General features: G+C 62.5%; 2 protein-coding genes across 4 annotated transcripts in view; both read right to left on the bottom strand.

The window, feature by feature from the left end:
* Window positions 1-3,555, bottom strand: part of ARHGEF16 (Rho guanine nucleotide exchange factor 16) — an 11,091-nt gene extending 7,536 nt beyond the window's left edge. Inside the window, exon 1 of the mRNA XM_030327262.2 lies at window positions 2,806-3,555. The gene's annotated coding sequence lies outside the window, so the exon portion shown is untranslated. The remainder of the gene's footprint in view (window positions 1-2,805) is intronic.
* Window positions 3,556-24,317: 20,762 nt separating this feature from the next.
* PRDM16 (PR/SET domain 16) lies at window positions 24,318-68,325 on the bottom strand. 3 transcript variants are annotated; one of them, XM_032594181.1, is made up of 14 exons: window positions 68,014-68,323; window positions 59,223-59,325; window positions 53,042-53,255; window positions 51,002-51,149; window positions 50,379-50,532; window positions 43,788-45,204; window positions 40,940-41,027; window positions 37,987-38,156; window positions 37,287-37,364; window positions 31,325-31,494; window positions 30,925-31,099; window positions 26,874-27,107; window positions 25,877-26,051; window positions 24,318-24,670 (listed from the first exon to the last, which is right to left on the bottom strand). In XM_032594181.1, the coding sequence occupies exons 1-14, from the start codon at window positions 68,185-68,187 to the stop codon at window positions 24,536-24,538; spliced, it is 3,435 nt and encodes a 1,144-aa protein (XP_032450072.1). In that variant the 5' UTR covers window positions 68,188-68,323; the 3' UTR covers window positions 24,318-24,535. The 3 variants fall into 3 exon arrangements, with proteins under 3 accessions (XP_032450072.1, XP_030182235.1, XP_032450073.1); XM_030326375.1 differs by having other exon boundaries at window positions 53,042-53,252; XM_032594182.1 differs by lacking the exon at window positions 25,877-26,051 and having other exon boundaries at window positions 24,586-24,670; window positions 68,014-68,325.
* Between the last annotated feature and the right edge of the window lie 69,885 nt (window positions 68,326-138,210).

Here is a 138,210-nt window from a genome sequence, read left to right as displayed (position 1 = left end):
GGGGCCCTGCCAGCCCGAGCCGGGTCGGACACTGGGCATCTTGGCACCACCTCCTCCCGGTCGCCGTGAGCACCGCGAATGAAGCTGTCTGTGGGGCTGCCGGGACCCCGGCCTCCACCGCACCCCCACGTTCCAGAGCACGCAGGGCCAGCCTCCGCCGTGCTGGGGGAGGTCGTGTCAGCTCGCTCACTCGCGGGACACGCCGGCCGTCTGCGTTCTCGGTTTGCAAACGAAGACACGAGGCCCCGAGAAGCCCAGGAGCCCCCGGGGTGTGGGACGGGAGGCGTGGGAAACTGGGTGGGGGCTGACCCCCGGCCTGTGTGATTCCAGACCCTCTCTCTTCACCGCCCCGCGTGGTGACTCCCGCGTGGCCGGCTGTCTAGGCGGCCTTTCTGCGTGTGCAGTGACACGCCCGGACTTTCCCGCATTCACGGACTCTGAGCAGGGCCGACCGACCCCGTCTCAAGAGCCCACTGGGCACCGTCCCTCTATGCCTGGATGCAGAGGGGGGAGGGGGGCGTCTGCAGACACCCGGGGCCCACAGCCCCTCCGGGGACCCCGAGCGCCTCACACGTGCAGAGCCCCGCCGACCGGCGTGGGGCTGCCTCTTCAGCTCGGTCTGGCTCGTGCCGGGCCGAGGGCACACGGCCCTGCGGTGTGGACGGGCCCGCCGCTGCCTTTCCACTGTGAGGGCCCACACAGGGGCCAGCGACCGTCACATCCCCCGGCTCTTTTCTGCGCCTCCCGCTCAAGATCGGCAACGTGGGCAGAATGGTGACAAAGCCTCGGGAGCAAGGCTCCCGCTCGCAGGAGTCGAGTGCTGCCGCAGCCCGGCCCTGGGCTGCGGGGCTGCGAGGAGCGACGCCCCAGCCGCCGGGCGGAGCCATGGCCACGGCGACCCGCGCTGACCAGGGCAACAGTCAGGGTCGGGAGGACCTTGGAGGCCTGCGGGAGACGCACTCCCTTGCACCTCCTCCTTTCAACGTTAACGCGAGCAAACGGAGCCGCCACTCCTGTGCTTCTTGTAGACACGGGGCTTGTGCACACGAGGCTGGAAGCCCATTTTTCAGGCGGAAAAATCAAGTCTCCGAATCTGCAGCCCAGGCGGCTGAGACTCCGCGCCCAGCTTCCCCGCGGCATCCTTTGCCACGTTCCCTGCCGATCTGGGAGGGAACGGAGACGCAGTTTATCCGACAGCTCCGTGGGAGTGCGGCGGTCACCTGCCCTCTCCTGCCCCGGGGGGGTGGAGGGGGGCGCGCAGCCAGAGGTGCCCGGGCCTGCACCAGGCCTCCCGGGCCTCTGGAGTCGACGGCTCCCTGGACCCCAGGGACACCACTGCCATCCGTCCCAGGACACGCCAGGCAGGTCCCAGCCTGAGCCTACCTCCCACACTCCCCGCACAACCCTGCATCGGAAGTTCCCGGCCCGGCCTCGGCTCCAGAACCCCTCCCTGAGGGGCAGCCGGGCCCCAGAGGGCCCTAAGCCACAGCACCGGCCGGGGTGACAGCAGCAGCCGGGAGCCTGGCTGCCTGTGCTCCGACCCCCAGCACACAGGGTCTCTGATGAAGCCATCCCAGAGAGGTGAGTGTGGCTGCCTGAGGAGCCCTGGCCGCCCCCACCCCGGGAGGACTGCCCACACATTCCTGGGGACATTCTGAGTCGCAGGCAGCCAGCGGTGGGCGGTCCCCCACCCTGGCTCACCCACCCCCACGTAAACTTTGCATTCACCCAGGCCTGGCCGAGAAAGGGGTTTCTGGTAGACTTTGACCTCTATGCAGGCCAAGCAAAGTGCCCCCGAGTGGGGAGCCCGAAGGCTCGGTCAGTCCTCTTAGTCTGGGAGGCGTTTACCGTGGCGGCATTTCACCTCGTCGCCCTGAAAACCGGCACCGTGACTGTGCCTTCCACCTGCCCCATCCCCCGTCCTCCCCCTCCCCTTCCCCACCTCAGGCCCTAGGCCTGGGTCTTCTGGGCCCAGACCCTGGACCCGGACCCTGGACCCCAGACCCCGGACACAGCCAGTAGCAGGGCTGCTCCCAGCAGGGGGCAAAGTCTACTCTGGGGACAGGAGGTGCCCCAGCAGGAACCTGTCGGGTGAGCCACTGCTGGGTGTGACCTCCGTTCTCAGTAAGGTGGCCGCACCCACAGGCCTGGAGTGCCACCCGCGCGGGGACCGAGGCCCGAAGAGGAGTGGATGCCATCCCAGGGCTCTGCTGGACCTCCAGGACCGGGGCCGGCTGCAGCCAGCTGTCGGTGGGGGGGGGGGGGTGGGGTGGTGCAGCTGACATGGGCACACTCTGACCTCCTCCTTCTAACCTCAGGGTTCTCACAACTCCCCGGGCACAGGTCCAAAAGTCACACGGCACCGAGAGGCCTACCGTGAAAGACAGGTGTCCCCTCCTCCACTGCCCTGTCCCCCACAGGCCACCGCTCCGGGCTCTACAGCTTTTCCCCGATGTCTGCTATTCTGAGATCTCCTGATCGCACAGACCAGCCTCTCCCTGCCGTGTGGACGGGATTCCAGCCCAGTACGCAGGACCCGTGGGTGTCTGTGTTAGTACAGCCGGCTCGGCCGAGCAGGACGCCAGCGCCTGGCCTCCCCTCGTTAATAATTCCCTCTTGTTGACCGGCGGCTGTCCTCCTGTTAACTCCCCATGAGTTCCCGTGTCCCTGCCTCGCGTGTTTGGACCACACACTCCATGCGATCAGTGCATCAGCCCTGGTTCTCCCAGAGACCCTGGCCTCTCTCCCCGGCGCTCCCTTCCCTGCCCCCAGATCCCATCCTGGAACGGTCCTGGAGCTCCCCACCTTCCTGAGGCTACGAGGTAGCCTCACGGGAAGCAGATCTTTGTCCCTGGGGCGGGTAACCTGCTGAGCTCAGAGTCCCGTGGGAGATTATTTTCTTCCAGAATCCGGAGGCCTCCTTTCTTGTCCGGTGCTCTGCTCCTGGGAAAACACCAGACACGCTCCGACGCTGGCTCCCTGGACGATCACAGCCTGGGGCGTCCCCTGCCCTGTGGAGGTGTGGCTCCTACTTTCTGGTGGGGGGTGACAGGGAGCACCAGCACTCGTGGGGAAAGGTCCACACGCACTCCCCGAGCCACAGACTTGTGCCTCCTTCCAGCCCCTTCCTCGGGCCTCGCAGGTCTGGGCGCATCCTGGTGATCTCTCGTGCAAACTTTCCCCCGCCTGTTTTCTCCAGCCCCTCTTTCCGGGACGGCCCGGATCCCGCACTCCGACCTCTGGCATTGTCTCCACGCTGCGGCCTCTTCTGTCCCGGGTTTTCATTCTCTGCCCACGCCGTGGGAGATTCCAACCCTTCCAGAAACCAGCACTGTTGTTTGCACGTCCTGCAAAGAGCCGTCCAGAGCGCCCTGTCCCCGCGGCGTGCTACGGCTTCTGTCGACGCTGAAAAGGTCGCTTGTGGTTCCTTTCTGCTCCCTGGCCGTCCCTGTATGGGCCTCCGTCGCCAGCTCGAAGGCAGCAGGCCCTCCCGGTCCCTCTTGGCTGTCTGCTTCGACTTTAGCAGGGAAGACGGCGCCACGTAGGGAGTGTTGCTGCCCCCCATGCTCCTTGGGGACCCCCGCCCCCCCGCGTCCCCACCCGCCGCCTCTCCTCTGGCTGGTCGGCTCTGCAGAGCGGCTCTCCCTAGGTCCTCACTGGCTGCCGGCCTTGGCCTGGTGTCCGGGGGCCAGTGCAAGGGAGGGGCCGAGGGCACGGACTCGGGCAAATGCCAGCCACACTGTCCAGGCAACGGAGCTCCCGAGAGGGAGGCCAGCTGCCCTGTGGTGACCATGGGGTCACAGGGGCGGGTCTACTCCCCAGCACAGCTCCTCCAGAGACACCCGGGGCCCTGAGCGCTGCGTGCTGCGTGTCCGTCTTCCCGAGGGGTCTGTGGGTCCTTCAGGCCCAGGGACGATTTCGGTTCACATCTGCACACGCGGCTGGGCTCGACGGTGAGAAGCGAGCTCTTGGCTGTGGTGGTGCGAGCTCCGCCCTGCTGCCCTCGCCCCGGTGCCGCATCCTCCCGGGGGGCCCTGGGGTCCGTGCCCAGAACCCACCCACACGGGTACTTAGCTTCGAGCCGGCAGAAGCCACCAGGGTGCATCGCAGGGGCTTCCACACCCATCCACGCCACCTTTTAGGTGACTTTCAGGGGACTTCCTGCCGTCTCCGCACCGGGTGGGCGGGGGAGGTTGGTGACCTGTTGAGTCCTTGGAATCCATGGCATTTAACTCTCCTTTTGCACTCCGCGGCCTGCCCGGTGTCCGCAGGGACAGGTGAGGGGCACCTGTGACTTGGGAGGGAGGAGGGGCAGCAGGCGGGGTCAGGGAGGACCAAGTGGCCGGGTCAGCGCGGCCTCAGCGGCACTTGGTGCCGGGGGTCCTTGCAGCCCGGCGCCCGGCTCCTGCGTTCTGCTCACCAGACGGGCTCCCCGGACTCCGTGGGCTCAGCGCCCGCCCTCCCGCTGCCTGACAGAGGAGATCAGTCCGCCTGGCCCTGTGGCCCTGTCCACAGCTGCTCCCACAGCCACTGGGACCACTCCGTCCGTGGGGCCTCTCTGTCCCTTCTGCCCTGCCTCCAGGTCCGGCTGACCCCACCCTGCCCGGTGGGGCCCGGCCTCCCGAGCACCAGGCCCTGGTCTTTGCTCAGGCTGACTCGAGCCACGATGATGGTCTTGTACTTGGGTAATTCTGCAGGGCCGCGCTCAACCGTCAGAGTCACACGGAATCTGGGGGCAGGATTTGGCCGTGTAAGTCACAGAGCACACAGCAGAGGGTTCCATTTGCCAGGTGGCCAGGGGTGGTTCAGGGACTCTCGACTGCGGTGGCCTTGCCCTCCCCCCACCAGGGACACCTGGCCACGTCCGGAGCCGGTTTTAGAGGTCACGGCCGGTCCTGACTTGCTGCCCCGCCTGTGTGGGCGGAGACCGTGCCTGCGGGTCAACACCCTGCAGGGGGGACCTGTCCGGAGCAAATGTCTGCAGTGCTTAGCTTAGCTGACTCCACCCCTCCACGGTGGGGGTCAGGGAAGCCCAGCCCCGCAGAGGCCCCCTCCCTTTCTGGCGGGGCCCGGGAGACCCACTGGCCATGCCCAGCCTGGCACCCGGCCTGGCAGCAGGGAGGGGCCGTGCTGGGCCCGCCCCACGCAGAAGCCTCCCGCTGCCTCTTGCTATGAGGCTTCCAGGCTCGGGCAGCGGTCACAGAGAAGACCACCTTCCCGGCTCAGTCTGCGACGTCCACGCCCCCTGGCTCCTGTGTCTGGGTCCGGACGTCCCATAAACCTGGCTCCGGGCCCAGACTCAGCTGACACGCATGCCATTTCCCCAAAGAAGCCTCTGGATGGGAAATCAGAGCCCCGACTCTGACGGGAGCTTGGACAGGTGACCAGCAGGTGTCTTCCAAATGCTTTCTCCCCCGCAGTGTCTGCAGTCCCTCCCCCATCTTCCGGAAGGTGGGTGTGTTCCCTCGCTGACAGGTGAGGGAACCTGGGGGGCGGGGGGGTCAGGCTGCCTGTCACCAGAGAGCCGGACGAGGAGCCAGGCCTGTGCTGACCTAGATGACCGTCCTGCGGGCCCTGCAGACGGGCAGGGATTCTCACCAGAAATAAAGACGCTCTTACAGACGGTCGGTCGCACGAGCACGGTCACTGCCACGGGCAAAAACGACCAGCAGCCGCGATCCGTCTGGAAACCGAAACTAAAATTCCGGGCCCCAGACAGACGCAGGGTGAGTGGCTGTGCCCATCAGGTCACGCACACAGACTGCCCCTCAGGGACAGCACACGTGGGGGCCCCAGCAAGCCCCTCCACTCCTGTGCCTCATGTCCCCTGCTGGGGAACAGCACTTCCCGGGCAGGGGCGGAGATGACCCCGGGGACCAGAGGCCTCCCAGGCTTCTCCCCCAAAGGAGGCCCTCTGCTCGGCTCAGTCCCTCTCACTCTCCAGGTGACATCTGTCCAAGGGACTTAAGACCTTACTTCTTCCCGAGGTCCGCACCTCCTGCCGCGCTCTCCCACCAGGCCTGGGGGAGCCGGGGGCAGCGCCTTTGATCTACGTGGGCAGAGGTCGCCCTGTTCTTGTGGCCCGCGGGCAACCCCAGAACAGCTCAGCGGCAACTGAGTCGGGGCCCTCTCTGTGGGTACCCTGACTACCCCCTTTTACAGATGAGGAAACCGAGGTCCAGAAGCCTCACGTAACTTGCCTTAGTTCATACGGAACCAGGGCCCCCACCCCTAAGCACTCGGCCACGGGGGTGTCAGGGTGGACAGGGTCAGATGTCCTCCTGCTGGTCCCGGCCAGGTCCCCGACAGGCGCCCCCCGAACCCCCACACCAGGAGGGGCAGATTGTTCACCTCAAGGAGAGAGGGAGGAATCAGGCCTTCCCGGGCTTCGGGTCAGATGAAGAGGTTCCCCCCCCCCCCCCCCCCCCGCCATGCCGGGTGCTGGGCTGAGACCCACCCAAATCTCAAAGGGGGCTCTTGCCTCCCGGATGCAGAAGCCGAGGCTGGTGTCAGCAGTAAATGGGGCCCCCCGGCCCTCCAGAAGCTGCTCCCATACCCCTCCCTCCTCCTCCCCTACTAGGTAAGAGTGAACAGCACCCCTGCCCCCCACCCGGGCCTGCCCACCACATCCACCGGGTGGGGGAGGCGGTGGATTTTGGTCTGTTGTGGGCGGATGTTCGTTTTGGGGGCTGCTGACTCTTGAGGCCAAAGAGGGTTTGGGCAGCGGATTGCCCGGAGTTTGGGGGAGGGTGGTTTTGTCCCCGCTCCTGACCTCCATTTCCAAAGGTCCTGGGGCTTCCTCAGGGTCTCCCGGCTCTGATGTCTGAACAGGAGACCCTGCGACAGAAGCGTCCCCCCGGGGCTCGAGGGGAGGCAGGGGGCGGGCAGCAGGACGCCGGAGGCCGCGCGGGGTGGGGTCCGGGGACCCGGGTCTGGCCGCGCCCGGGCTGCGGGCTCCGTCCCGCGGCGGAGGGAGGGCGCCGCCAAGTTTCGCCGACCGCGGGGCGCCGGCGGGAAAGGCGCCCCCGGGTTCCCGGGCCTCCCCGCCCCCACCCCGCTCACCCGTCCCCAGGCTCACCTGCGCCGCGCGCCGGGCGGAGGACGTGGCGGCCAGCGGGCGGCGACTCGGGCCGGTGTAGCCTCCGGGCTCCGCGCCCCGGCCCCGCGGCCGATCCGGGCCGCGCTCCGAGCGCCGCCGGTCCCTCCCAGGCCCCGCCCCCCGCTCCCTGCGCGGCCCCGGGGCCGGGGTGGGGGTGGGGGGAGGGGAGGCGCGGGCGGGCGCGCGCGCGCGCGGACCGCAGGCCAGGTGGGCGCCCAGGTGGGTGGGCGCGCGCGCGCGCGCGGGCAGGGCGTGAGCGGACGGCCGGGCGCGCCCGGGACACCTGGCCGGGCCACCTGCGTCACCGTCCCCACCTGGCCGGCCGGCGCTCACGTGACCCCGCGGCCGGGAAGGCTCAGCTCCCCGGGCCGCAGGTGTCCGCCCCCGGACCGCCCACCCCGCCCGCTGCGGCCCGGCCGGCGTCGCCCGCGGGCTTGGGGCGTGCGTGGCCGGGCAGTGACCCTGAGCGGGCTCCCGCCTTCCTTCCCGGCCTGGCTAGCCTGCCTCCTCCTCCAGGAAGCCCTCCTGGAAGCCGACCGGCGCAGAGGAGAACCCGATCTTCTCAAGGCAGGAAAGGCGCCACCTTCTGGATCCTTTCAAAAGTGCGGCCGGAGGGCGGCCCAGCAGGGCACAAAACACTCTTCGCGGTTGTTGAGGTGAGGCGTTGGGCGTCCGGGAGCCCATGGTGGAGAAGGAATACTTGAGAGGTGCCTGGCTGGCCCAGCGGGGAGAGCGTGTGACCCTGGGGTGGTGAGTCCGAGCCCCGGGTTGGGTGTAGGGATTACTTAAATACAGTTTCAAAAACTTAAAAGAAAAAAATTCTTTAGATGTTTTTGGCGCAAAAACAGGCAGTTATTAAAACACGGGGACAGGAGCCGTGGGCAGAAAGAGCTGTCCTGGGGCTGTGAGAAGTGACTGGTTACATACTTTCAGGTTGGGAGGGGGTTAGGGACTGGGAAAGCCTCTAAGGACTTTGGAAGCAAGGTGTCCACGACCTCGAGGGGCCAGCTGCTGTTAGGATAAGGCCATTTACTCCTGTCTAGTAAACCCTTAGTCATGAGACCCTGTAGATGTCTATCAGTGGGCCACGTGCTTGGAGCCTGGTGGCCAACATGTATCTTGGGGGGATAAAGGAAGGGATTTTTACAGGATCCCGGAGGTCGGGCTAATGTCAAGCCAAGGTTGCCCTTTGCCTTTAGCACATTGACATCGAGGCAGCTGAGCTCCTCGGGAAGGTCTCTCTGCCTGTCTCAGGTACTTGTCAGTGGGCTGCAAAGGGACTTTAACCTTTTCTGTATTTCTTTCGCCTTTGTTTTCCACACCAGTGGTTTTCATCACCCCCATTTTACAGGTAGGGCCACCGAGGCTTGGGAAGGAAGGCGCTGGCTAGCCTGTGCAAAGTCAAGCCCAGCCTGCAAGCCTGGCCTTTCCGGGTCTTGTCCACGGTGGGTCCCCCGGGCGGAGGCTGCCACAGAGGCTGATTTCAGGAATCCGGATCTTTAGTCCTGCCGGAGGCGCCAGGGGCTGGGAGAGGTGACCTGTCATTCCGCCAGGCCGGGGCGGAATGTCCTTTGTCACCCAGCCTCCCCAACCCCCAGCCCCACACCAACCCAGGGTGTGGCAACGGCAGAGTGCTCCCGGATCGCCCCTGCTCGGGAACCGCCCGTGCCCATCCAGCAGGGGCAGCGGCCTCCACTTCCCCGTGAAGCCACCCCTCTTGTTCACACTCTGCCTGTGCAGCCCCCCTCCCCGCACCTTTCCAGGGGGGAAGCCCGCGTGACTCTTTCCCAGGCTCCCCATCCTGCGGGGGGCCCAGCCCTGCTCAGGAGAGCTGGAGCCCTCTCCGTGGGAGAGACATCCTCTTGCCCCACCGAGCCGGTGACAGGCCGCCTGCCGAAACCTCAGGAGCCATTGTGTGTTTGTGCCTAGTCACGGGGTCTGCCTCTCGTCCCTGCTCTGTTCCTCCTGCAGCTGGTGTCCCAGAAAGAGAAGGCTCGTGGAGAACAGCCACGGCGCCCTTGGAAGCCCCTGGCACGAGGGGTGTGCTCGTTACGCAGCACGTCCTGGTGAGCGCTGACCGTGCCACCTCCCTTCTTCCTGATGTCACAGCCCTTCATCTGGGGCCAGCCCAGGGTTCATCTGTAGCAAGACGCCTTCTCCTTCCTGCTTTCCTTCTCCTTTCGCTTGGAGGTATTTATTGAGCGCCTACTGTGTGCTGACCGTTGGGCTCAGCGTCAGAGATACAGCTCTGAGCAAATCGGATTTGGTCTCTGTCCTGAAGGTCCTGACTGTGGCTTGTGCGGGGGGGAGGCGGGGGGGGGGTCAGCACCACCGTACTGCCCCTGAAAAGGGCTAGGAGACCTGAGACCCGGCGGATGAGCCGGAGTTAGCTGGATGAAAGGGGACGGAGGAGTGTCAGGCAGGGTCGCAGCACGTGCGGAGGCTCTGAGGTGTGGTCCGAATGACAGCCTGAAGGGCCGTGGGGCTGGGGTAGAAGGAGCAGGATGGGGGTAGGACGGGGGAGACTGGCGTGGCCTTGCCATCTGGGCGTGCGGTCTATTGTTTCTCGTCAGGGCAACAAGGAGCCGCTCAGGTGGGAGCAACGGGCCGAAATGATCAGATCTGGTGGAAAGACCCCTCAGGCAGCAGAGGAGAGGGCAGGGAGGACGGCTGGAGCAGACACCCTGAGCCCCAACCCAGACCAAGGCAGCTGATGTCTTGCCTCTGGAATGCTTTCAGGGCGGGGAGCTCACCCCCTCCCAATACAGATCGTTGCATTGTCTGCCTTCGTCACGTTTTTTAGACGTTCCTGGCGTGACGTGGTATCCAGATTTTTCATCATCCTGGCGTGTTCCCCCAAGACACTTCAAAATGTGCCAAAATCCTTCTCAAAATGTGGTCTTCGGAACAGAACCCGGTACCACGCCAGTATAAGAAAACGGGGAAAGACTCACCTCCTCTCTTCTGGATATGATACCTCTGTTAATACAGCCTCTTCCTGCTGCAGCCCTTACACGTATCCATCCCACAGCACAGAGCCCGAGGCCCTATATGCAGCAGGGGCTCAGCCAGTGCCTGGTGACTCACTGATGTGATCTGAGGTCCCAGGACTGAGCCCCAGAGATGGCGAGTGCCAGCCTCCTTCTGACCTGTCTCCAGGTTCCCTTTTCCGGAAAGGCCCATTGCTAAATTTCCATTTGAACGCACTGGGACGTGCATTTGGGTGAATTTTCAGACCACCTTGGTGCCTGTGCTGACCCCAAGCCTTGGTGCGGTGGGCAAGGTGCAGGGGCGTGTCAGCCCGCAGGGCACAGTCTAGCCGGGGGGCATAGGCCCGCCCTCCCCTGGCAGCTACCTCTCCGGGGCTGGGTGAGGGGGTGCCACAGCCTCACAGGGCCGACTTGGCATTTTCTTGGGTGTCGTGGTTTGAAGGGTCCCGCCCAGCACACCTGTGGCCGGCCCGATGCTTGCCCGGCGTCGGGGCTCCCATCCCCTGCCACGGGGTGTAGGTGCCACCTGGGGGACCCAGGTTGGCCACGGGAAGGTGCCCAATGGGGCCGTCAGTGCCATCTGTGTGTGTTTTGGGTAGGGGGTGCCGATGGCTGACCCCTGTGGGTGGACGGCTTCTGGGCAGAGCCCTGGGAAAGGTGGGGCGCTGCTGCCCTCCAGAGGACATCTTGGGTACTGCACCCACAGGCCCAGCCTGTAGGAAGGGGAGCTGGTGGTCCTTGGGCCTTGGTCCCCTGGGAGATGAGGGCCCGCGGGTGCCTGACCCCCACTCAGTGCTTTCCTATAAAACGCATCTTCAGAACCCTGCTTTGTCATTGCAGGGTTAATCCCCACCCCAGCCCTTCCTGCCCAGTACCTACTTGGCCCCACCAGCACCCCGAATCTGGCTCTGTCCCCAAACTGGGGGGCTCTGGGGGGCATCTCCTTGTCTCCAGCTGGCTCAGTGTGTGGTTGGGGCCAGGTGACCCGGAGTGAGTGGCTTGCCTTCCCCGGCCCCTGCTGTCTCAGTCGCAAGCTGGGGGTTAATGATGATCGTCTAAGTAGTGTAGACCTGGTTCTCAGGCAGGGCCTGGAAGGGAGCGGCTCCGGGGTCATAAGTGGGGGGAGAAGGATCCCAGGGCTGCCCGCAGGGGTGAGTCTCTGCAACTCTCTGTGCCCTGTGGCTGAGACCACGAGTGCCGGGGGCCAGGGGACACAGTGGCCCTCCTTCCCCGCTTCGGGCCTCCGGGCTGGCCCCGCCCCTGGCTGACAGATGAAGGATGCTTATCTCATGAAACCCCACGAGGCCCTCTGCAGGGCCTCCCAACGTCAAAAATAAGGACCCCAGTGTTTGCTCCCCGAAGCTCAGGGCCTTTGCACATGCCATGGTTTCTGCCTGGGATTCTCTTCCTCGGCAGTCTTCACGGAGCCGTCCCCCGATCCTGCACACCTTTGCCTCAAGCACACCTTCTCAACCAGGCCTTTGCTCACCACCCCACAGAGGAAGGAAGGCACTCCTCACCAAACTCATTACTCCTGGTTCCTTGAGGTGGGTTGACTTGAGTCCCTCCCAAAATACGTTAAAACCCTAATCCCAGTATCTGTGGCGTGCCCTTATTTGGAAATACGATTTTGCACATGTAAGTAAGACAACGCCAGAGTAGAACAGGCCGGGCCCTAAATCCAGTGCTCAGTGTCCTCATACAAAGGGGGACATTTAGACACAGAACAGAGAAGGCCAAGGGATGACAAAGGCGAGGGCTGGAGTGACGTGGTCACAGGCCGAGGGACACGAGGATGGCCGGCAGCACCAGAGGCTGGAAGAGACGAGAAGGACCCTGCCCTGGAGCCCCCGGAGGGCAGACGTTCAGACCTCCAGCCTCCAGACGTGACAGGACCCGCTTCTGTGGCTTAGAGCAGCCCAGGGAGCGGATTCAGGCAGCTGTCTCCCTGTCTCCTCTGCCCTCCGGTGAGTCCTCTGCTTTGCTCATCTGTTTCCCGGTGTCCCTCTGGGCCTTGGACGCCCGCTTGTGGGGGTGGGAGCGGGCTGATCTGCAGAATGGTGGCCGGTCGGCCCGGGTTTCACGGGGCTCCGTGTGGTGGGCCTGGAAGGGCTTGGAAGGGGCTGGAAGGGGCTGGAAGGGCCCGGAGGGGGCTGGAAGGGTCTGGAAGGGGCTGGAAGGAGCTGGAAGGGCCTGGAAGGGGCTGGAAGGAGCTGGAAGGGCCTGGAAGGAGCTGACAGGTCCTGGAAGGACCTGGAAGGGGCTGGCAGGGCCTGGAAGGGGCTGGAAGGGCCTGGAAGGGCCCAGAAGGGCCCAGAAGGGCCTGGAAGGGCCCAGAAGGGACTGGAAGGGCCCAGAAGGGACTGGAAGGGGCCGGGGCTGTCGGCCGGAGCTCACCCCGCACACCCCAGACTCCCTACTGGCCCGAGGGTTTTTTAGCCTTGAGAATTGAAAGGCAGCTGCCGTGTGGCCCTGGTTCCCGCCTTTCCCATGAAAGCCTTGGAGGTGATGCCACTGTCCCATCTCTGGGCCACCGCAGGAGGCCACAGGCTGCCTCAGCTCCTACAGCCAGCGTCCCAGGCCTGGAGCTGCACATCGGTGTGTGTGCCTTTGGAAGGTAACGTGTGGGTCAGCCTGGAGCTCAGGAACGAGGGGCCTTCCCCGTGCAGCGTCCCCAGTGGGGGGAGGATGTGCACCCCCAACCCTGTGACTGCCCGGGTTTCCCTCTAGGGAAGTCAATGCTCAAGTCTGCAGGACCCCTTTCCCGTGGCCTGAGGGCACCCAGTGCCCCTGGATGTCTTGCTTTGAGACTTCCAGGGGCCGCTGGGGCTGCAGCCCAGAGAGATGATGCCCTGGGGCCGGCGGCCCCCCAGGAGGCCTTTCGGCCCGACTATTCGGGTGTCTGGTGCCGGGGCCGAGGACAAGCAAGGCCGCAGGGCGTGTCTACGTCCCCTTTCAGGGCCGAGCGCCCAGTGCCCGTGGCCTGCCCCCCTCCCTTCCTGGGAATGTGCCGGGGGGAGGGAAGGGGCACAACCGTGTCCTTTATTCTCTGGGCCCGGGCACCGGGCTGACCGACCCCTCGCTGCAGGGCCCCGCGTACAGCCGGCGGGCAGCTGGGAAAGGCCTCGCTGATCTCGGAGGACGCTGCGGCCGTGAGTGGGCCTGAGGACAGAGGCTCCTCTGTGCTGGGTGAGTGGAGGCCCGGGCCGGGTGGGGTCCCCAGAGGGGGGCGGGGGCGGCACAGGAGCCCGATTGCCAAGCGGGGCCTGGCTGCCTGTCTGGCCCACCAGGGGAGCACTGCCGAACAGAAGGCTCAGCTCAGCAGAAGGCCACTCGCCCTTGTCCCCCAAAGGGCAAACGGTCATTACTTGCCGTTAAGCGCCTACTGTTTGCATCCTTTTATTAAGTTCTTACGCCACGTAACTGAGAGGTGACGCTTTGCCCGTTGTCACCTGGCTAGTGAGTGGCCCCAGTCAGGATGAGTCTGTCTGACCGCAGAGCCCGGGCCCCTGTGCAGTGATCACGGACTCTTTCAGGTTTCCAAAGAAGCAGGGAATTTTTAAAAAAACGTGTGTATGGCCTCCAGCTGAGAGTTTCAAACATTGTAAGGATTTCACTTACAGTGAAAGCAGCTCCCACAATCACCAACCAGAAAACTGAACAGAAACTACAGGAAGGCGGGGACATGGTTCCTGGGAGGAAGAAGCAAGTCGGGAGAGCCCCACAGATGCACGGCTTTCTTCCAAGAGGCAGAACGCGGTGGTCTGACCCAGCTGGGGGGACAGACGTGGGGTTCAGGGAGGTGGGGGAGGGGGCGGGGACCTCTGGCAGAGGTTCAGAGACGGAGCTCCAGGAAGCCTCCAGAAACGCTACTCTGTGCACACGCAGAGGGAGGTCCCAGGAAGCCAGGCACAGAGCAGTTACCGGGACCAACAGCTCTCAGTGTCCACGCAGGGCCTGGGGGCTTTAAATGCCAGTCACCCAGAATGAAGAGGCCTCGTGGCTGCGGGGCATTCGATGGGGACCAAAGGCCATATTTCAGGTGTGAGCTTAGCCTTCAGGTGTGAAGGCTGCTGTATGCCTGAGCCGATGAGCTGTGCAGTAAGCCTTGAAAAGACCAGGCGGGTCTCTGTCATCACTTAACGCCCTGTTGGCACAAAACTCCACATCCTTAAAAAGAACGCCAACAAAATCTAGGATCTCAACAACTTAGCATTTACAAGCTCCAGCACCTGGTGATTTAAGGAATCTTTGCCCAAAAGGATTTAAAGGAATCTGTGCACAAAATCAAAAAAAGAATGTATGGTGAGTGTAATCAAAAGGGAAAGTATACTAGTCAAATGCAAATTCTAAAGACAAAAATAGACAATATATAAAAGTAAAAGAAACAGTAGCAGCAGATAAGATGCTACGGAAGAAAAGATCCGTGAACTTGAAGCTCGGCCGATACGAGTTCCCCGAAATGAACACCGAGAGAGCAAAGCCTGGAAAAAGCAGGCAGAGGCTTGCTGATCTGGGCTGATGTCAAGCAGTCTAACGATAATACGTAGAGTCGGAGGCCCCAAAGGGGTGAGGGGCGAGAATGTCTGTGTGACAAAGTCATGGCCAAAAATGTTCCAAGTGTGAGAAAATCCTCAAGCCCACAGATCCGAGAGCCTCAGGAGTACAAAGAGAGCCCCACCGTGGCACCTGGCACCTCATAATCGAATGACTAGGAACCACGACGGAGAGAAAGCCTTGACGCCTTAAGAGAATCAAGACACGAATCACGGCTGAGTCGTCACTGGAAACCCCGTGAGCCTGGGGAACGGAGCCCTGTCCCCGGCGTGTTAAAACCATCTACAACCAAGATGTCCTTCAAAACTGAAAGTGAGGTCAGTAGTACATTTTCAGACAAAGGATAAGAGACCTGGCACCCCAAGAATGTCAAAGGAGGTTTTTTGGGGCAAAAGGAAATGATGAGAGAGGTACATTCAGGTGTGCACAAGCAATAGAAGCCCCTTGGGAACTGTAAACACGTGAAAACACGTGAGATTTTTTTCCTGGATGTATTTTAAAAAGTTCTTTACAAGATAGTAGACTATTTTTAAAAAAAATATTTTAATTAATTTTTTAATAAATTTCATTATAAAAATTTATAAATTTTTTTTATAAATTTTTATAAATTTCACACTCTCAAAAATAAATTTAAAAATTTTTAGTATTTATTTTTGAGAGAGACAGAGACAGAACGGGAGCGGTGGAGGGGCAGAGAGAGATTGAGGGAGGCACAGAATCCGAAGCAGGCTCCAGTCTCCGAGCTGTCGACACAGAACCCGACACGGGGCTCCAAGTCACGAACCTTGAGATCATGACCTGCGTCGAAGTCGGACGCTCAACTGGTGCCCCTAAAGTAGAGTATTTAAAGCAAGAGTAATGATGTGGAGTTTCTGACACGTGTAGAAGTAAGATATACTGAGGCAGAGAATAGAATTACACTTTTGCAAGGTTCATACATTTTATGTAAAATGGTATAATGTCATTTAAAGATAGATACTCGTAAAAAATTAAAGATAAAGCACTTGACCCAACCCGGGACTTAACGATAAAAATCGTGGCGATGTAGGGACAGAAGGGAGCTTCCTCGTCCGGGTACAGGCACCTACAGCTGGCATGGTGCCCAGCGGTGAGGAGTGGGCAGTGGTCTCCTTTGGCTCTGGTGCCACAGAGGTCCACCCTGTCCACTTCTGTTCCCTGTTGGTCCTTGCCAGGGCCGTGGGGCAAGAAAAAGCATACATTTTGGAAAGGAAGAACTGTTTCTCTCTCTTTAAATGACCCCCTAAGTGTCTACAAGTCATTGAGGAGAAGATTGGAGCCCCTCCCCAGCCTTTCCCCCGCTCCCCCCTCTGTCTCTCCAGCTTCCCAGGGAAAACCACTCCCAGGGCGCCTGGGTGGCTGGGTCGGTTAAACGTCTGATTTCAGCTCAGGTCATGATCTCACGGTTCGTGGTGTCGAACCCCACGTCGGGCTCTGCGCTGACCGTGTAGAGCCTGCTGGGATTCTCTCTCCCCCTCTCTCTGCCCCTCCCCCGCTCTGCATGTGCACGCACGCTCGCTCCAAATAAATAAACATTTAAAACCCAGCCTTCTCTGAGTTGGGTATTTATTCACCTCGTACATGTTCCTATCCGCTTCCTGCTCGCATAACCTGCCATAAACAGTCTGCAGAAACGCTCCTGGCATTTTTAAGCTGTGCGGGCGGTTTCGGCTGGAAGTCTGTGCCTACAAGGTCTGCACTGGGTGGTCCCGGCGGGACTTGGGTGGCCGAGGGGTGAAGGGTGGGCACACCCAAATGCCTGTGGTAAAGCAAGGCTGGGAGCCCCCCGAGCTGGGCCCCCGAGATCCAGGCTGGGTGCTGTAGGGGAAGGGCCCCTCGCAGGGCAGGCTGGACAGGTGGGGCCCCTCCCTTGCCAGCCTGGGTGGAAGGTGCCAAGTCCCTCTAGGGACCTCAAGCTTCATGATGGACTCGGGCCTCAAAGAGGGAGTGGGCGGGACACGGTTTTTACAAAAATCAGGTTAATTGAGGTACAAGGCACCTGTAACTAGACCGCCCCTCGGAATGTACTGTTAGTTGAGTCTGACACAAGTGCGTAGGTGTGTAACCACACTCACGCCCCGGCCAGCCTCCCCCGCCTCTCTTCCCACCTCCAGCCCCCTCCCCGTCCCTACAGCTCTGCCTTTTCTAGAATGCCGTGTGTCTGCGTATTTTCAGAGACCGAACGTGCTGACAACGGCCAGATCGTATGTAAAGACAGGAGTCTGACCTCTGACCCACAGTGTGAGAGAAAAACCCAGAAAGTCAGGCAGGAACCCCTGGAACGATGGGCCCAGAGGGGCCAGGACTCGATCCATCACCGGCGGCCTCCCTACGTTTTGTCCCCTCCTCCGACTCTGGAGCAGTCAGAGGAAGCCGCGTGCGCCCCCAACCAGTCACGTGGGGTGCCTGCTTCTGGCCAGCGCCTCGACTCCCGGGTGCCATCTGGGCTCATCTGGAACTTTCCCTTTTTCCACCGGGAGGCTCCCCAGGCCCCTGCCGGCCTGCGAGTCTCGGCCAAGTCCGGTGCTGGTGGCGGACCCCCTGCTGCACGGAGCTCTGAGCAGCGTCCTCTGTCCTCTGACGGGCGGCCTTCCGTCACGCCCGCGGCTTGTGCTTTCACTTGCCAGTGGACGGACACCCAGGTTCCTTCCAGTTTGGGGCGATTACAGATAAAGCCACTGTGGACGTCGGCATACAGATCTTTGTGCAGATGCTGGTTTTTCAGCTCACTCACTGTGTTCTAGAAGCAGGCTCTTGCTCTCTACAGGCTTTAAGGCTTCCCGGAACCTCCTGAGGGGCTCAGGAATCGGAGGGCCACAAGCCAGGTCCCAGGACAGAAGAGGCAACGCCGTCCTTTAGGGTTTGGGGTGGCCCCAGCCCCTCCCCCCGCGGGGCCTCAGCTGGTGCCCACGTCCCCCTTCTTGTAACCTTAGAATTCTATCCTCTTCTGCCCTGGACCCTGGAGCCGACTCTGACTTCCCTTTCCTGAATCCAGAATAAGCCGTGTGGAAGACGTTGCCGGCCACGGTGAGCACAGGTGGCTTTTCCTTCACGGAGACTGCGATCCTGGCTGGTGACTGCAAGGATCCCACCAGAACCCCCACCAGAAGGGGGGGAACCAGAACCCCGCCCGGCCAGAACCCCACCCGGCTCCTCGGACCCCACGAAAGCCACCTTGCATCGGGCCATTTTGCCCCAAATGAGGACACATCTCGGTTTGGGGAAGACATTCGCTGCCGCGAGAAAGAAGGTTAACGATTCTCAAAATAGCTTCTCTGCAAATAAGCAACAGGCTCGCTTGGCCCCAGATGAATCTGAGGGCAATGTCAAAAGCATCTCTTTTCCCAGAAAACAGATTCCTCATTGACACATGTTTCTCCAGTTGATTCTTGCCCCCCACCCCCTGCCTTTTCCTCCGTCTTTTGTGCAAGGAGCTGGGTCGCAGAGACAAAGTCCGCTTGTCAGCGGCTGGTCCTCTCTGCTCTCCCTTCCTCCGGGCGCCCCGACAACAGGGCTATTATCAGATAGCTCCCTCGTGGCTTGGATTTTCCTCTCCCCTCAGGGCGAACGAGGAGAAAGGTTGCCAGGCTGGACAAGGACGGGAGGCACTGGAGCCCCGGGGCGGCGAGCTCCGGGAAGGGCCGCGGCGGGGGGCCCTGGACACTGTCACCCTGTCGCTGGAGTAACTTGGAAGCACAGCCATTCATCAGGCTCATGATTTGCATGATCTGTCCTCCGAGAACGGAAGTGTGTCCCCCAGAGACAGGCCTCTCGTGCCGCCTCCTCGCCTGGAGCTCTGGGGTGAACCCCACATCTGACCATCGGGGTCAAGACCTTAGAGACACTTCATCAGTCACATCTGGGGGGAAAATGACCTGGAAACATTTAAACGCTTCCCCCAACCGACGCCTCCCTGGGGAAACACACTTCACTTGAAGGTATTAAGAGAAAGCGAAGGCTCGATGCCCCAGATTTGGGTCCGGGGATCTTGTTTCAAGATCAACTTCTGTTTCTTCCCTTTTGTGGCTACCAGCACTGCCGTGGCAGGGACCCCAGGCCTCCTCTCCCCATCGCTCCCGTCAGAGCCCGTTCGGGCCCCTCAGAGGCACTGCCGTTCCCAGAATCCATGTGGGAACTTGCCTGCAGTGAGGGTCCTTATAGCAAACCGTCTGTCCGTCCATCCATCCACCCATCTACGCGTCCACGTGTGCAGCCCATCTTCTACCGAGAGAGTGTCCAGGCTAGGCCTTGGGGATTGAGAGGTGAGTCCTGACATTTCCCATCTCTGCAGCCCCAAATCCAGTGCAAGTGGTGATTTCTGACCAGGGAACAGGCGCAGGGGCCTCTGTGAGTCCCGGGGGGCCGAGAGGTTGCGGGGAAACTCTGGACCAGACACTTCTACAACTGCCAGGGGGAAGGCATCGCCCCCCGGTTCGTCTGTTGGACGTTAAATCTTGTTCTCTTCCTGCCTCACACCCCTGGGGAGGGCCGTGTGTCGTCTTGGGGAGGGTGGGGGCTGTTCTGCTAGAGAGACAGCTCCTTGAGCGTGCAAGGCAAGCTATCCGCCTCAACTCCATGCTCTGGTGGAAGGAGAGAGGCCACCGGGCGGACTTCCTGCTGTGAGTCCCCGGAATTTAGGGGCTGAACCTTGCACTTGAGTGGGTGAAGGTGGGGGGCACGTAAAGGAGGGGCGAGGAGCCCCCCTGAAGCCCCAGGCATCTGTTCGGTCCCAGTCCACCTGGCCGTCGCCTGGGTCCCAACTGGGGACAGTGCAAGGACAGCAGGCATAGCCGCTGTGGAGGGCTGGCCGGTGGGGAGGGCTAGTCAGTGGGGAGGTCCACCCTCAGGAACGGCTGTGTTTAGGGTTGGCCTTATGGGATGGGCTTCTCCACCGCCAAGAGACGTCATACAAGAGTTCCCGGTGGCCGGCTCGGGGCCCAGGTGCAGCTGGAGGCAGACAGGCCTGGAGGTGGACAGGCCTGGGGGCCAAAGTGCCTCAGGGGAGACGCACTTAGGGGAGAGCCCGCCTGGAGATCACCACTCTCACCGCAGGGCCATCCAGAGTGGTGGCACCTTCACTGAGATTGTTTTCTGGGAAATGTGACCAGCGAGGGTACCTGCCCTGGCGGTGGTGTTGAGATGATGGCCTTGCACGTCTCGCAGCCTGTCCCCGGGGACCCTTGACCCAGGCTGGCGAGCCTTGCCGCTGGCCACGCTCCGACCCCGAGTCCTTCCCCACCCCGGGGGCCTCTGTTGCCCCTCAGTGAAGCTCGCGGGCACCGAGACTTAGAAAAGCACACAGATTTATTGCGTATCAATCTCATGTATAAATTCATTGTAGCATCGGAAAGATTACATATAGTCCTATTCTACAGCATTAACCTCCGATCGGCTGCTCTAGCCTTCATCTTAAAGACGTTTCTCGACACAAGTACATCTGTCTTTATCACAAGCATCAAAACGAAATCTGCAGAATCACTCTCGATGATTTGCTACACGGGGTGTCTTTGACTTCACGGTCGTCAGCGATTTCCGCGTCGATTAAGAACTGCGCTTTGGCATGAGCAGTTCTGAGCTCCTAGTCCGGAGGACGTAGACCCTAATCACGTAATTCAACAAGTGCATCTACGGAATTCTCCTTTTCATAAAAATTTCACGAACAGACACAGTAATGACCGCTAAACACGAGCCATGCACGGTTTACTGGTAACAGAAGCAATTTACAATCAGGGGGACATGGGACACACACCTGCCTCCTTCTCAATGGTTTTTTGTTTTTTTTTTTTTTAAAAAAACATTATCTGAAAGCCTGACATTTACACTTGATTTCTTTTTCAACACTATACAGTTCTAAAAGAAAAACGAAACAAAAACCCAGAAAACAAACTGAACCGAATCTGTAATGGAACAAGGGCAAGTGGGGGGGGGGGTCTTGCCAGCAGTTACATATGCACACGTGATGTGTTCTGACACGGGGGCTCAGCTTCCCTCGTCTCGGGAACACCGACGGTAGGAAACACACCGAGAGACACCTTGGGAAGTGCTCTGCTCACGAGTGAATTGCACGATTGGAAACTCAAGCTGCCTTTTGCTTTGTTTTCTTTTCTTTCTTTTCCCAAAGCCGTAGTACGAATCGGGGACAGAAAGGAAAAACACCACAAAACTGGAATGCAGGGAGGGAAGGAAGGCTCCTGGACTCACGCAGGAATGTCTTGTCACAGTATTGCTCGCTGCTGCACAGACAGTTTCATGGCTTTTGATTCCCGGCTGACCTCCACCGACCGGGAGCGGCCGCGGCCTCGCCACCCTAGCCGGGGCCGGGCGCGAGGTACCCGGCTCTCCTGGGTGGCGCTGCCCCCTCGCCTCTCTCCCGGGCAGCACAGTAAATACAGCTCAGTAGATTTCAGTCACTTGGGCAGGGGGACGAGGGACGGGGGGATGGGGCGGGGGGACCACAATCCAGTGCTTCGAGGCTTCAAGGCTACCACGGGTGACACGTATTTGGGCAAGTGCTTTGCGAACGCTCACTGAAGAAGCAGCTAGGACAGAGAGGGCCGAGGGCCCTGCGAGTTTCCGGGGCCAGGCTCGGGCTGTGGAGGCGCTGGGCCTTTCAGGGTCTGGGCAGACCGGCTGTGCTCCTGCCTCGGACGGGAAGGCCGCCGGGGCTCACCCTGTCCACTGATGCGCACCCGGGGTCCCAGGCGGGCTGCAGGAGTGCACACTCCTGGGTTCAGAACAGGGGGTCTCTGGGGCCTACTCATGAAGGCCCTGTCTGGCCAAAGGATCGAGCCCCATGCGTCCTACCCAATTGTCCCGGGACCGAGAGCAGCGGCGGGGGTGGGGTGGGACGGCGGCCGCTGGCGGCCGAGGTCTGAGGGATGGAGGGCAGGGCAAGGAGGCTTCCTTCTGAATTTCCATTAGGGGATGTCAATCGTCCAAAGAAAGAACACCGTCGAGGCTGGACAGAAGGACCCTGGCCCGGTGGTGCCCGAGTGCACGGGCCTGACCCTGGCCACCATCCAAGGACACGTTGGCCAGCCAGCCCGTTCCCCTGTTGCAGCCGTGCCCTGAGGCTGGGGTCTCAGAATTCTGGCCGTCCGGCTCCCCGGCCCCCCACCGTCCGGGCTGGGCCTGATTGGCCCGTGCTGGTGCTGTGGCCCGGAGATGGAGAACCGCAGGGAGGGCAGCTCCCTGTGGTCCGGGGCGGGGAGAAGTGCCAGGCGTGGGGAGGAAATGGTCACTCTGTCGGGGGTCCAGGGACAGACCCCCCCGGACCTGTCAAGTGCTTGGGCCCACGGGACTGAATGTTTAGGAGAAATGGGGCTAGCGCTCTAGCTGTTCTCAGGGGGACAAAGGTAAGGACTCAAGATGTGCAGCTGGGGCGCTGGGAGGGAGGGAAAGAGAAAGACGCCTGCCGGGACTGGCCGGAAAGGACACAACGCCCCTTATCTGGGACCACGGAGAACAGGCACTCAGGTCTCCACCGGCCAAACTTCCTCTTTTGGGCGGAGAGAGGCATATCGCAAAAAAAAGCACACACCTTACTCTTTAGCAGAAGAAATGTAATTTGGGTTTACAGAAGTGGGCGTTTATGTCCGAGGTCGGCTCTGCGAAACGGTCCGACGCGGATGGAGGGGCAATCGGAAAGCCCACGCCACGCCTGGCGGGCCCGGGGTGGAGGTGGGTGCGTGTGAGGAGGTGAGGGGGCCCCGCCTGCAAAGCCTCAGCTCTTCCTGGAGCGCGGCCACCTTCCAGCCGCACACGCGTGTGAGCAGCCTGGGCGCCCGCGAGGCCGGCTGGGTCTTGCTGCCCCCTGTGGACCGAGAGCGGGGTGGGAACCCTTTCGCCGGGGCCCGCGGGCCCCACGCGGGCCTCCAGCGCCGACACAGACGATTGTCGCTGGCCTGGAGCGGCGGGGGGGGGACCCGGGGGCGCGGCTGCTCCGGCCTGCCTGCTGCCCCTGGGCCAGAGCCAAGGACTCGTCCCCTGCCAGACCCCCGTCCTCAGGTGCGGCCGCGCCCTCACCGCTTGCGTCTACATTCTTTTTTAAGGGCCACTTGGGCGATCTTTTTCTCTTCTTGTTGGGACACTCTTACTCTTTTTTTTTTTCTTCCAAACAATAAAAGAAATAAATAGAACACTTGTCTTAAATGCAAAGGTAACTGAGACTCTAATTTAACAAAAACACGTGATTGTCTGGAAACGGGGCAGCAGGATCCGTCGGGGGGCGCGGGGGTATTTGGCACATTTAAAACCTCCCCGCTCCCTGGTTATCAATCACACAACACACAACCTTATACACGGTTTTGGTCCTTCACTAGATACTTATATTAACAATATTTCTTCACAATAAGAATGTCTAATGCCAAAATACTGTTAAGGAAGAAATAAAATAAGAAAAGAAATGAATTAGAAAAAATTACAAGTTATATACAGATTCAGGTAAATTCCATCAGGGAAACAAATTATGAGTTGAAATTGGCCCCTATGGGAATAACTTAAAGCCCATCCGAGTGGAGAAGCAGACCCGTCCCGACCGGGCTGTGCTGTCTTTGCTCCCGAGGCAGGTCCCACCTGGATGCCCTTTCGTTCTGGAGCCGGGCCGGCCCGCCAGGAGGCCGCGCGTGGAGCAGAGGTGGTGGTCGTGTCCTGGAGCCCGGGTCTCACGCGGGCACAGAGCCTGGCGGGCGGCCTCGGGCAGGGGAGCCGCAGAACGCGCCCCACGGCGGCCACGGGGGATGCCCACTCTCCCCCTTGTCCGTCTGACGGTGCGGGTGGGGGTCGGGCTGGAGACCCGGTGTGGCCAGCGGGGCCCCCCTTCGGCAGGGTGGCCGGCGTGGGTGTGGCTGATGTGCAGGCCGTGTGGGCAGGAGCGTGGGATGCCAAGCCCACCCTTGCACAGGGGACCAGAGCCGCGGCTCCCACCTTCCCCGTTCAATCGGGGGGGTCTTGGTGGGGGCCACAGGCATGACTCACATGCCACATGCACCTCCCAGCCTTGGGCCAGCCCAGGACACCACGTCTAAGAATTCCGAGGTACAGTCTGAAACTGCTCCCAGGGGAGGGCCCCAGCCCCCTTGGTTCTGCGCGGGGCTGGGGTGGTGGGGGGGGGGCAGAATCACGGCTTTACAAACACGGTCAGGGATAGAAAATTTCTCCGTTATCTACAGTATAAAGAGCACACCCAAACACGGTACCAGTTCCCAGTGTGGGCTTGCAAATAGGCTGAGATTTCAAAGCAATGCAAAATTACTCTTAAAAAACAATTTGCAAGTCATTTTTCGATTCTTTAAAAAATACTGTCTATTTTTAAAACCACATGCTTAAATAGACTCTGTCGTCAATAAGATTACCAAAAGGGTTACTCTCGTGATTCTCATTATAAAAATCGTTGGGGCGATCTCCCTTTCCAGGGCACACCCGTGTCTGTCCGTTCCTTTCCGAGGCACCAGGCGGGTGCCAAGGTGGCCCGGCTGGCTTCAGTTTGGGACTGAAATCCCGCCCTCACCCGGCGGGTCGGTTCCGTGAGCAGCTCCCGCGAGCCGCACGTGGCCGGCCGTGCGTTGTACCATTTCTGGAACGCTGTTCCGGAGACCAATTCTTAGACGGTGGGGCTCCAGGACCGCTCAGCGACTCCTGGGTTCTGAGTTTTCACCGGAAAAGTTAGAGCTGAACCATAGTGTGTGTGTGTGTGGGGGGGGGGGGGGGTGTCTGGGGGTATGTACACACAGGTGATGGGGGGTCTCTCTGGCCCAGGCCACGCCGCTCCCCAAGGCTCACTTCTCCATCTCCCGCAGCCGGGACTTCTGTTGGGACGTCGGGGCCCCACGATGCCTTGCTTGGACTCAGACCCCAGCCCGTCCTGGGCCCGTCAGAGGTGGTTGATGGGGTTAAAGGCTCCGGACTCTGGCGTGGCTCCCGTGATGTTTAACCAGGCGTCCAGAGGGCTCTGGGAAGAGGTGTGGAGAGGAGCCTCCTCGGAGAGGGACAGCATCATTGCATACGCCTGGCCGGGGAGAGGACAAGGACACACGTGCACACACACACACACACACACACACACACACAACAGGCAGGTGAGCTGCGTGAGCTGGGGTTCTGCAGATCCCAGAGGGCCCCTTCCTAGCGCCCCGTTGCCCTCTGGCTGGGCTTAGCCTTGCGCAGATCCAGACTCTCCCCTGGGGCCCGGAAGCGGAAGATGTGGTGGGAGGTGGCGGGGTGAGTGTCTGCTGGGCTCCCGTGCAGACAGCGGCAAGAAGACGTGGTCCTGGCTGGCCTCTGTGCACAGGGGCCCCTCGGCTCTTTGCGGTGCTCCCCCTGCCCCACCCCCACTTTTTCGAGGGCCCTGGGAGTTGCTGGTGGTCGACAAGAGGCAGTGTCTGTCTGGGGGGCACCGGTGGGCCTGGGGGCTGCCCGTCTGGACAACCGTGGGGACAGCGCGGGGCGACCCGGGGAAGCGGACGCACAGCTGGTCTGAGCTGGGCGCCGACGCGTTTCTGGGCCTGGGGCGTGGCTGGCCCACGGGACAATTCTGCTACAAGACACAGGGCACGAGGTAATGGGACCTGGGGACCAACCGGAGCAGAGCGGGGCGGGGGAAGGCCGACCCTCCTCCCACCCGGGTTTACACTCTGGACAGGATTAGTAAAAAGACAAAGACAGACACGCAGACGGTTTTTGCCGAGACTCAGGGGTGGGCCGACGGAGACCCCGCCCCTCTAGACGGATGAAAGCAGGAAGCAGGGCCCTGCGGCCGCCTGCGCTACAGAAGGGGGGGGTCGAGGCCCACCCTGACGCCCTCGCTGACCCTGTCGGAGCTCCATTGTGGAACGAGTGGCTGTGTGAGAGGGGGCTTCGTCAAGAGAAGCCTGGGCCGCCAGCCATTCGTGCTTGAATCGGAGAGGGAGGAAGGCCCGCCCGGCTTCAAGGCTGGACGCCCGGCCGCGGGCGCCTGTCACCGGGGACGAGAGGGCAGCGACCCACGCGTCCGGGAATGCCCGGTTCCCGTTCATCTGCCTCAACCTCTCCCTGCCCCACCCCTGCTCGCGGGGGAGGGGCGGTGGCTTGGCCGTCTCTAGCCGATGCAGTGGGCCCCGGGACAGCAGTCCTGGCGTGCCCTAGGCCCAGGATAGCCACCACGAGAGGAGGCGCGGCCGCCACCTGCCACCTGGCCTGGGGGTGCCGGGGGTGGGGGGCTCTGCTCGGTACCTACCTGGTTCTTAGCCTGCCTGTACAGTGTCTGCTTTAAAGTCTCAGAGTCTAAGGTGGGATTAAGCACATCTTTAACTTCAAACGCTTCCTCAGCTGCTCTGCGCAGATCGAGCCCCTTCCCAAAAGTCGGCATCGGCTCCAAAGCTAACAGACCGCCTGGTTGCTCCTCAACACACCTGCACCAATGACCGGGGAGAGGGGGCCTGGCGTTAGCTGGTCTGGCCTCTGGCCGCCTCTCTGATGCCCCACGGCCGGCTCCGTGCCTGCATGCACGCCATGGCACCTCCGCGAGCCACATGCACAAGGAGACGGACACACAGACACGTCGACACCTGGACAGAAGCCACACAGATGCAGGAGGGCCGCGGACGGAGGCCACCGGAGGGGGCGAGGGCGTGCACACACCGCAAGCAGCAGGCGGGGGGTGCCCGGGGCTCTGGGGACGGAGGACAGATTGGGGGGCCGCTCTGAAGGGCGCGGGGGCTCCCGCTCCCAGGACCCAGGGGCGAGGGGAAACGGGCAGTCCCTGCAGGGCTCCCCCAGGACCGTCTGGAGTGCTGGCCGCATCCCTGGTGCCCGACAAAGGCAGTGAGCAGCCGGGCGGCGCGGGAAGGGGTCCGGCCTGCCCTGCTTGCAAACCGCCAGTGCTCAGCCCGCTGGAGGCCAGACGCCACTGCCCCGGCCGCGGGACGGAGGCCGTGTCGCTACGGACCAGCTCCCGCTCAGCTCGGGAGCGTGCCTGCCCCCCCCCCCCCAATGCTTGGGAAGTGTGTGTGGGAGGGGGCGGGCCAGCCCCTGACCCCCTGCCTCGGGCTGGGCCTCGCAGCCTGTGGGTGGAAGTCCCACCGCGGTGGAGACACCTGCTGGGAACCGGGGTGAACCCAACCAGGAGGATGCTGGGGCCTCGGGTGGCCTGAGAGCGAGGTCGCCCTCACGATGTTCAGGCTCCTCCCTGGCCCGGGCCCTAGCAGGTCAGGCTGCCCGGGCGTGGCCCCCACCTTCGCGTGTGTTCGAAGCCCACGGCCAGGGAGGTGGGCGGATCCTCGTCCTCCTCGTCCTCATAGGCACCCTGGGGTTCGGGCGTGGGGGACACGGTGTCGTCCTGGGACTTCCCCGCCAGACTGTCGTCGTCCTCCTCCTCCTCTTCCTCCTCCTCCTCCTCCACGTCCTCCGGCTTCCCGCTGGCCAGGCCCGGACACTGGGAGTTGCCGTCCAGGTCCTGGACCTCCGGCCTGAAGGGACAGGGGAGGGAGTTAGCCCCGGGGCCCACAAGGCCTCTGACTGGGCTCCGGTCGGCTCTCTCCCCACAGCTGTCTTCACCCCCCCCCCCCCCCCCATGGAAAGAGCCTGCATTGTCGGAACCCTCGGCCTCAGCAGCCCCTTGAGGAGTGTGAGCGAGGGCGTGGCAGGGGCGAGAGCAGGGATTCAGGATGTGCGCGTCAGGGAGGGAGGCCACGGCCAGTCTAGCGGGGAAGGGGGTCTTGGGCGCTGGAGCTGGGGTTGGGCACTGCACAAGGGGTACCCTTGGGGAGGTTTGCTGATCGGCCCTTGCTGGCTCCTCCTGGCCAGCCACGAGGACACAGGGACACCGGCAACCCAGGGTGAGGGGGCCTCTGCGGACAGAGGCTCTGGGGGCCTAGGGCTCTGTAGGGTGAGGGCTGGGTTGCTGTCAGCCAGGGAAACCCACCCAGACGAGTTTGTTTCGGAGGCGCTGGCCTCCCGCCTGCAGCCCAGACCCCACATCTCCCTCCTAGTGACTCTGGCTGGGTGACACTTTTCCACTCTGGATCCTCGTTATTAAGAAGAAAACACCCAGGGGACCTGGGTGGCTCAGCCAGCTAATCGTCTGACTCTTGATCTCAGCTCAGGTCTTGGTCTCAACGTTCACGGGTTCAAGCCCCAAGGCAGGTCTGCTGTGTGGAATTCTCCCTCTCTCTCTGCCCCTCCCCTGCTCTCTCTCTCTCTCAAAATAAATAAAAACTTAAAAAAAAAAAAAAAAAAGGAAAAAACCCAAGCTGAGTGATGGTGAGCCTTCTCGTTTCTTTCTGAAGATCCTGGCAGGTGGGCCGGAGTTCAGAGCCCCCAGACCCCGTTCCTCCTGGAGCTCACATGGCCCACAGGAATCCATCCACTGAGGTCAGGGGAGACCGGGGTCCTGGTCTGGGCATCAGGTAGAGGGGGTGTCACTTCCGAGTGACTGCTGGCCTCCACACTCAGGGATCTGTGCAGACGGACTGGGCCGGGAGGTCCCCGATCTCCAGGCTGTCGGCCATGCTCATTTTCCACCCTTGCCTTTCCTGGAGGAAGTATAAGATGCTGACACATGACCGGCCCTCCCGGACGTGCAGAACCCTTGACGTCTCCCTTCTCGACGGCCCCTCGCACTGTCACCAGGCACGCGTCCATCCGCCAGGGGCAAGGGCTCTGGAGCCAAGTGACACGGGCCGGGACCCGGGTCTTGCCTTTGTCCCTGGCTCTCTGGTGGGTGACCTTGCCATCTCGGAGCCTGTGCCCCCTCGGTGGTGTGAGGGTGGGATGAACTGTGCAGGTGGCTGTCTTGGGGGCCGGGACTGTGTTCAGCAGGTGGCCCTGTGCATGTCTAATCGGAGTTAACGGTGCTCTGCAGTTTCTATATATGGGCCCCTCTGTTTGGGAGCAGGGACCGCAGCCCCGCGCAGGAGGCCTGTATCCACCAGGAGCACTCAGTGGGGGGCAGCAGGGACAGAGGATGGGGTCCCGCAGGCTGGCGTCAGCTTCAGACAGAGCGGGCACCTGTGGCAGGTGACGTCCCGGGGCCACCGTGACCCAGCGCCGGGGCTGGGCTTGCACAACTGGAGCCCGGACTCTCCTGGTTCTGGAGGCTGGAGTCTGAGACCCGGGTGCAGGCGGGCCTGGTTCCTTCTGAGGCTCAGGGACAACTGTCCGGGCCTCCCACAGCCGCTGGCGTTTGGCAGGCGATCCGTGGCGCCCGATGGCTGTAGGTGTATCTCCCCATCTCCCATCTCTGCTGCATCTTGACACGGCTTCTCCCCGTGTGTTCTGTGTCCTAATCTCTTCTTTCACGACATCGCGTGGCACTGGGAGCCACCCTGGTGACCTCATCTTAACCAATTACATCGGTAAAGACCCTATCTCCAAACGAGGTGACGTTCTGAGGTACTAGGGGTCAGGATTTGGCGGGGGACACAGTTCAGCCCAGGTATTTAAGCGCTTCTGGGGCCAGGGAGCCTGGCATCCCTAGATTCTCCTTGACGATCAAGAGAAGGAAACTGGTTCCGGACGAGAACCCGATAATGTCAGTGTCGGCCCCACACAGAACCGCCAACGTCTCAGCACCTGACGCAGGGTGGTGGCTTCGTGTCAACTGTGATCGTGGTTCTCACTTCTGGCGATGACGTGGGACATCTCCTGGAGGTTCCCCAGCTCCCGGGGACAGGGTCTCAGCGGGACAGGCCATCCGAGGGCCTGGGTCTGTGGCCAGCTCCGTCCCGGGCTTTCTGAGGGACGTGGGGCCCAGTCTCCTCTGTCTGAGCCTCGCCTCCCGCCCCTCCCGCGGGGGCTGGACGGGAAGCCCCGGTTGAGACGCTCCGTGGAGAAGGTTAGGGTGATGCCGTCTCCTCTCCCCTCTGTCCTGCCGGGTTTCTGGTCCTCACGGCGAAGAGCTAGGCCACCCGGGCTCTAGGCGTGAAGGTCTTCCCGGCGCTCCTGGGCTCACCCTGGCATGGCCGCCCACCCCGTGGTGGATGCCACTGACAAGTCCTTGTAGGCTCTTCGTCGGCCTCTGTCTTGGGTGGCTCTCCTGTGGGCAGCCTAAGGGCCAGGGCTCTGGGCCCAGGTTCCAGGCCCGGCTTTGTGGCTGGAGCAGCCCCCCCCCCACACACACACTTCACCAGGCTGTCTTCCTCTGCAGAATTAGGGGCTCGCACCCCAAGGCCACTTGAAGTTTGCAGCGTCTCTGGTTTTCTGCCGGCTGGTCTGGCCCCAGCTTTTACGCAAGGAGAATGTCTTCCTGGGGGTCTGACGGGTCCTTCCAGAAGGGACCCCCAGAGTAAACGCCACACCGTGAGCCTTGGGATCCAGGGTTGTGCAGTACACCCTCCACATCTCGAATCTGAATTCTGCCATTTTTCTGCGACCGTGTGCATGTGCATACGAAGTGTGTGTGTGTGCACGTACGTGAGTGCGTGTGTGTATGTGCATTGTGCGTGCATGTGCATGTATATATGTGGTGTGCATGTGCACACGAGTGTGTGTGCACGTGCATGTGTGCATGCATCTGTGTGCATGTGCATGTATATATGTGGTGTGTATGTATGTGTGTACATGTATATATGTGTGTAAATATACACATGTGTGTAAGCATGTGGGTAACTTCACGTGTCTATATACATATGCACATGTGTTCATGTGTCAGCACATGTGCATATATTTGCGGGTATGTGTATACATGTGTGCACGTGTGCGATTTCATGCAGATGCAGACATGTGTGCATGGGTTTGCATGTGCACACGTATGTACGTGTGTGTGCACACACGTACATACACGCACACATGTATGCCGTCGTGTGCATGCATATGTATGCATGCACGTGTGACTTCGTGTGCGCACACGTGCGCACATGTGTGTTTAAAGGGGCGGCGCTCCTGTTTGGAAACCTGCAGTGCCTCGGACTCCACAGAAATGTTCTAGACTCTCACATCCATGGCAGAACTCACGCCAGAGCCCTCACCCAGCCTGTGCTCCGCGGCACGCCCGTGACGCCCAAGCCAAAGCACGCCGGCAGCTCAGTGAGGCTGTAAGCACACGGCGCGCACCCTCAGCCTGGGTGCTTACTGTCACCACCAGAGACCGAGGCGGGAGGGGACCCCCTGGCCGAAGCCCCCCCCACCCCCCGCCACGTGCAGGGGGCAGAGCCGGGCCACAACGGTGCCCATCGGTCTCACCCTGTGCTGCGGGCCCCTACTCATCGAGACTTGGGGCTGGGTGGGGTGTCCCTGCTCTGGGCGTGGCCACGCAGGTGGGCTTGGGGTCCGGAATGGACTTCTTACCGTTTGTCTGTTCGCGTTGATGCTTGGTTCATCTCACTATTGGCAATAAAGTTTCTGATTTCAGAGAAATAGGAGTCCTCTTTCTCGTCTAAAAGTGCATGGTTGTCTGACTCGGACGCGGGGGAGGAGGCACTGGTCCCCAGGTGGTTTGTGAGGACCCCGGAGTGCTGGCTCACTGTGGGGACGGGGGGGGGGGGGAGCATCAGAGAAAGAGCATCCCTCAGCTGAGCCCTCCCCTCCCCTTCCTCTCCCTCCAGTCTCTCCCCTCCTCTCCTCCCCCTCCCCTCCCTTCTCTCTCCCCTCCTCTCCCCTCTCTTCTCCTCTCCCCTTCCCCCTCCCCTTCCCTGTCTTCTCCCTCCTCCTCCTTCCCTCCCCCCCCCACCCCATGCCCACAGCCCACCTGGGGCGTGCTCGTGCTCGTGCTTCTTGAGGTGCCGGTCCAGGTTGGTCTGCTGCCCGAAGCAGCGGTTGCACAGGTGGCACTTGAAGGGCTTCTCCTTGTTGTGGATGTTCCGGACGTGCCGCTGCAGGTTGGAGGAGATGCTGAAGGAGCGGTCGCAGTACTTACACCTGGAAGACACGCGCGCCTCAGAGAAGCCCCGCCCCGCAGCCTCGCAGACGCCCCGCCCCTGCCTCCCGGCAGGCCGGGCAGGGGGGCGGGCGGTGGGGACTCACCCGGTGCTGCTGCCGCCGCAGGGGGCCCCCTGGGCGGGGCCGCCGGTGCACCCGGGTCCCCCCTCCCCGCTGCCCGAGGGCCGCACTCCCAGCAGCCTCAAGGGGGCAGCCGAGCACCATGGAAGCCTCTCGATGCTTTTCCCTCGTACCCCCCAAGGAGGAGCCTGCATCCTGCTCCCGGCCACCTTCCTCCCGTCGGAGAGAAGGCGAAGAGACCCCCCCCCCCCCACTCTGGTATGGGGAGAGCTGGCCTGGACCCGGCCGCCTTTTAGTGGGTCTGCGGGCACGTGGGGCCTCGCGTGCCAATTCACTAACTGGGGGCCGGGGGCTGCCCCAACTTCCCCAGAGGCCGTCCCCCGCCTCCCTGACACGGACCGCGAGGGTCCCGCGGGCCCCACGCGATCGCCTCGCGTCCCTGCCCCTCTGCGGACGGTGATCGCGGGCCCGGGCCGAGCACTGAAAAAATCCGAGAACGACGCTCCCTCCACCGGCGCCTCAGTCGGGTCCCTCAGAGTGTCCGTGACCTGAGCGGTGCCCCCTCGGTGTGGGGGCCTGGGGCGGGCGCGGCCTTTGCTCGCAGGCCCCGAGGGCAGGAAGGGGAGGCTATTCTCCCAGTTGAGGGAAATATCCACACCCAGAAGCCAGAAACAGCGGCCCAGCTAGAGCTGGAGGGAGGGTGGCCCGACAGCCGCCACCACACGTCTGCAGAGCCGCGCCAGCGCCTCCTGGTGGCGGAAGTCCGAGCAGAGGGGACCTGATGCAGTCGTGTTCAGGTGCACATGTGTGTGTGCCCATGTGCAGGTGTGTGCACGCGCGAGCGTTCGTGTGCAGGAGTGCACGTGCATGTGTGTGCGCGCCTGGTCCTCAGAAGGCCTCCAGGGAAGCCTGGCTGTGTCACAGGCTGTGAACACTTGCAACATTGTCCGCAGGCTAGATTATTTCCCGGTCTTGGAAACAAACAGCTTCTGCAGGGGGCAGGAGGCAGTGCCCCCCCCCGCCCCAGTCTCTCAGGAGCCGTCTTCCCAGCAGGTCCCAGCATGGCACGCGATGGAGGTGTGTGTTCTTCCGGAGGGTGCGGCTGGAGGTGCCAGGGACCTGTCCTGAGTGTGGCAGCGTGGTGTTCCCACAGGAGGCCCCTCCTTCCAACATCGCTCCAACATAGAATATGCTCACGTGCCCTGGGCCACGGGAACCGAGTCGTGCCCGAGGGTGCTTTCGAAACCCCAGCCTCCCACCCGGGGACGGGCCGGCAGGCTGTGAGGCCGGCCTTCACGGCACTGCCCTGCCCGGCTGAGAGCACTGAGGGCACTGCCCTGCCCGGCTGACGTTTGACACCTGCCCAGGCAGTCTGGCCATCACAGTGCACTTGGGGGGGGCCCGAGGCAGGAAGCTTTAGGCCCCCCCCCCCCCCGGCAGCTGGAGCCTCCTGCCTGAGCCCCCGGGCGGATAGCACTGTACCCGGGAGCGGAGCTGTCCCTGCTCCCAGGGACAGCTTGATGAAGCCGTCCAGGGGAGCCCACTTCCTGCCTCACGGCCCCTGGGGGGTCTGAGGACGGACGCGCGGCAAACAGGGCGAGTCCCCATCAGAGGGGACCCCGGTCTCCCACGGTACGATTTTGGAGCTTCTCTCATTCGGTGTCTGAAGCTTCTTGGCCGAGGCTTCGCTGACTCTGGCGTCCCCCACGGTCGGCGGGCAAGGAGCCATTCGTGATCTTTACGTGAGCGGCTTGGGCCGCCGTCCCTGGCGAACTCCTGAGTGACCTTCAGCCTTCTCTGCCCCTCAGCCCAGGACTGGCCTGGCGGCTTCTTCCCTGTTGGGCTGGCTAAGCCGCCTCTGGGCCTCTGGAAGCACGCGGATTTGGTCACAGCCTCTCCTCCCACGCCTCGCGACGTCCGCTGGCCCCAGCGTGGACCCGCCATCCTGGAAGCCCACACGGGCGCCACTGCTGTTCTGTGTGAGCTGCACAGGGACCGAGGCTTGAGCCCTTCACGCGGCTGGGTCAGCAGTGCTGGGGTGCCCTGGGCTGCCCCTCAGGATGGCCCAGGAAGGAGAGCTTTTACATCCCTGGACACACCATCTCATGTCACAGACGTCTCCTTGCCCCCGATGCTGACAGGTCCCCAGGCGACCATCCTGCTTTCAGGGCGATTGCTCAGGAAGGACCGAGTACGAGGCCATGCTGGGCTGGGCACCTGCCCCCTGGCCACACAACAGGCCTCCCCGGGGCCTGTCTACGCGTGCGCTCACACACACCCGCACGCGGCACCCTTCTCATCTCTTTGGAAATGCAGGAAACTTTGACAGCTTCCACCTGACCCACGAGCTCTGGCCGGGGCGCACCCTCGGTCAGACACGGGGTTGGACGGGATTGTCTCGTTACTGTAAACCGAGCTCTCTCGCCACCCGCCGTGGGGCCGGGGAGGGGGGCGGAGGGGAGCCATACATTGGATTTGGCCCCAGAGAGCCCTGAGTGTGGCCCTCTCCTGGTTCCAATCTAAACCAATGGCCCGGATAGAGAAGCCCATTTGAAATTTAGGGGAGCAGGGAGCCCTGGGCTTCGGGGGATCAGCGTCCTCTGAGCAGCTGGGGTTTGCCTTGTAAATAAGCTGACAAGTGGCTGGCGAAATTTATGGCCTGGCTGTGGAACATCACGGCCATGGCACTGGCTGCAACCAGGAATGACCGGTGGCCCGGCAGCATGCAGCGAGGGCCTCGAGAGGACCCCTGGTCACCCTCACCCGAGGGAAGCCAGCCAGGCGGAGGCGCGGTAACAGGGTGGGGGCAGGCGCAGGGTCCTTCCCGGGACCGGACATCACAGGGGGACATGCTCTGCGTAGTTGTAAAAGCAGGGGGAAGGGAAGCGAAGGGAGAGTTTTGAAATCCAGCCCTAAAAATCAGAACTAGGAAAGCAAGGGGACGGTCTGGGCCACCTGAGGGGATGGGGACAGGGCCTGGCTCACGGGGAGGAAAGGAGCTGCGGCTGGAGAGGCGCGTGTCCCTCCGGGAGCCCGCTGGCCAGACCGCGAAGGCCCGCGCCAGACCGTGACCCGGGTCCTGGGGGGACCCGTGGGCGAGGCGCTGGCGTGGGTGCAAGGAGCAGCCCCTCACCCCAAGCCCAGGTTTACGTCCGTCCAGCCCAAACTGCGCCCCGTGCCCCCCACCTGCTGGAGCTTTCGGAGATGAGCACGTGTTTTCTGGCACCTTCCAACCTCAGGCAAAGATCTCTAAGCCTGGAGAAGCCATTAGCTGAGGACACTGGGCCGGCAGGTGGGCTGACCTTCCCTCCAGGAAACAGACTGTCAGTCACGCTAAGGGGTCTTCCTTTCCCTGAGAGTCAGGGCTTTGAAACACATTCTGAGTGATTTTAGGTAATCTCGGGCAAGGGCTTAAAAGGAAGCGTCCCGAGGTCGTCTGGTTTGATTGTCTCTACTCTGCAGCACCCCAGCAGCCCTCCCTCCCTCCTCCTGCCCTCGAGGGGCCTCCAGGGGCACAGGAAGGGGCGCACGCCTGGGGCTGGCCCCGAAGGGGAGCTCACCCCGGGTGGGCAGCCGGTGGTTTGGATTCACCCTGCCGGGGTGGGGGTGGGGTGGAGTCCTTGTCTTTTGGTGGAGGCGCGGGGGGGTGGGGGGCTGTCCCCTGGACAGTTTCTGAGGACAGACGGACGAAATTTCCTCCTCCATTGTAGATTCTCCCAATGACCAAAGTGATCCCAGAAGCGCCCAGTGATGTCAAAAGGGAAATCACACACCCCACCCTCCCCATCACAGGGCTGCCTTGAGCCAGATAAAGTCAGGATTTGCAATGCAAACTTTCAAAGCAATTATTGTTAGGAAAGTCGAAACTCACAGATTGGAGAGAGCAAAAGAAATCAGTGATAATTAAACTCTTCCATAAACACCGCCTGACCCTCGGGGGGCGGGGGGGGGGGCTCCTACACACAACACTGTTCAGAAGGTGGCTCCCCTTACAGGAAAACACGTTTTCAGGGAGGAAGCCAGACCCAATCAGCCTTCCCTTCGCTAGGCTTTGTGGAATGGGGGGACGGGGGAACGTGCGTGTTGGGGTGGCCTGGGGGCACTGAGCAGATGACTGCTGAGTGACCTGAGCTGTCACTTGTCCAGGCAGGACAGGACATGGCCCCGTGGTGGTCGCATCTCAGGGTGGGGCATGAGGACCACGACACCTGAGGGGACCCCACGTGGCTGCCCTTCCCAGGGACGGGAACTCCAAGCTCTGTGTGGCCGGGGCACAGGAATCTTGTGCTGCCGACTTAAAACCAGACTCCGAGTTCCCAGCAGCTGCCGCTCTCCAGACACACCCCAGAATGAGGTCTTGACATCTACACCAGCGTTTTCCCTGATTTGCCTCCTGGTCACTGCCACCCGGTCTCTCATTTAAAATGCCACCTCTCGGGGCGCCTGGGTGGCGCAGTCGGTTAAGCGTCCGACTTCAGCCAGGTCACGATCTCGCGGTCCGGGAGTTCGAGCCCTGCGTCAGGCTCTGGGCTGATGGCTCGGAGCCTGGAGCCTGTTTCCGATTCTGTGTCTCCCTCTCTCTCTGCCCCTCCCCAGTTCATGCTCTGTCTCTCTCTGTCCCAAAAATAAATAAACGTTGAAAAAAAAAAAAAAATTTAAAATGCCACCTCTCGGGGCACCTGGGTGGCTCGGTCGGTTAAGCGTCCGGCTTCAGCTCAGGTCTAGATCTCGCGGTTCGTGGGTTTGATCCCCGCATCGGGCTCTGTGCTGACAGCTGGGAGCCTGGAACCGGTTTCGGATTCTGTGTCTCCCTCTCTCTCTGCCCCTCCCCCGCTCATGCTCTATCCCTGTCTCTCTCTCTCAAAAATAAATAAATTAAAAAAATAAATAAATAAAATGCCAACTCTCAGGCTCGTCCCTGAAAGCCAGATGTCACCCCCATCCCTTCTGCCCCTGATGAAGGCCCCAGGGACCGAGGGACAGGCTCTGCTTCTCTGGGGACAGGACGGTCACCTAGAGAGGCCATGGGCTCCGCCCCCGGGCAGGTCAGGGTGTCTAAGCCTCTGGCTCAGCATCTTTGAAACAGCACCCCCGTTTCACCCCCCTTGGGAACAGATGTGACGGCTCTCACACCCACTTGCGGGGTGGCTGTGTGCCCGCAGGTAGAAGCCCAGCATTGAGGAGCAGGACGGGAGCAGACACACGGCTTCCATCCAGGGCTAGCGACCCGAGAGTCCCTCAGGACACCCCAAGCCCAGGCTCAGACTCGGATTTGCATGGAGCTCCTTTTCCACTGCGCGCCCCGCCTTAGGTGCCGGCCCTGGCCCACCACCCACCCATCGTATGGGAGTTGAGCTGGGTGGGGGTGGGGCGGGGTCTCTCCATCAGGCCACCCGGGGTGGCCCTGGCTTTGGCCGGTGCTGCTCTGAACGCCCTGCCCCCGTCGACAGCGGCGGTGGGAGAGCTGCTCCCAGGCACCCGACTCTGGGGGTGGGCAAGAACCTTCAGAAAGCCTGCTGGCCACCTCCTGCCTAATCTTTATGACACCCCAGGACACAGGACGGCTCTGGGGTCCAGGGAGCAACCTGACCCGAGCATGCTGGCTCCCACCCTCACCTTCCTGTGAGTGGGAAGTGGCGGGGGTGGGGTGGGACGGTCTCACCGGGAGCCTGCCTACCCACCGCCCCGGCCCCGATGGGACAGGCTCCTACCTGTACGGCTGCTCCCCTGTGTGCGTCCTCAGGTGTCTCGTGAGGTTTGCCGATCGGGGGAATATCTTGCCACAGTACCTGGGTGGAGAGGGCAGGGGGACCGTTAGGCAGTCAGGCTGCCACGGACTGGGGCACCCGCACCCTTTCCCGTTGCGGTTCCTCCTACTCGCTGTCTAGGGCCCGAGGTCCCACAGCTGGGGGGCAGGTGGCCTGGCTGTGGCCCCCAGGACTGCAGTCTGTCCTTCAGCCCCAGGGCCCAGCTGAACTTGACAGAGAGGCCTGCACCTGCCGCTGGACAGACGGGCCCCACCTACTCTGGCCCGCTGGGACTCCGCCCCCTCCCCCAGCAATATGTCAGCCACGTTGAACGGGCTCCTGCCGCTGGGGACAGGCTGTGCGTCTGGGCTTTCCACCCGGCTCTGAGAACCGGGCTTAAACGCTGACCAGCACACCTTGGCTTCGGACCCTCCGAGTTCTGATCGGCTGGGTTAAGGCTGCATTCTCTTGTGCCACCCCACACCTACACATCCCTGGGGAACGACCTCCATTGGAGAGCAAACCGTGTACTTCTACCCCGCTGTGCTCTGGCTTTGACCTAGTTTTCCCAGGACGCTCAGGCTCACGGCCGCTGCGGGGCACCTGCGGCCACCTGGCGGGGCGCCCACCGGCCCCCCGCCCCCCCGGGCACGCCCAGCCTTACCTGCACGTATACCGCTCCTTGCCCTTCCTGAGGATGGGGTCTGACAGCGTGGGGGGTGGGGACCGGAAGTTGAAGGGGTGGTGGGGGAGGGGCTGCAGGGAGCTGCCCGCTTCCGCCTTTATGGCCGCGAAGCTCTCCAGCTTGTCTGTCATGGTCTCGATGGCTGACATCTGTCGGCAGGTGAGAGGGAGAGACGGGGGACCCCCTGAGCTGCTACCTCTCCTGAGCAGTGTGGACCCCTCTCCCGGCGACCGAGCACATGCGCAGCTGGGCCAGGACAAGAGGCTTGCGCGGGCCCTCAGGCTGTGGGTAGAACGGGCCGTCTCCGGGCTTCTTGGCCACTGTGGCCAGCCCTGCCGCTCGTCCTTCCCTGGGAGCCCCGTTTCAGCCCAGGGCCCAGGCCGTGGGAGCCTCTCTGCCCGACAGGGGCACACGGTGGGGCAGGCTCCTGCCTCGCAATGACACCTCGCCTTACCTGGGACCCCCACCCCCCACCCCTCCCCGTTGGCCTCATCCCTGGCCGGCACTCCTGGGGGCCTAGCTTGGTTTAAAGACAGAATCATGTCTGATTTCTCTCTCCTCTCTTTTCCTTCAATTTTTTTTTGAATCGTGAAAAATCAAGAAATCTACCTGCATTTCAGTTAACAGGGACCAGGGGCCTGGGCAGCACCGCCTAGTGGCAGCGGGCCATGATTGCAGGCAAAGTTCTAAGAAGGAATCCGACTGCCCAAGGCTGGACGCACCGAGTGTTCGAAAGGATGATGCCCAGGTGACCCAGCACAGACATGGTGACCTGGATAAGAGGGGCCACCTCTCCAGGCTTTGGAGATGCCACGGGCTTGCCTGGGGGAGGAGGACGCGGCACTGGCCGTTTCCACCTGGTGGGGAGAGTTCTGATCAGGGTCCCAGACTGTGCCTGTCCCCGAGGGCTCAGGGTTTGGGGACAGGAGAGGGGAGGGGGCCGCTGGGGCTGCATGGACACACGATGCCACCAGCCGTGGGCTGCCCTCCCTGTCCCCGCTGACAGCTTGCCCCTCGGCTGCTGCCCGGCTCCTCGCTGGCCCCTCCACCGCCTGGACGATGGGACCCCAGGCGCACAGACTGCTGCCCAGCTGGCTTTGCACCTCAGTTTTAGCTGCAGCCTTGAAAGGCTCTGGAGCTCTCTGCACACAGACTCTCTGGCAACTCCAGAGGTGGTGGGGGGCCGCGGCCAGGCAGGACCGCCTCGTCCTGTGCCCCAGGGGCTGCACACCCCTGAGTCGGGCGTCAGAAAGGCCCTGGCAAAGTCCTGCACTTGGCCGCTGCGGGCTGATGTCTTCATACAGCGGTGACCCTGTCCTTTGCAGAGGCCATCAGTTATCGTGCCCGAGTGACCGCGGACCTCAGACCATTTAATTAGGTGACTCCCTAGGCTTCCTCCCCCCCTCCCCTGCGCTCTGGCCCAGGGGCAGGCAGCAGAGCGGGGGTGGCTCGGCTCAGGGGGGAGCGGCAGGAGGGACAATGGGCAGCCGGCCCCCTGCCAGGCCTCTCTTCCTCAGGCCTGGGTGGGTCTTGCTGAGGCCGCCCGAAGGTCCGGCCTGCCGGGCCTGCTCCCCCGATCAGATATTCCGGGCCGCTAGAGCTCCCGCACAAACACAAACACAGGATGCGCCTGGCTGGCTTGTCGGCTTTTTCCAGCCCGACCCGAGGAAAATCAGGGGAAGTTATTAAGCAAACCCCATGGCCCCGACAAAACAATGGGAGGTGCTAAGTTTAGCTGTGAACCCAGGCGGGGGGCAGGTTTCACCGACTGGGGGTGTTTGTCCAAGGTGGGAAACGCAGAGAGAGAGAACAATGCCCGGCCTGGGGTCTGGTTCAGGTCGTCTCACTGTTCAGGTACCAGGACGCCCAAGTGAGGTGGGGGCGGCCCCAAGGGGTGAGGACAGGTGGACAAACTCTCCCCTCTGCTGCGCATCCCCCACATCTCTGCACCCACCCCCTGGGAGGACAAGCCGGAGTGGGGGATGGGAGGCCTGCAGGCGGGCTGTGTGGCCACGACCTGGCTTGGGGATTCATGTTCCCAGACCCCTGACCCTGGTCTTCCCTCATAAACATCCTGGGTCTGTCACCTTATGTTCCAAATTCTTGGACCCACCGTCTCCAAGCTGTTGCCCACGGCCTTGCGGGCTCACTGCCCCTCCTAGAGCCTGAAACCTAGGTGGGTGAGTGCCCTCATGCTCTGGGGTCTTTGGCCGCCTCCGAGAGACCCACGGGGCTGCCCTGCAGAGCACCACTCTCCTTCCTCACTTGTCTTGGACCTTGTCATCCTTCCGGGCTCATGGGGACCCATGGTGGCAATCCCCTGGCCGTCTGACGGACAGGGGAGCTGAGGCACACCTTGGGTGTGGGAGCCTGCCCCCTGCAGAGCCCTGTCTGTCTGGGCAGCCCGGCTGCAGGGCCCCAGGACGGGGGTTCTGAGCCCAGCCCTCTTGCCTGGCCCCAGGATGGGGGGTCCCGAGCCCTGCCTGCCCACCTGGCCCCAGGATGGGGGGTCCTGAGGCCTGCCCACTCACCTGGCCCAGGATGGGGGTCCCGAGCCCTGCCCTCTTGCCTGGCCCCAGGATGGGGGTCCCGAGCCCTGCCTGCCCACCTGGCCCCAGGATGGGGGGTCCTGAGGCCTGCCCACTCACCTGGCCCAGGATGGGGGTCCCGAGCCCTGCCCTCTTGCCTGGCCCCAGGATGGGGGGTCCCGAGCCCTGCCTACCCACCTGGCCCCAGGATGGGGGTCCCGAGCCCTGCCCTTTTGCCTGGCTCCAGGATGGGGGGTCCCGAGCCCTGCCTGCCCACCTGGCCCCAGGATGGGGGTCCCGAGCCCTGCCCTCTTGCCTGGCCCCAGGATGGGGGGTCCCGAGCCCTGCCTGCCCACCTGGCCCCAGGAAGGGGGGTCCCGAGCCCCGGCAGCCCTGGGTCTTACCTGGGGGTGGAAGAGCAGAGGGGACGGCCGCAGGTACTTCTCCTTCAGGACTCCCACGGGGTCTGTCACCTTCCGCTTCTCTACCCTGCTGGACGGCAGGCAACACAGAGGGTTACGTACCCCACCGAGCCTCCGGGGCTGCACAGCGAGGGTGCCCATCCGTGTCCCCCCGCGACTACTCTGTGCGCCTGACAGTGGGGGGTGTCGTGAAGGAGCCCACCTGCCCACCTGCACGGCCTCCAGGCTGCCACCTGCCTGAACGCTTGCTGTACCTCCCCCGCTGCTCCCCACGCCCGGTTCCGCACCCCTGCAGGTCCACCAACCCCCCCCCCCCACAGCGTCCACCAACCACCCAGCGGCTGTCCCAGGGGGTCCTCAGGGCCTCCCATGGCTGCCACGTGGGGTCTATCGAAAAGCTCACAATGGCTGCCGGAGAGGACAGTTCTAGAATATTCCCCAGATGCCGGTGACAACTCATCATAGGACAAGCAGAGGAAGTGGCCGGAGCCTCAGTCCCCTCGGGGCGGGGGGGGGGGCTGGGTAGAGACTCACAGAGTGCCATCTGGGGAGACCTGCCACTTCTCTGCACACAGACACGGCTGCTCTGAGCAAACCCCACCAGCCACTCCCGTTTTGTCCACACCAGGGCCTTGCTCTGCTGCACAGCCGGGAGCCGGCTGGACGCCGACCAGAGCAGGATGTACACATGGCACAAGGAGAGGGGTGAGCCGCAGGGAGACAGCATGGCCACCCTGGGAGTGTCCCAGGGGCCACCGGGAGCCGCGCAGGCCCGCCGGCCTGGCCCAGGAGGGAGAGGGCGTGGGAGGGGGCGTGGAGGGCCTCCCCCCGGAGAGGCGGTGTTGGTCGTGTGGGAAGCTGGCCTGGAGGGCGTCTCGCTCTGTGGGGCCTACCCGAGGCCCTATTCAGAGCTGGGCGGTGTCGGACTCGGCCGTCGAGCGAGATGCTGTGGGGTTGGTGGATCGTCCCTGAAGCCAGGGGACCCCAGGGAGGAGGCTGGGCAGTCGTGTCAGGCCGGTTCCTGAGCATCCAAGGCCAGCTGAGCCCGGCCCGGGGGATGGAGGATTGTGGGTCACGTGTTCGGGGTGAACGGGCCCCGGGGGCCGGCCCGTGGGGGACGGTGCAGGGTTTTGCTGGAGTCACCCAGGAGAGGAGGGGGGCCCTGGCCCCCAGCCCCAGGGCCCGGCCTGTTTGTGGGCAGTCGCAGCCGCCCACACCTTGGCCTGGGGAGGGACCTCCAAACACGGCACGTTTGTCCTGATGGGCTTGGTCGTGGCGGGGAGGCATGTGGAGCCAGCTTGCCCTAGGGCATTTCGCTGGTGTCTGTGCCCGAACCTGGGGCCCAGGCAGCCCCTCCCTCGGCTGATGGACCCCAGGGCTGACAGCCAGAGCCAGGGGTATGCTGGCTCTCAGAGGAGCCCCGATTGGACTTCCCCTTCTTGGCCTCACCCAGCTTCCGGTAAAAGGCCTGTGGCCCTAAACCAGGTGAGAGGGGGCAGAGGGGCGCAGCGGGGGCCTGAAGAGAGGGCGGGGAGGCCAGGGGCAGGGTGGGAAGAAGTTAACTGACAGCCCGCTGATTCCAGCTCTGTGGCCCGACGGGGAGGTCCCGTCTCTCAGCCTGCAATCACCCTGCCGTCCTCTGCACATCCCAGGGGCACTCAGGGCCGTGCCTACAGTCTGGAGAGCCTCACTGAACTGTCAGGCACTCTCTAGGCCTTTCGCCAGGCACGTTTGGCCTGGAAAGCTAAGGAGACGCATTTGGCAGGTGGAGAGTCACCCCCTCCTCTGCAAGCGTCTGGTCAACTTTCTCAAACCGTCTGTGGATGGGGTGTTCCGCACCAAACACTTAAAGGGGCATTTTCCACGTTTCCTGTGGTGACGACGTCAGTCCTCGGCCGCACACACAGGCGGCCGGGGCCACGGGTGCTGAGCGCAGCGGGTGGGAGGCCGGGCCAGCCCGGGCTCGTGCTCTGACGTCATTCTCTCCCATGCGCACCTTCAGCAGACGTGGGCTCCTCACTCACACACCGTCTCCAGGCCACAGTGGCCCCTTGGGGAACTCAGGCGTCTGTGCCTTCAAGGCGGCCACATGCTCTGGTGCTCCCTGAACACCAGGTGTACACGCACGTGTGTGTGTGCGCACGGGCTTGTCACACACGGGCACCGGCGGTATCGGCCTCGGCAGCCTGAGCCCCCACAGCTGTGCCTGGCGCCTGCTTCCTGGACCCCCCGGCCCCCCTCCCAGGCCGCCCTCTCCTCGAGGCTCGGCCTGCCCAGCACCCGCAGGACACCGTGTGGTGGCGGCGGGACCCCTCCCACCTAACAAGCCCACCTGATCGGAGCCTGCCCAGAAATTGGGGAGGGGGCTCCCCAATTGAGGGGATCAAAGCCCTCACTGGGAGGGCTATCGGAGAGGTGGATGCTGGTGTTTTGCAGACCCTCCAAAGCTGCTCCTTCCCCCTCCTCCTCCCCCTCCCCCCTCCCCCCACTCCCGGAGACCAGCGGCTCCTTCTCTGCTTTCTCCCGGGCCACCAGGAACCCCAGCTGTGGCTCCGGGGCGGGGTAGGGGCCACGAGGGCGGCCTCGGGACCGGGACTGGGAGCGGAGGAAAGAGCAAGGGTCTGAGTTTTGCAGGAGGCACAGCTGGTCCAGAGAAGGCGGCTGGAGACACAGCGGGGCCGGGTGGGGTCCGAGGGGAGGCCGGGGATCCCAGCGGCTGTCCGCGAGAGGGAGCCCCGAGCGTCCGGGAGGCCCCGCCCAGACGCCCAGACGCCCAGCCGGGCGGTGGCGGCCCCTCTGGGAGAGCAGGTGAAGGCAGGGATGTTAATACCTGTAGATGGGGTCCATGAAAAAGGGCGACGGCTTGGCGTAGTGCAGGGAGGGCTGCTGGGGCAGCTGTGCCGGGCACGCCTTGGGCAGCCCCTCCCCGGCCCCCAGCTTGCGCTCCCCGTAGACGTGGTTCTTGCGGGGCTCCCGCCCCCCTCCGTTCTGGCTGGCTCGGACGCGGCTACCGATGCTCAGGTCCAGTGGCTGTTCTTCCCCGGACGCTGGCGCCGGGGGCGCCTTGGGCGCGGCCAGCACGGGCTTTGCCTCTTTTGGTTTGGTGGTGAGGTCGAAGGGGGACTCGGCGCTGGGGCCGCCCACCTTGAGGGCGTCCCGGGGCGACCTCGGCTCGGCCTTGACCAGCAAGTTGTGGGCGAGGGAGCGGTCCGCGAAGGGGCAGAGGGCCGGGGGGAAGTTGGGCAGGAACTGGAAGGGGAACACAGAGTGGTAGGGCAGCGAGCCCAGCTTCTTCTCCTGCATGCCCACGAAGCCGGGGCCAAAGTACTTCTCCGCGATGGAGGCGATGGCCTTGATGGAGTCGCCCGCGGCGCCCGAGGCGGCCAGCAGCTGCTCGTCGGGCGGCGGGAAAAAGGCGTGCTGGGAGTAGAAGACCGGCACCTCGCCCACGCTGTTCGGGGCGCCCGGGGGCGCCGCGCCGCCCCCGCACTCGGGCTTGCCCTCGGCCGCCTTGCTCTTGTCCTTGGCCTTGTCCCGGTCGCTGTCCGCGTCGCTGTCCAGGTCTGAGCCCGTGCCCGTGGTCGTGTCCAGGTCCGTCCCGGTCGTGGTGTTGACGTCCTCGAAGTCGCTGCCGTCGGACAGGTCGCTGCCCCGCGTCTTGAGCTTCTCGGCGTATGAGTCCTCCAGGCGGCGCTCGAACTTGTCCTCAGGCCCCGCGGCGGCCGTGGCTCCCTGGCCGCTGTTGCCCACGGCGGAGACGAGGGGCAGGGCCGGGTTCCCCAGGGGGCTGGGGAGCTTGGCGTCCTGGGTGTGGTTCAGGGGGCTCTTGAGCAGCGGCGTGGGAGGTAGCAGGGGCGGCCGGGGGTACAGGGACGGGGGGAAGATGCCCGGGAAGCCCGGGGCCAGCGCGGGGAACGGGGGGGCCGCCGCGGAGAAGGGCAGGCCGCCCGGGTGCGGCCGGGACGGGAAGTACTCGTTGAAGCCCAGGCCGGCGTGGTTGAGGTTGGGGGGCGGCTTCGCCTTGTCCATCATGGGGCTGGGGGTGAGGGGCAGGCCCGGGGCGAAGATGCCGCCCGGCGGGTAATGGTTCTTGCCCTCGCAGAACCGCCGGTGCTTGTTGAGGGAGGAGGTAGTGCTGAACATCTGCCCGCAGTCCTTGCACTTGATCTGCGTGCGGCAGTCGGCGTGCATCCGCTTGTGGCGGCACAGGTTGGAGAACTGCGTGTAGGATTTGTGGCAGACCTCACCTAAAACATCAGCACAAAGCAAAGACAAACGATATGAAATTACGGGGAAACCCTGCGGCGGAGGGGGCGGGGCCCCGCGATCGGGAGCAGACTGCTTGTGTGCGCGAGCACACGCGTGTGCGCGCGTGTGCATGCACGTGTGTCTGCGTGTGTGTTTGCACGAGTGCGTGTATCTGTGGGCACGTGTGCACGAGCGTCCATGAGTGTGCACGTGCGTGTTTGCGTGAGTGCGTGTATCTGTGGGCCCGTGTGCATGAGCATCCATGAGTGTGCACACACGCGTGTCTGCGTGTGTGTTTGCATGAGTGCGTGTACCTGTGGGCACGTGTGCACGAGCGTCCATCAGTGTGCACGTGCGTGTTTGCATGAGTACGTGTATCTGTGGGCCCGTGTGCATGAGCATCCATGAATGTGCACACACGTGTGTCTGCGTGTTTGCACGAGTGTGTATCTGTGGGCACGTGTGTCAATGAGTGTGCACGCGCGTGTCTGCGTGCGTGCTTGCTTGAGTGAGTGTATCTGTGGGCACATGTGCACGCGCGTCCATGAGTGTGCACGTGCGTGTCTGCACGAGTGCGTGTATCTGTGGCCATGTGTGTCAATGAGTGTGCATGCGCGTGTCTGCATGTGTGCACGAGTGCGTGTATCTGTGGGTACGAGTGTCCATGAGTGCACGCGCGTGTCTGCGTGCGTGTTTGCACGAGTGTGTGTCTCTGTGGGCATGTGCACAAGTGTCCATGAGTGTGCATACACGTGTGTCTGCATGTGTGTTTGCACAAGTGTGTGTATCTGTGGGCACGAGCGTCCATGGGTGTGCGTGCGTGTTCGCATGAGTGCGTGTATCTGTGGGCACGTGTGCACGAGCGTCCATGAGTATGCACGCGCGTGTCTGTGTGTGTGTTTGCACGAGTGCATGTATCTGTGGGCACTGTGTCGATGAGTGTGCACGCGCGTGTGTCTGCATGTTTGCATGAGTGCGTGTCTCTGTGGGCATGTGCACAAGTGTCCATGAGTGTGCACGCACGTGTGTCTGCATGTGTGTTTGCACAAGTGTGTATCTGTGTGCACGAACACCCATGAGTGTGCACACACGTGTGCCTGCATGCGTGTTTGCACGAGTGCGTGTTATCTGTGCACACGTGTGTGCACGAGTGTGTGCGTGTGCATGTATGTGTGTGCCTGCATGTGTGCACACGTATGTAAGCGTGTGTGGGCACCCTACCCTGGGGGCTGACCTGTGGTGACCGGCACACACTGGTGAGACCTGCCTGCACCTTCCCACTCGGTCAGGTCTCAGGCGCCTGCCTCAACCTTCCCATGAGAAAGTGGGGTACATGTGCTGTTTGTGCACGTGAGTGTTTGTGATGTGGGGGCCAAGGTCTCCTGGAATCCCTGCCGGGTGTGCAGCCACCCAGGCACCTGTTTCAGTCCCCCCCGGGCCCCGGGGTTCCCACCTGCACCCTGTCCACCTCAGTGACACTGTCCCCGCCACTAAGAGGAAACCCCACTTGCCAGATTAAGTCTCTTGCTCTCCGTCCGGGGAGAGGGGCCTCGGGGGGACCAGCCCACTCGGGGGATGCTTAGGGGGTCTGGGCGTGGGAGCACGCCCCCTGGTTGTGTGTAGTGACCGTCGGGGGATGGCTGGAAGGTGCGCACGGGAGGGAAGCCCAAGCCGGGCCGCGTGGAGACGGGCTGGTTCCGAGTTCGAGAGAGCGAGAGGTTGGGGTGAAGAAGCACCAGGCTCAGGCTGGGGGACACCGGCCTCTGCTCTCGGCAGGAGGGGGCGCTGCTGGCCAGAGCCGAACACCAGGACCCCCGGGCCCAGGCGACCCCGTCTCCCCATTTCCCCGATGGCTTGTGAGTCGAGTGTTGTCACGGAATCACCAGCTTTGCTTCCTTTCTTTCCTTGTTTTTCTAGCCAGAAAGGGAGGAGCGCACGTGCACACGTGTCTCTCTCTGCAGGACGATTTGCCCCCTAAACACAGCCCCAGTGGAAACAGTGATTCCAGCCTGTCTCTTGTTCACACAAATCCTCGGCCGCCTGGTGTCCTGCTCCTGCCGCGGGGGCTCTGGCCCCGGATTATCGCGCGCTTTCATCGCAGTATCTATTTATATTAAAGGCCCTGCCTTCCTGGCCGTCGGCGTGGCGGGACGTGTTCTAGGCCGAGGGGGGAAGAGCGCGGCCTCGTTGGATCAAATCTGCCCTTTTTGGGAGGCGGCTGATACAGAGGAGACGGTCTATAAATACACTCGGGTCGCCCACCCGGCCTCGGGGGAGCAAGGCCATTCCTCAGCTCGGGCTGCCCTTGCTGGCTGAACGAGTGACGTGTCACTGTGCCCCGGCCCGGCTCGCCAGTGCCTCGTCACTGGCTGCTACGAACCCCAGATTGGGAACCGGCCTCGCGCACGCCCCCCCGCACCCGCCGGGGCAGCTCCCGGCAGGGCCTCAGGGCCGGCCCCGCACCCGGTCGTGGGGAGTCCGGGCCCCTCGGCTCCCACCGCTCTGCTCGCAGGGTGGAGGGTGTGGAGGGACGCTGGGGCTACCGAGGACCCTCCTGGGGGCCCGAGATCCTCACGGGGCGGCCGGACCCGCACGCTGGCAGCTGGCTCAGAGCCGGTGCGGCCTGCGGTGGACATGAGAGGGGCCCCCCGGCCCTGCCGGGGTGCAGAGTGGCCCTGGCCACCGCGTGTCTTTTGCTCGCAGGGTGTGTGCGCGGATGTGCTCCCACGCGACACTCACTCTAGGGAGGGGCCCTTTCTGGAAAGTGCCCACGGGAGGCTGACCACCTGCGTGCCCGACACCGCCCTCCCAAACAGCCAGCACACGATGCGCTCCGCGGGGCAGGAGGCACCCTGGGAGGCCACGCCGCCTCGGCCTGCGTGGTCAGCGGGGAAAGGGCTTGGGGGAGTCTGGGCAGATCCCACAGTTGCCGTGTGCATCCACGCAGGGCGTGCCCGGCAGGTGGACGCCGTCTGGGCACGCCCGTGACCGCGCTGCCGTGAGCCCGCACCCCTCCAAGCAGCCCGTCCTTCCTGACCGGCGCGCGCTGTCTGCGCCCCTCCTCGCTCGTTTGCGGGTTCGCCTTTCCAAGCCCAACACGGCCTTTACCACGGGCCGAAGGAGGCTCCGCCGGGGTTTGGAGGACGTGCAAAGCCACACTTACGTGCCATTTCCCAAGCGTGTGCCACCCTATCTGAGGCACGTGTGTGTGCAGGCAAGCCGGTCGCGGGAGCTGCGGCCCCGGGGGCCCGGCCAGGCTGCCCCACGCCCTGCCCACCCACACGGGGAGTCTGTGCAGGCGGTGCGAACGGTGGCAGAGACCTACGGTCCCTGGAGCTTCTGTCACTAAATACGCTCCAGGGAGACTTCGCCGAGTTCTCCGCACGCCCAGAAAGGCGGTAGCTTTTGAACCTCTGCACGACTTCCTGCTCTTAAGCTCATTTAGAAACTCCGAGCTGCTATTCGATGCCCCACGGTGGGACTCCCTGGGACCCTCATCCACAGAAAGCAGGACACACACCTCCAGTCACCAAGTCCCAGCCCCTGGCTCCCACTCACACCCGCTCGCCTCTTCCTGACCCCCCCCAGGGGGAACCACTGGTGCACCCCAGGGCGCACAGGTCTCCATCCAGGACCTGCAGGTGACTGGGGGGCTGAGCGGCCGAGGAAGGCTGGTGTCTGGGTCATCTCTAGCAGGGCAGCTGGAAGCTTGGGCTGGGGACAGCAGCAGGAGGAGGGCACAGCCCCAACCACCCGACAAAGGCCTGACCGGCTGGTCAGCCCTGGGTGTCCCACACCAGAACAGCATCGCTGAGACGTCCCCCAGCCCCCAGTCCTCAAGCTCCCAGAGTTCCTCTTCCTCAAACCGGTGTTGTGGGGTCTGAGAGGCTCCAGCCCCCCAGCCCAGGGTCAAGGGCCAGGCCTGGGCTAGAATCCAGGCTCTGCAGCGTGGCCCTGAGCACCTGCTCCCCTAACGTCTGCAAGCCTCAGTTTCCTTCTCTGCCACTAGGAGACAGTGTGGCCCTGAAGGGTGCTATGAGATCGTGTTTGTGAAATGCTGACCCCACGCAATCCCATGTGGATGATGAGTCCAGGCAATTCTGGTGATAACTCTGCACAGGTCACGTGGGTGATGACTGCACAGTCGATGTGGGTGAGGACTGCACAGTCGATGTGGGTGATGACTGACTGCACAGTTCGTGTGGGTGATGGCTGCACAGTTCATGTGGGTGGTGACTGCACAGTCGATGTGGGTGACGACTGCACAGTCTGTGTGGGTGACGACTGCACAGTCTGTGTGGGTGATGACTGCACAGTCGATGTGGGTGACAACTGCACAGTCCGTGTGGGTGACGACTGCACAGTCGATGTGGGTGACGACTGCACAGTCCCTGTGGGTGACGACTGCACAGTCGATGTGGGTGACGACTGCACAGTCTGTGTGGATGGGTGCTGAGTGCAATTTGTGTGATTGGCGACAGTGCAAATCACTTGACGTGATGGCCGAGCACAGTCTCGTGTGAATAACTCAGCACGCTGCCAGGTGGAGAGGAATCTTCCGTGGCTTCCGAACTCCTTGAGAATAAGGGTGGTGACCCTACACTGGCTCACAAAGTCCCCACGACCTGGCCCTTGGGACCCGTGGCCCCTCTCCTCTTAGTCCCCCTCACTTACTCCCCCACACACGCCAGCCTCAAGGCCTCTGTGCTCCCAGTTCCCGTCCCAAGCACCTCCGTCCCCCGCAGGGGCCCCCTCACACCCGCCCGTCCGCCAGGCGTCCACCAGAAAGCCTCTCGTTTCACAAGCCGTCCTGGCCCCCCTGCACTCACGGGACCAGCGCCCGCCTGGGCCACCCTGGACACTCGGAGAGCCTCCTAAGCCCGCGCCCCCGTCTGGGCTGATAGGCCGGACGCACGTGCCCTCATCGTTCATCTGGTCTAGCCTCTATCTCCTCCACGGCGTGTAAGCTCCGTGAGGACAGGGGCACTTACGGCCGCCACCTGCTGTCCCGACAGTGCTGGGGACCCAGGCCGGGCTCCCTAAAGGCCGCTGTGGGGACGAGCAGAACTCGGTGAGCGTCACCGGCATTTTCACGCCTCGCAGAGCTCCGGCCGGGGTGTGAGTGCAGAGGAGAGTAGGGAGAGCGGGGCGGCCGGGCTGGGGGACCACTTACATATGAAAGGTTTGACGGTGCTGTGGATGTGCTTGTGCTGCTTGAGGCCCGAGGACGTGGCGAACGTCTTCCCGCAGTCGGGGCAGGCGTGGGCCCGGGCGCCCACGTGCTGGGAGCGGATGTGCCGCTGGAGGTTGCTGGGGTCTGTGAACACCTGGGGGGACAGACACCTTTGCTCGCTCCCCTGTGGGCCCAGTTCTGGCCGCCGGGTCGGGGGGCGGGGGGCGGGTCTCACCGCTGCTCTGCCCCCTGCGCCGAGCCTGGCCGGGAGGGGTCTCTGCCGTCGCGGTGACCCGCTGGACGGCCCGGGGTGAGCTGCCCGTGTCCGCCAGACTGTCCCCTCAGCGGTAATGCCTGGGGGAGCGGTGGCCGGGGGGGGGGGGGGACGCTCCGGGCACGCGCTCGGAAAGCGTGGCCGACCCGAAGCGCTCTGACGACGCGCTGGCGGGTGGGGGGCAGGAGGCCGCCCTGGAGGGCGCGGGGTCGGGTCTCCCTGCGCCCCCTCCCGCCGCCTTTCCTCCGTCCCCGGTAAACCGAGAGCCCCAGAGGGCTCCCGGTGTCTTATTTGCACCCTCCGTCCGCACGCGTGTGGGGGGCACGGGCGGGGGCGGCGGGCGCGTTACCTTCACGCAGTTTTCACATTCGAAGCGCTTGCCACTGTCGTGGGACATCTGGTGGCGAATGAGGTTGGACTTCCAGTTGAAGGCCTTGGGACACTGGTCACACTTGTACTCCCGCTCCTCCGTGTGCACGACCATGTGCTGCTCCAGGCTGCACGCGGACAGGGGGCTGGGGTCACCGGGGGGCCTGCCCGCCGCCCCGCCCGGCCGCGGCCCCTCCCGTCCCCACCGCCCCCCGCCCAGAGACGGGAGTGAGTCCCGGCGGGCAGCGCGTCTGTCCGCCCCCTCTCTGGACGGGCCAGCAGGACGGAGGGCGGAGACGGCCCTCCCACATCCCACGGGGAGGAAGCGCTGCGCGGACAGAGCTCAGGCCCTCGTGCAAACGTCTCCTCCAGGCGGCCGGCGGCAGGGCAGGACCCCGGCTCACAGCTCCTCGCTGCCCCTCGGGGCAACCTTAACCTTGAGGCTGACCTCAGACAAGGGGCGCAGAAGCCGCCAGCACCGCCGAGAGCCCCGGAGTGGGGGCGAGGCCCGGGAGACCCAAGGCCACGCCCGGCCTACCCGCCTGGCGCACACCGAGGGGGCGGGACGGGGGTGAGCGGGTGGGTCCCCGAAGGTGGGGAGGACACAGCCGCCGGGAAGGGGCAACTGCGCCTGGACGCAGGAGCCACTCCTCACCCCTCCTCTCGGGGGGGGGGGGGGAACGTCCTGGCTCGCCTCCTGTCCCAGGTGTGACCGTTAATCTCCGTGAGCAGAGCAGTAATACATCACGGCCCGTTAATTACGGGGCCCAGCCATCCATTTACATCAGAAACGCTTGGTTCTCGAGCGCTGGCAGATTGTATCTTTTTCCCTGTTGTTAATTGTGATTTATGTGTTTATGTAAAGAAAACACGGACCCTCTTGAGCAGCGCTTACCGCCCAGGGTCTCAGTTGGGATTTGCCCCAACGCTCATTTTCTTAGTCATCTGTTCAGGGTGGAGGGTTTCCCATCCCCGGGGAGCCCACGGTGGGATTGGCGTTCGGTTCCCAGCAATAGCACAGCCAGTCAGTGACCCGACGGGGCTTTGCTCTGACCGTGCAGGGCTGTCCTGGGGAGATTCTCAAAGGTCGGAGGAGGGGCCCACCTCGGACGAGTCGTCACGCTTCTCGCAGGAGCGCTGGGACCGCACGCCCTGACGCTGTCCCCACAAAGCCCAGAGGCTCATCTTTCCCGGGGGGGGGGGCTCCCAGGGGTCCTCGGGGCCCCCACTTCCCAGGGGGAGGGCCAGCTCGTGCCTGCTCTAGGCTGAGCACGTCCGGCCGTCACATGGCGGGCCTGGTGTACCGTGCCCACGCCTGCGAAACCTCCCAGGACAGGTGGGTTCCATCCCTGGAGCAGAGGCCGGTGCCCGGGGTGGGGGATGAGGGACCCCCGGGCGGCCTTGAGCCGCCAGCTCCCGCCCACCGTGTGAGGAGTGGTCTGTGTGTGCAGAGGGTCCGGGGCACCGCACGGACCCCGGGACAGCAGGGTGTTGCCATCCTGCCGTCCTGGTCTTGGGCCTTGCTACGGGAGTGGCCTTGGGGCTTGAGCCCTGCACGTCTCGGGGTCTGGCCTGCATTTCTCGCCTTCCCCGTGGTCTGTCTCCAAGGCTCAGCCCTGACTGCAGAATGGCAGGGCCAGAAACATCTCTACCGACCACGCGGATCTCCCGGGGGTGGGGGGCACCGGCCAGGGGTCAGAGCCGGGAGCACCCGTGGCCTGCAGCCACCAGCTCATGGGCCACGCTGTGTGTAGTGACAGATGAGTGGGCAGGGAGGGGTACCTGCCCCGAGGTGAGCCACACTGGAGGGGACGCTGGTCTCCCCCTGTCCCTAAGGCTCTCTCGGCTCATCGGTGTGGACAGGGCTGAGGGCCGAGGTCCCAGCTGTGGTCCCGGGGTCAGCTGGCTCTGCTGACCAGCTTGGGGGGCCTGGGGGGCAGTGAGGGGGTGCGGAGCGGGGAGGACAAGGGGGGTGCGGGGGGAGGGGAAGAGGCCTGGGGGGGATGGGGGGCAGCCGCACCTGTACTTGTTGGGGAACATCCGTTCGCAGTCCTTACACTCGTGGGCCTGCTCGCCGCCCCCACCGCCGAGCCCCTCCGGCTTGAGCTCCTCGCCCAGGCCCTCGTAGAGCGTGGCCCCCACGGAGCCGCACGCGTACTTCTTGTGGCGCCGCAGGTCCAGCTTGGACTGGAAGAGCTCGTCACAGGCGTCGCAGCGGAACGTGGGCTCCCCTGCTAGGAACAGAGGGTGGGAGGTCCGTGGGGAGCGCGAGACGGGGCCCAGGCTCCGGGCCCGAGAGGGGGCGTTGGGGGTGGGGGCGGCGGGCCCCGCTTCCCACACCGGCCGCTCCCGCTCCTGCTTCCTTTCCGCCCTCATCCCGGGCCGGGTGCGGCCGCCCCGGGGACCTGGGGACCGAGGGGACCCTGTGTCCACACCATCAGAAATGCCGAGAAACACCGGGCCCCACCCCGCGTGGCAGGAGGCCACGCCGGGCTCCAGAAGGCCCTGCGCTTGGGAGCAGAAAAGGAAGCTGGCCAAGTGGTTTGTTTATGAATCAGGGGAAAAAAAGAAGACAGAGCTCTAATGCATATCGTAAATTACTGTCGTCAAGGTCAAACAAATTAAAAGGGGGGCAGCTATTATTAAGTTTACGAGGCGGCATCCTGACCACCGTGCCAAGCCAAACAACCCGCTCAAAGCCGTAAATTTCCCGGCGGAGACGTCCTCTGGGCCCATCCCCGAGCCCCCACCCGGGCCACTGCTTGCGAGTGGCTTCTCCCCAGCGCCGTGTCCCCTCCCTGCCCGAGGACGGGACGGAACGCTTGCGCTGAAAGCTGGGACGCAAGTCGGAAAGCGTGCCTGCGTGTGCGCTGAGCGGATGTGTGCATGCTCGTGTGCTTGTGCACGGGTGTGCGGCTGTGAGTGTGCGTGTGCACGAACGTGTGTATCTGAACACATCTGCATTCTTGTCTGCGCACCTCTGTGTGAACGTGTAGAGATATTTGTGCATCCACACTTGTTTGTGTTGGTGTGCGTGCGTACTCGTGTGCGTGCGCCAGAGCGCGCATGTGCTTCCGTGTGCGGCTACACGTGTGGAAATGTGTGTGCTGGCACATGTTCACACACGAGTGCGCCCGGGCGTTAGGGCACCTGTGCACGTGTGTGTGGGCGTTAACGTGCACGCTTGCTCTGCACGTGCAAATGTCTGTTTCTGTGCACACATTTGTGCACACGGTTGGCATGTGTTGTGCATGTTAAGAGTGAGTGCATGTGCACATATGTACATGTGAGTGCACACGTGTGTGAATGTTTGGTTGTGTGCAGTTGTGCGTGTGCTATGTGGCTGTATTTCTGTGCGTGGCTTCGTGTGTGTTTGTGTGAACGTGTGTGGGTAAACAGTATATGTGTGCAAGAGTGAGCCTCTGTGTGTGCCTGTGACCGTGTGTTGGAGTGTGGACATGTGTGCCTGTGCTTCTGTGTGTGTGTGTGTGTGTGTGTGTGTGTGTACAAGCTTGTGCAGAGCTCAGCCTTAATAAGCTGACCCAAATGGCCTGCCCCCGAGGGGCGTGGAAGTCAAGGACGCAGGGAGGTGGGGGCACAGGCACGCCCCCTCCCACGTCAGAGAGACCACCGGAAACATCTCAGAGTGCTAAGGACAGGGAGGGGGTGCTCTGCAGCCCGGACAGGGGGTCAGGAGAGAGGGCGGGCCACCTGTTCCCGACCAGAAGCTTCCCTGAGACTAACGTTGGAGGCAGCGCTCCCGGTGTGTGGTCACACCTGGCATCCCCACCGGTGGCACCTGGAGGCCCCCACTCCCCGACACCCAAGGGGCAGGCTCCGTGGGAGCTGGATCTGAGATGCTCCGGGGCCTTGGACGACCCCCTCAGGTGCACAAATGTGACTTCTGTCCACATCTTTGCGTGGAGGCAGACATCTGGGTGACGGGGGGGGGGGGGGTGCTGCCGAGAGGGGCCCTGCGGACAGGCCGGGCGGGCTCCAGTGCTGGTCTGACGCACCATCTGGGCCTGCCGGCCTGCCCACCGACCAGAGCAGGCTGTCGAGAAAGTGTTCATTTGGAGGAATTCAACACAGATGGGGACAAGCAGCTCTCGCTTGTCTGGGTCAGGGAGTCGAGTTACAGCACCCAGCCCTGCTCCGGGCGAGAGCCTGGCGGGGCCCCCGTGTGGGCCTCTGAGGCCGCGAAGGCTCTGCCCCAAACACCTCCCCGAAGGGCCACAGACGCATGGCGAGCTGCGAAACGGACCAGGAGGAGGCAAGGCCAGCCGGTTCACACCAACCGCAGACCGGGGGCTGGAGGAGGCAGGGAGGGCGGCCACCCCAGTGACCCTTCAGTGCGTCTGCAAACACAAAGACCAGGGCAGGCCCCCGTTCCTGCGAGGGGCAGACCAAGGGGCGGGAGGATAGGGACGGCGGGGCCCGGGGCCGCCCGGAGCACCAAGTCAGAGAAGGCACTGGCACAAAACCCATGCGGGCACTGGGCGGGCCCCCTGGGTGCCAGGGTGGAGTCCGGAGAGGGGGAGGGGCGCAGGGAGGGCGCACATCACCGCGCCATCATCCCCGCGCGTCTCTAAAGCATCGCCTTTGCGGGAGAACCGGAGCGTCCGCGGGAAGGGCCGTGGACGGCGATGGGGACCCTGGAGGTCTGGGAGCCCCCACGCAGCAGGCGCTGCCATAGGAATTTCCCGGTGTTCGCGGATCTAAGGCTCGTGCCAATCCACGCGCTGCCGGGGGGAGAATATTCTTACCCCCGATTTATAACTGGGAAACGGAGGCCGGGACAGACGGAATGGCCGGCCCAGGGCGCCCGGGGAGGAGGGGGCAGAGCCATGTAACTGGAGCCTCAGCACCGGGCGGGGCCCCGGAGGCAGGGTGGCGGAGTCCCGCCGTGTGCGGCCCGGGGAGAGCACCAAACGGGCCGCGAGAGCTGGGCTCGCCCTGGCGTCTCCTGCACGCCCGCCTCGACTGAACACATGTGGCTTTCCTCTACATCTGAGGACCGAGAGCCCCATTTCACAACGGGGCTGGATGCACGGACCCCACAGAAACGGCCCCTGTGGGTTTGTTCTGACTTCCTGGGGCCCTCCCACCGCCACCGGCGCCATGAGTAAGTTAGAAACGCCAGTCTGTAGTTTATTCTTTCTGGACCCAACTGGGAACAGTCCCAGAAGTTTGAAATTTGACAACAAATACGAGAAGAAAGGCCGACCCCACCCGCCCATAGCATCAACCAACCCATTCTCTCAGTGTTGATCTGGAATTTGGATTTAAAATGAAAATCCTGCCCGATTCTCACTCTGACGGCGTTTGAGGACCTCCTAGAGGCCACGGAACTGACTGGAGATACATGTCGCCCTCTTTCCCTGCCCCCTCATCCCTCCACGGACCCACGTTTGCCCTGGTTGAAGGACAGAGACGGACACCGGACATATCTAAGCCTCAGTCCCCCACGCCCCGTGCCGTGGCGTGGACAGGTGTCCCAGCATCTCCCACGCAGGTAAGGCGGGCGTTGAGCGCACACGTCCGGGGCACGCTGCACGGGCCACAAAGGATGCACGCAGCCATGTGGGTCCCAGGGCCCGGCGCAAATAACCCCACGTGAAAAAACACCGAAAGGATAGGTTATATTCTGGTTATATTGTGTTACATTGTATTATATCATGTTGTTGTGTTATGTCACATTATACTACACTTATAGCATATCCTATAACGTTACGTTACATTCTATCACATTCCTCATACGCTTTATATACAAGTCACTGCATCCTTGCGACTTCTTTGGAAGGGGGAGAGAAGTTAACACTTTTAAGCCTTTCTCGAAAGAAAAGCATACCGGAATGGAAATGATTTTCCTTATTTTCTCCCAAGATCAAGAAGCTTTCCCGCAAGGGAAAAAGAATAAGCACGAAATAAAAAGTCGCCGCAACTACTGAATGAACCTGAACGTGGCGTCCCTGTGCTCTGAGTCCCTTGCAGGGAGGCTGGAACTGCGTTTCTTTCCAAAGCCGCGGCTTTCAAAGAGCATTTCCAGGCCGGGATCCACCAGACCGGCGCCCTCGGCCCCCGGTGGGCCGGCACCCAGGGGCCCCCGTGTCTGCCGCGATACCCGAACGCTGTCCCCGCCAAAGGCCCCCGCCCGCAACAGCAGCACGAAAAATTGTGAGTCAGCTCCGAATCTGGCGGACGCTCCGTGTGCTACCCAAACCACACCGGGCCCGGGCCACGGCAGCCCGTGCTGTGCGTGTCACATCCACACCCCGCCTGTCTGTGTGAAGTCCCGTCCGCAACTTCACAAGGCAGGAATGTGACAGAAAAATAAATCGGTGCCTAATGGCTTCAGAGAGCCGAGGGGGACACAATTATGCGGTATCTGCATGGCAATGGACCAGACCGGAGGCTCAAAAGCGCTGGAGAACCCACTCCAAATTCCTGCCGCGATAAGGGGCCTCTGCGTTTAGCTGGGGCCGGGAGAAAAGATTTTTATGATAATTATCTTAGCGAGGAACGATTTTGCATTTTCTTTCTGTGCGATTCTGAGTTTAGCTGGGGAGGGGGCGGCCGTTGGGGGGCTGGGGGATGACTGTGACAGCAGAGAGTATGAAAAGTCAGATATTTGATGCTAGACCATTATGTGTGGAAAGCAATTAGCCCACAAATGTTTGATGAATTATTAGGGAGATGTGGACCCGGCTTATTTTAAGATCAGGGGGCCCGGTGGGGGCGGGCGGGCGGGGGGAGGGGGAAAGCAATCCAGGTTTTTAAAACCTTTTGGAAGAAAGAAGTTTCATTATACAAACGACATTCCCTGGCCGGGTGCTCCCCGAAGGGGAGTGGGTTTATCTTTCCGAGTTCTCGTGTGCTACCTGAGACCCATAGGTCTTTTCAACGATTATTTTAAGGAAAATGAGCCCATCCCCTCACTACCCAGACCTCAGCCGTTAATTTTTCTTTTCTTGACGGCCTAATTAAAACCAAACTTGAGAGGCGCGCGCAGATAGGATACGGCTCCGTGACGACTTGGGAGCGGCGGCTCAGGGACACGGGCCGCGGGGAGGAAGGACGCAGCCGCCGGGCCAGGCTCGGGGATCGAAAGGGTAAATTAAGGCAGAGATCTCCGTGTTTGCTCCCGGCCCCGGCCCATGCCACTCCCTCTCGTGGCATTATTAGAGGAACCTGCGGTAAGTGGTGTTAATCATTAAGCCTCTGTGCCTTTGGAGGGGAGGGAAGGAAAGACAGGAAGGGGAAAAGGCAGCCTCCCGCCTGCTCCGGCGGCGTGAGCTGAGCGGAATCACCAGCCCCGGCTAGAAGGGGAGGTGGCTTTTCTGCTCCCTTGTGGGGTCTCAAAGGGAAGACGCCGCGAGCTCAGCGGCGGCACTCAGGGAGTTAACCACCGGCCCTCCGCTGCCAGTGCAGGGTTCCTGGTTCCTCGGAGGGACCCAAACGCTGTTCCAGAGTCCCCAGGTGAACGGCATGTTGCTTCGCAGTGGGGACGAAGGAGGAGAAGGCCGCGTTCCGGAAACGCCAGCCTGCTTGCGGCTGGAATTTTCTAACGCCCTCTGAGATGTAGGTGTGTGTGTGTGAAGGAGGAAGAGGGTGGGAAGCATGCCCGGGGGACGAGCACCGAGTGACGAGTCGGGAGCAAAGGACAGGAGGGAGGCTCTCCACACACAGTTCCGGGGGCTCAGCTGCCGTCCAAGTGCCCCTGTGGCAACGCCCCAACCCGAAATGTCCCCTCTCACGACATCAGTTTCCCCTTAACTTTTCTCTCGGACTCTGCTATCGACGATAGACAGGGCACCGCTTTCAGAGACCTACACATCGGCACTGCCCTCTCTGAAGTGACCCTGAAACGTCTCCCGCGGCACGGAGCTCTGCAGGGTGGAGGTTTCCAAGCCACAAAACCATGCTGCTAATAATACAGTTAAAAAAAAAACAAAAAAACAAAAAGTCCCCCGGGACACTTCCACGACAAAGATGTAATGCCACACGATACCCATTGGCTCCTATGGCCCGAAGTCCTGGCGGGAACTCGGCGTGTGGCTCATACAACCCGCGGTGGGGAGAGTGCGACGCTTCAGCGGAGAGCTTGTTAGGAGGGGGCCGGTCCCGCCGGCCCGGGGTCTGAGCGGCGGGCCCCGGCATGTGGCAGGAGTGACGGGCGGCCTCGGGAGGGGGGGGCTTACCATCCAGACCGGGGGGCACCGGGCCCAGGGAGTACGCGCCTTCCTTCACGTGCACCAGCAGCTCTTCCCCAGGCTCGATGTCCTTGATGACTTTATAATAAATCTAGGCGGAAAGGCAGAGAGAAGGGGTGAGTGTTGCCGTCCCGGCTGCCGAGAGAGCCACGCTGCGTGCACACCGGCGACGCCCGCGGGCCACTCGACCTGCCCACTAACTGCCGCCGAGAGTCTCCCTCCTGGAACTTTGCAGAATATGCTCACAAGGGCTAGAGCCCCGTGTAGTTTGTCCCGTCCGGTTGTTGGAGGTCGGTGAAGGGGACGGGGGACGCCGTGCCCAGGCGGGGCGGGTCCCAGCGGCAGGCATCAGGGAGGCTGGCGCTTCTCACGGGCAGCGGGGCCTGGCTTGGGTCTCAGGCTCCTTTTCTCAAAGTGTACGCGAGATGCCCTTTGCCGGTGGGGGCCTGGAGGGGGTCGAGGGCCAATCTGGACATTCTGAAAGTGGCCGTGAACTCCGACAGAGGCTCTGTGGGCCAGGACGGCAGGCCGCGAGTCTCCCGTGAGCGTGGACACCGTCCACAGGGACAGTGGAGGGACACACGTGTCTGCAGCTAGCTTGGTGACCGGCACCCGGCAGCCCTGGGGACCCAGATGGGGGCACCTTGAGCGCGGGGAGGGGTGCGTGGGGCCTGGGGGAGGGGCGGAGATCGAAGCCTGGAGCAGTGGGCTCAGGTCTAGGGGAGGAGAATGTGGGAAGTGTAGCCTCAGTACTCGGAGCGCCTCGGCCGGTGCCGCTGCATGTCCTGAGAAAGGGTCGTCTGCTCTGGGGAACCCTAGGGCTCGGCAGGGCCACAGGGGGGCAGGGGCTGTTTGGGAGGGGACCCCGGAACCAGCTGCAAAGGCTGGGGTGACCGTGGGAGAGAACCGGGCTCTTCTGTGCCTGGGAGCCCCCCACCCCTGGAGAGCAGCGACACATGTCCTCTGCTGGGGGGGGGGGGGTACCGACCCCTCACACGAGTGAGGCTGACACCAGGAAGGCTTGTATCTCAATTCCAGAAATGCCAGACAGCCAGGCCACTGCCCACCACCCCAGCACTTGGGTATTTGGGTCTCTATCCAGGCGATAGTAACCAAGGTCCTTCCAGAAGCCCGAAGGCCTGGCTGCAGGACTGGCTGGGAGACCAGAGAAAGACCTAGAAGATTCCATCTGCACCCAGGAAATTCGAGGGCTGAGGCTCCTCCAGGCCCTTCCCTCCCGGAGCTGTTCCGGCCCCGCCCTCACGGAGGACCTGGGCCTTAGGTACCAGGCCAGGCTTTCCAGCATCGGGGGGCGGGGACACGGTTCGAGCTGGGCACACGGCCTGCACGAGCCCTGAGCCTCCCCCCTCGCCCCCGGGCCCCAGGAAACATCTGGAAGCCTGAGCCATCCCCGTCACTTGTGGGACCCCTTTCCCCCTCCATAGGCCACATCCGTGCAGACTCCTTTACAAACCACCAGTCCTGACAACAGCAGGGACCCCCCCCCCCCCCGCCCGCCCAGGACACACAGAGCCCCATGGTGTCCCCGGGGCCTGCCCGGATTGATTCCCAGGGCACCGCACGGCAGAAACACACACGGCCCGGGCGTGTCACGCAGCCCAAAGTTCCTCCCCACCCCCCACGCACCTTCATTTTATTTGGCAACTGCCATCACACACGTTGCTGCCAAGACGTGGGGATTTCAAATGGGGAAGGGACCTTAGCAACTGTCGCCACAAAGCCATTGCTATTAAGATCCCGGTTTTGTATCACTTTCACTAAAAATTGCAGTGGCCAAATAGTTACTTGAAAAACAAATCAGATGAGCCACTGGATCTCAAAGTGGGACCCAGTGTATGGGACACTCCAACAAAGCCAGGCGACCCTGGAGTGACCGGGGAGGGGGCCCTGAGTCGGCAGGCCGGGTCTCACACGTGCATCTGGGTGGTGAGTGAGTAGGCTCACCAAGTGCACGTAGCCCCGGCCGCCAGCTACGTGCACACAGGCTGGGGCCCGGCTGGGGCCAGAGGAGGGTCCTGGCGGCTTTCCTCAGGCCCCGTTAGAGGGCAATGTAGACCCGCCCACCACATCCCTCCGCGGCCGCGTCCCTCCCCGAGGCCCCGCTCTGACCTGGCGTCCCGCTCAGCGCGGCTCCTGGGGCCGCATCCTGCCTCCGGCCGGGACTGCTAAACTCCTGCTCCAGCCGGGCTGGCAGGGGCTGGGCGCGGCCCGCCTCCCCTCTCCGCCTCCCCGTCCGACCCCCTCGGAGGGCCACCCGGCCTCCCGGGACCCCCCCCCACCCTCCTCACCCCCCTCTCTGAGTGCCACTGCCTCTCCTGGGACCCCCCACCCCGGTGGCTCCCAAGGCCACCGGACCTCCTGGAATCCCCTACCCGCGCTCCAAGGCCACCTAGGTCCCCGCCCCCACACCCCTCCCAGCTCTGAGGGCTGCCCGGACCTCCTGGGACCCCTCTACAGCCCCCACGTGTGGTCCCAGGCCGCCTGCCTCCCCGGGGACTGATCCTCCCGCCAACACAGCCTTGGAGGAGCTGAGGGAGGGTCTGGTGCACTTGGCCACAGGGAGCAGCTTTGTGCACAGCGGGCGCCCTCTCCCCAACCTCGGGACGGCACCTGGCAGGGGTGTGAGCGCAGCACAGGAGGGCAGCCAGCGGCCCGCAGCCGTGGCCGCCTGGACTTTGAGCGGAAGACGGAATTAATTGCTATTAGTGCTAATCGCAGGGCCCTGGTTAGGGTGGGGGGGCAGGGGCGCCCCCAACCTGCCTCCACCCGGAAGGGGAGACAGGAGGTGAACAGGGACCGGAGCAAACTTTTCCAAACTCAGCCGATGCCGTGGCCAAGGGCACGGAGGTGTGAGGGAGGCTCTGGAGTTTTTATGACCTGTTCCCACCAGCACAAAGGCCTTATCAGCCAGCCGCCTCCTGGTCGTTGGTCCTCAGGCTCTGCTGACTTGCCAGGACAAAGGCCGCGCAGGCTTCGGTGGGACTGAGGCCTGGGCGGCTCCTGGCCTCTGGGGGCGTTACAAATTGCGCATTTACGGTGCGGAGCCCGGCCCCTTCCGCAGGGGCCTGTAATCCATGATTCTGTAGCCCCTTAAAAACTCCTGAAGTGGGCGGGCGACTCCCGTTCACCGTGGGCCCCTCGGCGGCTGGGCCGGCTTCAGACCGAGGGCCCCGTCTGCCACGCGGACGGGCTGAGCACTCGTTTTCACAGGAGGGAGAGAGGCCTGTTCCTCCAGGAAAAAGAAACCCTCCCCTGTGGTGCCTCGTCCACCGCGGGAAAAGGAAAAAGGTTTGTGTCTGTGACAGCAGCGAAAACCCGCGCCCTCAACAGCTGCAGCCCTGCACGGCTGAAACCCTGTCTCCGTGCTCTGGGCAAGGCCCAGCTGGAGTTTTCTCTCTGGTTTCAGGATCTGAGAGCTGGGGAAGTCGCAACAGCTGGGTTCATGGGAGCCAATAAACGTCTGCTCGCAAACGGCTTTCAAAAATACCGAAGCCAGACAGACAGGTCTGAGGTTAGGTCCCTGTTTGAATGTCTCTGCTCTGTCCGCAGGGACGGTGGCGGCCCTGAGTGTGGGTCCTCTCCTCCCCCTCGTCCCTCTCCCAACACGGGAGCGGGCCCCTTGCAGGTGGACGCAGCTCGGGGACAAATAAGCCCACGTTCCCAACACAAGGCGGAGAGAAGTGCCTGAGAACAGGCGATTTCACACAGGCCATGCTCATTCAGACGCTTCCGCGAAAACAAACGTCACTCCCTCCCCCCAACGTTCTTTAAGACAAAGAAATATTTCAGATTTAAAATAGATGTCAGTTTTAGACAGCTTCTTGAGTTCCTCAAGTATTTTTTTTTTAAATGTCAAATCAACTCACGAGGGTGATACTGTTTTCGAACACGACGACTTAGGTTCTACGATTGTCATTCGTACTTAATCTGGGGGTGTTAACGATTGAAATTACGAGAAGCTGCCCCCGCGTTGCACGGGGTGCTCGGCCACGGCCACGGCTCTGCCCGGCCCGGAGCAAACGGACGGCTCAGAAAGGTGAAAGTGGTCAAGTGCACAGGACCGTTTCTCCCCCTCTGACAGTTTGAGGACCTTTCAAGGAATGTCTGAGTTACGCGGGCAACATCGCTTTCAGTGTGCTTATCGCAAAAAGAAAACCTCCCTGCATCCCGGATTTCGGCTTTGTGCGGGATCTGTGAAGGCCTCTGGGGGGCTCTGCGAGGGCTTTTCACAAAAGAGAAGCAGCAAGGGGGAGTGGAATGGCCGGTCCGCCTCTGGCCTGTCCCCGCAGGGGACGCCGGTCCTTGGGCATTCTCCTCTCAGGGACCCCCGAAGAGGCAAGGCGGTTCCGGTGCGGACTCTGGAAACACCGCTGTGTGTCCTTCCTCCTTGAGGTCCCCAGGCTGTGGGCAGTCTCTGCCTGGGAAGGGCTGTGGACACCAGAGCCCTGAGGCTGCCTGAGGGCTTGAGCACTTGGAGTTTAAAAAGCCACCCAGGCGGTGCTCCAAGCCGGATTGGGGACGGCTCCGGGAGCCACGGGGGGGCTGCGGAGGCCTGCCTGTGCCTTTTCAGAGCCGAGCGGGACCGCGGGGACAGCGGGTCTGGGTCGGGCCCCCACGGCAGGCTCAGGCTCCAGGGACAGGCAGACAATTCCTTCCTCCGCCGGGGAGAGGACACGGCCTGGCGTGCCTGGCGGTTGCCACGCTCCTGTCTTCCCACGCGGGGCTGAAGCAACTCGTGTCTGAGAATCTTTCCGGTCTTGCCGCTGTACCGTCTCCTTCCCAGCGGCACAAACGTGGGAAAAAGTCCCGCACGTCTGTCTCTTCCTTCGTCGTACGGTTTGGGGCTGGAGAGCGTGTGTATCTACACACGCACATTACTGGGGAACGTGGCCCCCACCGTTCTCACGTGGCTCTCCTAATCCAGCACCCCATTCGGTCAAGAAGGAGAATGGAAATTCTGACAAGGGCTCCGGCCGGTGTTGTGCCGGCGTGGTCCAATTTAGGTCTTGCTCCTTCCCGAAGACAGGGTCAGCTTGCTCTGAAGAGGGCACCGCAGAACTCCACGGCTTTCGGACTCCGATGAATTTGATATATATGTTAAGTCTTTTGTAAACTGGCCAAGAAACGCTACAATGAATCCCCTGCCCTTCTCGTTTCAAAGGGGGAAATTGTATCTAATTGTTTGGGAGCTACCATTGAAACGGGCCAATCCATTTACAAGGTTTAATTTAGAAAATCCTGGGGGGGGGGGAGCAGAGGCGGCCGGGGGCCCCGTGCTGGATGCCATCCTGCGGGTTCCAGCCCCGGCGGACGGCTCCACGCCCCGACCGGCCACCGCGGCGGGGTCCCCGCATCGAGGGCAGGGAAGCGAAAGCAACAGAGAAGCTTCCGGGCCGACGTGCAGCCGGCCCGGGAGCACCAGGTTTTCATTAAACACAAGCGCTGGCTCTCCTGGACGCGGGGCTGTGTGGTTATCGGCCGGCCGATCTGCTAACGAAATGCCTTTCTTTAACAAGCTTGTCTGCTTCCTCTTCGGGGAGACCCGGCCCCGGTGCCCGGGCTGAGCCGGCTGTGCCCCGGGAAACCTGCTGGTGCTGTTGGGTTTTCCCTGCTGCCCGGCCGGCCCTGGGGGCGCACAGCGTGGGCCCCGGGGGCTCTCCTCCGTGCGCGGGGGCGTTCGGAGCCCCCGAGTCGTGCTCCCCGACATCTGCGTGTGACCCCAGCACCGGCTCACGCCCTCCTCGGCCCCGCTGGCCACCGACGTCGGGCCCCAGCATCCTTGCCCCGGTGAGGCGGGTGGGGACGGGGAGACAGCGTGCCGTGAACAGGCCTCCGCCTCTCTCTGCTCCCTCCGGTGGGCGTGTTACTTCCAAGCTCTTGATTTCGGGCTTAACGTTAAAACAAATCCAGGGACAGGCCCCGTCTGTCTGCTGCAGCGTTTCAGACCAACTCGTGTGCCCATAATTGCGGGAGGAAGAAACACCCAGGGGTGATCTGAGCGTCTCAGATTTTCCAGAAGGAAAAGCAGGGGCTGGCGGGTGGCAGGGGGAGGGGAGTGAAGGTCGCCCGGGGCCGGGGGAGGGTCATGCTACCCGGGGGAACTCTGCTGCCGTGGGCTCCCCTTTGCTTTCTGTTTATGCTAAGTGGGAAAGGTCAATCAGGGCCCTCCAGAGTCTACGGCTGTGATCCGACCACTTCCAAAAACCCAGAGACAGACCTGGAGCCCCCAGCCGTAGGCCGTGGACACTTTGTCCGGAGGAGACCGGCATCCCCAGAGCCTGTGTTGGCCCAGGACCGTCTGTGAAAGCCGCTCGCCACTGTTTAGTGGATAGGGCTGAGTCCAGGAGGAAATCCACGGCCCAACTGTGGCCTCTCTTGCCCTGGGCTCCCCCGTCTGGAGCTGCAGAGAGGGGGACAGAGGTGGCCGTCAGAGCCACAGGGCGCCAAGAGGGGGCCTTGTGGCATGAACGAGAAGCTGGAGGCAGGGCTGTGCTCACGGCCATAGGAGCCGCAGTCCGTGGAAGAAACGCGTGGCTCCCTCGGAAGGACACGGTCTCCTGTTCGGAGCTGCCAGCTCGGTTCTTCGGGGAGCCGTGACTTCAGGGACTTTCTCTTCGTGCCCCCGAGACCCCCTCCTGCCCAGGGTTCTTCGTCCTCTCAAAACGGGGGCTGGGGTCATGTGACGGGCTTCTGAGCACCATCTGGCAAAACCCACACTGCCTTATGCCTCTTAGATTCTCAGTCTGGACGCTGTCCCCTCCACGTCCGTGCTGTCGAGAGCGGTGTGTGTGTGCGTGTGTGCGCGTGTGCGCGTGTGCGAGTGCAGGCAGCGGGGGCTGGGGTGTCCATAAGTGCCAGGAAATCCTGGTAGAAACTCTTGGGATTATGGACATCTGAGAAACCCCATTAATATCGTGTAATGTTTCCTTCTCAAAGAGAAGCCTGTCTTCAAAAATCTTTGTTTTATTATTAATATTTCAGGGACGTTCTTATTCCAGCTCCAACCCAGGTCAAGCCTGTTGCTCTGTAGAAACCGGTGTTTCCAGCCGTCGGGACCGGTCACCCCCCCTCAATGGGGTTAAGGGAAACAGCCGGGGTTCAAGACTCACTCCACCCCAGCCGAAAGTATCCCTGTTCCCTGGTGGAAGGAGATGGAAAGACTTTGCTGCAAAGCAGTCAGTCCCACGTGGACCCTTATGTGGAGCTGGCAGAAACGCTTCCCCGAAATGTTAGTAAGAAAACAAAGATGTCTGGTGACACATCTGTGTGCTTTTCTAGAAGCTTGTCATGAAAAGGTACCTGCTTTGCTACTGAAGTTTGGCTCGAACGGTCCAGCAAACATGTTTCTTAGATCCTGCCTGTCACGGAAGTGCCATCCTGGGCTCGGCCCCACGGTGTTCCTTCCGCTGCCCGTCAGCTTCCAGACACGGGCCGAGGACACGCGCGGTCCGCACAGGAGGGGCGTGCCTAGATCTGACCTCCCATCACTCCGATTTCACTTTCATTTGGAGGAAGGAAAAGAGGTTTGTTTTTTTAAGTTCTCTTCTAATTTTTGAGGATTATTCTTTTTGGCTTCAATTTCTGCAATATTTTTTTGCAATCAGAAAAAACAAAACAAAACAAAAAAAAAACCAACCCAAACCACCTTATTCTCAAAATGCTGGGTTCTGGCTACAAGCTGTAGTCGTCTCAGGAGCAGAGGTGGATTCCAACTTCGCCGCGTCTGGTGGCAGCTTGTGTCCAGGGCTTAATCCAGGCCGAGCCCCAGGGCCGAGAAGGAGCCTGAGCGGATGGGGGGGGGGGCAGCTGACGGGGGTCCCAGGGACCTCCCTGGTGCGTGCTCTCTGTGTTTCCTAATGCAAAACTGTTTCTCTGAAGTCAAGAGCCTCGAACCACTTTTAATGGATTGCACGGGCGACGGGAGAATGCAGTCTTTTTTATGTGGTCTCCGAAAACATTTTTGGAAGCAGTGGAATCCCTTTCGCAGATGAAATCTCCTGTGGAACCCCAAGATATTCTCGGCAAGCGCACGCTGCTTCGATCGGCCGGGTCGGGCACCCGGGCACCCCGAGGAGCCCGGCGCTGCTCCGGGGACGCAGTGGAGACGTGCCGAGGGGCCTGGCTCCGGGGTGGGGAGTCTTCCGGGGCCATTTGCAACCTTGTAGTTAAAGACACAGAATAGGGCCTCCCAGCACTGGGGACACGTGGGGGCCGCATATGGCATCTTCTCTCCTGTTCGGCCCTCAGCCCGGACGGCCGCCGTGAGCAATGAGGGCCAGCGGTGCCTGCGTTCCCAGGGTGGTGTGGAAATAGCACGGCGAGTGAGGCTCCAGCGTGCCGAGCGGGGTCCTTGGCCTCCAGGGGGGCTGGCAGCAGGAGTGAGGCCAAGGGGCCTGGGGCTGAAGTCAGGGCCACCCGGCGCAGGAGAAAGATGCGTTGTCGGCCAGGGGAGCCGGTGGCCTCCGCGGGCTGGCCGGGACGCCGTAGGGGCTCACAGGGCACCCCCGGAGGGCGGTGCCGACCCCCCAGAGAGCACTTCCGAGCGGAGCCGCAAGGACAGCCGTGCGTAACTGGATTGCCAACAGAAGGCTCCAGGGAACAACCACGGGGTGTCACGGAGCTCCCTGCCCCGCGGCAGGACAGGGCACGGCAGGGCCCGGCTGCCCCTCCGCCCCGGCACCCCCCGCCCCCACCATCTCTCTGGGCGCCGAGGCCCCAAGAGCCACTCCGAGGGCCGGTGTGCAAGCCCCAGACCCACCTGCTCGTTGATCTGGCACATGGTGAGGTTCTGGTCATTACAGGAGCAGGCCACCCGGATGTACTTGAGCCAGCTGCCGGACCCCGCTGGGGCAGCGTCCATGCAGAGCTTCTCCGTGCTCAGGTCTTCGGAGATCTGTCGGGGAGAGCGAGAACCGAGGAGGGTCAGAGACATCCTGTGTGCTGGTCTACACAGCCTGCAACTGCCCAATGAGGGACCAGCTGTCTGGGCCCAGTAGGAAGGCAGTTGGCGTCTGGACTTCAGCAGACCCCCTGGGCATTGGCCACGTCCTTGTCACCCGCCTCCCCCCGGCTGCCCGTCCCAGGAGCCTCTGAGAGCCTGGCGGAGGGACAGGAGGACGGCCCTTCCTCTCACCGAGCAGACTGCAGCCCTGGTCTGGCAGTAAAGGGGCTGCACAGCCCGCCCCCACCCCCTGCAGAGCCGCCCCACACGTGAGAAAGTGGAGGCCACTGTGTCTAAGAACAGAGCCCTCTGCTAAGGGGAGCTGGGGCGCTGGGCTGGAGAAAAACATTCTTGAAGGTAAAGGTGTTGTCGGGGTGTGTGACCGCACGGGACTCGGCGTGAGTGTGCGTGTGCAGGCGTGTGTGCGTGCGTGCCCACACCGGCGTGCACATCCCCCTGAAAGTAAGAGAGCAAGAAAAGCATTCAGTTTTCTTAAAGGTGAAAAGTTTCCGTTCGACACCCGGGGCCCGCAGATGCCTGGCCTCTCCCGGCGCGCCCAGGGGCCAACGCGCGTGTGACCGGCGTCACTGACCCGGTCCCCGCCGCGGGTCTCTGCACAAGCCCCTGGAGGGCAGGGCTTGGAGCTTCTCCGGGTGTGTGCATCCGAGCGGGTCATTTGCTAGAAGACCTGAATGCTGTCCCCCGCCGGGAGAGGGGTGCCCCTGCAGCAGAATCCCTCCCATCCTCCCCCCCTGCTCCGTCCGGTGCTCGCGTGGGGTTCTGAATCCAGAGCCACGGAAGCCAGCGGCATCTTGGACCAAATTCCCGGGCAGCGCAGCCCCAGGTCTTACAGCCTAGGAGGGAGGGGCTGAAGCCTCAAAGAAGGAGGGGGCGTCCAGTGGGTAGGGGACATGAGAACGGGGTGTCAGAAGGACCCAGTAAAGTCAGGGCAGGGGGTAGCAGCCTGTCCCGGCAGAGACAGAGGAGGCTGATCCCAAGCATCATGGCCTCTGCTCCCCCGGAGGGCGTCCCGAGCGCCCGGACTGGACAATAAAGCCCGGGGAAGGGCAGCTCCCGGCAGAGGCCCGCAGAAGCTTCTTCTGACCAGCACCTCTGGATGCTTTGTGACAGCTCAGGGGCTCCCCGAATGTCCGCAGACACTTTCTACACAGCCAGGGTCCCCGCCCGGCCTCTGATGGTGAGGAAACGGAGATCTCGGGAGGCAGGCGCGTTGCCGCGGGAGACGCGGAACCTGCCTCTGTCCCGTCTGCCCCCCTGCACGCGGGGGTGCCTGGAGCCCCTCCTGGAGCCACCAGCAGTGCCTCCCATCAATGACAAGTCTCGGAGCAGACAAGCTCGGGCCCAGCTTTGCTGACGTCTCTGGAGGCTGATCTGGAGGGGGCTCCGAACCCAGGGACCACGGTTCTGTGATTCTCTTTCTTTTTGGGGGGGGGGGCTTTCACCAAATGGGCCTAATTCTGAGAGAGGGAAGAGAGGCCAGGGGGCCTGGGGAGGAGGGAGATGAGAGACGGAGGGGTGGGGCTGGAGGGCAGTGTGGCGCAGAGAAGCCGGACCCTCCGGGTGCCAGGGGGCGCAGGGGCATGGCTGGCTCCAGGCCGGCATCGGGAGGCCACTTGGGGCTGGCCGGCAGGGATGGGAGCACAGGCCCACGCGGGAGAGGCCCCCTTCTGGGCACTAACGCCTCTCAGGGGCCCCCCTTGCGCCTCCTACCCCAACTGCAGGAAACCCGCAGAAAAGACCCACAAAGCAAAACCTGCGGTTAGCGGCACGTCAACTGAAGGGGCAGTCCTGCCACCTTCCTCTGTCACAGGAGGAAGAGGGGCCGAGTGGCCGAGACCCATGGACCCCACCCCACCCCCCTCCGGGGGCCCGGGCTCCCTGTGATGCCCCCCCCCCACAGCCACTGTCTCTGTCCGACCCCACCCGTGGCACCGGCTGGGGATGGCGAAGAGGGCACAGGCCGCTGGGACCGTCACAGCCCTTGCGGCCTCTGCCCCCACTGCCCATGCGGCCCCCGTGGTTCCCCCCCACCCCGGGCTGACCTGTTGCCTCAAGGGTGTTGCTTCACCTTGACGGGCTTGGGTCTGTCTCCCCAAGTAGTGGCTAGAGGGACACTGATCCGTCCGTCCAACTAACCAAGTAACCACTGTCCTAAGTGCTTAGAAGCCCTCTTCACCCAGTTTGCCCATATACGTGTGTGCGTGTGTATATGCATGCGCGTATGTGCACGTGCATGTGTGAGTGTGCATATGTGTACATGCACGTGTGTGCACGCGAAAGTGCACGTGTGTGCTTATGTGTGCCTTGTATGTGTGCAAGTGCATTTGCACGTGAACGTGCATGTGTATGCTTGTGCGTGTGTGTGCACACGTGTGAATGCACGTGTGTGTGCACGCGTGTGAGGCGCCGCTCAGGTGGTTGCTGAGAAACCAGCAACATGTTTTGGGAAAAGACAAACCAGCCCCAGTGAGGAGGTGGCCCCGAGGGAGCCTACAGGACCGACCCCCAGAGGCCCCCGCTTCCCCCCTGCACGCACCCTCCCCGGGGGGGCCGCGCTCATCTGTGTCCTTTTTTGCCGCCGTCCTCCACGGCTGCACCCTCCCGTCCCCCCCGCCTCCCGCCTCCCCGGCTGGGAACGATCGTCCTGGGATGTGGGTCCCAGAGGCAGAGCACATTCTCTGGGGGCTGGGACTCTGCACTGTGCCTTGCAGGCTCAGTCCTCGGGGCTCTTGGCCTGCCGCGAGGGGAGCTCTGTGCCACGCAGGGGTGGCTCCACACTGCCCCCCAGGGAGTGAGTCTGACCCTCCAGGTGCTCACAGGACTTGTCCTGGGGGCAGATGAGGGAAAGCACAGGGCGCCTGGACCACAGTGACTGTCCGTCACCCTCCGGCACCTGTCGGTCCAACGCCGCCACCTGAGCCCACGCCCGAGTCCCACGTGCGCACCTGGAGCCAGCCGCCTGGTCTCCCCTCGGTCCCCCTGCGGCGGCCTGGTCTCCCCTCGGTCCTGCTGCGGGCAGGGAACGCCTTCGGCGCGGACGCCCCAGCCCTCCCGTGGGCTTTCTGGGTCCTCGTGGAACCAACCTCTCTGTCTCCCTTAGGACAGCCGGGCAGGTGCTGGCGCGTGGCCCGTGTTCTCCCTCTCCGTCCTCTCAAGCATGTCTGGGCGTGGACACGGCTGGCTGCTTACCCGCACGGGACGCCAAGCCGTCCCTGTCCCTGTGGGGCAGGCTCCACGCTGGAGGGCCAGCAGCCCTCCTTCCTGGTGCCCCTTGGGAAGTGCCCCTTCCCTTCAGCCCAGAAGGCCTGTCCCCCCAACCCCTGACCATCTGGGTGGTCACAGGGTGGGCGTCACCTCCTGGTGGGTCCTGCGGGTCAGAGGGGACTCCTCCCTGAAGCTCTACCTCTGAGCAGCATCGGGTACCTCCTCCGCCAGAGAAGGTCCGAGTCCTGGTCTGGGGCCCGAACCTGCAATGCCCGTGTGGTGGGAGGGCCCAGGCCTGCGTCTGCCGTCGCGGCTGGGCGGTGGGGCCTTAACCCCCCGGCTCGGCGGGCAGGACACTGTAGGCCTGGCTCTGGTTTGGGGTGTGGATGGGCCCGTGCCCTCTGTGCCTCCAGGCAGGGAGAAACGGGGTGCAGACACGTGTCTCCTCTGGCTTCCGCTCCTTCCCTCTCTCCGTCCTCCCCGCAGGGCCTCGGCAGTGGAGGAGCTGGGCCTTTGGGAAGCCCGCCCCGAGAGCCCCTGCGGACTCAGGTCTCCGTCTGTGCTTGCGCGGCCCCGTACTGGTCACCGCAGGTGCTGGTGTTGCCGGGTTCGCCGCAAGAGGAGACAGAAGCCAGACGCAGGGCTCTGGAGCCAAGGCAGGGACCGGAGGGAGGGTCTCCGTGCCTGCTCAAAGACCCACGGGGTCCTGGAGTCCAGAAAGCAGGCCCAGGAGGCCACAGGTCCCTGCCCTTGCCTCTCCTACAGTGAGACCTTCCAGCGCCCAGAAGGCCAGGTCGAGACCACCCCTCACCCGCCTTGGCTCCTGGAGCCCGAGACAGTTACAAGTGGATGCGGGAGGGCGAGAGCGGCAAGCGGCTGACCCCTGATTGTGCGCGCTGCCTGAGGAGGGAAGGAGGGAGGGGGCCCAGCCCCCCGCCTCTCCCCCCTGCGCCCCTCCGCCCCCGCCCCCTTGTAGGCAGCGGCCTGGGGGGCCTCGGGGCCGAGTCTCTAGATTTGCCATCCGGCTGCCTTGCCTGACCCCACTCCAAAGCCTTGCTCCGGGTTATTCGGGGCTGAGCTTCGGGGATCCCAGAGCCTCTCCCGGCAGCTGCCTCCTGTCCGTCCCCCCACTCGGCCTCACAGGCCCCCCCACCCCCGGTCCCCCTGCCAGCTCCCCTCGCTCATAAATCACCGCCATCAGAAATGCTGAGTTATGAAGCAAAGGGATGGAAAAATTCTTTTAACCTTGACAATTTTTTTTGCACATCATTTGAGGTTTCCTGCACTTCTAATCTGTGGGCTCTCTGCTGGGCTGGCTCCCTCACGTGCAACAGCCACGGCCCTGGCCGGGCGTGCAGGGGGGACGCCGAGGCATCTGTCGTCAGCTCGCCTAATGGACTCGGGGCATGCAGGAAGGCGCGGGCACTGCGAGCCCCCCCCCCCCCCCCCGTGGCCGTAAGGTAGCCCCGTCGAAGTCCGGGCATGGTGTCCACCCGTGACAGTGGTGGGGGGACGGGGGACGGCCTCCTCCTACCCTGACCCCTTCTCTAAGGACCCCCAGAGCCGTGGGGGTCTCGTTTCTGTCCAGAGGCACATGCAGGCACGTGCACACACGTGTGCACACACACACACACACACACACACAGCGTGGTTACGATTTATGGGGTCCATGAGTAACTAAAGCAGAAAGTCCATTCTTGTGACAGAAGGAGGTGGGGGAAAGGCATTCTGGAAACACCTCTGTCCGGGTGCAGAGGGAGCCTGGATGAGCTCACAAATCCCCTGTCCTGACTCATTCTGGGGCTCAGAGGTGATATGACCAAGCACTGACCAGCAATGTGGCTGACAGCATGGGGTCACAACACAAGCAGACAGGAGTCCTGGCAGGCAGGTCATGGGCCTGGGTCCCCACCTGCTCTGGCTGAGAGGGAGGTGGGGATGAGAGGGGGAGTGAGGGAAGGGAGGGGTGGAGGGGGGTGGAGGGAGCAGGAGAGATGGGAGAGAGAGGGGAGGGAGGGGTGGAGGGAGCAGGGGAGATGGGGAAGAGGGGGAGGACGGAGCAGGGGAGATGGGGGAGAGGGGAAGGGAGGAGAGGTGGGGCATGGAGAGGGAGGGAGGGGAGGGGTGGAGGGGGGTGGAGGGAGCAGGGGAGATGGGGAAGAGGGGGAGGGAGGGAGCAGGGGAGATGGGGGAGAGGGGAAGGGAGGAGAGGTGGGGGATGGAGAAGGGGGGAGGGAAGGGAGGGGTGGAGGGGGGTGGAGGGAGCAGGGGAGAGGCGGGCAGAAGGGGGCTGCTTCCAGGAAAAACAGGTATCTCACGGGAGCCAGTCCTCCAGGGCAAGGGCCAGCGTGGCTCCCAAGCTCATGGCGAGAGAGGGGCTAGAGAGCCAGTGTTTTCTGGAAGCAGCTGGAGGGGGCTCCCCATGCGTGTCTTGGGAAGACAAGGGCCGAGGTCGTTGGTCTCAAGGATCCGAGAGAAGCATCTCTAGCTCAGGGCTGCTCTGAGCTGCCTGCAGCAGAACTGGGGTCGCTGGCCCTTGGTGTGACCTGAACGTGACCTCGCTCTGGGGGTCCCCCCACACTCTGCAGCCTGAGGGGCTGTTTGGGGGCTGGGCTTCCTCCCAAGCGCACGTCTTGTCCCCAGGCCATGGGCTGTAGCCCTGACCCGAGAGGAGCACACGGGCAGACTGGGGATTCGGACCAGCGCTTGTAAGTGTCCAAGGGAATAAGGGGACAGAAACCCCTCGAGTGGTCAGCAGTGGTGGAGGTGGCGGTGGCGTTGGGACATCTCCGCAGGCAGCCCGTGGACGGGCGAGGGGCCTTGCGGAGAGGCGAGCACCCCGTCACTGGGGGGATTCAAGGTGTAGGTGGCCGTCCTTCCAGGGTGCTCAGAGGGAGGCTGGACTCTGACCTGTATGTGCCTGTCCTGCCCTGAAATCGCATAATTCCTAACTCGACAACACGGGGGTCGTCGGGTCGTCTTGCCTCAGCCCCTCCTTTGGAGCTAGAATTCCTCTTTCCCGATTTCTGGCTGCGTGCGTGGAGGCCCTTGGCTCCCTGCACACGTGGTGTGCACTGTAAGGGACACTTGGTTTCTCTTTGGAAGCTTGCTGCACACACCCAGCACGGAGCCCCGGGCCCACACCGGTTCCGAGAGCGCTCAAGTGTGCGCGTGCCGCGGGGACTCGTTTCTGGCTACTGATGGCTGTGGCGCCAGCTGCTTCTCCGGCTGGCCGCACCTGCTCCGCGGGCTCTCCAGAGACGCGCTAGGCTGGGGGGCTCTGTCCAGCACAGGACCGTGAGGGCACCGGCCAGAAGCGGGGCTCTTTCCTGGGTCTTCTGCCTGGCAAGGAAGTCGTCCCCTGGCCAGTCAGGAATCTTCAGTGGGAGGCCCCAGGACCCCGACGGGGACAGATCAGTTCTGGCTGTGAGTAGGAGAGGGACGCCCAGCAAACAGGGGTGTGTCTCCCTTCAGGAGCCCTGCTGCCCACCTGTGCAGGAGGTGGGCTTTCTGGAGTTTCTCAGGGTGTCCCCAAAGAGAAAGCCCCTGGTCACTACAGAGAGAGCCCCGGGCCCAGCCTCGGCCCCCAGCAGGAGAGGGTCCTCGTCACAGACCCGCCAGCACCAGGACAGCGAGCTGAGCCAGGGGCTGATGGGCGGAGTCCCGAGGACCCCCTCCCCTTGCCCCGCCCCACGGGGGTGCAGGCTGTTATGGCCACTCCCAGGGGGCGACTTTGCCCAGAGGCTCCGTCTTCAGATGTCATTCCTGGGATGACATAAGGCTTTCACCTGTGATGTCGTTTGTACGTTGAATTTCTGTGGTGGGGACCGCGTCTACAGATGCATCCTCCTTAAAGGTGTCCTGCATTGAGGTCGAACGGAAGGTATTCCAGAAGGTGAACGCCCCGTGTACGACTGCCTGGTTGTGTTGGGAGCGGGTGGAGAGGAGGTGGGAGGGGACATGGAGGCGGGCGCAATAGTGAGAAAGTCACCCAGCCCTTCCCGCGAGACAGCTGGGACCCCAGGGTCTGGTGTCGGAGCTCCCGAGGGACGTGCCCGGCGCTGACGTGAGGGGGGGGCCCGTGCGTCGCCTGGGGGCCACCTTGATCTGCGATGACGGCACACGTCATTCCCTCCTAGCCAACCCCAGAAGGACACCAGAGTGGGTCACACTCTCCCGAGGGTCCCAGGACAAACAGCGGGGTGACTTATTGATATCAGTGCCTGGGGCGCTGGGGCCTGGGGCCTGCTCTGTCCGTTCCCTGTGGATAGTCAGGGGCACCACACCAGGACTGGCCTTCCGTCCCCGTGGGGACGCCTGGGTTGGCTGCCTGTGCCGAAGCCCCTGCCGCCCCCCTCTCTGCTGGACGGAGTGGGCTCCTCACGCCGATGGCCCACCTGCTCTCACCCCCAGGGCCGAGCCCCAGGCGTCTGCAGCCACAGGGCGGCTGGGCCCCACCACACCTGTCCACTGACCCACTGCCGTGGCCTTATGGGAGAACTTCTCACAAGCATGGAGACGGGGTCTCAGCTGAACCCAGATTCAGGAAAGCAGGCCCCGTAGACCCGGGCCTCCCTTCCTTCCCACCTCTGCGGGGCCGGCTGGTGTGACGAGAGAGGCCTCTTGCCAGAGCCGGTCTCGCTGAGATTCCTGACCTCAAATAACCCGGGTATGATCTGGGTGCACACGCTCTGTCCCCGTGTGCACCCCCACCCTGACCCGGCAACGCCGCGGGGACACCGACACCTGTCTCGTGGGCGCCCAGGTGCAGAAGCATGGTCCCGCCAGGGCCCCCGGCAAACACCGGCGCGGAGGGTCCCAGCCCCACTCGGCCCCAGCTCCTTGGGTGGAAATTTCACAAGTGGTTCTGCTGCTGGGCCTGGAGGCTGACGGCGGGGGCTGAGGCCCAGGGAAGGGCGGAGCCAAGAAGGGCCACCGAGGGTCGGACAGGTGAGGGCCGGGTCCTGGCCTGGCTCGCGAGGCCCCCCCGCCCCCCCCCGCCGCCGCCCCACCGCCCAGCTTGCAAGTCCCACACCCTCCTGCCCCTGCCCCTCGGGCTGCTGTGGTTACGATGCTAACAGCCCCAACGTCTTTTCAAACCCGAATTTGATTTGAAGCTGGGCCGGGAGCCGAAGGGCTGCCTGCACCGCAGGCTCAGCTGTGACACTCTGAGCGAGACACCTCTGTTTTGTTCTCGATCATAAAAAAGATGGGAAAAAAAGCCCAAACAACCAAAACCGAACGCCTGTGGCGGCGTCCTTGTCCGGGGTGGGTGGGAGCCCGGGTTCTGCTCACAGGAAGCGGTTCCACCGACAGGCTGATGCGAGGCCCCGGGAGGTGTCACATTCGTAACCCTTCTCTGGCCACATAGAGGGTGACAAACTGCAGAGCTTGTGAACAGGCGCACACCCCCCCCCCCCCCCCCCCGCCTTCCCCGGCAGGTGCGGGAGGAATTCTCACAGCTGCTGCAGCCTGCGGGGGGCGGGGGTGCTGGAGACCTCCAGGCACGCGCTCTCGGCTGGACAGAAGCCTCCAGAGTGGAAGCCAATGTAGAAGCCCGCCCGGGCCCCCCAGGGCCTCCTCACCCAGCTCTGTCTGCTCGGCTGCTACCTGTGCGTCCTCCAGCCCGTGACCTGGACAGAACGCTCTGAGGTCCGGGGCCTGGCTGTCCTCAGACCCTCCGGGTCCATCCCTGTCTCTGCGGACGACGATCATGCATGCAGGCTGCACCCAGGAGTGATTCCAGACGCACCTCTCAGAGAACCAGACGCGTCTGGGTGGAGAGGAGCGCGGTCTTCCCATCCCTTCCTCAGACATTCTCTACGGGGGCTGCCCACCCGGCCCTTCCCACCACGCTCCCCGTCATGCGGAGGCAACATGCCCCTCCGGCCACCACCCCCCTGCAGACCGCTGACTCTGTAGTCACTGCCGAGCCTCCCCACCGAGTCACGAAAGGCTCACATCCACCCAAAGGGGCAGCCACCGTTGTAGGCACTTCTGTAGATGAGGAAACTTACAGAGAGGAGTTGGGTAACTGGCCCGATGTTGCACAGCAAGAGAGGGGCAGACAGGTTGGATAATGGGTCCTGGCTGCAGGCCTGCCTCATTCCTTTCATGACCTATGGGGACTAGTGCTGCACACCCTGGCTGGTCCTGTCCTTCTCACCTGTCTTCTACCTGAGGATGGTGGCCAAGAACAACTAAGGCTTCCCCAGAGCTTTGCCAAGGACTGGTGTTCAGTTGGAGCTCACTGAGCATCTCCACCAATGGATGGATGGATGGATGGATGGATGGATGGATGAGTGGACTGTCGGATGGATGGATGGATGGATAGATGGATGGATGAGGCACAGTTTTCCAGACCTGCCCAGACACTTTTGGCTTCCTCCACTTGCCAAAGTGAGATATAAGGGAGCATCTTTCCAGGAGATGTAACGCAGCGGAACACAGGGACGCCTCTCTCAGGAGACCTGCCCTGATCCCACACATCAGGGTGGGCCCCTCTGGGGGTCCTCACAGTCCCTGCCCCATCACAGTACAGATTACAGTGGGCTGTGACTGTCTTGTCCACATGATTCCTTCCTCTTCCCCTGGATGATGAGAGCTTTGAGGGTTTCATCTGATTCCCAGAGCCAGGCAGACAACGGGTGCTCAGTGAATGCTTAGGAGACAAAATGGGCACTTGAGACCTCTCCCTCCTGCCATATTCCATATGGCTTTGCCCAGTGGGTCTTTCTTTCCTCATCTCCCTTTGTCCCACTCTCGACCCCTCCTCCTTGTTCCTCCATGGGTTCTGCTCAAGCAAGTACACACCCTCCTTCTAGTTGCCCTGCCTTGCTGGGAATCAGAGCTACAGTTTTTCCTGGATCCAGGGTGACAGTACGACTTCCCCCTAGTCAACGTGACAGCGTCCTATTTCCCAGGGCAGAGGCCACGCTCACTTATCGGGCTCACACCCTGTGGAACCTGGCACACAGTAGGTGTTCAAGGACGCTGGGGCAGCGGCCAGGATAGAGCCGGTGGGGTATATTTAGTGCCTTCCCTGCCGCTGACTCAGTCTCTCCAAGCCCATCCTTCTTCCTCCTTGGGGACGTATCAGTCCAGAGAAGTACCATGACTCACGGCCTTCCATATCGGGCGGTGTTTTGAGATCAGCTCCTGGAAATAGCTCAAATCTCAACAGGCCAAACCTAAGCAAATACCTGCCTGTCCCAGAAGGAGCACCTCTTGTAGCTCTTTGACATACAAAAATGGTCATTGGCAGAGGGCTTCTGGTGCAGATGCTATTGTCTTTGGATGCCTTACAAATAGGCAACTCTGGGTCCTTCCCAAGCAGGCCCAGAATACCCCCCTGGGCCTGGGTCTGCACCTTGTCTGGCTTCATGGAGACTGGAGGTCCGCTTTTCCTCCGAACAGTTGATTGCAATGATTCTACCTCCTAGGATTTCTTGCTTCCCAGGGCACCCAGAGCTCAGCCACCGTCTAGTCGCATGAGTGGGGAGAGGCCCCCGGGGTCCCGTAACTGTAATCCAACAGGCCCATCCTTTCTCTCGCACCCAGCCGTCTCCGCGTATCAGACGTGGAATGACAGAGACGGGGAGGGGCAGTACCCGCTTTCTGGGTGTCACGGGCTCCTGGATTCTATCCTGGCGCTAGCTCCTAGCTCCTCCTAGCTCCTGGCGCTATCATCCCAGCCAGAGGCCATCCGGGTTTTCGGTGATGGACCCTGAGCCGCACGCCAGGCCTGCCCTTGGACGTGAGCTCGGCCTGAGACGTCTCCCCGGGAGCCCGAAGCCGGCTTCCTTCCCAAGCTGTGGGCACATTTGGTCCGATCGGCAAGTTTGAAAATGATTCATAGACAGAGGTGGGCAAAGTCAGTCTTGAATGACAAATGGGACCAATTAAATTCAATAGCTCTCCCTCTTTCCCCATGTTCCAGCCAGTTCCTACGGCCAGTCACCTTTGACGAAATATATCAAAGGAATTAAAAGTGTGTCCCCCACAATGATATTACCTGGGTCCCTTTCAGGTCCACGCCAGCCAAGTTCAAGCATCTATTCAAGCCCAGGAAATAGAATCGAAACGGTTTATTAAAAACCTAATCACAAGCATTTATATGACACAAACGGTCCTGAATGGCACCCACCAACTCCACGGCCCCTCCCGGGGACAGCACAATGCAGCCGATTACCCAGAATTTAAACGGGGGTGTTTAAGAGCCTGGGAACATTTTAATGGGGATCTTTCTTTGTGGATTCTGCTATTGTGTTATTATTATTATTTTTTTTTTTACTTGAAAAAAGCAAAGGATGGGGGGGCGCATTCGCTTTCCTCCCTTGAGTGATATAAGAATATATGACTTATTCTGGCAGATCTGTTTCTATGGATGCTGTCAGGATGTGAACATATACCCGTGGGGAAAGGGAACACCCTGCCCGCCTAATTAAAGCCGCGCAGCGTGGCTGAGGGCGGCTCCCGGGTCAGCTGTCCTGAGCGGGGCCCTGCAGCAGGTGCGGGGCTCGGAGAAGCTCTCCCAGGCGAGGGCCGGGTGCGGGTCTCTGGTCCCTCTTGACTCTCTGGATCTCTGGATCTCTGGATCTCTGGCTCCCCGACAGCCGGGCAGAACAGCTACGCATCAGAAGACTTTCCTTTGAAATCCTCCCGGTGGCCACCCCGGGGGCTCGATGGCGGGGCCCCCTCTGGTGGCCGGGACCCCCAAACTTCCTCCAGTTGGAGGTGCTGGAGAGCTGGGCTCCCCGGAGGCTCCTGGGGTCTTTGCCAGAGCCGGGCCCACCGCGGCGGTGGCCCAGCGAAGCCTGCACCCGCCCCACGCCAGCACCCCACGCCAGCAAGGTTCGGGGTCGCTCTGGCAGGACGAGCGGGTCCTCAGAGGTCCCTCGGAGGTCAGGGATGAAAGGGCACGGAGCTAGGGGTTTCTCTTCAGGGCACACGGTCCCTCTCTCTGTTGGGGCACAGGCTCTTTTCTAGAAGATTCTCTGTCTCTGTGAGGAGGTTCAGCCCTTCAGTGCGTCAGATGCATTATTTCCTTTACCCCTTACTCTCCAAACGATATACCCGTTCGCTTTCATTTTATTTTTGTTCAGTCCTCCCTCTAGAGGATTATTTTGAAATTATTCCTTCAGCACAAATAACCCCAACTTTGACTCTTTCCCGAGTGCCTTGTTTTGAAGACGAGGCTTTCTCGTTTGACTATCCAGTTTAATTTTTTAACGACATAGTGAAACACGCAACAGGATAGAAACATTTAAAATAAGCACGCTCACTTCCCACCCCCGTGATTCATTTGCCGCATCAGCTACAAATTGTGAAAACCAACTTCAGAAGCGTGATTGCTTCAAAACACACGACCCCTGGGGCGCCTGGGTGGCTCAGTCGGTCGAGTGTCCGACTTGGGCTCAGGTCGTGACCTTACAGTTCATGAGTTCGAGCCCCGCGTCGGGCTCTGTGCTGACAGCTCGGAGCCTGGAGCCTGCTTTGGAGTCTGAGTCTCCTTCTCTCTCTGTCCCTTCCCTGTTCATGTTCTGTCTGTCTCTCTCTCTCTCTCAAATATAAAATAAAACACAAAAACATTTTTTTTAAATAAAAAATGAATAAAGTTGGGGCGCCTGGGTGGCGCAGTCGGTTAAGCGTCCGACTTCAGCCAGGTCACGATCTCGCGGTCCGTGGGTTCCAGCCCCGCATCGGGCTCTGGGCTGATGGCTCAGAGCCTGGAGCCTGTTTCCGATTCTGTGTCTCCCTCTCTCTCTGCCCCTCCCCCGTTCATGCTCTGTCTCTCTCTGTCCCAAAAATAAATAAAAAACGTTGAAAAAAAATTTATAAAAAAAATAAAAAAAAAAATAAAAAAAAAAATGAATAAAGTACACGACTCCTTCCACTTTTGCCCGTACTTTACATTTATGAACATATTCCACAGCGGAAGCAGGCGTTCTCTCTGAAAACACGACCTTAAAATCCCGAGGGGCGCATCGGAGCCACGGAGAACGGCTAACAGATACGGGCGGAGCCCGGGGTTCTGCAGCTGGCATTTTGCAGGTACCATCCACTGCCCCGGTGTGTTTGTGTTTGTGAAACGCATCCCCGGCTGAGTGACCCCACGGCACGGCCTTCAGCTCTCTCTGGGTGTTTCTTTAAGATTTGCAAAGCGGCCCAAGCTGGGGGGCAGTCCTAGGCAGCCGCCGGTTGTAACTCCCTGTGGTCAGATGTACTTCTTCCGAGTCTCGGAGGCTGGCTGTGACAGAGGGCTCCAGGACGGGTCACGCCAGAGCTCCGCGGAAGGCCTCCCATTTGGGGTCCTGGACAAGGCCCCTGGGGACGCCTGGCACATAGAACCGTCCCTGGAAAGGGAGCCTCGTCCCAGGTCCTGGTGTCCGGGGAGGGTGGGGCAGGGGGGACGCTCGGAGATGTGCCTTTAGGACGAGTGCTGGCCGGGCTGTCACCGCACCCCACCGCCTGGGGCGTGACGGCACAGAGGCGGCCTCCGGAGGCCAGGGGGCCTCACGTTATATAACCACCCGTGAGAAGATCTCCATCTTTGGGTCTTCTGCAGAGGTCGGTGGAGAGATTTCAGGATTTGCATGGAACTCAGATCCTGGAACGTTCCAGCGAACAGCTCAGGGGCAGACAGGGATTAGACCTCATTTGCAGGGCAGGGGCGTGGAACTCTGAGTGAAGGTTCTCTCCGGTTTTGCCACATTACCTCCTACCCACTGGGGGAGCAGGGAGGGGCTCTTTTTCTTTTCACATTTGGGTGGATGAGGATTCACATTAGGTTTGAGATTTTCATCCCGTTTTGGCTTCTGGAGGGATGTCCTTTCACGGGAATCTTCGAGAGTCAACTAGTTGCTTTTAGGAGCTGGTAAGTTGAGACACGGCCACGAAATCGGAGGACCGCACGGCTGCACGCATGTTTTGGACGACAGACACTTGGGCGCAGGGAGGTCCTGGGGCCCCGTCACGTCCTGGTGGCTCCTAAAAAGCCATCTGGCTGTCAGGTGACTCGAGGGTCCCCTGAAAGGTTCCCTCAAGGTCCCCACCCTCCCAGCAAAGCCAAGAGCACGCATCTACCTGACCTTCCTCTCCGCCGGAGGAGACCCCTCCCGAGCCACACCTGCCACGCCATCCACAAGGACGACCTCCTGTCGGTGGTGACCCCCCTTCCTGGGACGGCCAGATCCCCCAGCTGCAGAGACCCCTTTGCTCGTCCAAGTGCAAACACTAGAAGGCAAGTGCCCCTTCCTTAACGGGCCGACATCTCATAAACAAAGCAGAGAAAATAACACCCCCCCCCCCCCCCGCCCCCACCGGCTGCCCCCAGTGCTACAGTGTCCCCTTTGTGAGCCCGTGACTGGGGTGGACGGGGCCGGTGTGCAAAGACACGTTTACAGCCTGGCATTATGCAACAGGATCGTAACCACACATTCTAATAATAAAATAAAATAAATACTAATAAACATTCAACCTAAAGATCCTTCACGAGACGCCCTAATCATTTTTCTGCTCCCACTTCGGTTTTTTCTGGAACAGCTCCAGCGAGCCCAGGGTGGTGCAGCAGCCTTTTTCTCCGAGGGAACAAAAGGTCTTTTTTAGTCCTAAGTTTATCCAAATATTCTCAGCTTACTACTAGCCCCTTTCTGAATTGATATTCCCAATAAAAGGACACTTTGTATCTTTAAGCCACACTGCCCACCCCCCCACCCGAGCGAGGATGGAACCCCGGTCTGCCACTTCCTCGGACATGGGCGGGAAGGGGGACATCCCCAGTGTCGTGGGGTGGGAGTGGGTGGCCGGGGGGGCCCAGTGCGGTGGCCAAGGCCGTGCGCCGGGGGCGGAAGACGGAACCCACGGAGGGTGCCTGCCCTCCAGCACGCCGGGCTCTAATTTTGTGCAAGCCCATCCAGGCTGCACGCACCTGCTAAGCACGTTGAGTCCTGCGTGAGCTCGCGGCAGGGGAGAGAACTCCCTCCAGCCGGGCTGAGATGTGAGGCCTGTGCTCTGGGCCGCGAGCGCTGCTGGGGAGCCCGCCTTTCACGCCAGGCACAGGCTGCTTCTTAGCGTCGGCTCCTCCCCATCTGCCCAGACCCTCTCGCACCAGCCAGCGTCGGAGCCGTGTCCTGTGCGTGCACGTGTGTGCACGGGTGCCCACGGCCTCGTGTGCGCGCGTGTGCCCCCAGCAAGCACGTGTGCGCACACAGAGCCGTCCCCGCGGCCCCACAAAGGGCATTTCCTTCCACCCCGGCCTCCTCCAAACGGCTCTGATTAGCGTTAATGATAATTCTCATTAATCACCTTCGGTGGCTGCAGGATGGAAACGAGGCCTCGGTGAGGTGACAGGAGCCACTTAGGCGGGATTTATGACTTGTGTGTGTGGTGGCAGCTCCGGGCCCTGATGCCTCTTGCCTGTGGCTGACATCACGGCCACATTTGGGCTCCAGCACGGAGCCTTTCGTGTTTCTTCTCCCCGCCCGACCTCAGGGGTGCCACCGACCCGGGGGCCCTCCTGGTGCACAGCTGGGCAGAGCAGGGGCGGGGAGGGGGGCAGCCTCAGGGTTTGGGAAGAGGAAGGAGCAGGAGGGGCCCGTGTATTACCAGCAAGTCTCCCACCTTCCTCCCCAAGAGCAGCCTCACACCCCGTTTCTGCCCCTTGAGCCCTTGGGAGGGTCGGCCGCCCCCACAGAGCCCAGCACAGACAGACCCACCTCGGACGTGGGACTGTCTCTGATCCACCCGTGACCTTGGTGGCCTGCACAGTAGGTCCTTGGGGGGTTTGGGGCTCGGCGTGGGCTGCGTGGGGGGGCAAAGGAGGGGTTGCAGGGCTGAGCTCATGGGAATCCAACGGGAGTCCCCTGAGCGGCCACCCAAGGTCTTCGGGTCATGGCTGACTCGGCAGCCCAGCCCCCGCGTTCCCGCGTGGCCTGCACGGAGCCTACAGTCCGCTGAATCCCGGCTGCTTCCGACCCCTCCTCACCCTCGCGGCCTTGCCCACTGGCCGAGCTGCTCGCTGGCTGAGCGGAGCCCTGCTCATCGCGGGGACCCTGCAGGTTTCCTCCCTTCCCATCGCCACCTGTGGCCCTGCCCTGGGACTCTGCTGGTTTGGACGCAGCAGGCACGAGGGTCAGAAGAACGGTGCTCTGGAAGGACTGATCTGCCCTGGGACACTCCGCTTCCCTAACAAGCAAGCAAAGTGTCTTTCTCGGGTCTCAGGGAGGAGTGGGCCCATGTGTCGGGCTTCTGGGCCTCCCGGCTGGACCCTGATAATTCAAACTGTGCCCTGGGTCTGGTCTCCACAGGGCCCACCCGGCTGCCTGGGGCATCTGGGGGCGGGGAGGGGGGCGGGAGGAAGACCCCGGGCAGCAAGTAACGACGTCGCCATCAGCCCGGTTTAATTTTGCCCTTGCGCCAGGGGGCCGAGTGCGGGAGCACAGGGTCATTACTAGGCTGTTGCCAGGGCGAGGGGGGTGGGCAGGACCGGCTCGGGCAGGGGATATTCTGGAGTCTCTGTTAACCTGGACTGAACTAGAAAAGGAGTCGGGAAATGAATTGCCAGCCTCATCCAGAAGCACCCTGGGTGGGGCGGCCGCGACCCAGTGCGATAACCTCCCGGGCCGTCGCCAGGCCCTTCCGTGTTCCTGAGCGGCAAGGCCAAGGTGAGCTCTCTGAGGGCTGCTGTGCGGGGCTCTCTGGGATCCACGTATGGGCGAACCAGCAAACCACCTACAACGCAGACCTGTGCCCCACACCTCACACCGGGAGCAAAGGCTTCTTAAGCAAAGGAACCTCCGTGCCAAGGCGAGGACAGCGGGGGCGTGGGCCGTTCTGAGCTCTGTGCCCTTCCGTGGCAGCCATGGGAGGGGGGGCGCCTCTTTGAATGTCACCTGGGAGTTCCCGCGCTCAGGGCCCCCGCGGCCTAAACCACGCCCCTGCCCCGGAGAGACACAGCTTCTCCGTGCTTCTGGGGGGCTCTTGGGCTGCATCGGGTCCAGGACGCTCATTCGGGCGCTGGTCCCAGACCCAGAACCACCTGCTATCAGTTGGGTGCTTCGCATCCACCTGCATGGATCTGGGTTTGGTTTGTTGTGGGGTTTTCCCCTCCTCCTCGTCCTCCTCGTCCTCGTCCTCCTCGTCCTCCTCGTCCTCCCTTCCTTCTCCAAAAAGATTTTCATCCCAACATCCAGCTTCCCGAGCATTCCCGGGGCGGCTGTAATCACTTGAAAGAGAACCACCAGGCAGTGTTGAGGCTTGTTTGGAAGGGGCCTTTTGGGGGGCGGGGGGAGCTTCTTCAGGACCTTGCACTTCTGAAAGCATAAAGCCTGGATCACACTCTCCTAAACGAACACCCCCGCGAACGACGCTCAGGCGGAGCAGCCTCATGGGAGGCCCGGGGGGGGGACTTGGAGGTCTCGGCCCGCCGGTGCTCCATTGGACTCCTCGGCCCCGAGGCTTCGGGGCTGTGCACCCAGCGACTCCCTCCCATGTGGGGAGGGATTCCCCAGAAATGAACACCTTCCCGCGGAAGGTTTACTTGGGGACGGTGCGGTCCGCGTCATGTTGGTGGTTAAACCAGTTGTCAAAGGACAGGGACGGCGAGGGGACCGCAGTTACTGGGACACCAGCCCGTGGCGCGGGCGTCTCCTCGGACACCGCCGTCAGGGGAGGTGGCGGCCTCGCAGCCTGGGCGGAGGTCTGCCTCCGGCACCTGACCCGGCCGAGAACCATGTGTCCCCTGCACGCCCTGGGCTGGAAGGCCCCCGAGCTGCAGCCAGCCCCCCAGATTCTGGGCCCCTCCCTCCACTCCTGGGGTGCAGACGAGGGGGCCCTTCAACGGCCTCTAAGTAATGAGGCTGCACGTTGCGGCGTCTTCGAATCCCTGCTTCTCAGACGTCTGGGGAGACGCACGCCTGTGCTTCAGAAGGAGACGAAAGTACTTCAGATCAAACCCTCGATGCCCTTCGCGGTCCAGGGGGGGCCTCGAGCCCCAGCTCCAAGAGCGACCTCCGGGCTGGCCTTCCTGTGACCGTCCAGCCTCCGCTCTGCCGTCCCCACCTGCCCTCGCCGTCCCCGTCCCCGCCCCTCCAGGGAGTCCTGACGCCCGGCTCACAGCCGGGTCTGTGAAATCTCTCGCCTCTCCTGCGGGAAGCCTGATGCATCGTTGCCCCCCCATGGGTCTCTACGCGCCCTTGGTTCCCAGCAGAGGACCCCGGGCCGTCCTGTGCACAGCACAGGCGAGTCTCGTGCCACCACGTCCCCTCTGGTTAGAGTGTTCAGTAGGACTGGAGATCAGCACTCTAAACGCCGTGGGACACTCGTCGGAGGAGGAAGGACGAGGCCACCGGAGTCAGCGGGCGGCCACCCCGGGCTCCTTGCAGAGAAGCCTTGCTGGGAGGCGGGGCCGAGTCAGGAGAGAGCACTTTCCCTCACCTTCCAGATGGACGTCCCGGGCTGGCCGGCCACCAGCGGATGCCCACGCCAGGCTGTGGCCAGCTGGGCCTTGTCACTTCCCACTTGCCAAGACTCTTTCGAGCTCACTCTTCTCCCTGGCCTGCTTGGGGCCCCTCCCAAAGTCTGGGACACGTTCCTTCCTGTTCTTCAACTGCTCCTTCCTCCGGGAAGTCGGGTTTGGGCAGGTGTTACGCCCAAAATGGGTAACGTTTGGACTACACCCGCGGTTGTGTTGATAAACCTCTCTCTCTCTGTTCACTTGTTCCCCTTTAAGGAAACAATGATTATCTTGGACTACACACGGCCTTGAAGGGGCTGCATGGTGAAGTGGGGCTCCCCAAATGCCTGGAGCCTTGGAGGAGGTTCTAGGTAATTAACGCTGCAGTGTTGGCCCGATCACACGGAAGGAGGCCACGGATGTGCGGAGCCCATCAGCTGGGACAGGTTCTCCGGCCCTGCCGGGCGCAGCGCTCGGGCCTCGGAGGCCGTCCCACCTCCCAGGCCGGCGGCGAGGACACCGGAGCGTCATCCGGCTCAGAAAGCTGGCCCTTCCTCTTCCTCAGGGAGGGAAGTCTCCAGAGGGAAGGGCAGCAGCCCCGTGGCCACTCAGTGCTGGGAGCCCAGGCTCAGGCTCAGGCACCTCTGCTTGTCCGCAGGGGATGGGGGGGGAGGGCGGTCAGCACGACTCACGTGAATGCAAGCCCCCAACCACACAGCCTCATCCCCAACTGGGGGGCTGGGGGTGCAGGCCCCTCGCACGGCACAACCTCCTCCATCCCAGCTGAGCAGAACCTTTGTCCAACAACATAGACCGTTCTAGAAGGATCCGGCCGCTGCCAGAGATGACTGGCCCCTGTCGCAGCGGAAGACATCTCCCTGGACAGAAGCCCCCGGGCCTCCCACTCGAGTTCCGCACATACGGTCATCATTAACGCGCCGAGTCCCGGATGACGGGGTAAGAGAAGTATTTGATTCATTTATCAGAGCTTTCAAATAGGTGGCAATTAGGGACAAGGGACTGTGGCCCAGCTGATAGGAACACATGGACTTAATTACGCTTGTCTGGTGCTCCTCTCGGGACGCCGAGCTGCTGCAGGAACCCCGTTCTGGGAGGGGGGTCGGGACGCCCCGTCGTCTGTTTCCGGGGCGAGCCCGTCTGCACGCAGGGCCCGAGTCACGTCCAAGCCCAGACAGGTGCGTGGCTGGCAGCTTCCGTTTTCCGGGAGACCTCACGCTCTGCACACCTGAAGCCCCTGTCCGGTGCCGACTTCAGATCTACGTGACCTTCGAGTGAGGGCGTTGCTCTCACGGGGCCTCGCTGTCCACGGGCGGGGGCTCCGGCCTCCCTGCCCCCACATAGACGACACGTTTTTTTCCCAGGGGGAAAGAAGTTATCACCGCCAACGGTTTTCTGAAGACGCTTTACAGGCGGCCCCACAGGACAGAGGTGACAGGGCTGCTGAGGATAAACAAGGGTGACAGGTGGAGTGGACCAGAGCCACAGAGTCACTGCGGAGACACTTCCTGCAGACGGAGGGGGCAGCCTCGCGGAGGGCGGCCATGGGTCCCGCTCGTCCCGGAACCCCGGCCTCGGGCCCCGGACGGAGGGCACAACATCCTCACGGCCTCGGGCGGCAGGGTCGGGGGGGAGGCGGGCTGTGTCAATGACCTTCAGTCGCAGGAGAGAGGGGACCGCCCCGTCCAGGAGCTGCCCAGCCCCCCGCGGTTCGGTTCGTGCCCCCGATTTTCTGAACTTCCGGAACAGTGCGCCACTTAGAAATTCAAACACGATGTGTTTCAAGCCTGCGGTGGGCACGCAGAGCTGGGGTCAGTCTGCTGAGTGACACGATGACCCCCGATCACCCTGTTGGCCATGGCCATGGCAGCACCCTCCCTGGCTCTCCTCAAGGGAGACCCGTGGGCCACCGTCCAAGCCCCCACGATTTTCTCTTCTCCTCGGGCACGACGGAGGGTCCGTTTCCCTCACAATGGTTTGAGTTAGGAGTGAGCTCGCCTCCTCCCCCGGCACGAGCCCCCACACACAGGGACGACGCGGAGACGCGGGATAAGGTGGAAATCAGGCATCGTTTCCTATTGCTGGGTCCCGTTGTCTTTGGTGGTGTTTGTTCCTGGGCCCTCCGTCTGGTTTGCTGCCACCGCCCCTGCTGTCACGCTTTGAGGGATGTCGGGAACGGCGAGGGGTCCCCCCGCCTCTTCCCAGTCTCCGGGCGCCCGCATCCCTGCTGCTCTTGGAGGCCGGGGCAGGGCGTCTGCAGTGAGGTCGTCTGCGCTCCGCTCCCTGGCTGCCACTGTGGGGGTCTCGCCCCCCCCCCATGCCCTCTTAGGGCAGGGGGGCATCTGGTGTCTGGAGAAAACCCCTTTCCGGATCTGCTTGTCTAGTTCCTGGAGACAGAGCCTGTGAGTCTGAGTTGCATGGTGACTTTTCCCTGCATTTGGGGACAGGGGACAAACGGGCCCCCCATCCCCGTGGAAAGAGGCCCATTGAACTGTGTCTGCACTGCCCACGCTGACCTAGGCGTGTCCCGGCCCCGAGGGCAGACGCGGGCAGGACAGGGCCACGCACAAAACGGCTTCTATATTCTCAAATCCTGGCATCGCGTTAAGAGCACAGCAAGGTTTACCCAAGGGCACGTTTTTGCCACAGCGTTAATACACGTCAGTGGTTTCGCTTTACTAAGACCGCAGCCTCAGACGGGGCCCCTCCACTGCAGCGCGTTTGGACCCGGACCGCACTCTGCTGTCGGGGGCCGGCCTGGGCTCTACCCAGTGGCATCGCCGGTGTCTCCTGGAAGGCAGTATGGCCCGTGGGTGAGACCGTGGGCAGACGCTCTCCCCGCCGTCACAGGCAGGCCCCGGGGGCACGTGAGCGGCTCTGGGGGAGAAGTGGGTTAATCTCGGAGTGGGGTCTGGGGAAGGTGTCTCTGTGGAAGCCGTCTCTCCCACGGGCGCTAGCCTGGCACCCGTAGAGAAAACTGTGCTTTCTGGATGTAGGGGAGGGAGGAGGAGGGCTGGGCGGAGGTCCAAGGCGCGAGAAAACTCTGCATGTGAGCCACGTGGAGGGGCTCCACTCGGGCACCTGGTGGGTTCTCTCAGTTCTGCCAGGCGGATGGTACCAGGTTTCCCACGGCCGATGCTGAGATGGGGAGGGGAAGAGGCTTCTCCAGGTGAGCCCCGCGGCTCCGGGAGAGACGACCCCCCGCCAGGTGCACGAAGCCGTCGAGGGTGCTTTGAAGGACGCGTTTCATTCGCTCAGAAAGTGCGTCGTCAACAGAGCAGGGCTCCAGACGCGGAGAGAACGCCGTTTCCAGGGAGGAAGGTGGCCCCTGGCTGGCCTGACCACGAGGTCTCCCCACCCCGCCCCAGTTCACCGCCCGGGTTGGGGCAGGGGGACGGTGGGGGCCCGCCGGGTAGCGGAGCTTCCAGTCTGTGCCTGGCTGCGGATTGCGGTGGCTCTCGCGGGGTCGGGGTGAGGGGCTGGGGGCCCCTCTCTGCGGCTCTGGACCCAGCGTCCTGCGTGTTCCCTCCAAGGCTGGCGGGATAGGAAGCAAAGCTGCCCCACCTGTTTGCTGCCCCAGGCACCTGGGCGGCTGGTGGCTGGCAGGCTTCAGCTCCCCGAATGTCTCTGCAGTTCGGGGACTTTCTCCGTGGAGGCTGGCCAGCTTCCAGGACGCTGCTCCTGAGAGTGTCCTGCTGTGAGGGCCTCCTGGACCTGCCCCCGTGACTTCACTTTCCTGGCCTTGGATTTGCACATCTGTGAAATGGGGGCAGCACTGCTCTGGTGGGACTGGCCTGAGGCTTAAGCAAGACCACAAACATTTGTATCTGACAAGTGCTCGGAGGGCCAGCTCTGCAGCCAGCAGGCTTTCGTTTCTAAATGCTCTGCAAACAGGCGGGGGCGGGGGGGGGGGCAGGGGATGCTCAGTGCTTCTCTGCTGGAGAACGAGGGTTTCAGATGCACCATCCCCTCCCTGGGCTCGCTAGGGCTTCCCCCCACCCAGGAAGGTTTCCGTCTGCCCCCCCACCTGGTTCCCGTCTGCCCCCCCCACCTGGTTCCCGTCTGCGCCCCCACCTGGTTCCCGTCTGCCCCCCCCCACAAACACCTGGTTCCCGTCTGTCCCCCTCCCACAGCTGGTTCCCGTCTGCCCCCCACCTGGTTTCCATCTGTCCCCCCCCACCTGGTTCCCGTCTGCCCCCCCACCTGGTTTCCATCTGTCCCCCCCCACCTGGTTCCCGTCTGCCCCCCCACCTGGTTTCCATCTGTCCCCCCCTACCTGGTTCCCGTCTGCCCCCCCCACCTGGTTCCCATCTGTCCCCCCCCACAAACACCTGGTTCCCATCTGTCCCCCCCCCCCACAGCTGGTTCCGGCCTGCTCCCCCACCTGGTTTCCATCTGTCCCCCCCCACCTGGTTCCCATCTGCCCCCCCCACCTGGTTCCTGTCTGTTCCCCCCATCTGGTTCCCATCTGCGCCCCCCCTTGGTTCCCATCTGTCCCCCCTACCTGGTTCCCATCTGTCCCCCCCCACACACCTGGTTCCCATCTGCCCCCCCCACCTGGTTCCCATCTGCACCCCCCCTTGGTTCCCGTCTGTCCCCCCCACCTGGTTCCTGTCTGCCCCCCCCACCTGGTTCCCATCTGTCCCCCCTACCTGGTTCCCATCTGTCCCCCCCACACACACCTGGTTCCCATATGCCCTCCCACCTGGTTCCCGTCTGTCCCCCCCACCTGGTTCCCATCTGCGCCCCCCCTTGGTTCCCATCTGTCCCCCCCACCTGGTTCCCATCTGTCCCCCCCACACACACCTGGTTCTCATCTGCCCCCCCACCTGGTTCCCATCTGTCCCCCCCCACACACCTGGTTCCCATATGCCCCCCACCTGGTTCCCATCTGCCCCCCCCACAGCTGGTTCCGGTCTGCTCCCCCACCTGGTTTCCATCTGTCCCCCCACCTGGTTCCCATCTGCCCCCCCACCTGGTTCCCATCTGCCCCCCCATCTGGTTCCCGTCTGCCCCCCTCACCTGGTTCCCGTCTGTCCCCCCTACCTGGTTCCCGTCTGCCCCCCCCACCTGGTTCCCATATGCTCCCCCCACCTGGTTCCCGTCTGTCCCCCCTACCTGGTTCCCGTCTGCCCCCCCACCTTGTTCCCGTCTGTCCCCCCCACCTTGTTCCCGTCTGTCCCCCCCACCTTGTTTCCGTCTGCCCCCCCCACCTGGTTCCCGTCTGTCCCCCCCACCTTGTTCCCGTCTTCCCCCCCCACCTGGTTCCCGTCTGTCCCCCCCACCTGGTTCCCGTCTGCCCCCCCCCACCTGGTTCCCGTCTGCCCCCCCCACCTGGTTCCCGTCTGCCCCCCCCACCTGGTTCCCGTCTGCCCCCCCCACCTGGTTCCCGTCTGCCCCCCCACCTGGTTCCCGTCTGCCCCCCCCCACCTGGTTCCCGTCTGCCCCCCCCACCTGGTTCCCGTCTGTCCCCCCCACCTTGTTCCCGTCTTCCCCCCCCACCTGGTTTCCGTCTGTCCCCCCCACCGGGTTCCCGTCTGCCCCCCCCACCTGGTTCCCATCTGCCCCCCCACCTGGTTCCCGTCTGTCTCCCCCACCTGGTTCCCGTCTTCCCCCCCACCTGGTTTCCGTCTGTCCCCCCCACCTGGTTCCCGTCTGCCCCCCCCACCTGGTTCCCGTCTGCCCCCCCCACCTGGTTCCCGTCTGTCCCCCCCACCTTGTTCCCGTCTTCCCCCCCACCTGGTTCCCGTCTGCCCCCCCCACCTGGTTCCCGTCTGCCCCCCCCACCTGGTTCCCATCTGCCCCCCCCACCTGGTTCCCGTCTTCCCCCCCACCTGGTTCCCGTCTGTCTCCCCCACCTGGTTCCCGTCTTCCCCCCCACCTGGTTCCCGTCTGTCCCCCCCACCTTGTTCCCGTCTTCCCCTCCCACCTGGTTTCCGTCTATCCCCCCCACCTGGTTCCCGTCTGCCCCCCCCACCTGGTTCCCATCTGCCCCCCCACCTGGTTCCCGTCTGCCCCCCCACCTGGTTCCTGTCTGTCCCCCCCACCTTGTTCCCGTCTCCCCCCCCCACCTGGTTTCCGTCTGTCCCCCCCACCTGGTTCCCGTCTGCCCCCCCCACCTGGTTCCCATCTGCCCCCCCACCTGGTTCCCGTCTGTCTCCCCCACCTGGTTCCCGTCTGCCCCCCCCACCTGGTTCCCGTCTGTCCCCCCCACCTTGTTCCCGTCTTCCCCCCCCACCTGGTTTCCGTCTGTCCCCCCCACCTGGTTCCCGTCTGCCCTGAGCCCCACTCTCTGGCCTCTAACCTTTAGCCTGGGGGCTGAGAGAGGACGATGGCGAGGAGGGTAGGGCTGCGGGTGCGGTTGAACCAATTCCACTAACACCAGCCACGTCGGGTGGTTCGGGGCTGGTGCGCAATCCACCTGCCCGCTGCATACTGATGCAGGCCAGGTTAATTAGGGAGGTTTTGCGAGTGCCGTCGGAGAGTCGCCAGAAAAGCAAACAGCGCTGTTTCCGCAAGAGCGAGGGTCTTGGACCCTTGAAATCGCACTGGGTTCAAGGTGTGGGTGGCGGCTGTCTCCTCTTCACCGACGGGCCGGTTGTCTTTGTCGGAAGCACCCAGGAGAGCCGGAGCTGAGTGTCTTTGCCCACACGCCTCCCAGATCTCCGGACTGGGGGCGCTGGGGGGAGGGGAGCCCTGGGATAGGCAGAGCACCCCGATTTCCAGAGGCAGCCGGTGGCACGAGAGGTCGGGAAGTGAGCCCGGCACCCAGGTCCAGCTTGTCTCCCTGGGGCAGCGGCTCAGCCTTCTCGTCCACGTGAGCCCAGAGCTACTGAGTGTCCCCACTCGGAGGAGGTCATGAGGGTCGTGGGAGCCACCGTGCTGTCCGGGAGCGGACGCTGTCCTTATTCCTACTGTCACTGACGTGCACCTGCGAGCGGGGCTTCTCCAAACCAGGCCCCTTCAAGCAAAAGCTGCTGCGGGGAAAGCCTCTGATGCCCATTGCCCGGGGACATCGGTCAGCAGGGGCCGCGGCCGCCTCTCTCTGGGCCCTGCTGCCTGCTGGCCGCAGAGAGCACAGTCTGTGCGTCTTCAGGGGGCAGGGCTCCCGCACACAGACCTCACGCACACCGCGTGTCAACCCTTGATTGCTCCCAGGGAAACTGAGGCCCTGCTCCCCTCCCTGCTGACTGAATGGAAAGAGAAGGTGTGGGCGGGCCGGGCTGTGTGAACCCGACTGGAGGACGGGGGGTTGACACCAGGGGGTAGGCGGGTGAGGTGAGGAAGGAGCTCAGCCCCCCGGTGGCCTCCCACCCGCACCCTCCGGCCTCGCCCCTCCCCTCCCTCAGCGCCCCAGGCCCCACACGCGTTCGCGGCGCCCAGACCTCCACGTGCTTCTCGAACACCTGCAGGTCGGGGGCCCTCGCTCCAGCCTTCCCCCAGCGGGCCCCCGAGTCTTCCCCTGCCGTCCGTCCTCCCGTCCAGGTTTGCTCCCAGTGGCGCTCCCTGCCTGCCCGCTCCCCGCGATGCTGGGCCTGCGCCCCGGGTCACGCTTCCACAGGCTCTGGAAGGCCGGCTCCTTCCTGCCCCGGGACACACTCGAGGTGCTCCCCTCCCCGAGCCCTGCCCATACTGTGTGTGCCCGGAAGTCCCTGTCCCGCCTCCACATGATTGTGTATCACACACACGGCCTCTTGCCTTCTCTTTCCTGATGGTATTTGCTGGAAGGTGGTGGGGGTGGGGGGGGGTGTGTGTGTCAGGATTTTGGGTGTCCGGGTCCCAGATTGCTCGGTGGGAGCCATGAAGCCCGCGTTTACTCCCCAAGTTCTAACGGGAAGGAAACTGTTCTAACTGCCTGATGGTAACGGTGCCCCTGCACACATCTCCACTGCACTCTGCCACAGCCCTTCTCTGGGGACGCCTCTGGGGACGCCCCGGACCCTGACCCGGGCAGGGGCCTCTGGGCTCCTCTTTGAGGTCCCTTGCCCTCCTGTCCACGGCTGTGGTCGGCCCCAGTCCCTGTGCTGGCCTCCCAAGCGTCTGTGCTTGAGGTGAACCCCAGGCCTGGGCACCGAGTCGGGGCCAAAGAGTCGGGGATCATGTGCCAAGGCCCGGCAGGGTCCTCTGTCTCTTCTAGTCCCTCCAATGCCGCATCATTCAGAGTCCCTGGCGCCCTGGTCTGTAGTCGATTTTCACCCACCTACGCCGATCCACTCAGTTTCTCCCAGACAAGTGTCTGGGCCAAGAACCAGTTCCACAAGCGTGGGTCTCGTGGGAGAGCCCCCAAGAGCACCACAGATCGCCCTTCTCTCGGGACCTGGGGCCAGGCCCGCGTGTGCCCAGCAGCCCGGGTCTCACCCGCGTGCAGGTCCCTAGGCCCCGGGTTGGCCTCTAGACTCCTCTGGGCTCACAGAGAGCAGCTCCTGGCTCGGCTGGGAACCAGGGTGACCTCTGGGGAGGGAGGGGCTCCACAGGTCGGGGCAGCACAGAAGGACGTGGACCCCCCTGAGCTTTCTAGCTGGCCCTCTGCAGAGCTCACCGGAGGCAGCATCGGGGGGGGGGGGTATGTGTCATCAGCCTGTGGCCAGCGCAGCACTTACATGAATTATAAGCGGCTTGCAGTGGGGACCGGCCTCGAAAAAGGCATCTTGGGACGACCCCCAGGCCAGGTGCAGGGGGCCGCTGGATGGAGCCAGGTCCACGTCCAAGAGGTGACCAGAGGTGCCCTGGGCTGTCCCCCACCCCACCGAGCTGCGGGGACCCTGGATGCCGTCTGCAGGCGAGCAGCGGAGACCCGGCTCGGAGCAGGTCAGGGGCAGATTATCCGCCGTCATAAACTTTTACCACATTTCACACCCGGTTAACTTTTATGACACCCTCCAAGAGGAAGCAGCGGCAGCTGGGGAGCACGGGGAAGCAGGCCGGTCTCAGCTACAGGGGTGACCCCCAGGCGCGCAGGAGTCTGGCTGGGGGCCAGCGTGCGAGATCTGCCCTCCTCGCCCCCGTGGCGGGGACCGGCCGGGAGCTCAGCACCGCGCTTGGCCCCGCCTCGGGCTGCTGCCCAGAAATGGCCCTCAGCCTGGCCCCCCGCGGGCTCCCCAAGGAGGCCCCGGCCACTCCGGGGACAAGCCTGCAGGGTGAGCGCCCCAAACTGCACCCCAAACTGTACCCGGGCCCCCCTTCGACGATGCACTCCTCCCCCCACCCCCCAGCCTCTGCGTCACTTTTGCACACGACGTGGAACTTTGATGAGTTCCAAATGTGGCCTGACCTACACCCCCAGCTATCTATTGTTCATTAAACGGGGCAGAGGCCCCGGTGGGGGCCCCGAAACTGGGGGAGGGCGAGGCAGGGGCGGGGGCTAATGTCTGTTTTCAATATGCGGCCAATCACGGCCTTTTCTTCCCGGTTAGTATAATTTATACTGGGTGGATGTACTTAGGGCCTGAATGGCTTGACAGTAATGGTTGATACTCCGCATTAGGAGGCTCCAGCGTGAGTATCGGACGAGCCGCCAGTCCGCTCTCATCAGATGGCCGGGCCGCAGGCCTATTAAAAGCAGCAGGAGACCTTGAGGCTTAATCACAGAGGCTGGGCCCGCGGAGGGAGAAGAAAGGGAAGGGGAAGGAGAACAAATGACGTGGTAGAACGCAGAGGCGGGGATGCTTCTGGAATCCCCCTCCCCGCCCCAGGCGCAGTTAGCGGCCGGGGGGTGAGGCAGTGGAGGGGAAAGGGACGGGGAGGGCGTTCAGGAGGGAAAGCAATTAAAAACTGCAGCCACCTCTGCTGCTGGGGACCGCGGCTCTGCTGGGCCGTCTGCGAGGGGCGGGCAGGGCTGGGGCTGAGGAGGGCAGAGGGCAGCCCGCGGGGGCACCGGGGAGCGGCCCCCACCCTGACGCGCCGGCTGCCCCCAGAGGATGGCCGCTGGCACGTTCCCTCCCAAGAGCGTCCCCTCTGGATGTCACGTGTGTGGTTGTCCTGCTCTCTCGGGGTCTGGGCACCCGGGCAAGGCTGGCGTGGGCAGAACCAAGTCACGGGTGCCGTGGGGTCTCCTGCTCGGGACGAGGAAGTGAGTTCCCACCGGGGGCCAGAACCCCTCCAAGTGGGCTGGAGAGTGGGGGGCAATGGTGAGACCGTGTGAGAGGGAGACAGAGAGACGCGAAGCCGCGGGCACCGAGTGAGTGGCAGCGAGGGCGGGGGCTCCGGGCGCTGCAGCACCTCGAGTCGGGAGCGGGGCGGCCCCTGCTGGGCACCTGCTGACCGCCCCCTCCCCCCGCCCCGGGCAGCCGGGTCCTGCTGAGGGACCACGTGCACCCTCCTGGAGGAAAGCGTTCCCGAGTGCAAAACGTGAAGTTCAAGGCGGGGGAGGGAGGTTTGGTTTTGTCTGAGAATCTGAGAATGAGGCTGGAAAAATTTCAGAGCACCTCTGTCTTCGGGAGAAGGGAAAATAGATCTGGAGCCCGCAGAGCTCTGCCTCGAAGGGACCTCCCTGCCCCCGTTCCGGCTTCTTTTTCTGAATTCCAGGGTCAATGTGGCGAGTGTTACGAATTTGGGGGAAAATGGATAAAAGACAAAAAAATTCCTCTGAATTTTTACATAAAATATACACCTCACCCAGCCTATCTGCACAGAAGTCAAGGTCCCCGCAGGCACCCAGCTGTCACAGTCCGCAGGGGAGGGGCAGTCAGTGGCCCTGGCCCTTGCTAAGCCCTCTGGCCTCCGCAGACCCGGACACCCAGCTTCAGGGGCCGAGAGGGGTGAAGCCCAGTCTTTGGAGAGCTCCACCCCCAACCGTCTGGCATTGCTTCCTCGTCAGTCGAGACAGGTTCCATACAGGTCCCGGGACCCCAGGCGGGTGGGTCCCAGGGCAGAACTTTCTCCTAAACACAGCCAGGTGAACGGGTGTTCCAAGTCGGAAATCTCCAGGTAGGCGCTCAGAACTCCTGCCCCTAACAGGGTCTTTTCCACCTGAAAGCCCCGGTTCCCTCTCTGTCTGCCCAGTGCCCCGTGGGTGAGGGTGTGGCTGGGAACCCGGGCAGCACCTGGGTGGACCCTGGGGGCATGGTCGGCTCTGCTCAGACACCCGCAAGCCAGAGGACAGGCCACGTGCGAAGCCACGCCTGGCCCGGCCGGCCGATGACCATTCCCAGGACGCGGGCAGGTCCCGCTGGGGGCTGCCTGGCAAGCTGGGTCTGTCTGGGTCTGGGAGAAGCTCGTGCCAGGTGCATCACCCCAGCGGCCCGGCGGGCAGCGTGTAACGGTCCAGACGGTCCTGCTCCCCGCTGGCTATTTTTGGAAATGGTTTTCTGACTTTTCCCCCCCAAGCTCCAGGATAACAAGAGCCCAAGAGCGGCCCTGATGCCTCCTTCGGAGCAGCCTCGGCAGGGACAGGGGCCGTGTGACCCGGACAGGCTAGGACTGGCCACGTGCCACCACCTGGGCACAAACATGAGGCCTGGAAAGAGGGAAACATTGGGGGTCGCATCGGGGACGGGGGGCGGGGGGGGGGGAGGCAGGGATGCCTCGCAGACACAGAGCTCTTGCCGGGGAGGGAGCTGCATGTTTTGAGCCAGAGAAAGGCTCTTGGACATCCGGGTCCAGGTGACACGGGCCCTGCTGGCCGGGCTGCACCCCAGGCCCACCAGGGAGGGCCTGGCTCCCCTGCTTCCCCTGCCTCCCCTCTGCCTGGCGGAGACTCACTCCATCTACACCCCGGTGCGAGGGGCCCCAGAATAGCATCCCGGAGGCCCGTGCAGCCCCGGGGTACATGTATCTTTGCACTAACACACATCTCCACTGGGCTGGGACTTCACGCTTGCACCCTCACCGAGCTGGACCCCAAGGCAGCCCCAGTCCACGCAGACGGGGAAACGGAGATCAGGAGGGGGGGTGGGGGCCCCCGGGGGCACTCAGCTCCAAGGTGGCAGAGCCTGGCACTTCTAGCCCCTTCCCTGGGTTGGGTGCGCACCTCTGACCCCTGCTCTCCCCGCTGGCGCTCAGGGCTCGGGCTGGGGCAGGCCGCCTGAGGCCCGGCTCGGAGGCAAGTGAACCGAGCGCTCCCGGCAGGGGGCGCCTGAGCCACGTAGACCCGGGCCCTCACTCCCCACGCCCGGCGCGGGCTCTGGCGGGGCCCGGGCTCCGTGTGCGTTCCGGGCAGCAGCGATCCTGCAGGACATCCAGCCGCGGGGCCTTCGAGGCCCCCAGAGCTGGCCGCTGACCTGGCAGGGCGGAGAAGGCGCAGCGTGAGCTGACTTTGACCGACGCCCCGAGCCCCGACGACAGCGGCCCTAAGTGCTGCTCTCTCCCACCGGCCCCGAGGCTGTTCCCTTTGGCCGTCCTGGGACAGGGATGCCCCTGGGATTAGGACGGCTGCTTCAAATGAGCGGACACTGGGCATCGACGGGTGCCGGCGGGCGGCCGCGCTTCCCACCCCGGCCACTTGGCGGGCGCCTGACCTCCGGGTTATCGGGGGCAGCAGCTTGTGCGATGACCTCATTAAATGCGGCGGCCACGTCAGCACCTTTCTGAAGCCCCTTTTATCACTCACAGCGTGCCGGTGCGGCCCCGTCGGCACCTCCTCCCTGACACCGGCTCTATCTTATCTCCCTCGGGGTGGGGACCCTCGCTGGGAGCCAGAGAGCAGGTCTGGGAATGCCTCCTCCAGACGGGGGCCCGGGGGCCCGGCAGCTGCTGACCCGGCGGGGGCGGGGCGCGGGGACCGTGCATTCTTGCTGACGACACGGTGCAAAAACGCATTGGCTTCTGGCTCCTGAAATTTAATAACACGGGGTGGCTGCGCGTGCAAGGGCCAGGCCTGTCCGGCCACCACCCGGGCCCCCGTGGCGGGAGGATGACTGTCCTCTGAGGAACCCAGGGGCTGGTGTCAGGAGCCCTGCACGTGGCCGGGTGGCACCTGGTGTTCAAGGTCACCTCCCGAGAGGCGCTGGAAGAGAGGCGTGAAGACGCTCGCTCGCGCCCTCCCCGCCACCCTGCACACGCAGACCGCCTTTGTGACCGCACGCCTGATGGCCTGACGGAGACGGCCCTCCGTCCCCTGCCCTTGGCCCACGGTTTTAGGGACGGGCTCAGTAGCTGCCCTCCTGCTCGGCTCTCTTCTCCACTCTCGGCTTTGCCTCTCCCAGGTGTCCACACGAACACGGACAAGGGCCCAAGCAGGCAGCCAGTGTTTGCCCTAGAAAGCTCAGGGCCCAGGCCCGGGGTTGGGGGGCAGGGGGGGCTGGCAGAGACCCAGGGACCCCGCAGAGCCCGCAGGCCTCAGGCTCACAGTCAAACCCGCAGAGACGCCCGGCCGGAGGACTGAGGCCGGGCCTGGGCTACCGGGCTGGAGCCCGGGGCTGGCCACGCCTGCCTTCTCTCATCTCCGTCCCGGGCTCGCCAGGGCCCTGTCCCCTTGGTGCTCCTCTCCTGGCCCTTCCGTGCTCCCCTCATCCTCATCCACGTTGCAGGCGAAGCTCTGCTTCCTATCGCCAAACGGGTCCTCTGTGCCCGTCGACCTACACCACCTTGCTTCTGGCCCAGGCGGGATGAGCCATTGAGATATGCAGGCCAGGGTCCAAATCCTCGGGAAGGCCCAGGGCCCAGCACCAGCCCTGGGGATACCTGGAGGACCCCATAGCCACATGGGATGGGCCACTGTACAGGACCGGGTGGTGCCCTCCCTGTGACAGGGCCCCCGTGGCCAGTGCTTGCCTGTGGAAGGTTCTGGGGCATTTGCGGTGGGGACCAGGGCCAGGTGGAGCCTGGAGCGGACCACTGTTTGCTCTCTCTTGGGCCTCCTCCTTAGCCCAGGACCTGCCTGTCCCCCGTGGCACACCCCAGCATCACAGAGGCACCCATGTCATGCACCAAATGGATCAGTGACCCCTCCCCGTGACTCAGGCTCATACTGCCCTGAACGTGAGCGGACCCTGTCCGCGGGGCGAGACGGCTCTGACTTCCTGCTGCTGCCCCTCGGCTGGCCCCCGGCCGCCCCTCGCGTTCATTCCAGAGCATGTACTGAGTGCCCACTGTATGCAGAGCTCTGCCCTGGGTGCAGAAGGGACAGGGATGCACCTTGAAGAAGCAGACAGACAGCATTTATCAGTGGGACCCAAGTCACCCCCGTGTGACGCCCAGGGCGCTCCAGACTCCTTCTGGGACTGCAGCCAGTGACCGTGCCAGAACTTGCAGAGGCTCCCAGGGGTCACTCCCTCCCTCGGCCTGATTCCCCACCTGGAAAGGGAGCCGAGGTCCCTTTCAGCATCTGGGCTGGCTCTCGGCTGCCCCGGTGCCTCTCTGCGTGTCTGCCTGGTGAGAAAGCTCACGTGGCATCGTCAGCCCAGTGTCAGTGGCCTGGGAGGTAGCGTCCCAATTCCTTCCCGTTTTCCCAGGGCCACACACCTTTTTGCACTCCTCCCACTCTCCCGGGACACGACTCTAAAGCGGGGTCCTCTGAGGTCTCCAGGAGCTCACAGCAAGGCGGTGGGACATCTCTGGGCCTCCCTGAGCCTGGTCGGGCCCCCACGCCAGAGCTGAGTGTCGGGGAGAAACATGAACGAGTCCCTGAGACAGATGTCATCAGCCGTCTCAGGAGAAAACACGGACACTTGGGGAGAGCGATGACAGGGGCACGTGGAAACAAAGCCAATTCGAGTGACCGGTCAAACGCGTGGCCTGCTCGACGCCCCACATAACGCACCAGGCGCTGGCAACATGCCAGGGATGGGCGTGCGTCCGAGGCAGTCCCTCCCCTCGTGCAGCTGCCCACCGAGGCAAAGCAGAGTGGGTTCTGCGCGGGCACCAAGAGGGGCCTCTGGGGTAAGATGAAGCATTAGCGTGTGCCCCCTAGGGGACAGAGGCCGCTCAGAGGATGAAGGGAGTGGGCCTGGCTGGCCGTCTGGATAAATTTCAAGGAGGATGTGGCTTTTGCGTGGCCCCTGGGAGACTGGGGCAGGTGGACACGAGAGAAAGGAGGCCCCGGGACGGAACGGAGGGCGGTTATGTGGAAGCCTGGGATGTCCCGGGGGGACCACAGGGCACCCGAAAGGGAATGATGGGAAATGGAACGGGGGGCGCGTCGCGGGAACGGCGGCACTTTCTGGACGTCGGACTTATTCATTCAGATGGACGCTCCCTCCAGTCGGGCAGCCCCAGCGTCTCCCCCAAGACCCCGGACTCTCCCCGGCCCCTTTACTGACAACAGCCACGCCAGCTACCTGAGGCCCGCATTCTGGGAAACCCGAAGCCCCTCGCCCAGTCTGTGTGGAACCCAGCACACGGCCGCTCTGCAGACGCGCCGGGGTGGGGGACGGGATGGGGCGGGGGGCACCACTGCCCCCCACCGTGGGGCAGAGCCAACGGGAGGAACGACAAAGGAAACCTGATAAACAGTTTCCATATCCAACATTTTCCACATTCAATTATTTTTAAATTAAATAATCTCTCCCTAGGAGAAAAAGGAACGTTCCCACTCAGCTCAGCCCTGCCAGGCCTCACAAAGCCCACATTGTGGGGCCCTGATGGAGAATGCGTCTCCTTGGAGCCCGCCCCTCAATGCCCCCCTTTATGCTCACACTCAGAGGCAGCCCCTCAGACCGTTCCTGAGCGGTGGAGACCCTGGCCCACAGCCACGTGGCCTCTGTGGGCTCTGTGGGCTCCCGGGAACCCGGGGTGGGGCCTCAAGCAGCTCTGGGTGGAGCGAAAAGGCCGCCAAGAAAAACTGAGCCGCGGAAGGCGGCATGGAGAGTCTGAGGGGTGACCGGGATGGGACCGCAGGACCCAGGAGCCGGAAGAGCGTGAGGCTTGCAATCAGCCCCTCGGGGTTCAAGACGTAGGCTCTCCTCCTGACGGTCGGGTGTCCTCAGGAGAGGTGCTCGACCAGGGTGAACCTCGCCATGGCCAACGATACGACGAGCATGGCGTTTGTGCTAGCCGCGTCAGCGAGGGCGATAGCACGAGGCCACGCAGACGTCACACAGACGTGCGCACGGAATGCCGAAGGACGGGGGCTCCGGAGGCTCTGACTCCAGAGTCGGTTCGTGCTGGATTCACCGCCCCCCCCCGGAAGAGAACAATTACACACTCTGGACAAAATATATAAGAAAAACAACGGGAGGCGTTAAGGAGCGACCGGAAGCAAGTAGAAACTTGAGTGAACGACCCCCCGCCAGAAGGCGATGCACTGGCAAGGTGCACGATCCTTTGGCTTCTCCTCGAGGCCACCTTTTGGCACGCGGTGGCTAGGACTCCAGCAGAAAGCCACAATCTTGCCAGACTGGGGTGCCGGACGATGGGCCTGGAGCCTGCCAGAGCGGCTCGAAGTGGAAGGAGGAACTTCTGGAGAGGAGGGGGGCATAGACAGGGGGTCCCCAGCGTGCAGCTAACCCCTCCGAGTCTTGCTCCTGCACTGGCCAAGCCCGGGGGACACCGCAAGGGCCCCAGTCGAAGGCAACGGCAGGTAGGCTGAGAGAGCTGAGCAAACATCCCAGCTACCGCTTCCCACAGCGGGAGAACGAAGATCCGGGATTCGAGCCCTGTCGACTCGGAGGGTAAGAGCAAAACCGAAACAGATACACCCCAGCCGAGTATTCGCAAAGTTTCTGCGAGGTGAGTTCAAGGAGGGGCAGCCGGTGACTGAAAGGTCGGCCAGAACAAAGCCCAGCAGTCTCCAGAGGAAACTCACAGAATCTGGACTTTCTCCAGCCTGTCACCCATGACGCCCAGTACGATGAAACAAGAAATAATTACTGGGGCACCTGGGTGGCTCAGTCGGTTGAGCGTCCTACTTCGGCTCAGGTCATGACCTCATGGTCCGTGAGTTTGAGCCCTGCGTTGGGCTCTGTGCTGATGGCTCAGAGCCTGGAGCCTGTTTCGGATTCTGTGTCTCCCTCTCTCTCTGTCCCTCCCCCATCACGCTCTGTCTTTCTCTATCAAAAAATGAATAAACGTTTAAAAAATTAGAAATATTCCTAAATGTATAAAGGAACAGGAACATGTGACCCGGAGTCAAAGGAAAACAGCCCAGATAAGCCAACTCTGATATGACCCAGGTATTGGAATTAACAACAAAAACTTTAAAGCAGCTATTTACGTATGTCTGAAGACTTAAATAAAAAGATGATCATAATGAGTGCACAGACAGGAAAGGCTGCCAGAGAAATGGAAAATGCAACGAAAGACCAAACAGAAATTCTAGAACTGAAAAGTACAGCGTGGGCTGGGGCGTCTGGGGTGGCTCAGTCGGTTAAGCATCTGATTTCGGCTCAGGTCATTATCTCACGGCTCATGGGTTCAAGTCCCGTGTCTGGCTCTGTGCTGACAGCTCAGAGCCTGGAGGCTGCTTCAGATTCTGTGTCTCCCTCTCTCTCTGCCCCTCCCCTGCTCGCGCTCTGTCTCTGTCTCTGTCCCTTTCTCTCTCAAAAATAAATAAACATTAAAAAAAAACGCACAATGTGTGAAATGAGTCTTTGGATGGGCTTTCAGAGTAAGTTGAAGATGGCAGAAGAGAATGTAAGAGAACTTGGAGACAGACCCACAAACATTATCCAATCAAAATAAAAAAAACAAAACGAAACATTGAAACAAAAGTGAACAGAGCAGCTGCAGTGACCTGTGGGACAATATTTGGTATATGTGAAACCAAAGTGTCAGAAGAAAGAGGAGATAGAAAATGGAACAGAAAACATAAATTGAATTAAAGAAGTACGAAACACAAAACATTGAAAAAAATTCCACTCACCCCAAAACTCAGTTCAGGAAGGAAAAAGCCAAGCCATGCGGTAGGAGAAATATATTTGCTGTATGTGTAAAACGACTAAGATTTATCTCCTAAAGATTTCCTAAAACTCAATCAAGAAAAAGACAGTCTAATTAAAAAAATTTTTTTAAACATTTATTTGTTTTTGAGAGAGAGAGAAAGACAGAGTGTGAGCAGGGGAGGGGCAGAGAGAGGGGGAGACACAGAATCCGAAGCAGCTCCAGGCTCCGAGCTGTCAGGCCCCGATGCGGGGCTCAAACTCACAGACCATGAGATCATGACCTGAGCCGAAGTAGGACGCTCAACCGACTGAGCCACCCAGGAGCCCCAACAAACAACTGAATTTAAAAAGTGGACAAAAGACTTGAACAAACGTTGCACAAAAGCCATTACACCCAAGACTCATAAGCACATGAGATGAAAATATGTTCAACACCATTCATCATCAGGGAAATGTGTACTGAAACCACAGGGAGACGTCGTGTCGGACCCACTCGAATGGCGGGAGCTTACAAGATGGACAATGTTGAACGTCCGTGAGGAATGGGGCGGCTAAAGAGTCGGCCACTGCTGGCGGGGACGCGAAGTAATTCATTACGTTCGAAAACAACCTGGCGATGTCGTACACGCTTAGACATACACTCACCCTAGGACCCAAAGATTCCACTCCTAGATCACCTACACGAGAGTAATAAAGACTTGGGTCCACAAAGGCCTGTGCGTGAATGTTCGCAGCCACTATATTCACGGTAGTTAATCTGGAAATGACCCCCAGTGCGCCACCCGCAGGACGACAACGGAAAAACACCATGTGATCTCCTTCGGCCATAGGACACCACTCAGTGGTGACAAAGAGCGAATTACTGGCAAATGCAACATCGTGGATAAATCTCAAACATCATTAGGTTGAGCAGAAGGAGCGAAGGAAGAGAGGAGACGGTATGAGTCTGTCCGTAGGAATCTCAAAGACAGGTGGAAGTCATCTGGAGAGGCCATAGCCGTCAGAAGGGGGTGGCCGCGTGCCCCGGGGCGCCCTGGCCGGCAGGGTCGGGAGTGACGGCTGATGGAAATGCCCTCCACCTCAGCTCGGGTGGGGTTACATCTGTCAAAAGTCGTCTGGGCGCACGCTCGTGATCTGCACAGTTTATCATCTGTGCGACGTGGCGCGCGTGTGGGGCCCGGAGGCCACGCTGCCCGGGTTTGAGTCTCACCTCCACCCCTGGCTGGACGGGAGGCTGTGTGGGTCCTGTATCTTTTCAGGGCCTCAGGTCTCTGATTCATAAAATGGGGACAGAGTCATCCGGGTGGACTGTTGTGACAGCTGAATGAGACACCCGGGGAAACTCCCAGAATGCGGTTGGCACAGAAGAAAAACGCTCCGTCCTGTCAGCTCCTGCTATCTTTCGTGTGAGCGGGCCGGAGCCCCCCGGAGCCCCACATTCACAAGCTGCGGGCCGCCTTCCCTGCGAGCCACCTTCCCTGTGGGCGTCGAGCAGATGTGACGCAAGCTGCCGCCCGATTAGCGGGTGGCCTGGCCGTCCCGTCCGCCCCGTGGCTCTCCCCGGATCCGCGGCCGTTCATTTCTCTGCCCTGGAACTTGTCACAAGCGGCTCAGTGGGGGAGGGGACTCCCTGGGGAAACGCCCGTGAACCCCCCCGAGGACCTGGCGTGGACTGCGGGGTTTCAAGGTTGTTGCTGGGGCGCAGACGGAAGAGCAGAATCAGAGGCCAGCGGGTGTGATTTTCCGGCTGCCACCTGTTGGCGGAGCGAAGCGGCCTGAGAGATCAGGGGCGCCCGGGTGGCTCGGTCGGTTAAGCATCCGAATCTTGATTTCGGCTCGGGTCACGTGGCTCTGAAGTGACAGTGGGGAACCCGCTTGGGATCCTCTCTCTCTCTCTCTCTCTCTCTGCCCCTCCCCCCTCCCCACGCTGTCTCTCAAAAACGAACATTAAAAAACTGCTTTAAAAACCTAAACTGTGGCTTCGTGCAGGCCCTACTCCGGTTTTGAATGAAGACGCTGCTGATCTTCGAACCAAGGAAGCGTGTGTAACTCCCGACACCCTGCTTCCCCATCTTCGTCTGCCCCTTGCTGCGGGCCGCGCCGGCTGGGCTGGCCGGACACACGGATGGAGGCTGTGGAATGTCCCTGGTCACTTGTCTCAGGAGATGCTCTCGAGGCACGTGGCCCAGCGGTCAGTCTGCTCTGGGCTTCCCTCAGCGGACCGGGAGCTCCCAGAGGAAATGGCTGTCTGAACACGCTGCCCCCCGGCCCCGGGCACCCGGCCTGGCCCTTGCTGGGCATGAAGGAGGCTGAGGGAGCATCTGTCACTGCCTCTGTGACCTGCACACCCTGTCTGGGGGGGAGCTTGGCAGGGTGGGGGGAGCCTGGCCGGGGGAGGGAGGCTGGCTGGGAGGGGAGCCTGGCTGAGGGGGGGGAGCCTGGTTGGGTGGGGGGAGCCTGGCTGGTGGGGGAGCCTGGCTGGGGGGCGGGTGTGCACCTGTGAACTCTGCTGGCGCCTTGGCTGTGAGCTTGTTCACAACCTGCCGTCCTGTGGATGGTCTTCCTGTGACAGCAAAGCGGAAGCCACGGCTCAGACAGCCACGTGTCCTCCTCCTCAGCCCGGGGCCGTTGGCACCACGCTGCCTGGCATGAGGTGCTTGGGGACCTGCTGTGCTCCCTCCTCTGGAGGCACCCCCCCCCCAAGAAGTGCTCAGCTCTACCCCTCTCCCCTGTGCGGAGGGGCACAGGGGCACCTTCCTTCCGTCCCTCTGGGACTTGTGCTCCCCCTCCTCACCCATCTCTCTGGCTGTTAATTTCATAAAGAGGCCATTGTTCATCTAGATGGTCTTTACAGAAGCATGTCCCCAGCGAGTGGAAACATTTAGTTAATAATTTAACACTGTGCTGTCTGCTGAATTTTCAGGCCCCCAAATACGATCGATGAGGCTTACAATTGGCTTATTGAGTTTCCCAAAGACACAGACGAGCTGAGAAGGGACGGCCGGGGAGTGGGGGAGGGGAGCGCCGTAGAGGGAAAAAATGTAGATGGTATTGATGCAGGTTGTCAAAAATAATTGTTTTATTTTCCCTGGGAATGTTCCAGACACCCCCGGACGCACTGATCCGTGACGCTGGCTCTCCAGAAGCAGGAGTTTGGCATTTATCGGCATTTTGCTGCCCCCTCCTGAGATGTTCATCAGGTAAATGCTTGCACTCATTATGTTACAGCCTATCCCCAAATTGTTTGGGGGGGAGGGAGGGAAGGAGAGACAATGGCCCACAGTCCTTTCTGCTGGCCTCCCGAGGGGTTGGGTGGGGGCTTGGAGGGCTTGCCCCGGAGGGTCAGAGGTATCCGAGTCCGTGCGGGATGTCGGGGATGCTCTGGGTTCGGAACGTCCACAGCCAGGAGAAACGAGACAGAACGGGGCCCGGCCAGCGTGGGCAGGACCCCAGTACGAACTTGGCTGGTGCTGTCGAGGACCCGCGGCCCCTTTTCCAGAAGAAGGTGGGGATGGAACTCTGTCGTGAGGACGTCAGGTAGCAGATTCCAGACGGCAGGTGCGTCACTGCTTACCCTTGGGATCATCTCAGAAATTCTGCTGGCAACCCCAGAGGAGGGGGGGGGCACTCAGATCACACCTCCCCTGGTCCCAGCACCTGCCCGTCGAATGGTTTTTCTAACTTTGGTCCGCTGCCCGGAAGCGTTGCCTCTTTCCACGGATCGAGAGGCCGTCTGCCTGAAGTCCTCACCTCCTGGCTGGGTGGGTCCATCCTTCCCCGTGAGGGGGTGGCTCTCTGCTGATTCTGGCAGTCGGGGACACGCTGGGCAGAGGAGGGGTCAGCCCCACCTTGCACGTTTCTTGTGCGCGGGGCCCACGGTGAGAGATGTTGGGGTCTCATGAGAGCAAGGTGCTGGTCTCTCTCCAAAGCCCCTCCCGTGCCCGTCCGGCCTCCCTGCCTGTGTCCCTTCATCAGGGACCAAGCCTGATGCCCTCTGGATTCCGGGCAGGGCAACACCTTCTCCAGGGAGGTAGGCACCCTCTCCACTGCGCTCTGAGCACGCCCCAGGGCTCACTGCCCAGGCCCGTCATCGCCCAGCCGTCCGTCTGTTTACAATTCCAGGCACTGATGCATCGATGCCTGTATGCGCCTCACTCTAGGCAGGAGCCAGGGGTGCTAAGATGGGCAGGACACCTCCCGTCCCCAGAGGGCTGTTTCCACTGGGGACCATGTCCCACAAAATGTGGTTCAGCTCTTAGTGGCCGGAGGAGAGGGTGTCTGAGAAACCGTGCTTTAGGAGGGGAAAGATCAGGGATGCCCAGAGTGCCTGGAAAAGAAAGGGCCTGGGAAGGACAGAGCGGGGCGAATGGTTCAGAAACTCCCAATTAATGGCCTGAAGGGGCCAATGTCTGCAGGGAGAGAAGGACTCCAAGGCTGCCTGTCACCCTCCGAACTGGGTCTTCCTGCTCTCTGGGGCTTGGGGAGCTCAGCACAGTCCCTCCAGCACAGAAATGGTTTGGACGGTGGTCCCTCGGCAGCCTATCCTCAAGGATCCTATCTGCTCTGGTCAGCTCCCGGCTCGGCACCAGGAAATGGGGCCCGTGTGCTGCCCACAGAGGGCCCTCATCCCATCCACGTGCAGACACCTTCTGTCCTGGTTGCATCTGGAGCCCCAGGAGGGCATGGTGGCCAAGACCCCTGGATTCTGGGTACTGTCCCCCCGCCCCACCCAGCCAGCTGAGTGCCCAGCCTGGCATCAGACCTGGGTTGTCAGCACAAGAGCCAAGCCTGGAAGGTATTCGTCAACCATCAGCCCTGGGTAGACAGACGGGCAGGGTGGCCAGCACCCCAACTTTGAAAGGAGCTCTGATGTCAGGAGGTTGGGTTAGGAGCCCCAGGGACCTCTTAGTTGCTCAGACAGCTGGGAGCACTTCGAGTATCCTGCGCCCGCGGTACGTCTGTGGGAGCCCAAGAGCCAGATGCTCCGGGGGCCTCTTCAGCCCTGCAGCGAGGAGGGAGGAGGGCATCTGGCCCAATGACACATCCTATCTGAGGATCACAGACGGTTTCTGGAGGCACGCGGGGGTCCTTGCACCATGTCAGGGGGCCTGTACTCTGTCCCTTCCTTCTCGTCAGATCCCCCCCTCTCCCCAGCTGGAGTCTCCCTTGGAAATGCCAAGTAACATCGCCTGCAGCCCCCAAAACGGATATTTGGTTTGTTTGTTTCTCTAGAACGAGAAAATGACCACCGTCTTCCGTGTGTGCACGTGTGTCTGTGTGTGTGCCCGTGTGCGTGTCCTGTCTCTTTCCCCATCTTCTTTCTTTCTAGCGTCACCGCTCAGGGCACTTGGCTCTGGGTCGTCGCATGAGAAGGGGCTGGAAATGAAAATCAGGAAGAAATTTACCTCCTGTGCCACCTCGTGTCCCCAACCAGAGAGGACAAATGGAAAACCGTCCCACATCACGCAAAGGGAAGGTCGCCAGCTCAGGGCCGTGACGGCCGTGTGGCGTGCACCCACGGTGTCCGTCTCGCCTGCCCAGCAGCGCCCAGGCCCCCGGCCTGGGAGCAAAGCCTGGGGCGCAGCCTTTCCTCGGCCGCTCCACCGGGCGGGGCTCCGGCAGAGGGGCCCCTCCAGGCAGAGATCGTGACCCTGCCGGTGATGCCTTGGGAACCCAGCCTGGTCCTGGGGGCGCGCCCCTGCCCCCCGAGACTCCAGCTCCAGAAAGCAATGCTCTCCTAGGAACCCACACGGCTGCTCGCCCACAAAGGGAGGCTAGGCTGCCGGCTCAGAGAAGTAACAGCAGGAAACATCCGGAAGGCTCAAATGAGGAGAAAAACATAGCCAGCCTCACGGGGTTCCTTCTCCTCCTCTCTCCTGATTTAGCCTTCCACAGCGGGCGTGCACACACACACACGCTCATGCACCCTATCCAAACATACCTCTCCACGTGTGTGCACAGGCCATCCACATGTGCACGCACTCGGAGGCTCACACTCCCACACCAGCGCACGCATGCACGTATACGTGCCCGTGCGTGTCTGAAAGGCGCACACGATGGGTTGGCCTGGAGGTCAGACTCTACCCCACCCCCCACCCCTGCCTCCAGAGTCCTCCAGGGCCGGCTCGGCGGACGGGGCTGGCACACAGACCGGTTTGCTAGCGGGTGGGGGTGTCACGGCCTCGTCTGTCGGCAGCCAAGGGATCCGAGTCTAGAATTCCACGAGGGAGTTTCACAGGGATGCCAGGTTCTGACGGCCGGCGGGGAGAGAGGTCCCTGGCCCAGGTCAGGGGGACCAGCCCACGCGGCCCCTGTGACCCCGGCTGGGGGCTGGGGCTGGCAGAGGGGCCCCTCCTCGCACGGGCCACGTGGAGCTTTTCTCTGCCGGGACTGGGGACGGAACCCGGAATAAGGGTGGACTCGGAAAGAAGTAGACGTTTTCCTTCGGAAAGTTTATCTGTGGATTTACGTCCGGGGGCGTGTTTTGTCTTGTTTTTTAAAGCTCAGCCTCTGGGGTCAGATTTCAGATGTCCTTCTACCGCTCGGCTTCTTTGAGGTCCTGTTTATGTGTTTGGCTTGGCCGGTCAAAAGTCAACACACACGCTCGACTCCGCTGAGCGCACTTGTGGCCACGTGCCCTGTGGCCGAGTTCGGACACACAACGTGCTCTCTGTGGACGCCTCGCGGGAGGGGCTTCCCAGTGTCCCCTGAGGTTTCCGTGCGGCCCCTCGCTCCGAGTCAATGACGTCCTTTCATCCACCGTGCCGAGCGGAAGGGCCGAGGAGGCATGCTTCCGTGCAGGGACCTGGCCGCGCGAGGCGCCCGGCTCCCGAAACACGGCCTCCATCGGGGCTGCCGCGCACGGCGCTAGGTCCGCGTGCACTGTGTCCCCTTCTGGGTTGGGGCCGGAGCCTGGCAGTGGGTCCCCGGTCCTCTCTGGGAGACCAGCTGTGTCTCCTCCCCTCCCGCCCGTGCCCGCGTCCAGGTGAGGCCAGGGTCTCTGGCTCTTTCCAGTATCCGTGCAGGCGCCGTCTAATGGGGTGGGGGGACGGTCGGTGCGGGGGCAGGTCATGGATGAACTCGGAAGCCTCCTTTCCTGCAAAATGGGTTTGGTGGTTGGCACTAGATTTGTGGAGAGAGAGGCGCCTCGGGCCCCCCTCCCTGTGACGGCTCCGGCTGGTCACTGACGGGCACAGTGCAGGCCAAGCTGGAACTCGGGAGAAGCCCGTGGTGGCCAAGGCGGCCATGGAGGCATCCGGGGCGCTGAGCCCAGGTGGCCTGTAGGTGGGCGCTCGGGGGCCAGCTTTCACCAGAAGGATCTGGTCGTCTCAACTTCGGGAATGACTTGAGTAACGTCTGCGGTGTCCCCAGAGAAGGGAGGGACAGGCTTGGGTCTGCTCTCTGACCTCGGTGTGTCTCTCAGACTTTGTGGCCTTGCTGATGGGAGCTCCTGGGTCCTGGGCTGGGGTCCGGGGCAGTGGCTCTTCACGTGGGAGGCTTCCAGACCACACCAGGGTGCGTGTCTGCCCCGTCTTTGCTGTTTCCTGAAGTTCGCGTGTGTTGGGTGTGGGGCCATGCGGACTCTCATCCTCGGGTGCAGGACGCGTGAGCCTGTCTTCACTCGGCAGGGAGGGCGGCCGATGCCCAGGGTGTCGACCCTGGGTTTGAAGTCAGATGCGTGCCACGTCAGCTGGACTCCACATCTACGACCTGTACCACAAAGACTTTGATGGAGGGAAGGTTCCAGAAGATTTTGGAGGCAGGCGCTTTAGCCCAGAGGGGAGAAGCCTCGCTTGCGCGTTCCACAGACATCTGCCTCCTCTCCGGTCCTGTGCTCCTCTGCTCCAGCCCCTCCCCGAGGGCCTCCCGGGGTCCCCAAGGTGCCCCCTCACCGGCACCCCTTCCCATCACCTCTGCTGCCCAACCGCATACGCTTTGTCCCTCTAAGATTTGTAGGTGGACCAGATGACCCAGCAGGACCACCCTAAGTAACATCCTGAACACCCGAGGTTCGAACAGGGATTTGGACACAAGCGTTCATAGCAGCGCGATTCACAACAACCGAGATGTGGAAACAGCCCGGATGTCCATCAACAGAGGACTCAACGAGCAAAATGCCGTCCGTCCACACAACGGGACGTTATTCAGTCACAAAAAGGAACGCGTTACCGACACCTGCCGCGTGGTGGTGGACAAACCCTCAAAACGCTAGGAGGAAGGACGGCAGACACGAAGGGCCGCGTGCCCGGAATGGGGGGACACAGAGACGCAGAAAGCAGATGTGCGGTTGGCAGGGGTGCTGCCAGGCACAGGTTCTGGAAGGGGGCGACGGCTGCACCGCGCTGGGGACGCCACCGAACTGCACCCTTGAAGATGGTTACGACGGCGAGTTTATGTTATGTATCTTGCCACACAAGAGACAAAAAAACCAAAAAAAAACAAAAAAGCCAGAATAAAGCAATCCGGGCCTCCCCACAAGCCTCAGGACCTGACTTTCCCGCCTGGTCTTTCTCGGTTCCCCGTGGGTGTGGCTGGGGCACGGGCTGGGGCGGGGGGTGGTCCTGGGAGTGCAGTCGCTGTCCCCTCCCCCGGGACGGAAGGCACCGTGGGGACCCAGGCTGCCCCCCGCCCGAGGCAGGAGGCCCCAAAGCCCCCGAAAGAAAGGACAGGCTCCGCGCTCGCCGGGGCCGCGGGAGCCGAGGGCCGGCCTTGGCCGTGGCCACTGGCCGCCGCCCCTCGGCAGAGCTCCCCCTGCAGCCCCCGCCATTAGAGGCGTGATGATTGCTTCTCTAACCCGGAGCTCCCGCCTGTAACAACGGGGCCGCCTAATTGAAATGTATGAGAAACAATTAAGAGTAATTGGAATCAATTAATAGATGATTTTCTTGGGAACTAGTACACAACGTGAGGCAGAATGTAATTACCATTTCCAAGTGCACGCACCTCCCCAATCGGGAGTGGGCATATGCCACCGGAGTGGCCACCTGGGCCTGAGGATGGGTGAGAGCGGAGGGGGCAGGGCGGGGCGGGGCGGGCCGGTGTCCCCGGGGCAGCTGCATCCGCCCGGGACACCGCCCTAGGGGGCCCCCACGCCTTGTCGCCTGCGACTGCTGGCCCCGGGGCCGGGCTTTATTCTTCAGGGACGCGGTTGAGCCACTGTCCAGACGGACGTGGAGGTCACACCTCTGTCATCCTTTGAGACTCGGGGACACCTGTGTGAAATGAAAAAAACACCCCAAGCCCGGAGTCCCCAAACCCCTCCAGGACTACGCACAGAGCGGACAGAAAGGGGAGCCGGGTGACAGCTCATGGCCGTCCCACCCAAGGAGGGGAGACTGCTAATGAGGGCCAATTAGCCCAGAACAGAACCGCCAAGAGCCCAGGACAGGGGACCCAGGGGTGACGGCTCCTCAGCCTCTTGCCAACACCTCGGCCCAGGGTGCCGGGCAACAGAGAGAAAGGCCATCCTGCCTGTTCCCCTGCCTGTCGGTGTCCCAAGGACCAGGATCCCGCGCGGCCGCTAATTAGGGGTTTTGGACAAACGCGTTTTTCCTCCAGGATTTGGCTTAATTCTTAAAGAACGGGCCGAGAGAGGCCCCCTCCCCCCACCCCCCGTTGCTGCCCCCTTTTCAGCGGTCGCTTAGCCTGGGAGTAGAGTCTGGGATCTCTGCCGCCTGGTCCCCTCGTTCATTCGTTCACGCGTTTCTTCGGCAGGGGTGTTGGGGCCTCTGGGGGCGGGGTCTCCAGTTTGTGGGTCTGCCGACCGCCTGTCCGCTGCGGAAGCAGCGTGTGTCTCAATCAACAGGCCCTGGGATAAAGGGGGGCTGTCGGCAGAGCCCGCGGGGAGTGTGGGGGGGGGGCGGCCTCGGGTGGGCTCTGAGTGTGCCCTGTTGAGTGTGCAAGGGGGAAGGGAGAAGCTGCGATCCACCACGGCCAAAGCCCACCCTGGAGGCCGAGGCCCCTTCTCCCCAGGGAAGGCTTCCCAAGCTGGCCGGTTCCAGGCTGGCGGGCAGGAGGCCCTGGGGGGCGGTGGGCGAGGGCCTGTCAGTGCGGGCTTAGCGTCCTTCCTTATCAGATGGAACCCGGCTGGGTGGCTGCTGGAGCTGAGAACACTGAGCTGTCCCCAGCGTTCAGGCCTGCTTCCCGTGCTTTCCACGAAAGCCCCCCCCCCCACTCTGGGCACAAAGGACCACCTCTTGTGTCCTCCCCCTCTGACCCCAGGCCCCCTCGGAGGCCGGCTCTAGCTCCAATTTCTGCCCCGGAGCAGCAGGTGAGACCAGACGGTTCCCCGAGGGGGGAGGGCAGCATCCTCAGCGGCCTCCTCTCCAGGAGGGAGCAAAGGTGGTCTCCCTCATTGTGGCCCAAGATCTGAGGGCCTCGCAGGGTCCACGCTTCCCCACGAGCCGGCCCTCCCCCGCAGCGCCCCCATGCCCACCCCCCCCACCCCCCCCCGCCGGGTGGTCTGTTTTCTCACTGCTGTGCAGCCGGGACGAGTGGGCCCTGGGGAGGCCCTCGGCTCAGGATCTGGAGAGGGGGCCGGCTGGAGGGGGCATGTCTGTGTCCCCAGGATGAGGACAGGGAGCACGGTGGGGTGGAAGGAGACAGAGAAAGGGCCGTGAACCTCGGCAGTTACAGGTGGGGCTGCGGGGGCAGGAGGAGGGAGGCGAGCAGAGAGGAGGGCCAGCACGCAGGGGTGAGAGCAGGGCATGCGAGGAGAGGCCGGAGGCTGCTCTCGGCTCCAGGTCAGCGTCATCCCAGCCCAGCGCCCGCAGCTCCGGCCAGGCAGGAGTTAAACGCTGCCTGCGACTTGGCGACTCCGAGGTAAAGTGGGTGGCCAGAGTCTCAAAGGCGTCCTTAACCCCTCGTGGCTGAGAATTCCAGCTGTTGTTCTCCAGATAGACTCCCGTCATCACTTGTCACTTGACACGGGAATCAGAGACGCTGGCAGCGAGATGGGCTTGCGTTCTTAAAGGGACAGTGAGGCCACACATCCCCGCCCCCCCCCCCAACCCCGGGAACTTCCGTACCTCGGTGCGTGTCTTCCCAGTGCCGCCCGGCCCCGGCCCGCTGTGAAGGGCGCAGCCTGGGTGCCCGGGACTCGGAGTCAGGCCCACGGCAATGACGGCTGCGTCGGCCGGGGCGGGGATGGGGGGTGGCCCGGGGCCTCTGACGATGCCTCTCTCTGGAACCTGCACAGACCACAGGCGCCCCTCTTCCCGTGGGCTGAGCAGCTGGGAGGGGGAGGGCTGGCCCCGGCAGGGAGCTAACTCACAGGGGGTCCTGCTCTGCCCTCTGAGCCTGGAGTCTCCATGGGTCTCAGCAGCGTGTAGGACTCCCGAAAGACCCCCCCGGTCTCCCTTTTCGGTGTGAGGTCAGGACGATTCCAAGCCGCATGCCTGGTGCCTCGGCCACGCGAAGTTCTCGAGCGTCAGTGGGGAGTCCGGTCGGATCCCCGCAGCCTCGACAAGCCAGCCGAGGTCCCAGCTCACTGCCCAGGGCTCCCACGAACTCTGGTTGCCCAAATCCGGACAGTGAGACGCTTTGGGGGCCGGGGGCGGGGCGGGGGGGGGTCGGTGAGCAGGAAGGGTCCTACTCCGACACTTAACCCTCGAGATGAAGAAGCCGGAGAGAAGCCCCCCAGCCTCAGGCTCACAGCACATCTGCCTCCCACCGCAGAGCCCTGAGCCCACGACAGCCCCATGGCCACGATGGGCTCACTCCGTTTCCACCTGCTGCACGGCCCAGCCCCACCGTCAGCTGCCGGCACTGCCCTGGGCACAGCCACCCGAGGTGCCACGGGGTCAGAACAGGGCCCCTGGGTGGGGGGGGGCAGTCCCCTACGCTGTGTGGTGCAGGCTCCGCGGGGCCTGAGGCCAAGGCCATGCTCAGGAAGTGCGGCCTGTCTCGTCCCAGGGCACGGTGTCCGTGTCCGGTCTGGCCTCCTCCGGGACGGCGCCCACACCTGACTTTAGCAGAACGTGGTTGGTGGGTTCGGGGACAGCTTGAGAGGCCGTTACAGGGACAAGAGCTGGCTGACGGAGGGGCTCCAAGCTCTTTCCTCGCTTTGCCGTCAGACAGTGGGCGCGGGGCGACGGTGCCCTTTCGGTGGCTGGAGCAAAGGGGGGCTGGGCTGCTGGGGGGGGGCATTCCAGCCACGCCGGCATTGGTGCTCACTCCACGCTGTTGTGCACCGAACGAGAAGCCGAGGGGTGAGCTCTGTGCATCGTGCCTTTGTACGGCAGGGAAACCGAGGCATCGGGATCCCACCTGGCTGCAGAGCCCCAGTGTGAAGCAGCTCACAGAGCCCAGGGTCCTTGCCGGGTCCGCACACGAGCCTGGTTCTCCAGGAGGGACGGAGGGTTGTCCAGGGTCTGACAAAGCTCACTCGTAGCAACACAGTGTCTCTGCACGGGACCCTCTTTGTCCCAGAGGAGGGGCTGTCCTGGGTGGCAGCGCCTGGTGACACGGGTGCCACCGTGTCCTATCGGCTCCAGCAGGACGCGGCAGCCTACGGCCCTTCGAACGAGGAGGGTCTGTGTGTCTCCTGCTGCGTTTGTAAGAGACCCGGTGGCTCCGGAGGAGTAAATCTGCTCCCGGAGCAGGGCTGACGGAGCAGGAAGCCACCTCAGCCGGGGGGACCCCCTCCGCCCTCAGTGTCACCTAGCAGGTGGAAGCCAGGGATGGGCGAACATCCCCCCGCCCGCCCAGTGCACAGGGTGGCCCCCAAGCAGAATGACCTAGCCCCAAGTATCAGCAGATCCGAGGTCGAGTGCTGTGGCCACAGCAGCTGGGAGTGGGGACTTCTGGGGACTTCTTGGAGTCCCCCCAGGTCCAGTCAGCTCACTGCTCAGCCCAGCAAGGGCTCTGTCACGGGAATCAGTCCCCCGGGACTCTGTGCCCAGATACCCAGCCCTTCGAGGCATAAGATACGGACCCAAAGAGGCATCTAACAGCTTGCACAGCAAGAGAGCCCTCCGTGGTCACTGTCCTGATGGAGAACTCCCGGTCCTCCCAGTCCCCGGAGACCCCTGCTCCTGAACCCTGGGTCCCCGCGCCTCTGACCCTCCATCAGAGCACCTGCTATGAGGGGCCACCCAGGAAGGACGTGAGGTTCACCCTCGAAGCTCTGGGACCCCTCCCAATGCGGGGCCACCCCGACTCTCCTGCTGTCCCTCCCTCCTGGACAGGGGTGAGCCCTGATGCCCTGATGCCCAGGCCCCTCGTGCGTCCTCCCTGCCACCATGACACGGCCTCCCCAGCGAGGTCCCGCTTCTCACCCCAGATGTCGGCGAGCGGCAGCCGGGTGCAGAGGCAGAGCCGGCAAAGAGCTGATACGCTCAGTATCAGTAACGGATCAGCGTCCGGGTCAAATAACTTATTGTCGGGATAAACAGAATTCCTGCCCGGGACCCGCCGCGTTTGTTGTCCCAACGGTGTGGACGGGGGTGTTGAAAGACGACTCCAGGGTGCGTGATTAGGGAGGGCGGGGTGGGGGGCCCGAGGGGCTCACGGCCATGGAGATGGGGAGGCAGACAGGTGGCAGAGGGGCCCCTGGCAGAGGCTGCCGGCCGAGCCCCTGCCTCACAGACGGATCCGGCTTCTCAGGAACCTTCTCTGCACTGGCCCGAGGCACTGCCTCGGTGCGGGTCCGGCAGGAAGAAGGACCCCCCGGTTGGGCAATTTTGTACCTGGGGTCTCGTGAGGGCGGGGGCCCTGAGGGGGACTCTTGGCCGAGCGACAATTCAGAAATAAAAAGAACGATGTAGGAACAAAGGATTGCAAATGGCGAATGTTAGTTTCAGGGTCCTTCCCGCTGGCCCCGGGGGTGTGGGGCCCAGGCCGGCTCCCTGCTCCCTGCCTGTGGCCCTTTCGTCCCACGGAGAGTTGTCTGTGGCGGCCCACAGAGGCCTGGGGACTCAGAGAGCTATTTTCCCTCTCCGACACGCTGGGCCCAGCGAGGCTGAGTGTGGCCTGGAGGGCAGGAGACCCCTGCTCTGCCCCCCGCCCACAGACGCAGCGGCCTGGGGGTCCGGGGGGCAGCCAGGGGAGGCCCAGGAGCCACCGCGGTCACGGGCCCCGAGGGCTGCTGCTGGTCAGGCACGCGTCGGGCCAGGTGGCCGCGCCCCGCACCCCCGCGGCCTGCCGTCCGACCCTCCTTCCTGGGCTCTGGCTGCCACACGTGGGGCCCCCTCTCTGCTCTTCTACTTGACCCTGGCAGGGGGAGCGGCATCCATAGGCAGAGGTGAGGACGTAGGCGCGGGGGTGACGGAGGGTCCCGGGTTCGCGGCTGCACAAAGACAAGGAGCGGTCACCTGGCCGCTGCCCTTGCTTGGCTGGCTTCTAGCCCTGGCTGCACGTGCCCCTCCTAGAGCTCTCTGTGGTCCCTGTAGTCGGTTCAACAGCATCCCCCCAAGAGTCACGTCTGCCCAGAAGCTGAGAATGTGCCTCGTTTGGAAGGAGGGTCTCTGCAGACACACGGGAGAAGCCACGTGACAACGGAGGCGGAGGTCGGGGCGTGGGGTCTACGGGGCGAGGATGGCCGGCACCATCACAGGCCCCCAGGAGGAGCCCGCCCCACGACACCTTGATTTCAGCTTTGAGACGGCAGCACCGGGAGGGTAACCGGGGGCCGCTGGCCACCTCCCAGCAGCGGGCACTTGCCACGGCAGCCCGTCCCCGAGTGCCTTCCCCGACGGGAAACCCGCCCACGCCAGCGGTCAGGAGCACAGAGGGGACTGCCCCGCACCGTGTCCTGTGCTCTGAGGGGCATTCATCACGAGGGGGGCTTTGCGCCTCGCAGGCAGCCGATTTCCTGGAAGACGCTCCCGGCGTCCCTCAGAGAGGGTCTGGGGGTTTGGGGTAACCGCTCCAAGGAAGTGTTTCCAAGTCACAACACCAAGAGCAGGGGATCTGGAGCTGGTGGGCTTTGGGGACGGCCGGTCCCAGGAGCCGTGGCTCCCCTCTGTGTGTATTGGGGGGAAGGGGTCTTGGGCTCTGGGGATGGGGCGAAAAGTGTGTCCCTACCGGGTAGCCAGGGACTCTGCCCAGACCCCTGGTGTGTCCCTTCCACAGAAACAGCACCTCTTCTCTGTGTGGCCCTGGGCTCCGCTGTCATCCTAGGTGATGAGGACCATAGAGCCTTTCCTCGGGGAGGGAAGGAAGGACAGAAGGAAGGAAGGAAGGAAGGAAGGGAAGAAGGAAGGAAGGAAGGAAGGAAGGAAGGAAGAGGGAAGGAAGGAAGGAAGGAAAGAAGGAAGGAAGGAAGGAGGGATGGAAGAAGGAAGGAAGGAAGGAGGAGGGACAGAAGGAAGGAAGAAGGAAGGTAGGAAGAAGGAAGGAAGGAGGAAGGAGGGAAAGAAGGAAGGAAGGAAAAAGGGAAGGAGGAAGGGAAGGAAGGAAGGAGGGAAGAAGGAAGGAGGGAAGAAGGGAGGAATCTGTCAGACGCGTGTCTCACGACGCCCTCCCGCGCTGGCAACACCGTGCGGCGTGCACAGGGAGGTTGTCTGGAGTCCGCCCCAAGCTTCTGCTAGAAGAGGGAGGGGGAGGGCCCAGGCCGGGGTGGGGGTGCGATGCAGCAGGTGCAGCTTCGGGGAGGAGCGTCGGGGGGACTAGCCCCCCAGGCCCCGCTCTGAGAGTCCTGCCCCGTACCCCCTTCGTGGCGTGGCTGGGACGGGGAGGGGGGGGACAGGAGTCCCCGGGGCCACCGTGACCTGTCCTGGCTGCGTTAAGTCCACGCCACGCTCGTTCCTCTGGCCGTGGGAGGGGAGTGTCCAGGAGCCGCCAGCCCCTCTGCCCGCGAGGCCCACCCCCGTTTGGGCTTCTGATGCCCAGTCGTTCTTCAGCCCGGGGCCTCCCTTCCATCCGGAGACGGGGGAGATGGCGGGCCCCTCCTCACCCCGCAGCTCGCGGCCTGTTCTTCTCCTTTCCAGCAAGGGAGCTGTTCCCGCTTCCTGGCCCCGCCCCCGCAGCCCCACAGCCCCGGGGAGAGATGCTGCGAGAGCCCGGAGCCGGGGACGACCAGAGGCTCTCTAAGCTGGAAAGGCCTCTTGACATCATTACATAAGCTGTCACATTGTTACTCGCCTTGCCAGAAGTTGTAAATACTCAGGGAGAAAGCCCTCTTTGTTGATGAGGTTCTGGGATACGGGGCCTCGCAGCTTTTACTACTCTGGATTAAGGGCAATCAGGCCTGCTGGAAAGCACGCTGCCCCGGGAACCTCCGCGCCCTTGAAGCGGCTTTTTCCTGATCGTGCACATTTGGTTTCCTGGCGGGGGGGGGGGGGGCGCGCCGGGGGGGTCCCCTCCTGGGCTCACAGGCACCCGCATGTGGCCGGAGGGGTGGCCCCGGTTCTCACGAATCCTTTCTCCCTCGGCCGATCCGGCCCCCTGGGCCCCCTGGGTCCCAGAGAAGCCCCCTGCTGGGCGCGGAGAGGAGCCGCTTTCCCAGGCTGGCCGGGCAGGAGGGCACCTGTCCCGCTGGCAGACACATCCCCGGCTCTGGCTGCACAGGCGGGGTGAAGGTCAGACGCAAACCACGGCCTGCGGCGGCCCGAGGGCTCTAAACCACCCCGGTCCGTCCGACTCCCAAAGCCTCTTGGGGATGGCGGGCGTCTGGTCGCTCTCGGCCTCCCGGTGCGCCACGGCCAACGCCCTCGACGGAGGGGGCTGCCAGTGGAGGGGGTCCCCAACGTTCCCGGGTGCAAAGTCCCGAGAGAGGCGCCCACGGGATCCCAGGTTGGAAACACGCCGACAGCATCTCACTTCCCCACCGAACCACAGCAAGAGGTGCACAGACCCACGGACCGCTCCTCGTGGGGCGCTAGGTGGCCTAAACCCAACACCGCAGCCCCGCGCAGGCGCTCCCCACAGTCGCACGGGTGTCCAGGGTCCTGTCCCAAGAGCCGGCATCCACATCAGCCCCCACGCCCCAGCCAGCGCCCGGCCCCCCGCATCCACGGGCCCGGAAATCCCACCGAAGCCTGGAGCATGACCTCGGCAGAGACCGAACCCTGGGGAGGGCCGCATGACCGAACCACAGCGGCGAGCAGAAAGTCCAGAATGCCATAAAGCCCCGCATAAGACAGAATTTTCTTTCATTTCTCCCCAGGGGACTGGCAGGGACGGCGGGGTCCTCTGCAGTGTGGAGCTTTGCACGGAAGAGGGAAGACGGACAGACAGGGTGATCGTGGCCCAGTTTCTGGGTATAGGAGGCTCTGCCTAGTCAAAGGGTCTGGGGGAGAGGCCAGGACCCCAAGTGCAGGAATTTCTGTCTGCACAGCCTGTGGATGCGGGGCGCCTGCCCGTGACATCTGGGCCGCCCCAAGTCTGGGAGGACAACAGAGCCCACAGACCAGCAGGGCTCCCCAGTCTCCTGCCTCAGAGTGGGTCCCGGGGTTGGGACCTGCCCACGAGCCCTCCCCCCCCCAACCCTGTCCACAGGCCACAGGGGCTGGGGCTGGGGCGGCCCGGAGCCTCAATTGTTTTTAAATTCTGTTTTTACAAGGAGAGGGAGATTTATAGGCTCTCGAGGGGGAAGAGAATGATGTCACTTGAGTCAATCAACTGTCGGTTTCTTCCAGGCCCGTTTCCTCTCTGTCTCTGAATTCTGGAGGTGGCCTGGGGAGCTCACACGCACACGCCGCCCTGCATACACGTGTGCACACAGAGGCGCACCCGCCCTCCCCCCCCGCCCTGCTCAGGTCCACTGGCTCAGACCCGGACCCAGTGCCACTGCACACACCTCCTGCAGCTGTCCCCGGGGTGTGTGATGAGGGCAAACCCAGCGTCTGGCCTTCCTGTCCCTCCTAGAGTGCGACACAGTGCGCCCCGTGGGCTGCGGTCACTGGAGAAGCACACCCCCCTTCCCCACCCGCCCTCAGCCGGCTCCTCCCAGAGGCATGGCTGGACCTCGCTGACCAGGTATAGCTCAGAAGCCCTTCCTGTCACAACGGCGGCTGGGGCGGGGTGGGCGGGGTCTCTGAGTCACCCGGGCTCGGGGAGACGCCTTTGCAGAGATGGATGGAGATCAAAGGACTTTGTCTTATCTCAGGAGGACCTTTGCGCAGTGCCGGGAGGATGGCTCAGTGGGAGGCGTTTCTGTAGATACAGGTCCGCATTATCGATTCCCCTCTCCCCCGCTCAGGGTCAAGGTGGACAGACGCAGACTTTGTGCCTAAAGATGATGATAACAGTGGCCTGGCCCACCTGGAAAATGAGCCTGTTTTTCAAGAAGACAGGTGCACTGCCTGTGTCCGCCCCACTTCCCGTGGCGCACGCTGGAGGCAGCCCTCGCCCTCAGCCTCTGCAGACCCACGCGCACTCACGCTCCCCTACACACACACACACACACACACAGCACCCATCTACCTTTTAGTTGTACTTTGCAACGCCAACACCCCGCATTCGAATTCCCGGGGACCTCTAGGGTCTGGCCCTTAACAGACAGCAATTTGTTTTTATTTTCTGGTCTCGGCCTGATTTACATGTCTCTTCCCATTCTGGGTACTCGTGCATTTTATCAGGACGCCGTAGTACAGCTGATTACCAGTAGAGGGCGTGATGTACACTTTGCGAAGCTTGCGTGGGGGGGAAAAAGGAAGTAGGTCTCCCAGAAGGTCGTACCTGGCCACTGTGGCAAGTCTTAGGCTCCTCCCTCTCAGGGACAGCCTCGCCGTTCTCTCCCTTCACAGCCCTCTGCCACACGTAGCCAGAGTCGTGCTGACTGGGAGGCGGGCCACCCTGAGTCACTCGGCTGTGCCCCTCCCAGAGGCCGGGAGGCCCATTAGTGTAACCCGGCTGGTCCCGCCTTGGCTTCCTTCAAGCGTGGGCACAAGACAGCGGCGCCATGGGAGAGGCACATACCTGCCCATGGACGGTGGTCTCTAGGCCACGTAGGTGGCTTGGGGTGACAGTCCTCTAGACTGGGAGCCAGCAGGGCTGGGCTGGGCTGAGGCTCGGCTCTGCCCCCGAATTGGGGAAGTCAGCGTCACCCCCGGGGGTCAGTTTCCCCAACTGGACAGTGAGGTGGGACGTCAGGCAGGTGCTCAGATCACCCCTGGAGCCAGGGCCCGGCCGGCAAGATTCCCACGTGGGGAGGGCTTCTCTCCTGGCTACACCCCTGCCCCCGACTTGGTTTGACAGCCTCAGACTTTTGTCTCAACTCTGCGGGAACCAGAAGCAAGTCACAGTCCATGTTGTTCCCCATCGTTCACCTGCCCCGAAGGCCGACGCTCCCAAGCCAGAGACGGCCGGACTGTTCGGAACAAATGCCCGACCGAGCACGTCAGAAGAAAACTGGCCGGTTTTGACTCGTCCTTCAAATATGGAGACTTAAGGCCAGCTTCTAATCTCCCCTCCGACCTGCAGAGGAGCTGGAGGGCCCCGCGCAGAGCCACATGTCTGAGCCCCCCCCCCCCCCCGCTTCTCAACACCTGCGGGGACTCTGGGGCCGCCGGACCCCCTCCCACAGCGTCCTCGCTCGCACTGCACGTCACCCGAGCGTGCTCGTGCCCCTGGCTTCTGGAGGAGCGTTGTCGTCCCAACTTGCCCAGCGGACGGTGGGACACGCGGGGTCGGAATTCCCGGGTGTCACTTCAAATGTCACGCCACGTGTGTAGCCGTTTGTGGCATTAAAAACGCAAATGAATTTAAAAATGTAAATGAATTAATTACGGAGCTGGGGGGGCCCTGCTCTGTCAGTCACAGTTGTGTGTTTCCAGGGAAAGTGGCTGGGCGCGGGCCGCGGGCACGGTTCCCTCGGCGGCGATCCGATGACTTTTTATTGTTACCAAATCTCTCAGTAAGCAGGGGAAAAACACACCTCTCCGGCTTGCTGGCACGCCATAAATATCCAGATGATGCTCGGAATTTACAAATTTGCTTTTGTTACTTGCAATTTAGAAATGCGGTTACTGAGATCCGCCACCCTACCAGGAGGTTCAAGACCGCGAGGGCTGTTGGCAAGGGTGTTGGCAAGGGCGGAGCTAGAAGCCCAAGCTGGAGAAGAAATGACGTATCTGTGCGTGTGTGCACGTGTGCGTGTGTGCACAGGTGTGCGTGTACGCGCGCATGTGCATGCGTGTGCACATGTGTGCATACACATGTGTACACGTGCATGTGGGTGTGCATGTGTGTGCACACATGTGCAATGCAGCTGTGTGCACACGTGTGTGCACACAGGCGTGCCGTGTCACACGTGTGCACATGTGTACATTCGTGCAGGTGTGCACACACGCGTGCATGCATGCGCATGTGTGTTTGCACACATGTGCCTTGTGTACACATGTGTGCTGTGCACGTGTGTGCATGTGTGTTTGCACACATGTGCCTGCGTGTGACATGTGCACTGTGTACATGTGTGCATGCGTGTGCGTACGCATGTGTGCGCGTGTGCACGGGTGTGTGCGTGTGTGCGTGTACACACATGCTGGACCGAAGCTTCCTTTCCCACATTTTCCGGTCTAAGGTGTCGAAGAACAAGAAGAGAACGACAGGGAAAAAGGGAACTTGAAGCAGATCGTTTCCTCGAGCACAGGGGCGCGTGTGACACAGCTGTAGGTTAGCAACCTGATAAAGCGGGGCAGAAAGGAGCTCGGAAGAGGCTATTCATACGGTTATTAAAAGTCCTATACGTGTCTTCCCTTGTAATTGAATTTCACCGCATAATTTGGGAAAAGCCACACAAAAAAAAACTTGTAGTAAAAAACTGGGGTATAATTTTCTTCAATCAACTCTGGCTCATGACTGCAATTACCCCGAACCCTTTGCGAGCCTCGCCGCGATGCTCGGGGCCGGGCTCGGAGCCGCCGTGGGTGGTGCCTCTTTCATGTGCCTCCCAAACCCTTCTTTATTGTAAGGTTTCGAATTAGCGCTAGCAGCAATGAGCAAATTTGATAATTCGATCTCAAATTAGTTAATGTAATGTGCCAGTAACCACTAACTAGTGCATTACAAAGAGGAAAATGTATCTTTTTGGAGTTGGGATATGAAGTTAACCAGCCTGTCATTTTGCCTTTGGAAACTTTTTTGGTCTTTATTAAAAGGAAATAATCCTCTGAACGACGTGCATCCCTCACGTTGCTGGTGGTGTTGGGGCGAGGAGGCCGGGGTGTGTGGCAGGTCCGGGCCCGCGATGCCGGCCCCGCCGGGCCTGCCCTCAGAGGGCTTCCCCGAGCGGCCGGGGCTGGAAGGCCAGGGCTGCCGAGGCGTGGCCCGTTCGGGGGGACCCACCCCGACGGCAGCTTTGCAGGAGGAAATCGGTTCCCAGGGGAGAAGCTGGCTCTGGGCAGAAGCGGGGTGCGGCGGGAGCCCAGGGCCCTCCGGCCCCGGAGCCTTCCCACAGTTCTGCACCTTCACCGAGACCCTGGCCGCCCGTGTCTGCACCCAGCCTAGTAACGGGGCCAGCGACAAGCGACAGGCGCCCGGAGAGAATGGGCACCGGGGTGCCTGTCCTTATCAGCCGGGGTCCCCACAGGGTCAGCGAGGGGCTGGCCAGGAATGTCCTTCTATTCCCCTCGTTCCCGTCACCCCCCAGGGAAGTGCCAGCAACGTGGCCCGGGGTGCCTGCTTCCGTCGTCGGAGCAGACAGCCGAGGGGCCAAGCGGCCAGAGAGATGGTCCCCCTCCCCTCCCCCACCTGTCATACTGTCAGCCGGCAAGGGGTTCAGGAGTGAATGTTTATCCAGAGCTTTTTTTGGACCAGGATGTGGAGAGCCTCATGCCTGCGTCTGGGTCACTGCACGTGTCACTGGTTCCCGCCACACTGCGTCCCTGCCTCCCGCCACACTGTCCCTGCTTCTTGCAACACTGTGTCCCTGCTTCTCACTACGTGGCCCCTATTTCCTGCTGCACTGTATCCACTCCTGGCTATACGGTATCTATTTCCTGCCCCACCGTACCTCTGTTTCCTGCTACACCGCATCCCTTTCCCCGCTAACTGGATCCCGGCCCCCTGCCCACTCCTTTCTCCTCCCAGGTCCTCACCTTCCTGGGGTCTGGAGTCCTCCCAGTGCTTGCTTTCTACCGGTGGGTATTTAATGAGCACCCACTCTTCCCTGGGAGGCGGATGGATATGCGGTTGGGGACCTGAGGGGCCGGGAGCCCTTCCTTCCAGGCTGGACCGATCTCAGGGCCTCGGAAAAGGCGGGGTTCCTCCGGAAGGCAAGGCCGGCGGCTCCCCTTCCCCGTGGTGCGGGGCAAACCCGTAAGTAAAGCAGGAGAGAAGGGCTGGAAAGGCTTTCGAAAGCTTCACTGTGGCCCTGAACTTGCTCCTCTAATCAGAGCTGAAAGGTCCCTCCCGCCCCCACCCGCCCTCAGTCAGTGACAGACGACTCCTGCCCGAAATGGTTTAGAAGGAAGAGGAGAAGCTCTTTATCTGTGTGGCCCGAGCCCGTTTGCCCGGGAGAAAGCCCCAGCCCCGTCCGGCTGAAAGCCATGGTTTGTTCTCTCATCTGATGGATGAAAGGAATTTGGAAGCCTGATACTGTCCCCTGAGATGTCATTCAAGTCCTTAGATACCTTCTCCAGGCAGGGCCACCGCCACTCACACGCATCCTCCCTGCCCCCCCTTCATCCCGGGCCCTCACCTCGGAGCCGGGCTCTAATCAATAGAAACCAGAGTGACCTGGGGGGGTCTCCAATTGGTAGACCAGGAAAGTAAAAACATGATTAGAAACGAAGTCGCTGGGGATGCTCTAAATTGGAGCTCTTTGAAACCAGCCCAGGCAGATCGGCTTTCCTTCATGGGGGGATTTCTTGTCAGTTTTCATGTAAACGAAAAAGATGAAAAATATAGAAGACAAAGCTTGTGACCCCTCCTCTCCAGGCTGCGCCGGGGACAGGGCAATGTTCTCTTGGCTCGTTAAAAAAGTACAACAAAGAACAACAAATTGTTAAATGTTTCCTCTTAAAAAGAACAAAGAGAAAGCCGCAGGTCTCAATGGTTCTTATTGATGGCTTATAAATGTGCCCATGTCCTTCAGCTAGAAGCTCTTCCTTGGCCAGTCCTCCTCGGTTTTATTCCAAACTCCCCTTCCACCATGCACGCCCCCCCCCCCATAATAATTCAAGCAAACTTTAAAATCTATAGATGCAGCATTCCCGGGTGATGGATTTGCCCCTCTTCCTGAAATTCAAATATAAATCCCCCAGCCTTCTGCAAAGTAACCATGGCAGCTTGATTTATTTGGGCTGCTGCAGAGTTGCCCTGTAGACTTTCAAAAACTTGGAAAGGCAAAGAATGCAGGGTGAGGGAGAGGGAGAGGGAGAGGGAGAGGGAGGGAGAGAGGGAGGGAAGGAGGGGGGAGAGAGGGAGGGAGGGGCAGGGGGAGGAGAGGGAGGGAGAGGGAGGGAGGGGGAGGAGAAGGGAGGGTGGGGGAGGGAGGGGGAGGGAGGGAGAGGGGCTGCGCAGCCTCCCCCATGCCCTGGTGGGGTTCCCGGCCAGCCCCACGGAGGGGCTTTCCCCAGAGCGGGGGAGGGAGGGGTTTGCTCGGAGCAATCTCGTGAACCCGGTCAATTCATCTTTGCCCGGATATCACTAATCTGCACATTTCTCTTCTCGTGTGATGTTACCATCGCTTTATCATAAATGGGCTATGAAGACATTCGGAGCTGCTACTGTTGTAATCTATCCAAGATGAATAGGGGCGAGGGCTGAAAGAAACTCCCTGCTTCCTGTCCCATCTGTCTGCCAGACTGCGGCTTCAGGTCAGGGCATCCTCCCTCTGGGCTGGTAATTGCCAAGAACGAGGCGGCTGAACCCGAACCAGAAGATCAAAGCCCAGAAGAGGAGGAGGGGGTCGAGCCTTCTGAGAGCAAACTGGCCACGGGGGCGAAGGAGATAGGGGAGGTGGGGGGGCGGGGGAAACAGCACCAAACCCCAACCTGCCCCCGCTAACAGAGAGAGAAGCCGCTGGCGGGCGACGTGCGCTCTGGTGATGACTGGACCCGAGGTGGCCGGGGGCTCAGACGCGCCAGGTCCTTGTCCCCGTGGCCCTGTGGCCCGCAAGATCTGATCAGCCTCCGGAGAGAGACACCGTCTCTCCCCCCACCCCTCTCCCGCCACCCCTCCCTCTCTCCCCCTCTGCTCTCCAAGGCCAATTTAAAACCAGTCTTGGCCACGACAGAGTCGAGAGAGCCGGGGAGAGCGGCGCTGGGTGGCTGAGCTCACGCCCGCCGGGGCCCTGACGCGCTGTCCTCTCCCGCCACGTGAGGCGTCCTGTCGCTCTCCGGGGACCCCTGCACCCACAACTTCTGAGACGCCCTGGGGATCCAGGCTCTCTCTCTAGATTTGAGGGACGGAGGGGTGGCTGGTCCTCCCCTTCGGGAGGAGGTGTGCTCCCGGGACCCGGTCCGAGGGACGCCTCTAAAAACCAGGTCGACGGACCCGTTTCTGGGGGCCCCACACTCGGCGACTCGTTAATCACATTTTGCATTCAAACGGACGAAACTCTGCAACGGAGCGATGTTTCCCCGGCATCATCGGCAATAAATCGCGGCCGGGAGTGCTAACAGAGCTCACATTTCCTCCTGTTAATTCTTCCTGTTTCTGGATGCTGGGCCGGGTCCAGGCTCGCTGCCTTACAAGGCTTGCTGCTGGAGAGCGAGGCCCCCAGGCCGCGTTCCAGTTCCGACTGGCAGCTAATACCTTCACACGTTCGCAGATCCCAGGCCGGGCCGCGGGGAGCCCGAGGGTCGCTGGGGTCAGCACAAAGCGGGGCTCGGCCCCGGGGGGGGGGGGGCGCAGGTGGGGCGGGCCCTGGGCGGCAGGCCCCGGCGCACGCTTTCTAATCCGGGCGAAAAGTTTCTGTCCGCGGTCGGTTTTTCTTTCCACTTGGTCTGTGTCCCCTGGACACTCGGGCGGGGCCACAAGCGCCCTTCTCTCAAGGCCTCGACCTTGACCTCCTAGAGGGGCAGCAATGCTTCACAGGCACCTGGCCGTCCTCGCGAAGGGTTCTGGTAAATTCCGCGTGCGGGGGCTGGATACTGTGCTCTCCCTTTCTGACTCACGGCCTCGGGGATGACTAATCCTCACGGCCAGCGTGGGTCCAGCTTCGAGGCCCCACAGGGCAGAGCGGATCGGGGAGCGTCTCGCGGACAGCGAGTGGGGACGCTCCTTTCCAAGCATCGCTCTGCCTCACCGCCTGACCCCTCGTGGGCAGAAGGCCGGGGACGAGGCGGCAGAAACCACATCCCGTCAGCATCCACACGCTGAGAAGCGCATTTACCGCAGCGGGCAGATCGGCCGAGGGCCCTCAGCTCCCCAGGAGACGCCGCGTGAAACACGCCCCTGGCCCACACCTGCCCGCCACGTGTGACCACGGCCTGACGTGGGACGGCTCGGACCCTCCCGAAAGCCCTTCCGTGGACAAAGGCACGTGGCACTTCTTCAGGCGGACGCCCAAGGTGCACTCAGTGCGTGTGTGGGCACACACACCCGTGTGTGTGTGTGTGTGTGTATGTGTGTGTGGGATTTGAAAGCTTTTCTCCCTGTATGTCAGGATCACACGTGTTCAAAATCCAGGCACACTTTTCAGAAGTTATTTCTGGAAAAATGTTGAATCTCATAACAGCAATAAAAGGAAAACACTGCCTCGGCCAACATAAATGTCTCTCTGGAACATGCTTGGAGAGCTCGGGGATATTTGTGTAAGTTTGAAATTCCAGCCTTCCGAGCCGAGCAGCGCGGCTGTCGGTGGGCTTTGCGGGGTGAAGGCTGGAAGGGCCGGTTCTGAAAGCCCCTTGCTGGGTCGATCCATTTGGTGGCGCAGGTCTGCTGGCCTCGGGCTCCTGGATGGGCTCGTGACGCTTTCCACCGAGAGAGATCCTGGCGTCAGATGCAGGCCGGGGGGGGGGGGGGGAAGGCTGTCAGGACACGGTTGGCGAGGGCGGGGCCGCGGCCTCCTGCCCCCGGGGGTCCTATGACCCGCACCCCAGTGCCCGTCCTGCCGCTCCCCAGCCTGGCCGGGGGGCATCCTCTCTGGGGCCTCACGACGACCCCAGGTCCTGGCACAGGAGGAGCATGGGAGGAGCAGAGGGGAGCCCAGTGAGGGTGAGGGAGTACAGGACGCCACTGGGCCAGGCCGAGCACCCGCCTGTTCTCCCACTGCCTCGTCTGATCCCCACAGCACCGAGGGTCCTGGCCACCATCCCGATTCACACAGGGGGAGGCAGAAGTCAGGGTCCGGACGTGGAGCTCCTCTCCAGGGATGGGCAAGCTGGGCACGGAAGCCGCTGGCAGCATCCGAGGCCTGGGCATTGCCGGCCAGGAGCTGACCTGTGACCGTGACTCTGGGGCGGGACTGTGCAGACCTGTTGGCTTTGCAGGCCTTCCGGACTCAGGGGAAGGGGCAACGGGGGTGTGGCTTCCGACTGCCTGCAGGCAGGGCTCTCTGCGGGAGGTGGGATGGCACTGGGTTCATTCTCCTGGGATGGGACACGAGGCGGGGCCGTCTTTGGGGTCCGGCAGCCCTGGCCTCCCGCCCTGACCCTTCCGGGGCCACCCGGGAGGGCTTCTGGACCGCTCTGTGCCTCAGTTTCCCCATCGGTTACACAGTCAGGTGACGAGTAAACAGAACAATCTACTGTGCTTGGCCTGGTCCTTGGCCGGATTGATCCTTGATCATTTCCTCTTTTCCTTCCCTTCTACCTCTGACTCCCCGAGACCTGCCTGCGGACCCGGAGCCTCCCCGGGGCCAGGATCAGCCTCAGGGCGGTGGCCCAGGGCGGGGTGCGGCGGGCACGGCGGAGGGGCAGGTTTCTAAGCAATTTGGGGAAGAAATAAAGAATCTCACTCTCTCTCTCTCTCTCTCTCTCTGGACTTGGCTTCTCCTGTCTGTTTCCAAAAACGAAGGAAAGTAAGGCAGCAGACGCAGACGCACCGAGCCTGCTCTGGGGAGCACCAACAGAGATGCGTCCCGGGAGCGGGAGCGCGGGAACACTGCGGCGATTGTTGGAGGACGGCTCTGGTTTGCATTAGCGGGAAGTGACGGCTGTCTTGGCACAGGACCCCGAGCCCGGCCCGAGGGCGTTAACCCCTTCCCCGCCTGGCTGCCCTCACCCGCACACCACGTGCAGCCCGAGCTGGGCAGTCCCGACCCCCAGGTCCAGGTGAGGGCCGTCTGCACCCTGCCGCCAATGACGAGCGTGCTCACACACGCGTGCACACGCACGGGGCGCTCTTCCCTGGGGCTCTGTCCCCTGGGGTTCTGCAGAGACTCACCTAAACCATTAAAGGGCACGAGGGAGCGGGACAGAGGAGGGAAGGCGCCAGGGGGAGCCTGGGGCTACAGGTGGGGTCAGAACCAGGTCCGCTCAGGCGAGAAGGGCTTGTTGGCTGGGCTTGGGGACAAGGGGCAGCCGTGGGCACAGGGAACCAAGTGGCCCAGCTGGTTCAAGCCTCCGCCTCTGGAGACCCTGACTTGGCCCCAGGCTGGGCAGCCCGGAGACCCCCGTGCGCCATGATGCTAGAAGTGGGCAAAGCGGGAGGAGCTGCGGGACCCCTGCCCCACCCGGCTGAGGAGAGGGCGTGTGAGCGTGCCAGGGGCCTGGGGTCTCCTTGGGACGTGGGTGGGGGGACCCTGGACTCCAGAGGCTGAAGGACGAGAAAACTCTGCCGCTCGCGGTGGGCTACCTGCCTCTGGGTTCACAGCCGAGTAGGCTAACGTCCCATCAGCACTTGAGGTGAGCGTCCATCACCCCCGCACGTACCAAGGAGGAAATGAGTCCCCCAGAGGCTGTGACCTGACCCGGGGCCCTCCGCCGGGCAGTGGCAGGGCCACGACGTGTGTACTTGACTCAATCCTGGCTTTGTATTTTAAAATGCACTTTCCGCGTGGAAAAGGATTAAAGCAAAGTGCAATCCACGTGATGCACACACGTGTGCACGCACACCTGTGAGTCGTGTCCGAGGGGCCCCTCTCCGGGGGCCGGGCCTGCTCTGATCCCTTCGTGGACCCCGGGGCTGGCGGCAGCGGGCGCTCTCGGGCTTTCCTCGGAATCCGTGGTCTGAATGTGGCACGGTGTGGGCCCTGCCCCCCTCGGCCCCTGCGGCTTCGCTGTGCCCTCCATCCCTTGTCCCCCGGGGCCCTCTGCCCACCCTGTCCCCGAGAGCGGGGGTCGCCCAGAATCACGTGCTTCCGGAAATGCCCCGCTCCAGCCAGTGTGGCCTCGGCCTCCAGAGTGGTGGCGAGTACCCGGAAGGTGGGCACAGAGCGAGCAGGCCTCGGGGGGTCAGGGGAGGGGCCGCCCCGTCCCCCGGACGTTTGCTGAGCGTCTTCTCCGTGCTGAGTAGTCACTTGCTCTGCCTTCTCCTGGTCCTCTTTGGCACCTTGCAGACGGGACACGAAGCCCGGAAAGGTCGAGGGCACTGCCCGTGGCCGCGGAGCTGGGATGACGGAACTTTGGAGCCACCGAAGGTGCTCCCCACATGTGCGTCCACGGCGGCCGGGCCCTGCCCTGCTCCCTGACTGGAAGGGGGTTGCCAGGCTCGGGTCCAGGCGATATTTTCTAATGATCAGAATCCGGTTTCTTCCCCGTGACCCTCTGCTTCCGGCAGAGGGCAGATGGTGTCCACGTCAGGGGAACTAGAAGGCCTTCTGGAAAGGGAACCGGGTGCTGGGGAGGTGGGGCGGGGGGTGGGGGGAGGGCAGAGGACCGGTGTCTGCGGCTCCTTCCTACCCTGAGAAAACCTGGGAAGGCGGTGTGGACAGGGTTCGGGGCCGTGGGCTGGGGGATGTTCAGGGTCACTGGGGACCGGCCCATCCTGGACCCTCCGTGGACCCTCGTCATTACGTATATGTCACCGCATCACGTCACCCAGACTGTTCGCACCTCTGACGGAGGAGACCCAGGTACAGCGATGTTGCGTCACCTACCAGGGCCACATAGCCAGGAAGTGGCCAAGTCAAAGGTCTGGCTGGAGCCCAGGTCTGCAGCGAACCCTGGCCGGGCAGCGTCTGGGCCTGAGTTTGGTTCTTTCTCAGGGCCGCGGGAGACACGGCAAAGCCACACCGGAGCGGGGCTTGGGGACGACAGGTCTGCTGTTCTTTATGAAACACAGGCGCAAGGACACATGTCACAAACCCAAGGTGGCCACGGTGATTTGTACCAAGAAGAGGAATCCCTCACCACCACCCCCCCCCCCCCACACTGGTCCTGCCAACTGCTGAACTTGGGGCCGGAAAGCAGGGCCATCACACGCGGCCGTCCATGAATGTCGCTGGCCTGTCAGGTGACCAACCCCTCTGGCTGGCAGGGGACTGAGAAGTGTCCCGGGACCTGGGCCTTCAGTGCTAAACCTGAGGAAGTCCTGGGCCAACCAGGACGGCTGGCCACCCGACTGAGGCCACACGGGGCCGTGTTGTCCAACGGGCAGCGTTGGACTGGAGGGGGAGGGACACTGCCTGGCAGCAGGCCCCCCTGCCCAGCACTTGTGGGAGGGCACACGGGACCACTCGACGTGGCCCCGGGACCCTAGGTGAGTGGGGATCAGATGGCGGAGGTTGGAGCCCTGAGAGAGCACGGGGATCCCGAGGAAACCATGCGGGGCTGACGTCCCCACCGGGGAGGCTTTTGCAGACGACCCTGCCCTTGGAGAGGGTCCCCAAGCAGGCACAGAGCCTTGTCCACTTGTCCACAGCCACGTGACGCCAATCCAGACAGCATTCCCCAAACTGTGCATTTTAACTGAGGGACCGGTTAGGGATGTGAGCTGTATCTCACGAAGCCGCCTTGAAACTTCAGTGACTGCGGAGGGCAACCCTGTTTCGGCGTTCCTACCTCCCTGCGGAACACGCGAACGTCTCGGAACATCCCGCACCTGTGTGCACAGAAGAGCTGCTCCGCGGATTCTCCCAGAACAGCCTCCGTCTCTGCCCCTCGCATGTCGCCACGTGGCTGCCTCTGGGCGCAAAGGAAGTTCAGCCTTCCGGAACCCGTCAGTGCCCCGCTCGTCTGGACCACGACGTTTTCCAGGTCGGAGAGGGCGTACCCCTTCTGACCGCTCTGCCCTTGGAGACGGAGGGTTTCTAAAGCCTGTGCACCGTCTCCTGGCCTTTGGTTGCTGGGTTCTGCGTGGACGAGCCACGTGTGTGAGGGGGGTCCACAGAGCCCACGGGAGCCGCGGCGACGGGCCCAGCGATCCCGGCCGCTTCGCACCGTCGCTGGCTGCGGGCTCTCGCACCTGAGGGTCACGCCGTTTTGCTGCCGTGACGGTCAGCTACGACAACAGATCATACCGACAGATGAACTTCAGCCAAAATCATTAGCAACGTGCAAGAGGCCGCGAGAGAGTGAGCAAATAGAGAGAAAGAAAAGGAAAATCCACTTATACCTAATTATGTAGCTGGATGGTTGCCACGGATCAGGCCCTGGGTGCTCAAAACCAGCAACCAGCCAGGGGCTGCGCGGAGAGAGGACAGGACCGCTCCGCGCCCCCCCCCCCCCCGGCCCGATGGCCATCTAGGGCTCTGCCTGAGCGTGGGCTTTGCACGCGGTTCCCGCAGCCCCTGCCGCCCCTCTGCTGGGATTTCGTGACGTCAGCGTGCCTGTGGGACCCTCCGCGGTGGGTCCTTTGTGAACGTTCACGGAAACGTCGCACAGAAGCACCAAAATGCATAACTGCTGCTTGCAAGGCGGGTGGCTTTCCTGGTTCGCGCTATTTCTGGCCCGTGGAGTCTCTGCTATGTTTATTTGCCCGTCAGTGACCCTGGCGCTGGACGGTACTGGGTCCATACAATCCATTCCCTGGGTCTGAGTGCAGATGTGGCCTGTCTCACGCTGGCCGGGCCACGAGGGAGCTGGGTTGGGTCCCAGGTTCCCCGATGGCCGCGATACGGGGGCTGAGGAGGAGGAGGAGCCCCGGGAGGTGACCCTTGCTCTGAGGCCGCCCCCTCGCCTCTCTGGAGGATTTGGGGTGCGCTGGACCCCGGGAGAAGGGGGCAGCGAGTGTTGGAGGCTGTGTCCCTGCTGTCGTGAGCTCACCCAGGAGACCCCTCCCTGGAGCTGTTGCACATGATGGGCTCCCTCCTGCACCTGCGCTTGGGGGGGGGGGGGGGCGCCACTCGAGATCAGCGGCCCTGCAGGGCGGGGACGAAACACAGGCTTTCTTTGTTTCCCAGAAGGGGATGAGCGTGTGCCTTGGGCTACAGACGTGGTTTCAACTAAGACCTGTCGCGAGAAAGTTCCACGGAAAACTGCCTTCCTTCCTCCCGGCTATTTCAAAGGCAGCGTAGTTCACAGATGAGACGATCCCCCTGCACCGCCTTGGCCGGGCTCCTGCCTCCTTGTCCCCCGGCGTCCCGAAGCTGCTCTCCTCCCGCACCGCCCGGAGCTTCCTCTCCCAAAGCAGCACACACACGAGACACACGTCACACCCGCGTCACACCCACCGGGACGCTGCCATCAGAAACGATGTGCCGGGTGTCGGGGAGGATGTGGGGAATCAGACCCCGGGACGCCGCAGGTGGAAACGTAATACGGGGCAGCCGGGGCAGAAAACGGCAGGCAGTTCCTCACAAAGTTCAACGTAGAAGTCACCGCACGACCCAGCAAGCCCACGCCTATCGGCACCCACCCAGGAGAAGCGAACACGCGTTCGCACAAAAACCTGTAGGCGACCGCCCGGGGCAGCGCTGTGCGAAACAGCCCCGATGCGGGAACCCCCCCAAGCTGGACACTTCAAGGGGGTGCAGTTTGCTGGGCACCGGCCACCCCCCAATAAAGCCGACAGACGTCGTAGCATCTCGGCGTCCAGATTCCGTACTTGCGAATTCAGATATATCTGTAACCCCCAGACCAGCAACCGCACGTCCTCTGTCACCCGTGGACACGCACGGTCCGCCACGCACGCTCCCCGCGGAGGCCGGCGGGACAGCGCTCTGCCCGGTGCAGCACAGGCTCTAACCAAAGCGTCCCTCTCGCTGTCCCTTTAGTGTCTGCTTTTTTGCCTTCTTGTGGGTTTTGTCGGTGATTTCACCATTTAAAATGGCTCCTAAGCACGGGACGCAAGGGCTGTCCGGCGTCCCGAGCCCAACGAGGCTGTGATGGGCCTCAGGAAGAAACGGTGTCAGAGAAGCTTCCCGCCGGCACGAGTCACACGCTGTTGGCCCTGAGTTACTGTTTGTGAATCAACAGCACGTGCGAATGTGTCTTCAGACGGAAGCACGCACGACACAAGGTTGTGCATCGATCCGAACACAAATGCTGTGACCAGAGGCCGGCAGGAATTGAGTAGCCTGTGTCCCCTAGGAGCCGTGGGTGACGTTTAGTGTCCCCGGCAACTTTATAAAACTCAACTTCCACAGATGATGAGGGTTGGTGGTGTGTCTAAATGGGAAGGAGCTGGGTTCTCGGGTAGCTTAAGGGGTCTCCCCAGTTGGCCTGAGCGAAGCCTGTGTGCCCCCCCCCCCGGTGGCCCAGCACGTGCCCGCAGGCTCCCGAGGGAGGGGCCTCAACCAGAGGAGTCAGGAATCCCCCGAGGCTTCGACTCTGCCGTGCCAAGTGCATCGACCTGAGCGAGGATGCCCTCTCTCAAGGATGCTCGGGCGGCAGACGAAGAAGGCAGCTCTAGACACAGAGGGTGGGTGTCTGGGGGCAGGTTAGACACCAGGGTCCGTCTGGGACGACCGTGGCTTTGCTCAGGGTAAGTAACAACCCACCAGGCAAAGCGTGAAGCCCATCTCTGGCTGGGGCTCCTGTAACATCTCTGTGTTTTTTTTCAATTTTTAAAAATGTTTATTTATTTTTGAGAGAGACGGAGCGTGAGCAGGGGAGGGGCAGAGAGAGAGGGAGACCCAGAATCCGAAGCAGCTCCAGGCTCTGAGCCGTCAGCACGGAGCCCGACGCGGGGCTCGAACTCACGGACCGTGAGATCATGACGCGAGCCGAAGTCGGACGCTTAACGGACTGAGCCCCCCAGGCGCCCCCGTGTGTCTCTGTTGATGGGCAGGCATGCCCGTCCTGACCAGCTTTAGACTCCAGAAGCCTTGGCCGCAGACCGTGGTTGGGGCTTAGAGACGACCTTGTCATGGCGAGCTACGTCTTGCCCTTCGCACTGAGCTGGGCACACGGTCATGAGATGTTTTCCTCGGAAAATACAATGACAACAGAGGGACGACGACCAAGGGGCCACGTAACGTGACAGAAACCCAACTTCCCTCTGTGTCTGACGCATGCACCCCCAACCACATAAGCACCTACTCTTTTTCCCTGTGTTCGTTCATTAGCAGGTGTTCCTTGGACCCTGTTAAGGGTCAGGGTCTCCGGTCGAGGGCTGAGGCCTTGTCCTCGAGAAGCTCGCTCAGGGGAAGGGAGACGGACCCAAGAAGACAGGGACAACTGTGGGGGATAAGTGCAGAAAGCGAACAGACAGCCCACCAAGCGGCCCTTCCTCTGCCCAGCGGGGCGGTCCCCACGTGCGGGAATGACGGCGGAGACGGAAGCCGTTTCTCTCTGTGGTTGCCCGTCACTCACCCGATGGACGGATAAATGTATCTCACACACGTGAGGGGGGCAGGGGCGGGCACAAGACAAAAACCAATAACAACAAGGAAGGAAACTGGAGGGA

The sequence above is a fragment of the Lynx canadensis genome, chromosome C1 (genome assembly GCF_007474595.2).
Source record: "Lynx canadensis isolate LIC74 chromosome C1, mLynCan4.pri.v2, whole genome shotgun sequence".
Taxonomy (NCBI): domain Eukaryota; kingdom Metazoa; phylum Chordata; class Mammalia; order Carnivora; family Felidae; genus Lynx; species Lynx canadensis.
The sequence above is the reverse complement of the archived record's forward strand: the minus strand, read 5'-3'. Positions and strand labels throughout refer to the sequence as shown.

What these genes read in the sequence shown, in the direction of transcription:
- PRDM16 (XM_032594181.1), bottom strand. Translation starts at nt 68,187, where the DNA reads ATGTCTCTGACCCTCCTCGGTTCTCGCTCTCCCCGACAGATCTCCGAA. An exon ending in CACCGTCAAACCTTTCATAT is followed by an intron (nt 45,205 to 50,378) that starts GTAAGTGGTCCC and finishes CTGATGTTTTAG; the next exon opens with GTGAGGTCTGCCACAAATCC. An exon ending in AAGGAGCGGTATACGTGCAG is followed by an intron (nt 37,365 to 37,986) that starts GTAAGGCTGGGC and finishes CTCTCCACCCAG; the next exon opens with GTACTGTGGCAAGATATTCC.